The 141,006-nt window shown below is 43.6% G+C and overlaps 6 protein-coding genes across 17 annotated transcripts in view; 4 read left to right on the forward strand and 2 right to left on the reverse strand.

Moving 5' to 3' along the window:
* Nucleotides 1–2,459: 2,459 nt before the first annotated feature.
* On the forward strand, nucleotides 2,460–6,315 carry UPP2 (uridine phosphorylase 2). Of its 2 annotated transcripts, none has more exons than XM_015869331.2 (7): nucleotides 2,460–2,676; nucleotides 2,952–3,069; nucleotides 3,340–3,498; nucleotides 3,948–4,062; nucleotides 4,496–4,705; nucleotides 5,140–5,286; nucleotides 5,587–6,315. In XM_015869331.2, the coding sequence occupies exons 1-7, from the start codon at nucleotides 2,651–2,653 to the stop codon at nucleotides 5,757–5,759; spliced, it is 948 nt and encodes a 315-aa protein (XP_015724817.1). In that variant the 5' UTR covers nucleotides 2,460–2,650; the 3' UTR covers nucleotides 5,760–6,315. The 2 variants fall into 2 exon arrangements, with proteins under 2 accessions (XP_015724817.1, XP_032301593.1); XM_032445702.1 differs by having other exon boundaries at nucleotides 2,557–2,638; nucleotides 5,587–6,314.
* Nucleotides 6,316–7,423: 1,108 nt separating this feature from the next.
* On the reverse strand, nucleotides 7,424–42,215 carry CCDC148 (coiled-coil domain containing 148). Of its 2 annotated transcripts, XM_015869296.2 has the most exons (15): nucleotides 42,089–42,215; nucleotides 33,696–33,770; nucleotides 30,593–30,714; nucleotides 29,981–30,084; nucleotides 28,926–29,008; nucleotides 28,609–28,772; nucleotides 28,292–28,387; nucleotides 28,023–28,204; nucleotides 23,994–24,132; nucleotides 22,131–22,337; nucleotides 16,093–16,233; nucleotides 12,770–12,888; nucleotides 10,193–10,310; nucleotides 8,960–9,100; nucleotides 7,424–7,664 (listed from the first exon to the last, which is right to left on the reverse strand). In XM_015869296.2, the coding sequence occupies exons 1-15, from the start codon at nucleotides 42,129–42,131 to the stop codon at nucleotides 7,518–7,520; spliced, it is 1,881 nt and encodes a 626-aa protein (XP_015724782.1). In that variant the 5' UTR covers nucleotides 42,132–42,215; the 3' UTR covers nucleotides 7,424–7,517. The 2 variants fall into 2 exon arrangements, with proteins under 2 accessions (XP_015724782.1, XP_032301592.1); XM_032445701.1 differs by lacking the exon at nucleotides 30,593–30,714 and having other exon boundaries at nucleotides 42,089–42,105.
* Nucleotides 42,216–42,274: 59 nt separating this feature from the next.
* On the forward strand, nucleotides 42,275–84,567 carry PKP4 (plakophilin 4). Of its 8 annotated transcripts, none has more exons than XM_015869288.2 (22): nucleotides 42,275–42,409; nucleotides 54,426–54,559; nucleotides 60,788–60,900; nucleotides 67,532–67,566; nucleotides 70,500–70,631; nucleotides 70,788–70,978; nucleotides 71,378–71,939; nucleotides 73,015–73,206; nucleotides 74,682–74,898; nucleotides 75,613–75,745; nucleotides 76,247–76,460; nucleotides 77,040–77,223; nucleotides 77,588–77,705; nucleotides 77,872–78,063; nucleotides 78,195–78,368; nucleotides 79,060–79,210; nucleotides 80,092–80,287; nucleotides 80,592–80,676; nucleotides 80,778–80,895; nucleotides 82,086–82,217; nucleotides 82,854–82,927; nucleotides 83,483–84,567. In XM_015869288.2, the coding sequence occupies exons 2-22, from the start codon at nucleotides 54,431–54,433 to the stop codon at nucleotides 83,729–83,731; spliced, it is 3,591 nt and encodes a 1,196-aa protein (XP_015724774.1). In that variant the 5' UTR covers nucleotides 42,275–42,409; nucleotides 54,426–54,430; the 3' UTR covers nucleotides 83,732–84,567. The 8 variants fall into 8 exon arrangements, with proteins under 8 accessions (XP_015724774.1, XP_015724775.1, XP_015724776.1 ...); XM_015869289.2 differs by having other exon boundaries at nucleotides 71,381–71,939; XM_015869290.2 differs by having other exon boundaries at nucleotides 70,500–70,625.
* A 3,789-nt stretch (nucleotides 84,568–88,356) lies between these two features.
* Nucleotides 88,357–92,078, forward strand: DAPL1 (death associated protein like 1). Of its 2 annotated transcripts, none has more exons than XM_015869307.2 (4): nucleotides 88,357–88,598; nucleotides 89,650–89,737; nucleotides 90,497–90,545; nucleotides 91,776–92,078. In XM_015869307.2, the coding sequence occupies exons 1-4, from the start codon at nucleotides 88,520–88,522 to the stop codon at nucleotides 91,893–91,895; spliced, it is 336 nt and encodes a 111-aa protein (XP_015724793.1). In that variant the 5' UTR covers nucleotides 88,357–88,519; the 3' UTR covers nucleotides 91,896–92,078. The 2 variants fall into 2 exon arrangements, with proteins under 2 accessions (XP_015724793.1, XP_015724794.1); XM_015869308.2 differs by having other exon boundaries at nucleotides 88,381–88,577.
* An 8,168-nt stretch (nucleotides 92,079–100,246) lies between these two features.
* The window catches only part of TANC1 (tetratricopeptide repeat, ankyrin repeat and coiled-coil containing 1), a 48,607-nt gene continuing 7,847 nt past the window's right edge, over nucleotides 100,247–141,006 (forward strand). The window contains exons 1-21 of the mRNA XM_015869309.2: nucleotides 100,247–100,349; nucleotides 114,820–114,894; nucleotides 119,409–119,612; nucleotides 123,482–123,580; nucleotides 126,217–126,338; nucleotides 127,010–127,199; nucleotides 128,223–128,480; nucleotides 129,404–129,529; nucleotides 130,692–130,973; nucleotides 131,492–131,643; nucleotides 132,333–132,564; nucleotides 133,445–133,611; nucleotides 134,561–135,168; nucleotides 135,347–135,455; nucleotides 135,679–135,801; nucleotides 136,395–136,631; nucleotides 137,476–137,661; nucleotides 138,363–138,441; nucleotides 139,423–139,556; nucleotides 140,084–140,207; nucleotides 140,329–140,504. Coding sequence (XP_015724795.1) covers nucleotides 114,834–114,894; nucleotides 119,409–119,612; nucleotides 123,482–123,580; nucleotides 126,217–126,338; nucleotides 127,010–127,199; nucleotides 128,223–128,480; nucleotides 129,404–129,529; nucleotides 130,692–130,973; nucleotides 131,492–131,643; nucleotides 132,333–132,564; nucleotides 133,445–133,611; nucleotides 134,561–135,168; nucleotides 135,347–135,455; nucleotides 135,679–135,801; nucleotides 136,395–136,631; nucleotides 137,476–137,661; nucleotides 138,363–138,441; nucleotides 139,423–139,556; nucleotides 140,084–140,207; nucleotides 140,329–140,504 — 3,669 coding nt within the window. The 5' untranslated portion in view covers nucleotides 100,247–100,349; nucleotides 114,820–114,833. The remainder of the gene's footprint in view (nucleotides 100,350–114,819; nucleotides 114,895–119,408; nucleotides 119,613–123,481; nucleotides 123,581–126,216; nucleotides 126,339–127,009; nucleotides 127,200–128,222; nucleotides 128,481–129,403; nucleotides 129,530–130,691; nucleotides 130,974–131,491; nucleotides 131,644–132,332; nucleotides 132,565–133,444; nucleotides 133,612–134,560; nucleotides 135,169–135,346; nucleotides 135,456–135,678; nucleotides 135,802–136,394; nucleotides 136,632–137,475; nucleotides 137,662–138,362; nucleotides 138,442–139,422; nucleotides 139,557–140,083; nucleotides 140,208–140,328; nucleotides 140,505–141,006) is intronic.
* WDSUB1 (WD repeat, sterile alpha motif and U-box domain containing 1) overlaps nucleotides 140,022–141,006 on the reverse strand; it is a 20,693-nt gene continuing 19,708 nt past the window's right edge. Inside the window, exon 11 of one of the 2 annotated variants that reach the window (XR_001556716.2) lies at nucleotides 140,022–140,201. The gene's annotated coding sequence lies outside the window, so the exon portion shown is untranslated. The remainder of the gene's footprint in view (nucleotides 140,202–141,006) is intronic. The other variant, XM_015869298.1, reaches the window with a different exon arrangement.

Genomic DNA, 141,006 nt, shown 5'->3' on the forward strand with positions numbered 1-141,006 from the left:
GTTGGGGAGTGCAGCCAATGATTTTCCTGTAGATATATAGGTAAGTCTCAGAAATATTCAATTAGGTACAGAATAGTTCAATTAGGTATAGGATTTAAGATAGAGTGGATTAATGTTAAGGAAACACTTTTTCTCTATATACCTTATTAGGCATTCTGTAAGCAAGTTTTCCATCTGGACTCTATACTCTGCACTGGCCATGCATGTGTAGAGCACACATGGAAAGAAGTATAATCAAAAGGAAATCTGCTGTGGTGGCTGGGAAAGGATGATGCACTTGATTGTGGGGACGCCCTACTAGCACTGCCTTCCCCTCTACGCTGACATGTTTTCCTTTTTCTGGCAGTTTTGCCATTTCTCAAAATTAATAAATAGTAGGTTAGGTTATAGAGTTTTGTTCTCAACTTAGGGATTTGTATGAATAAATATAAATTGTTGAGAAAAATAAGGTTGCTGATTATTCACAATTATACATATGAGTGTGTATGTATGTATAAACATAATGTAATGATGTAGAATAAGGGTGGAATGTCATGGTTTAATAATTTGTAATTTTTGCTATCAGTATTCCACATCATAACATCATATTAAGCATGAATAATTTTACTGAATCTGCAACTTACAGAAAGAAGACTACATCTCCCAGGGACACAACACGATAGGTCACGGACCTGGACTCTATATTAACTCTGTCGCAGAACAGACTGCGTCTTTCGAGTTCTGGCGTTCAGGGGAGTGTGTGGAGCCTCAAGCCCGTTCGCCTAGATTTTACAGTAGGCCTCTCGGTTACGGGACTCATTCCTCTCTCCTATTTTGCTTGATTCGTTAGCTCAATTTTCAATTATATTTTATTAATATGTGTTATCCTGTATTTCGATATAGTATTTAGTAAATAAGTGTGCCTCCTTAGATCGTTGCCGCTGTTTTCTTTTCCTAATTAATTAACTTTTCCTTTCGGCCTAGGGCCCCTCCGGGGCCTGCGGCCCCTGTCACGGAACGGACGCAGGTGGATTTTTAGTTCAAACCGTGACACATTATTATGAGATGCACTGGCAGTGATAAACAAACACGATGGCTGTATCGATGTGGCACTGATGTTATTACAGTCTAAGTGTTGTTGTGCTTCTGGTGTTAATTGTCTGTTAGAAGTCAGATCTGGGTCTCCTTTGAGTAGTTTGAATAAAGGATGCAGCTCTTGAGTAGTAATTCCCAAAAGTGGCTGCAACCCATTGATGGTTCCTAATAACTTTTGCAGATCGTTTAATGTCTGTACATGAGGGGCTGTTTTGAGGATCTGTGGGGCCTGTTCCTGGTATTCAGTCATGAACACGGTGTATTGCATGGGAGAGAGGATCATTCGTAACACTATTTTCCAGTTGTGAGGGGTCATAACGTAACAGTCACTGATTGCAACCAAAAGATTGTATGTAAAGGCTGACTGAACTCGTATGCTCTCACTGACTCCCTTAGCTCCTTCACTGCCTCATAGGGCAGGGATTCCCAACGAGGGACCAGATTCAGCTGATACAACACAGGAAAGGTTTGCAACGTGTCAGCAGCATCACCCCTTAATATTGCTTCTTTCCTGCACTGCTCTAAGTTTGTTTCTAACTTTCTCATCAGCCCTTACAACTTTCCCAACCACCTTTACATGTCAACAAAGCACCTACAAACACTTCTCAACTGTCCATGCAGGCACGTATCCAATCAGAGCCGTGAGTCCCTTCTCGTTCCAGAGGTGTCCTTGGTTCTCATGCTGTTTATCTTGCTCCACAGCTGCTGCTCTGAGCAGCTTCTCTTGTATTCCCACTTTACCTCCTTAGCTAGATCCAGCTCCAGGTGGGCCTTAGCCTTCCTTGTATCTCTGCAGGCCCTGAGCACACTCTTATATTGTTCCCAAGTGCTCAGACCCTTTTTCCACACACCATGAGCTTTCCTCTCTCCTCGGCGCTCACACACGAGCTCCCTGCTCATCCAGCTCTCCTGGCACCTTCTCCCGATTTCTAAGTCACAGGGACACACGGATCCTGAGCTTGGCAGAAGAGCCGTTTAAACGCTGACCAGCTCCCACAGGCCCCCTTGCCTTCCAGCACCCTGGCCCACGGGACAGCCCCAAGTAGGTCCCGGAGATCAAAGTTTGCTCTCCTAAAGCCCAGGGTCGCAATCCTCCTGTTTGCTTTGCTTCCTCCACTCAGGATCTCGGACTGCACCGTCTCATGGTCCCTACACCCCAACCTGCCCCCGACTTTTCCTTCCCTAACCGGTCGTTCCTCGTTGGTGACAATAAGCTCCCCCAACACCCCGCCCCGCGTGGCTCCTGTGCCGCCCGCATTGGGAACTTGGCGCGGTCCCGCCCCGTGTTTCTCCCCGCCCCGCACATGTGCGGGACACGCGGCGGGATCAACGTGCGCTCGGACACGCGGCCGGGGCGGCGGCGTCACACCCGCAACGGCGGCCAATGGCGGCTCCGGCGGCGGAGGAGGAACGGCCCCGAGCGGGGCGGGGGGCGCCGGGTGTTGAGCAACGAGCGGGGCGGGGCGGGGGGGATTTAAGCCGCGCGGAGCCGCGCCGAGCTCTTCCCGGCGTCCCGCGGCCCGAGCGACGAGCTTCGAGCGGGGATCGCTGCGGGCTGAGCCCGGTACGAGCCGCCATGACCGAAACGACGCGTTACTCGGGGTGAGTCCGGGCTGACCCGGCCGGGAGCAGCGCGGGGCTGGATTGAGCCCAACGAGCGGAACCGATCCCCGCTGTTGGCTTCTCTTTACACCGATTAAAGCCCGTGGTCGTGCAGCGCGGGCCGAACCTTCCGGCCCCGCACAGCTCCGGTTCTCAGCTCGCTCTGCTGGGCGCTGTTCGCTCCGACATCCAGCTCCATCCCCTCCCCCCGGGTCCGCCCTTCCTCCCGCTCCTGCCCCGCGCCGCTCACCCCCCCCTCACCCACCTCCCCGCAGCGGTGGGTTCGTCCACATCAAAAACCCGCACCTGGAGGCGATGGATGAGGACGTCCTGTATCACTTGGACCTGGGGACGAAGACGCACGACCTGCCGGCGATGTTCGGGGACGTGAAGGTAACGGCGGGGCCGCAGCCGGGTGTCTGCCGGCCGTGCGCTCGTCCTGCGGTGCTGCCGTCCCTTCTCGCAGTCCCCCGGCCGTGTGTGCTGATACCGGACAGCGGCCGCTCTGCAGCCGGGGCTCGGTCCGCCCCGGTTCAGCCGGGCTGTGCGGGCAGCGCTGCAGTGCCCGGTGCCGCTCCCAGGCGGCACATCCCGCTGCGGGCTGACCCGGTGCCCGCTGACCCGGTGCCCGCTGTAACCGACACATCTGCGTTTTACACCCAGTTCGTCTGCGTTGGCGGCAGCCCCAACAGGATGAGGGCGTTTGCCCAGTTCGTGCACAAGGAGTTGGGGCTGGAGGGCGACGGGGAGGACCTGGCCGACATCTGCGCGGGGACGGACCGCTACGCCATGTACCGCGTGGGACCCGTGCTGTCCATCAGCGTAAGTGCGGCGCTGGGTGCTCCGCTCCGCCCCGTGCTCCGCTCTCAGCTCCTCGCACGAGAATTCAGGTTGGAGCAGACCTCCAAGATGAAGTCCGACCTCCAGCCCGTCCCCACTGTTCATTCCAGCTCAGGCTCTCCCGAGCATCTTGTACTTTCAAAGGCCCAGCCAAGAGCAGGCTGGTGCCTATAACGGTGCAAAGAACTGAGATGGGAGGTGTAGGAGAAGGACAAGGGTCACCATGGAGGGCACGAGTTTTGCGGGAGATCTGCCAGCCCCAAGCAGTGGTGGTGGGGCTGCAGCACAGCATTGAAGGCAGGAAGGGCTGGGAGTTCCACCTGGGTGGGTTGCAGGAACCCCTGACAACACCTACCAGCCTCCGCAGTGGGAAGAGGGTGTGATGCTGAGCTCCCTGCAGTCACCCACCCGGCTCTTCCTTCTCTCAACAGCACGGAATGGGCATCCCTTCAGTGTCCATCATGCTGCACGAGCTGATCAAACTGCTGCACCACGCCAAATGCCGGGACGTCACCATTATCCGCATTGGAACTTCTGGAGGCCTAGGTGCGCTTCCAGGTTGTCCTTCCAGGCAAAAGGCTATTCACAACTTTTTTCCAGCAATGACTCATGTCATTGTGAGCTCCTGCATTCTGGCAGGTCCCCATGTATCAAATAGCGTGATGCTTTTTTCTAGGTTAAAGCCCAGCACAATCCTGGTGACCAGCTTAGCAGAGCATGTTTTGTTCTGCTGGGGCAGCGCTGCTGCTCACACTGCACGGCCTGGTGCCAGGGCATGGTCTGCATCCATCAGCCATTAAAGTGCTGTCACTCAGCACGCTCCTCTCATTCATCATGTGCTGATCCTGTGCCCTTTACTTACACACGTGTGCCACCGCATAAATTCAATTATTCCCTCACATCTGCTTCGCTCACTAAAGGCCCACAGCACAGATACCTGCAGTATTTGTGGCTCTGGAGCTCAGGCTGTGCTTTGCAGGGGTGCAGGCCGGCTCCGTGGTGATCACAGACCGGGCGGTGGACGCCTGCTTCCAGCCGCGCTTCGAGCAGGTGGTGCTGGGCGACGTGGTGGTGCGGGGCACCGACCTGGATGGGGGCCTTGTGGAGGAGCTGCTGGCCTGCAGCAAGGACATCCCTGACTTCCCCACGCTCGTCGGGCACACCATGTGCACCTATGACTTCTATGAAGGTAAGACGTGCTTTGGCTGTCCGAACACATGATGCTGTTCCATGGGCAGAGCTACCTGTGCAGCCAGTCCTATGGGCTGCAGCCATCCCAGCACTGTGTCAGGGTCCGTTCAGAGCAGTCTGTGCCATCAGAACATGCAGTAAACCGTTTCCTTTCCAAAACGAAGTGCTGATTACACAGTAGATGAAGTGTAATAAATGAAGAATTAATCGACTGAGAGCTATCTACAAACCTCTGCTTGTGAATGCAGCCATCTGTGTGTTCCTCAAGGCCACGTTTTATTTAAACAGAAATTCATTAGGAGGATTAACAGTGAGGGAACTGCACGAGGGGACTCGGTCGGCTCCAGCCAGAGCACGGGCACTGCAGACAGCCCGGGTCGCTGCACCCGCTGCCTGCGAGGGCAAGCGGGGACGGTTGTGTTTCCTTTCAAGGTCAGGGGAGGTTGGACGGAGCTCTGTGCTCGTTCTCCAATGAAAGGAAGCTGGAGTATTTACAGCGAGCTCACGATGCTGGAGTGAGAAACATTGAGATGGAGTCCACGGCGTTCGCTGCGCTGTGCGGGCTGTGCGGGCTGAGAGGTGAGTGCTAACCCTGACCCTGCGGGGTGTGGGGCTTTGCTACGTTACAAGAGCTGATGTGGGGACCAAAAACACATTTCCGTTAGAAAAAGCACATTAAAACAAGTGTCACGGCTCATTAACAAATCAGGTTTGTTTCAAAAGACCTGAGTACTTGCCGGGTAGAGCAAGTGGCCTGGGTGCACCTCTCGGCTGGTCCCATCTCAGCCTTGTGCCCGCCCCACACCTCCTGCTGCAGCCCCCGGCACGGCCCAGGCTGGGTTCAGCGCCCAGCACTGCAGCACTCGGCCGTTCTCGCAGCTGCCGTGGTCTGCGTGACGCTCCTGGACCGGCTGCAGGGGGATCAGATCCGCGCGTCGCACGCGGTGCTGCAGGAATATCAGCAGCGGCCGCAGCGCCTGGTGGCTGCCTACATCCGGAGCCGGCTGGGGCTGGGAGCTGCTGCGGGCAACACGCGGCCCGACAGACACTGAGCGCTCTGCCATCCATGGCACCGACCCACAGCACGGCGAGACGAGCTGGAAAGCAGGAAGGGCAGAATGGGGGGGCACGAGCCCCCAGGGCTGTGGAGGCGCCGCTGCCTGCAGGGAGCTGAACTGCAAACACTGCAGTGCTGGGGGATCCAACCAGCTGCAATGCCGGCAGTGCTGCTCAGGAAATAACAGCGCGCCCCACCGGCTCCTGGGGGTGGAAGGACCGTCCTGCAGGAGCCCCCAGGGGAGCACGCTGCTCCCGGTGCGGCTGAGCCAACAGCACACAGCTCATCTGCCACCAGCCGGGCTGCGAGCGCCGCCCCGTGCTGTAAATGGGCTCGTGGGGGGGGGCGCACATGGGGGTTACGCACAATCCCAGCCTAATGACCATTGGAACCGCTCCCAGGTTTGCAGGCTCACAATTCACTTGCAAGTGAATTTGGGCATTTTTAGAACAGCGACTTACAGGATTCAGGAATTCAGATAAATAAAAGTGCTACACGTCAAAAAAACTTGACATAGTATCTCCAATATTTCTAAAAGCACAAAACATTTCAGTCTAAAGACACATACCCGCATTCCCCACGGCCCATCCGTGCGGCACTGGGCTTCACTCCACAGCCCGCTTTTAACTCGGTGATTACATTGAGAAATGTTTACTCTGTTGCACATTCTGACACCCTCCCAGGGTTTCAGATCGGTCGGTTAATGGCTTACAGGGCTCAGCACCTCCCTCCTTTCAGAATGCAAAGCGTCCAGGGCTCACAGCCGGCACTGCAGCTACTCGCGTTTCTCTTCTTAAATGCTGCCCTCCTTTGGGCAGCAAGGAGTCACTGCTTTGAAGACCGCGTCCATTAACGCCTGTACGGCACCACAATGTTATGCTAAGTAAGTTCCTACAGTTAACTAGATATGCAAATATAGATGTGCAGATCTTTCTGATGCTCATTGTCCTTAGGAACTCTGTGTGAAGCTCCCAGCTGTAACTCGTTTTCATACAGAATATATTCTACAGCCATCTTATGTGAGGCATGAGAATGCAATCAGTTACAAAACGAAATGACATCAATTTACCTTTCATTCAGAGAATGGTGCGCAGTGGTGTCGGCTCCAAAATAAAGATCCCGGATCTGGAATGGGGTTTTTAAAGTATAATTCATCCTGAAAGACTGTCAGCACAGAATGGCTTCCATGATTGGTTTCCAGTAAACACGACACAGCAAATCGGTTTCTAAACATGGACAAAGGTTAAGTTCCTTCTTACAGTCATCAAGGAATAACAGGAAGATCTTATAATTAAAAGAACCAAATTCTCAGGCAACCTGGCATGAAAGTTATGTGGGATGTCTCCATGTAGCACAACATAATCTAAGCCACTGTGAAGCCTTTGGGTTCTACATTGCCAATTGGAATCCAGAATTCCGACCTTTGCTATGCATCAAATTGACCAGCAATGTTTGCAGAGGTCTTTCCCATCCCTGGCTCTTCTGCTGGGAAGAAACACGGGGAATCCTGCAGCACGGGGAGCTCTAGAGCAGCCCACCCCCACCAAACCTCCTCAGAGCCTTCACCCAGGCACCAGGCGGGTGCCAAATGTGGTACCAAACACTACAGGAAAGGCGCATCCTTTTCTTAAATGACTGCACACCGTGACAACAGAGCAGTTCCAAGACACAGCAATGGGAAATTTATTGTAAGCTCCACTGTTACGGCCCAGACTACAGCCCTGGAGCTTCTCTGCTCGATACACAACGTGCTCTACATTTTAAACACTGTAGATTCCATATCTCTTCTGGGAAGCTTCGGTGGAGGAATCTTTGGTAAAATCTCTTTTGCATAAAGTGTTTTATGAAGCCCAGCTTCTCGAAGGGCTGCCTCGACACGAAGCCTGGGGTCAGAAATGATCTGTCAAAATAAACCACAGCGACGATGAAACAAAACCATACTTTCCTCATTTACACTGTGAGTAAAGATGCACCTAAAGGCCATTTGTGAATGTATGTGCAAATACATACATTCTATATGTTTATAACAAAAGAGTTCAAAGGGTGATTAAAAATGTTTTGGTCATAAAACAGAGACTTTGGAAGCGAAGAAGCTCAATGATGAATAACTCACTACATGTATTTTAATATCACCCTTTTTAAAGGGTGATAAGTCTCACGTATCAGCCTCACATGCACCTCTTCAGAGCACCCTGAAAGCCAGGCTTTTCCAAACCTCACAACACCCAGTGGATCTGGGTGAATTTTCTTAGCCAAACATAGACCTTTGCATTAGAAATCATTCCCATTCTGGAATCTGGAAATGATACTGACAGAAAGAAAAATGCTATTATGTAGTTCCATGGCATAAAAGCTTTATTTTAGCATTGAATAAGCTGAAATGTAATGATGTCTGATACCATGCTTGTCCGGCACTTCCCTTTTTATGACATTTTAAAGCTTCTCAGTTTCAAATGCACACTCTGACAGATGGAGAGCAGTAAAGGAAACAGAAAATCCCTCCCTTTGTTGTTTAACTTCAGTTGAAATAGAGCTAGCACTCAGCAGAGCGGGCGACCTGAGAACTACTTCACTGCTTAGCGCTGACTGGCTTCTCCTTTAGCCCTCACATCCAACATCCCATCTGATTTTCAGTTCAGCAACAGCGAGCAGGTAGCCACCATTCTAACTTTCAGTTTATGAAGAGATGCATAATAAGATTCCAAAATGAAAAGGATACCCCACCATGAAGTTATCTGTGGCACTGGTCCTCCATGCAGTAAGGAGGATTTTAACTTCACTTCAGATACTCAGCACAACACCAGCAGGAGCAGGTGAATAGGAGGCACTTTTTAAAGTGAGCGTGCAGAGGCATGAAAGGAGTGAGTTTTGAACTGGAGCAATAGCAAAGCACTCAGCAAGCAGCCAGCACCCAGCGGCCGCCTGGTCCTGCATGCTCCATGGTGGGAGATGCAGCTCAGGGACAGCACCGCAGCCCCTGGGGCACTGTGTCTGTGTGCTGCAGCACTGCAGACTCCTGGGCACGGAGCTGGCTCCACCCATTGCTCCTGAGGTTTCTAGTTTTTTTAGTCACATCCATTATACTCCATGTTCTGCTATTAACATTACCATTTCAGCTGTGCAATCATCATCATGTATTGCTCTCACAGTATGACTGCATACAACAAACCACGCAGTACAGTGACAGACTATTACCTGCTCTTCACTGTATGTTTGCAACTGAAACAGAGGCTTTTGAAGAACAAACTCTCCTGTGGTCCCAATGCCCATCCGAGCTTTAGACGCTGCAGTATCAGCCACCATTCTTGCTGGATCTGGTTTTGCTACAATGGAAACCTGAAGTACGTGATATGAAAACAGCCATTACAGTCTGCGTAGGCCTGTGGTGCTATCAGTAACATGTGTCCCTTGAAAATACAATCACTGACATGGTTTAGAACCTGAAGCCAATCTGCATCCATATATAAGTACTGTAGAGCCAAAAAGTTGAGCCTAGAGTCCGTGCATCCCCTCAGGGCACCCTGTGAGTGCACACAGAGCCCTGAGCACACACACTGCCCCTCTGCAGACCCCTCCCCAGCACAGCTCAAGGCTCTCCAAATGATCCCAGCAGCACAGCCAGGCCCTGCCAGCAACCGCCAAGTGCTGTAACACAGAACAGAGGGGAAGATACAAGATGTGAATGCAGGAAAACTATCTCAGAACGAACAGTGGAAACCACTTTGATGCAATGAAATTCCTGATGGAGACAATTCAGTTGCCTAGACTTTATATAGCACCGTGCATGCCTGGTAAGCGCAGGGCTGCCACAGCCTGGAGAACTGCCTGCTACATGGGCAGGCTGCACACAGAGCAACCCGCACACTGTGAATGCCAATGCCAGTACTTACTAAATGAAATAAACGTGAAAGATGAATGGCATTTCTGTAAAGAGAGAGCTCATGTTGCTACCTCACAAATGCTGCAGGGAAATAAGCTTATGTTGAGCTCCAGGTGACCAGAGGACAGCCCCTCCTGAGGAGATGCACCGCTGCTCCGTGTCATAAGGACAGTGCGTGGCCATGGTTGCAAAGGAGACCTCAGGGGTGGTACAGCAGAAGTGCCAGCATCTGCAGCTCTAGCACAGATCAACACGAGCTCTGATGTTCACAACCCATAACCAGAAGCAGTCAGCAGGCTCAGTTTAGCCACGTCCATATTTCTGGACATCATAGTCCACTTTAACTTCTTAATATTCTTGTTGGTTACAAAGCACATAAGATTTATAGCATGACAGAATTAACATTAACGTCAGACCTAAAGTGCATTTCAGCCTCTTCATTTATTTGCTTGTGGCGTAACATTTTGTTTTAACTTCCTCATAATATGTCAGTATGCGTTTCTGTCTCTACTGCATCTGCAAATACCACACATAAGAAATAGAAGCACCTTTTGTCGGAGCGCTTCCAGGCATTTCTCTTTCTCTTGTGCTGCACGTGCTTCTCGAAGGGCCTCTTCCTTTCTCTCCAGGATCCGCTTTTCGAGCAGCGCTTCTCTAAACTTCACCCTGTAGAACAGCACACACACAAACAGGAAAACCGGTCAAGTCCCACTTTAAAGTTGTTACTTTCCTATTGAAAACTTGCCTGATGCTCTCATCAGAACTCCTGACAAATGCAAAGAGTTCCTTTCCCTTTACATATTTCTTGTAAGTTGCTTAGCCTTTCAGACTTCATTTCTACAGCCCTAGCTCCTCTCTAGCAAGCCTTAAGCTTTATAGCACCATTACTCACTTTTTTCCATTTTCTTTGCCAAGAAGAAATGTTCTTTGACATCTGTGTATGGCAGCACAACTGTTCCCTGTAACCCTTTCCATTTAAAGAAACCGATCCCTTCCAAGAAGCAAGAAAACTCATGAATTAAAAACCTTCTCCAAAGGAACAAGCAGAGCACAGCACAAATAATCCTGAGGCTTTACTTGCAGCACTACCTCCACTGCTCAGCAGCCCTGGCTATCTGGCATCCACGCTTATCTGGTGAGACCAGAACGCAGCAGTGAGTCTGGGGTATATGTATATATTTAATAATTATTTTATAAGCCCAATCGCTCAATTTAAAATTAAAAATAGAAAGAATTCAGGCTAAGGGCAGAACATTCTTTGGTATCCGACTGCATCCATTAGGAACACTCTGAGTTTGCCCAGGCTGTCTCTCCCACTTGGAACAGTCAGCCAGCTCACACACATCAAGCCTTCTCCTTTCCCAGGAAAGCCTGACACATCAGATCAGAATCGCTGTGCTACTCGGATCCAACTCTTACAATCAGCTCTGCAGAGGCTTAAAAACACGTTGTGCTCCAGAACAGGCTAAGCATGTGAGGATACAATTAGTTCCTATAGAACTGCAGTCCTTCACCGTGAAACCATTACAGCAGCATGCCTGCCTTCAGTACAGCACATGCCTGATGCCATGCTAGTAGCACCACAGCTCCTAGTAACAGAAACACCCCTCTGCCCTTCTTTGATTATTATTTGTGAAGGCTTTGAAGATGAAAAGCACAGAGAATGATTAATCTCCACAAAGAGCAGGCATTTTTCTTTAAACTGTTTTATTTTGTACAGTATGCCAATTCAGGGAAACACAATGCTAAGCACTCGCTGACGTTCGATTCATAATAGCCCGAAGGTATGATTGTTTCCTTCCTGCATTCCTCAGTGAACTGTGCCATTTCCTTATATTTTATCCTGCAGTGTTTATTACCATAAGAAAAGAATGTTCCCCAACTGCATGGCACGCTGTGGTACACAGCCTTAAAGAAAAGTCATTTTCTCCTGTTCAGTTCTGCTGAAAACTCAGTAACTCAAGTCTGTGTGTATTTTCCTCTGCTCGTAACTAAAACCACCACAAGGTGTGTTTGAGGAAAGGTATCGGTGCACTCCCAGCATAAGGACAGCTATACAAACTCAGCTGTCAGCAAGGCACCGTAACAAAGTCAGATGGAAGCAGCGCTCCACAACAAATGACTACAATAAATTTCAGTCTTTAAAGGACAATTGAACTTTATCCCTATTTTAATTCCAGTTGTAGACTGTTCAGCCTGGCGAGTCATTTCATGTAAAAAAGGAAAACTTCTGATTTGAGAGCAGTTATAACCAAACTGCATACAATGGTTTTTTAATGGCCCTTCTCCTGTCAGCAGGTCATGAGAGAACACATCGTGCACAGAAGACTTGGCATAGGTTGAAACACGAACAGGTTCAGCCCATTCATCAAACAAGTGAACAGCAGCTACCATGAACGCACTGCAGTGTACAATGTTTGTATTTCAGTTTGACCCTTTGAAGCATTCTGGTTTTAACACATACAAAATCATCATCAAGATTTTCTCACTGGCACTGGTTAAAATCCTAAATGCAGTTTGCTTGAGAGGAAGAAACCAAACAGTTCTGCAGAAATACTTGATCCAGTGCAGTGCCGTTTACAGTATCAATAACTGAGAGGTCTTAACGCAAACAAGAGCAGCAGCTTTTACTAGAACTAGGTCTGAATACTCAACACTGAGTCATTATTTGACTGTCTCAAAAGCCATGGCCACACTTTAAGATTCTCTGAGAGAACACTAAGTGTCTCTAAGGCTCGACATGCTCCCCTCTCTGCCTCCAAACAAAACCAAACCTGACTACAGATCAATGTGGAAAATAGCGCAGAAGGTTCAGCTATCCATCCACAACACAGACAGCATGAAGGGAGCTGCCCTTAATGTGTGTGCTCTTCTTTGTTCGCAGCTGTTCATAGCTTACATGGCTCTAATGCTGTGATTGATTTGAAGTAATTTAAACTAAGAAATAAATTGCTTTCAGGATCAGGATACAGCCATGATGCAACCTTCACATATCACGTGGAGAAAGTACCAAACAGGAAGATAAAACAACTGATTTTGTTTTAATTGAAAGGATAGGGAGAACAAAACAAATTCTATTGTAAAAAGCTCCTACTCATGGTATATTCACATACAATACATTTTACCGTTCTCTGTCTTTAATTGCTTGTTTAGCCATTAATTTCCTTAATTCCTCCAAATGCTGTAGCTCTTTTTCTTCCTGTTCTTGCCACTTAAGCTGTTTCTCAGCCAAGTATTTTTTAACCTAGAAATTGAACAAACACAGTGAACAAACTAACAACCATCCATAAACCTGATTTTCAAGAAGAGTTTAGACATCTGTAGATAGGAACCTGTGTATGAGCCCAAGTTCAGCAGATGAGCAACGTACTGAGTGTGCTATGTGTCCTTTGATCACGTTCATTATATAAAGCAGTTAAACCTACATAAGGTGATGGGATACAGACATAGCACCCTGTGGGAAGTAAGGTGCTTCTTGACACCGTGGCACTCCAGCCAGCTCTCCTATGGAAACCCCAACACGCTGCTGCCTAAGACCTCCTGTGTTCCTGACCTCACGACTCCTCAGGGCTGTTGGCATGAAGCACAGCTGGCCTGGCCAGCTTCTACCTGTTAGTAACACATAATAGTACCACCACATAGTAATACAAGCCATATTCTACACTCTCTCCAAGATATACTGCTGATACCCCACGTGGTGTTTGTGCTGTCCCAGCACACAGATGTAGCCACACGCTGTGTTTGCAGCCCTTCCTTACAGCCTAAGATGTCCTTTACTCAACTGAAACATACGACTGCTGACCTCAAACAGCTGTTATCCCATCTGCACATAGGCAGAGAACTGTTCCACACTGACACTATCCACAGGCATGGGAAAGGTGGAGAATATATACAACTATGCATACAACTAAATATACAACTAAAATATTTACTCATGCGATTAACATTGCTGGCAGTCAGGTCAACACAGCCCACAGAGCCTCCTCCTCCCTTTCAGAGCCACCTGCTGCCATAAACACCATGTGAGAAAAGACAACTCCACAGAACAAGCTTCAACAAAAAGAAAAGTAGCAGCACCGCTTCTTGCAGCCAAAGAAACAAACTGCCATTAGATCCAGACTCCCCTTCCTCTGTACCTCTCACTGCAGTGCTGGCGGTGGATCCACAAGAGCTCACCAGCACACGCTCCAGCTGAGCCCACTTACATATTATCCATCAAATTAAATAGAATAAAGATAAATAAAACAAAAACAAGGATGAATTGCCTGGTCAGACCTCAGAGCAGGCCTTGGTTTGAGCAGGAGCTTAAACTGAAGAGCTCTTGATGTCCCTTCTAATCTGATTTTATTTTTTCTTAAGAGAAGTGAGAGCATTCTGTGTATGATGAAGGAAAGAGAAACATCTCATTAATGTGACTTTTGGACAGTTAGTTGCAATTTTTACAACTGTATGATTTAGGATAGCTTGGCAGGAGGACTGTACTCTGCTGAGCATGCACTTATAATCTTTAAGATAAATGGCAGGGAAGGAAGAAGATCAGGTGAGCAGTGTAAGCAGAAACTTCTTTGGCTAGACAAGGATCTGGGTACGTGCAAAATGCAAAGTTGTGACCAAGAACAGTGAACTCACAAATCAAATAAAACCAATTCGAAATTAGGTAGGTTTTCAAGTGTTGGCTCTGGGGACTTACAGCAATGAGAACGAACGAGCAGATCGGAGCCCATCCGGAGATGAGGCTTCAGCAGCTCCAGTTTCTTTTCTCCAGGTACCGCTTTGATTCAGGTGCTTCTTTGCAGAACTGTCACTACAGCCAAACCCAGCAGTTATGCACAACTACCACCAGGAGCCCTTAGCAGGGGCTGCTGCTTTTGCCCTGTTTGTCGTGGCATAAAGAGGCGTCTCTTCAAACAAGCCACAGAAAAAATACTGGAGTGCTATAAAAGTCGATAGGGAAAATCCAAGTGATGAAGGATTTTATTTCCATTCTTCTGCTCAGGCAGTTGTTTCCACCAGCCTGCAAGTCATTTATTTTGGTCGGCTATCATTTCCTTTCTGCTTTTAGTAAGTGTTGTAAAGTAAATTGCTTTAGTAATAACTTAAGCAAATTGCTGTAAAAATAGATAGCTTCAGTTTTTTCTGCAAGGACTGTCACTGCAAGAGACACAGCTTCTGAAATGAGTTTCCATCAGTTTCTAGGGAGTCTAATTGCCCATGTTTTAGTCCTGTCAATAAACATTTGCTCCCACTAAGGCATGTTACACAGAAACTAGGCAGGTAAATAAAGACAAGAAGGCAAAGTCTACAGAGAAAACACGATAACTTGCATGAAGATTTCATTTTCCTTCCTATTTGCCCAAGCTTTCTGCAGTGAGATGTATACTGACGCCACTAGAGCCTCCAACACACACCCTGAAAGCACTCTGCTTGGAACAGTTCAGCCCTTTCTTAACTCTTCTTCTAACTGGCATGTTCACAGAATCATAGAATCACAAGGTTGGAGAGCACCTACAAGATCATCTAGTCCAACCATCCTCCCATTACTGTGTTATAACAACACAGCTCTTAGTGCCTCTTCTCACAAACATGTTAGCATGAGAAGTCCCATTAGATTAAAGGAGTTCATTTACTCATCAGCACCTGAAAGACCAGGCAATAACAACCTATGATATTCTCCTACTGACTTGTTCCATAACTAATTTTGCAGTCTTAGCAAATATTCCAGAGGTAAATTGAATTTCAGTGCAAAAATAGTCTGAAAAATGCTCACTATTTTAATACTAAAACCTGAATTTGTGTCCTATCCTTAAAATACAAAGGTCAACAGAAACACAAGTGTGACAGTTTGATTTTACAAATGCACCGTATCCACTGTAGTGGATTTCTGATTTCTATTAAGTAGAAGTTCAGATTTATGAACCAAAGTCGTTTCCAAGAGATCACCAGACAAGTGCTTAGAATAATGTAACAAAGACCTCGGATATCCTGAGCTGGTTAATAGTATTGTTGTGCTCCAGGTTCACTTTTAAGGTCCTTGTGCTGCAAAGTGCAGAGCGCTGTCTTGCAGACAACATACTGTAAAGCCCATTTGCTGCATTGCAGCATACTTAACTGCAGCACTGGAAGCTTTCATAGACTTTGTCACGCTACTGAGAAGCACAGATCTGTAAGAGCCCCGAGCCCCCTGGTGCCTCTGCACTGAGGTTGGGTGACATCCAGACAGTCACACTGTTTTTGTGAGTACCTTTTTTAGGAACCAAGTAACACAGATGCACAAGTAGAGGCAGGTTTAAGGCTAAAACGGATGGAGCCAGGACTTCACAGGCTGCTAATCTCTACACTAGCACTAAATCTGTTACAAGAATACAGAGCAGTGAGATCAGTTGAAGCTTTTAAGGACAGTTGTACATCAGTGAATGAAAAAAAAAAAATACTTAGAAGTTTCTCATACTTTTTCTTTCTCCTGAGCTCTGTGAATCTTTTCCTGCTCTTTCTGCAGCCTTTCTTTCTCATCTTCCTTTTCTTTTCTTCTAGCAGCTACAGCAGCTTCCAGCTCAGCCGCCGCCTCCTGTTGTGCTCTCCACTGTAGGACCTGAGAGAAAGGGTTGAAAGGGCTGTTTAAACAGCTGTGCAGGAGAATTTGTGCAGTGCTGTGATCCTGCAAAACTGACACCGGTAAGGAAACCCGTGTGATCCATTTTTAAAGTAGAATTTGTACTCTGTCAGCAATACTTAATTGTTCAGTTGGCATTGTCTTCCTGCATATTAATATATCATTCACAACCAACTTGTGTAGCATGCAGTAAGAACGTGTACAAAAACATCAAGTAAAATTGCCAAAAGAACCTCAGTAACATCAGATCTTAAGCCCCTCTCCATCACCTGGACTTTCCCTAGCAGATAAGTTCCTTAATGACCCCACCATTTCCTTTATAAAGGGGATCTACACTGTGGGCACTGTGGCACTCAGGGCCACCTGCTCCTGGCAGACACTGACAGTGCTCAGGAGAGGGAATGGAGAGCTGTTATTCCTCAGAAGCAAAATGCAGCTGGTTGCATTGCAGCCATTCTCCAAAGCACAGACACAGTCAGGATTAAGCTGCTGTAGCCTGAGAAATAACAAATGATCATCTGAGCCTCTGTAATTAACTATCGCCACCCCAACTCCACAGAAGTGCCTTACTTGCTCCTGGCAGTACGAGTCAAACAGGGAAAGGGAAAACAAAAGCAGCAAATCAGAAGAGATGGAAGTGAGGATTCGGCACAGGCGTTAATGTTGTGGGTGTAAAGTGGATGTGCAAAAAGGAAGAGAGCTGGGCAGCGAGCTAACAAAGCAGCCTCAGGACCAGAGAAGAGCAAATGCACAAAGATCCCCCTGTGAGTAGAGCAGCACATGGTGCCAGCCCAGGGGCTGTGGGACACGATGCTCCTGCATGGCCTGAGCCAGCCCTGGAGCCACGTGCCTGCTCAGCAGGCCCAGCTGGTGGCCCTGGCTGCCCGTGCTGTGGCGGGCTGCCCGGCTGGGATGGATCCTGCCCCGCACACCAAACCCACCATGAGGCACCGCCGACACTGTGCTGCTGAACCACAAGTGTCAACAGGCACTGACTGCTTCCCATACTCTCCAATGTGCTGCTCCCAACCAGGAGCCCCTATTTCCCTCAGTGCTGTCAGGAGCAGCTCTACGCTCATCTCCCAAAGTTAAGAATTGCAGTGCAGGTGAGTGAGTCTTATACTTTTAGATGCAGAGGACCAAGCTGTGCCAGCAAACACTAAAGGGAATTAGAGAGTGTGGTAACGTAATGGCAGTCAGCACAGACAGCTGTCCTTGTTTATTCTGGCTGATCAATGCCTTTCTTTAAGGCAAAAGAAGAGTCACATTCTTTAAAATGTGATTTGCTACTGCAACAAAAAAAGGAAAAACTGGCGAGAGCAGAAAGTGACTGTTTGCAAAGTATTTATGAGCTGTGATTCAGTAGGTTGGCACTATGTCATGTCTGCCCCAAATGAACGGCTGGAGTCATTTAGGATAAAATGTTCTCAACTAAACTAAGCTAAATTAAAATGCTCTATTATGTAAGAGGTTCCAAAAATTAGGCATTGAACAACCAAGTCTAACATCAAAATGGTTCAGTTTTCAAAATACATTGGAGCAATAACACTATCTTTCTGCTAGTTGCGGTCTCACAGGCTCACCTTACGCTGCAGTCACAATGCCTGTAAAGGGGAACTGCTCAGGAAGCACCACCCGAGGAAGAAGGCACAGGCCAGATTTCAAATCAGATTCCTGTTGGCATTGTCACAGCTTGCAAAATAAGGAGCTAAACTACCTGAACTCATGACAAAAAAGGATCTGGTGCACTGCCTCTTGTAGAAATCAAACCTTTACCTGTATTTGATGCATCCTGTGCTGCACCAGGTGTGGTGAGCAGGACACGGAGCTGACTGTGCTTCTCTGCTGCAATCTCCCCTGCAGTGCTCTGGGACCCCCAGCACAAGGACACAGACCTGCTGGAGTGGGTCCAGAGGAAGCCCAGGGGATGCTCAGGGGTTGGGGCAGCTCAGCACGGGGACAGGCTGAGGGAGCTGGGGTTGTTTATCCTGCAGAAGAGAATGCTCCAGGGAGACCTCATAGGGGCCTTTCAGTACCTAAGGGAATTTGCCTACAGGGAAGACAGAGAGGGACTCCTCATCATGGAGTGCATTGACAGGACAAGAGATAATGGCTTTAAACTAAAAAAGGTAGATTCATGTTAGATACTAGGAAGAAATTCCTTATTCAGAGGGTGGTGAGGCTGTGGCACTGCCCTGAGCTGAGGTGACCAAGGCCATATGGATGGGCCATGGGCAGCCCGAGCTGGGGAAATGTCCTGCCTATATCAGGGCTTTAGAATTGGATGGGCTTTAAGGTCCTTTCCACACCCATCGTTGTACAATTCTGTGATTGACTTTGCAAGCTACACTTCACTATGTATTTGTACAGCACGTAGCTCTGTGGGAGCCCAATCCTACTGGAGAGCCTCTGGGTCCTGCTGCAAAATCAACAACAACAAAGGGCAGGCAGAGAAATGGAACCTCATACATTTTAATACTGGCATACATTTTAATACTTTGATGTTTAGAAGTGACCACAGGACACTCCGCTTCCAGGCTTTTCAAGAAAAACCACTGCATTCATTGGGATTTTCCTCCAGAGGAGGATACATCTTCAGATACAGGTCTGGAGAAGAAAAACAACCCTTAGCAGTATTTCTGACGATCCACTAAGGCAATAATCTGGGACCATAGAATGCACCAAAAAATTAATATGTACTTGATTGCATTCTTTCTTTCTTTCTCATGAGTGCAAAAACTTAATGGGAGATCTTACTGTGTCAGCAGTAAATGCTTTGTTTAATAAATTAAAAAAAGAACAGTGGTTAAACTAATATTAAAAATTGCACTGAAAATTGGATCCCCTATTGTCTGTTTAACAAAGAAACTTGCATCTTAGCAGCGCAAGTACTGCCAACATGGAGTTTGGAAAGCTTTTAATTACAACTGGCATTTCAAGTATGTTTCACATGTCCGTGTGCTATTATGGGAGCTCTTGCCAAGTGAATTATTAAACTGCTGTACTGAACAGAATGCATACACATCTATTTTCAGTTCATTATTACAACATTCTATATTGCAATAATGTAAAGTACACTGCAAACTACTTGAAGTCTGAATAGTAATAATGTATTTACCATGCACTTAATATTATAGATATATCTCTTTTATTGACAGAAACATTTCTGGGAAGATTTCCCTTAGGAATTCCCATTAAGTTAACTAAGCTAATGTTACATCATATACAGCCTTTCCTATTAAGAACCACTGGCTTCCATGAGAAGCAGATATTGAAGTTTCCTAGGGTGATAACAACAAACTTGGCCCCAAGATCCTTCAAGCAGCTGATCTGCTTAGTTAGACAAACAGGAACAGAGAATGACAACTCCTGTTCAGAGGGCTCAGATGAAGCAGCTCACACAACAAGTAAAATTAGCCTTTGTAAAACAGGCCACTACAAACCAAAAAGTCAGAGAGTGGCTGTGATGAGAAGTGTCACAGAATGACCACACACAGCTCCAGAGCAGAATTCTGGCAGGCTACATGACACTACATGGACAAAACAAGCAGCTAGAATTCAAATTCTAAGCAAGGATTTCCAATAATCTTCACAGGTGTGACAAGGTCAGTACTTTAAGTCACAACAAAAAAGGGGAAAAAAGGGAAAATTTTCTATTTCCATACCCTGAGAGTTCATTCTTTCAACCTTATAAATCACCCAAGCTAGAAACACTAAGTCAGTTAATGACAAAAAAGATGAAAACAATCCTACACCTGGTTTTCAGCTCTACTGTCCTTCCTTTGCAGACACAGATTTATTTTTAATCTCATCTTACCGATCCTCTTCAGGAGGATCCATCCCGATTCTGTGATTCAGGATGGATTTTCACCTATGTATACTTAACTCCCAGAGTTACTTCTTAGTTACCAGCAGCCCTTTTCTGTGGTACACCTTCCTTCTCTGCACACTTCAGAAGTGTACAAAGAGAAGCCAGCTGAAGGAACTACCAGTAGGTAACGTGTTAACTTTCAAATACATATACCCCTCAAATCCAGACAACACACACGGATACATTCAGAATGATTTCCCTCAGAAAAGCTTGCCCAGTTTCTCATCCCGTCCTGCAGCCCCTTCAGCTGCAGGTCACAGTGATGTCTTCCTTTAGCGGAAACGCTGCACCTTTTTCATTCCTTTCTTCTGGGAAAGTGGTGAATTGTTTTTGATCAGACTTTCACCTTCTTTTATTTTTTAAAACAAAGTCACCTTTGAAAGCAACTTTTGAGAAGTGTAGCACTAATAGGCTTAAGTTTCAAACGGTTCCAGGTTACAGAAACAAGAGGTCAGAACCAAATGACTCGGAGGCAATGTTCAATGCATCAATGAGAATCTTCAGCTATGTGTAGGTAACATAACACTTTGTTACTTTTTGAGCACGATAAAGAAGACTGGCTTGTAAAATGCATAATTCTGGAATAAATGCCCTTCCAGTCCTATAAGCACAGGTGGGAGAAACACAGCAATTCCGGAAAGGAAGGCCTGGGGTTGACAGCAGCGCTGCAGCAGCAGCAGGGAGAGCCCCTGACAGAACTGGGCACAGGAAGCCCATCCTGCTGCTGGGGTCAGCAACTCCTCACTCTGTCAGGCCAGGCAGTTTGTAGCCCTAAAGTGTTTGGATTCAAATCTTCCTATGGCAGAAGGATCCAGGAACAGGGAGGGCAGCCCTCTGCAATGTTACAAGTGAAAAACTAGCCTCAATATCCCAATCGCAGCTCCAGTTTACTGTGGTTTTTTGTGGTTTATTATTTCATGAAAAGGTTCAAGACAATGTTGGTGAAGTAAGAATCATATGCCATGTGTGCTTCCAAATGTTAGTTTATGTGCAAGTGGAAGATCACAGAGAGCAGCTTAAACAAATGCCTCTCATTCTCAGAAATGTGATTCTCCTTAGAAATGCCTTCAGCATCAACACTGTAATACCTTCCTCTCCTCTCCAGGCTCCTTCTATTGCATTTTTTTTCTCTTAGAAAAGCAAGCTTTGTTTGCTTGTTTTAAGTCTTTTTCACCTCTCCACACAGCAAATCACCTTTCAGAATGTTATGAAAACTGTTTCACAACACAGGCAAAAGTGATAGGACCGATTTTTAGGAATACTTTCTACAACCTGAAAAGTAATCAGAGGGGAGGGCAGATACCTGTTGTTTCTCTGAAAAGAAATCAGTATTCATTTAAAAGACTGGTGATAGCCATGCTTCACTACCACTTCAGAAGATTTTAGTGTTAAAAGCAATTATGACATTGTTCCTCAAAGTGCATGAGGCTTAACTAACACACGAATATTTTGTGGTTTGCCAGGGTTGTTTGCAGCCTCTCATATTCTGAACAGCAGAACAGATCTTGTTCTTCCAGTTCAGGAATACTAGTTAGTTCATCAGACTCTGAGACGGTGCTAAAAATCCACCAAAACAAATGCAATTGCTGTTTATGCAGAGATTATACCTGCAGCACAGAATACATAGTAAGGCCTACACTGAGCTAGGTGATCAAATTCTTAATCAAGAAATGACAAACTAATTTCAAGAGCTGGTAGAAGGAATATGACATTAACGAGGATCCCTGTGAGCAATGAAATGGAGAATCTTCAAAACCATTTTCAGGTCAAGGTTCACAAACACACTGATCTGTACTGACAGACTGCAGTTCACCCTTCTCTCTGTTTTGGTTTGTTGTTTGTCTTTTTCAGTTGTCCAAAGTGATTCAATAACAGTGGTGAAAACAGGATTGCTCGTTTTCCTCCATCTAAAAACTGTAACTTTTAGAACAGTTTTTGCTTATGTTCATTTTGAATTTGGCAGTAAAACCAAGTTTGCATGAGGTACATTTAGAACAGACCCTACCTTGTCTTTCAGCTCAGCACAGATCTCCTGTTGCTTTCGTCTGTTGCTGGTTGATGCTGCTTCTGCCTCCTGAGCAGCAGAGGCTTCAGCAACAGCCATCACCGCCTTCAGGAAAAACGCTTTCCTTGCTTGAGTCCAATTAAATATCAAGACTCTGTGCTGATTCTTAAAGAAATTGTAACGACCCCAAGCTTTCTCATGAGTAACCTAAAAAAAAAAAAAAAATGCATTTCAGATGGGCTTGAAAACTAAAATCAATCAAATATTTTGCAAATCTTGAATATCATTGGTATAATTATTGTATTGCCAATATCCCCACGGAATCCACAATTCAGGACCTGAAAGCATTCAGCCTGATGCTAGGTCTGCAGCAGTCTTCCAATACCAGCAGGCCATCCTATCACTCCCATCCTTCCCCTGTTGTCTGTCTCCATCACACAGCACTTCAGTATTCTGATATCCCACTGCTCTTTTCTGAACAGTGCTTTTGGAATACAAATAAACAAAATTCTTTCTTGTCATGGAATACATAATGCATGTTAGGTCCTTTCAATACACCATCAAAAATACCTAGAGCTAAGATGAGGCACTTCCTGGCAAATTATGATCTCCTGTAGAGAAACAGAACACCACGTTAAGCAGTTGTATCGATGTAGTAGAGGCAAAAATTAGCTTCACTTTTTCTTGCCTAATAGGACATTTGCAAACAGATTCTTGGCTCGCCAAGCAGCATACTGCCACTAATAATACACAGTTTTTCATCCTAAATACTTCTTCTTTGATCTTAATCAGTGAGGTTCCTTCCAGAGGACATTCAAGCCTCATGCCATTGACAGAAGCAGTAATAGGTGGGACTGCATGAACTGAGGCATTAGAAACTTGGACCTGTCTTACATCCCCAAGAAATAAGAATGACGGGGTTGGATGTTCTAGAGATGGCCTTCTGCTCACAAACTTCTAGAGGCCAGTCCTTCATGCTTGCTTCCAGGCTTTTGGCAGAAGACAAAGGGATGCTGACTCAGCTGGTGCCTGGCTCACAGGTTTCCCGTTGGCTCGCCCGTCCCCCCAAAGAATTAGAGAAGCCCATTAATAATGGCTATGATGAAAAATACACAAACATTATAAATCATTATTTAGCCCAGCTCTCACATGCAAAAGTTCTAAGACCACAAGAACTTTACTGTTGATGAAAGTACGCCATGTCTGTATCACTTCATTGGCACTACTTTGTAGTAGGCATTCCTCAAATTCAAGAAAGTAGGTGGTCTAAAAATATATGCAGAGATAAAAAAAGACTCCAACTTTCTCTACGACATCCTGAAGTATTTTGGCCTTGAACTGGGTTTCTCTATTACCCGCTATGTGCTTATTCACTGTGGAGTGTAAAAGGAGTCAGCAATCAATTTGAAACACATTACGAATATAAAAATAGCCTCTCCCTGAGAGCAGATATCTTTTCGCTCTTCCTGCTATATATGTGCCACAAGCCAATTAAAATAACTATTCCTAGACAGAGTGACAATGCTATACATCCTCATAAAAAAATAAAAATAACAAGAGAAACTAGCGTGACATAGCTATAAAATGGCACAGCAAAGCAATGCTAGCAAACTGATTTCATGAGTTTGGCAGTAAGAGTTTGTGGAAGTATAAAATCCCCATGGTGCAAATTTTGAAAACATGATCAAGAAGTGAACAACCTTCAAGCTCATGGATTTTAAAGACAGGGACATCTCATCTTCACTGTGCAGAATAAAGTCAATAATTAAGAAGTTATGAAATAAAAGCCTTCGCTCAATGTTTTTAATACAAATGCTCACTGGAAGCTTTCTGTAACAACGTACATATTTGCTCTATACAAACCAGCTCGTGCCTAGACTTGTGAGGAAGACATCTCTGCAACATATCAAGATACAAAGTCCTTCTTTGCTGAAGATCACCTGGATACTGATCGACAACAGTCTGAAAAATCCACTGATCTTCTTCATTCCAGTCCATGTCCCTAAAGAAATTCAAAACAATTGGTCCCAATGTAATTTAAGATTTTAAAAGAAGTCTGGTTCTAGGATGATTTTCTGTTTGTTTCCTTAAGAAGGGTCTAACCTTTCATTGGGCTCTTTGACAATTCTGAACCTGCAAAGTAAGTGCCGGTTCAAAGCTGGGAGATTTAGAATTACTTCAATGACTCAAAACAAACCCAGATTGCTTTTGCAATATAAGAATTTACTGTGCTGTCATCTGAGTGAACTCTTCTTCTTCTAACTTGACTATTTATTGGGAATGACATTGTGTTTTTCAAGTTACATTAATAGTCACACAACATGAAAAAAGAAAAAAAAAAAAACAGTGTGAAAAAAAGAAAACAATTAGTCTCCATTACTGAGCACTAATTAAATGATCAAAATTGATGAAATGATAATACCAGTATTATTAGATGAGGAATTAGTTAAAAAGAAGCTTCTAACAGCCACAGAATCATCATCATGGCATAACCAAGCCTGGCCAGGCCTGTCCTGTCGTCCAGTGCCTCAGCTACTGCCCACGGGAATGTATCACAGCACCACAGCCTGAGCTGCTAAGGGCAAGGTCCACTTGTGCCGATACTGGTTTAGGACTAAGAATACTGAAGTAATAACCTGGATTTGGACACCAATTAATATTAAAATCAATGAAATTGTGGACAGAGCGATCTTTCCCTCAACAATTTTACCTGAGATAGACCTACACTACTCCTAATCTGCACTCATTTTCTTTTAACTTCTCATAAACTGTGTGGAATATCTGACAGACTATTTCCAAGGTGCAGCTGTTCAATTTTAGACCAGCACCATGAAAAGAAATGGAGGTGGTTTCAACCTGGGAGAGAGAGAACATCCAGCCCCTGTAAAAAGTTTATTGTCAATGACCAGCAGCTACTGTACGAGTGTAGGAGACAATGCAAAGCAGGAAATGACTTCAGTAAAGCAGACATTCTCTAGCAATGAAAGTGCTTCCTTGTAGGCTACTCCTTAATTTTTCATGACAGACAATGAAATTAGATGGCTGAGTGCAGGGTGCTTTCATCTTCTTGGAACAAAGAAGAAATAGTGCCCAAGAGTGTAAAAGGAGTTAAGGAACCCACCAGAAAGGGAATGGCTGTGCTGCTATCTTGTAACTGCAAGGCTGGGCTGTGGGTCTCCAAGACAAGAGCTCCTGAGCTGTGACACAGAGGAAGCAGTGGAAAGATATGCTGTTCCTGCAGCCTCTGTGAAAGATGTCTTGCAACTGATCCTCAGAAATGAGCTTTAAACACCACCCTCCTCTTCTTTTCTCCAGAGAGTGTTTTCAGTGAAATCAGTTCAGTTATTAATTTTAGAATCTGTGCCATAATGTGGTATTTTGAGGTACAGGTGTTCTGGAGAGTAACTTTAATGGACAAATTAATTATTCTTTGCTATGACTTAAACCTCTTTGACTGCAACTGCTCCTGTGGAGGCTTAATTCACTACATTCCTTTTTCTTAAGATAACACAGCATTCTTTCCAAGCATGCAGGTTTATGAACAGTTTGAGGCCTTTTGCCTACAGTAAAGCACATCCTGACCAGGAGACACTGCACTGCCCTCCAGAGGGCAGGGACCAGCACAGACCCTGTACTCAGAAGGCCGTCCTGGTGCCCCCCATCTGCAGGGCACAAGAGTGTGCAAGTTCTTGCACGCACATTTGCCTCAGCCCTCTCACCTCCCTAAGGATCCCTTTGACTACTCACTGCTGTGATGGCAGCTAACGATGGATACTGTGCTGCTCAGGAACAAGGCCAGCTAACAATGGGTGCTTTGCTGCTTGGGAAAGACAGAGAAATTGGGGGTTGTGGAAGATGGCCCAGGGAGCTAACAGCTGGAGCCACATGCGGGTTACTGGAAGCAGGGAAACACAGTCTGCAGGAGTCTTTGTCTGTCAGCTGTGAGGAGATTTGGTCAGCTGTACACAGACAAACAGCTAAAGGAAACACGATCTAGTCCAGTGTATTTGCAACCATTACATGCACAGAGAATTAGAAAATATCTTGCTTCAATAAATGCAATATATTTTCTTAATGAAGCTTTTGTACAATTACATAGGGGAAGACCTCATCTAAACAAAATCTGAAAAGGGACAGCACTCTTTACATTGATATTTAAGGTACTATGCTTCTTTAGCACCAGGATATTCACAAACATTTACAAGGCTGACAGCACAACCCAATTCTTAAACGTGCTTCTTGCTTTTCTTCGGTATGTAATTCTGCTACCAGAAAACATTTCAATCTTGACACTGCTTCAGAACTGAAACAGGGAGATTGCCTGACATTCAGCAGGCCTGGGGCAGCTGCTTCCTTTGAAACAAATTTACCGAGGGTTAATCCCTGGCTTTACACTTTTCAAGAACACAAAAGGACTCGGAAGGGAAGCTGCCCTATAATCCCCACATATCCTCTGCAATAGCTGGGACAAAATAAACTTGATGCACTGCCGTGTTGTGGAATCTGCAGACAGACTGCAACAACAATTCTAAATTCTATATGATTAATGCCACCAAGTGAGATGTTAACTTCCCTAGCCATCAATTATGTCATTGCTGATTGTTCCACCAGAAACATCCTATTAACAGGCCTTAAAAAAGGAACCACATTTACTCAGCATAGTCGTAATACCCCTTTCATTGAAAGGATACGGTGCTGAATATGTAGTACTAAATCCATCTTTCAGTTATTTAAATAACCGAGATACCCTTGGAAATGGTGGAAAAAATACAGTTGTACTTAGAGAATCATCAGCTAAAACACATCAGTTCCAAGTCCACAATTTATGGGATAATTTAGAAGCTGTGTTTCTCCCAAAAACAAAATCTGTGTTTCAGCAGGAATAAAAGAAGTGAATTTAGATTGCTCAAAACATCATCATCCGATATTATGCTTGAAAAAAAATCTTCAGTTTCTAAAAGCAATAAACATCAAAACAGCTATAAATTTGCCACCTGCTGCCTTTTAGAAGCTATAAAATTTGGAAAGATCAGAACAATTTTTAATAAGTATCACATTATAACAGCTAGGACTTTATAGTAATAAAAGATTAGTTTCAGATAACAGAAGGAGAAGGCCCTACAAAACATCCAGGCAGTTTATACATATGTACATAACATCACTTTCCAGGGGATCCAACATCTTACATTCCCAAACTAATTCATCAGCAGTGGCAGGGTATCTAAGTGCTGCACTGCAAGTACATGTAGGAAAAGGGGAAGTTCAGAACAAGTTTGTGACTGTTTTACCAATTAAAAACAGGTTTTTTTCTGCTCTCTCCAGTTTATTCTGCCCAGGCTCCATATAATTCCACTGACCTTCCCACTCTCCACCTTCTTAAAACCTGACATCACTTTAGCCTAGGGGAGTATCAGTAAGGAACAAAAAGAAGCCAAGGCTGGTACAACAGCTGCAACTCAATACACTCTCCTGGACTCAAGTGAGCTGGAGCAGGAATGCTGATCTTTACTCCCATTAACTTATTATATTTCTAGATTACACATCACATTTCTAGTTCTCTTACATTTCCAGATCATTATGAATGTTTGTGTTCTATTTTTTATTTACAGAAAAATCTCTCCTCCTTTAAACTATCCTGAATCTGCATATATTCTTACATCTATTTATGATGATTATTCGTGCAATGATCCAAAATTCTTAAAAAGACTGGACCTTTTTATCAGCTTTATAGAGATGCACTTAAGATCTACGCAAACAGCTGCTGACTTAATCTGCATAAATAAAATAGAACCAACCCTTCTAGTAAAGGAAACTGCAGAACCTGTAAATTGCAAAATACATTGAAGTTTATGTTATCCTCTGCAAAAGAAACCCAGAAACAGATATCATTACCTATATACGACACTTAGTTGTTCATCAATCTCTTGCAGCTTAGACCAGTATTCATTTGCAAGCTTACGGTATTCATTGATAACAAAGTTCTTCAAGTCTGGACAAGGGTACTCCAAAGACAGTAGAGCTGAAGGAACATCATGGAAAAGTCCATTCTTCTCTTCAAATCCATGCACTATGGCCTGTGATGAAAAACGCTGCTCAGCACACTACTCTGCATTACATTTTTTCTCCAAAATTGGTAACTACATTTACAAGGAAAAGCTTACTTCTATTTCGTAGTCTTGAAGCTCTCTTTCCAAAGCCAGGCTTTCAAGGTTAAGAAGTTCCAAAATTGTTTTCCCTTGATTCTTCACAGATTCGATCTATTTCATTGAATACATTACTGTTACTTCTTTATATTGTACTGCTATGCTTGTACAGGTTTCAGTGACACAGATCTGCACTAGGGCAAGCACAGAACTTAGTGCATGCTTACTACACAGTCTGAACGTCAGCTTTAGTCTCAAAACATTACATGCAAAATAAATGAAAATGCTAAGTAGCCCATGGTCAGAAATCAGACAAGTAAAGTTAAAGCAACAACCTGCTGTAACTTCTCAGCTAGATCATATTTGTTTTTCAGAGATGAGTCTTCTGTGATGTAATGCTGCATTTCAGACAGCCAGAATTTCAAATTCTCTCTTAGTTGCCAGATAGGAGCCACAGTATCTGTTTGGTAAGCATCCCGCTCCTGTGACAATCTGTGCTCTATAAGCAAATGAAACATAAAGCTTTCTAAAACACAAAGTATTATGCAGCACTGTGCTTCCTAAATCAAAAACTGTCATGACAGCTATTTTAAAGCTCAATAAGTAATTAAGATAATTTGCAATAATCAAGAAACGAATTGAAAATTCTTACCCATGTTCCACATATCAAAAAAAAAATCATTTTTATGACTTCCTTCATCAAGAAAAGTCTGTATCTCTGCTTCTGCTTTTTCCCTGCAAGATATGAATGAGTTTGACAGAAGATTTGATTGATTTCTTAGTTATTAAGCTTACAAGAATGGTATTTCTCAGATATTTCATTCATTAAACAAAAAGGACTCTCCACATGCTGAGGTACTAAAGGCAGGAGTTTGGTGTGTAAGTGATATGGAGGCCACCCTCCCTCCAGCAAAGCATGCTGTAATTCATCTGCTATATAGCATGCAAACTAATGGATCTAAGACAGCCAAGTTGTGGTTTGGGCAGCAAATTACAGCTCTTTCTGAAAAAAGAACTGCATCAGGATAACATAACTATTATTTCTGAAAATTCAGAGATAATGTACATCATTCAAAACACAAGAAAACAGCTTCTGCGGCCTGTTACCTCCTGTTCTGTCAATGCACACTGCTGAAGAAAGCCCAGCCTCACCCATTTGACTTTAGATATTTACAAATCACACCCCCTCTCACTCTTCTCTTCCCCTCACTGAAAAGCCCCAGGTCTGCTAGTGCTTCCTCGCACTGCAGGTGCCCCAGTCCCTGACCAACCTTAGGCTCTTCTCTGGACTCAAGAAGCTTCCTGTCTGTTTTGACCTGAGGAGCCCAGAACTAGACACAATATCAGTGTGCCCTCACCAGGTCAGAGCAGAGGAGGAAGATGCTGTAGGTAGGGCAGCAGAGGCTGAACCTACCCAATAACCCACTAGGTTTTGCTGCCATGCAGCAGACGGCAGCAGAGGGGCAGTCTGACAGAATGGCATCTGACTTGGGGGTGTGCATGGAGCAGAGGTGTGCTCCTGAATTTCTGCATACGAAAAAGATTGCACCTCACTGACATTCATCAGCGCTTACTGAATGGTTGTGCTTTTGCCTGCACAAAGATTTATCTTCTCCTCCCCATGTCACTTCCATCACGTGTGCTGCACAAGAATCTCTGCCTCCTGATGTATTTACTTAACAGTGAATAAGATTCCTCGAGTCTTACCTGTTCTCACTAAGTCTTTTATACTCTCGCCACCACACTTGGCAATGCTGTTTCAGTAGCATTTGCTCTTTGTTAATTTTTGAAATTTGCTCCATTTTTTTGATCTGCAAGATGATTAAAAGAGTGTCAGTATTTGGGGCATGTTCAATATCTTCATCAAATTTCTTCATATTGAAACGGAATTACAGAGCAGAAAACCTAAAAGCTCTTTACCAAGCTATTTTCTAAAAAACAAGGGGTTCAAATGTAATTAAGTGATGAATTTTCTTTTGAGATCAGTGTTCTTTTGTTCCCATGAGTTCTCATTATCCTCAGTATTTTGAGATAGTCACGTAATGAGCACAGACAAATTTCCTCTAAGCACTTAAATGTTTCCTGTCTTTTTGGGTTGAAGATCCAACCCATATTCTGTATTTTCATTTCCAAGAAATTTCACACTTCAACAAACACTAAAGTGTCCATATAAATTAACAGCATTGTAAACTCACATCTTTTGCTCCTTTGAACACAGTCAAAACTATTTGTTATTCATTGTCAGGTTCCATGCAGGCAGTGAAAAGAAATATGATCATTGTATTCAAAAAATGGTAATACACATTAAAAAATACACACCTTAAATTGAATTTTTTTGGTTGCCATTTTCTCTGCTGCAGTGAGTTCACATAGATGTCTGTAGTCAATGGGTTTATACATCTGACCGCAAAGAGCATTTCTCATAGGATTCACCAGATTTTCTAGTTATCACATAAAACATTTACAACCATGTCAAATTCTCGGGAAATATTTTAAGTATGAGCCATAAAATGAAAGCATTATGCATAGAAATTAGAAACAGTACAATAAAAGCATTAAAAATTTCCATAACAGAGATTTGTAGGTGCTGAATAAGAATCTGATATAAACATAAGCTGATAGAAACAGTAAGAAAAATCAACCGTTTGTCTTTTCACAAATAGTTTATAAAAGCAGTTATTTTTTTCTGTGAGAACTAAAAGAATAATTCACTTCAAATTACGTTTACTGGAATTTCAGTAAATTCTAACACAGAAATATGTAAATTTCAATATGAACATAATTATTACACCAACTGGAATACCACCTCAACATTTATTGCCATGTATGAATTAATAGGATTTTTTTTTCCTAAAAAATCCAACTCTGTAAATTAATACTTGAACATAAACTGAATCAGTCTCAGTTACGCTTCTCATCAAATCTTCAGCCAAAAGAACAGCAAGATTTTGCTACAGAACTTCCTTAAAGAAACAAGGAAGGTACTACACTTTGCTTCTGTCACACGTGGTATGGCTCAGAATGCCCACCTTCTGCCTATATCCCTATCATCTGGATTTGAAAGGTTGCCTAGTACTGAAAGACTGTTGTCCAGAAACCCAGCAGCTGAGCTGCAGAAGCATTTGATAAAGCTTAATCGAGCTGGTCTTTCACCACACAGAGAAGCTAACTCACACTTCTCCCTTCAAGAGATCTCACTGATGGAAAATTTCTTCAATTTTATCCTTCCTATAATCTTTGAACAACTCTCTTCCCCTGCTTTTTAGACCTGTAGGGAGCATTGTTCATCCACTGTCTTCTGTTCCTCTAAATCCAGATCTGAAATCCTCTTCCCTAACTCAGCAAGATTCTACATGAAGACTTCTTCCTTCCTTCTGAGATTGGTTACAACTTTGTTCATCAGAGACCACGTAGCACTCAAGACCAGGCTGGATGGGGCTGTGAGCAACCTGAGCTAGAGGGAGGTGTCCCTGCCTATAGTGGGGGGTTGGAATGTGATGATATTAAAGGTCTCTTCAGACCCAAGGCATTATATGATTCTGTGATTCTGTGTAACATCATTATGCATTCAAAGAAGGAAACGTTCAGCAGCCAAACCCTCTGAACAACCACATATTCAGTTCTTCCTCTTAAGCCTATTAATCCTTCACTACTGCTCCCAAAGCCTTTAAATCACTGCCAGTCTGTAGTCACTTCAAGCATTTCAAGCAGCATTGGTGTCCACTCTCGGAAGCAGCAGGACACAGCAACAGCTTCAGCATTTCCATAACATATGTAATAAAGGCTCCCTGCAGGCATTTCGCCTGGGAGATAAGCCAGGTTTGACATTTCATCCTGTCATACTCATCAGAAATGAATCAGTAACTGCTGCTCTTATTAATAAGTGATACTAACTACTCGCGGAAGTCATTAAATACAGTACTAAGCTCCTTCTTTGGTGTGGCATAAATCTCATGGTCTTGGAAATACACAGTAGTGTGATCTTTTGTCTTCCAGAATCCCGATCCTCACCTAATTCCAGGATAGTCTTAAACAGTGCAGGTAAGTGACAGAACAGAGCTGGGACAGTCACCTTCCAGAGGAAACAACAATCTGCTCCTCTCTCCCTGCAGTGCCTGTTCCAGCTGCTGCAGTTCTCATGCCATGGCAGACTTTCAGCCTGTCGTGTCACCTTCTGATCAGGAATCAGAAGTTATTCTGAAATCATTTCACAAGCACGACACTCTCACACCAGTTGTTCTGAGCTGTGGTACAGATATCCAGGGTGAGGAACCTACCTGGGTATCACACTCAAAACTGCCATTACCTAACCAGTATTCTTTGGCCTCTAACAGCATTGTCATTCTCCTTAAACCACTTGACGAAATTACAGCTTGATGTCCCTGTTTGACAGCTGCCATTCACCATCAGCTTTTGAAACCCTGCTTTCTGTATGCCAGCTTTATTTCTCAGTGAGGTATATTAAGGATAAGGAGTGTTTGTGTTTTGTTTTGTTTTTTTACCATGGCCATAGAAAAATGTATGGGAAACACAAAGGTTACACAGGGTGGTACTGCTTCACATCTGAAATAATCAGAAGGGACTGAAGATGGGTTCAGTTCCCCAATCCCTCACCCCACGTCATTCACTTTTGTCTTTGCTTTTGATTGTCTTTTGCTTATCTTTGTACATCTGAACCTTATGAATCCCCACTAGTAATCTTGTTCAGTTTCTTTTACTGAGGACCTTACTCTTCAAGGATATTTCTGAAGGCAGTGAAATCTATTCGTGTACAGTCAGCTCCAACAAGAGGTTACTAGCATATCAGATGAAAACTTTACATGTAACATATGTACATTTGTACATGTAAGATAACATTTTTTCAAAATTCTCTGTAATAAATATTGGCTTAACCTGAGATACAGTTTATTAGCAAACAAAAATACTTCAACATTTGCCCTGGTTCTGTAAGGCTGCAGCATGCAGACCCTCAGCAATTTCATCTGTAAGCTGAGAATCTTCATAGAAGCACAGACTGAGTTTTTTCTTCCCATCTTTTTAAGGTATGTTTAACAGTGAAACTTGCCATTAAGTATTGCTATAAACTCTTTGCTCCATGCATTAGTCAGCACGTCGTGGCTGGAAGCGATATCTCTAACATTCAGCACTGCAGAAGGAGCCCCTGCAAAATCCTGAGGCAAGTCCTGCAGAGCTTTCTCATGACCCTCCTCCAAGTCTTTCCAAAGAATTCTCATTTGCTACATGCCCTACAGAAAACCTGACAAAATGACCCCACAGCCCTTTGTGGAAAGAGATTTTGCATTAAACATCAAAATATTTAGCAGCTTCCATACGTTGCAATTAATCACACAGAATATTGCTTAAACAGTTCTATTTTTACTTGTGACAACACAACTAAATTGATACATGACAGTGTACATACCAACATCCATATTTCTCTGAGCTGTGGACATTCTTCTGTGGTCCGGTTCACTCATTTTTATGTGGTGTTCAACATCTGTTGAGAAAATAACACATCTTGAGATCACCAACACAGAGGATGATAAAAATACACACACAATAAGCACACATTGATTTCTAAGAAGAGAGGTCACAGCAGACAAAGTGTAATTAGAAATTATACAAGTTCATCTTCCATTTTAAGAAAGATCTCACTTTTCTTGCTGCTGTTCAAAAAATCTCTTATATTGTTTAAGGAGCAGCTGAGAAATGGAAACCAAACTATTATTCATTTGATGGATCTGTGACACTGCCACCAAGTAGGTCACCCATTCTTTCCTCTGTGCTTTTCAATATGTATCTGTCCTATGGGCCCAAATGGGAGGTTGCTTTTGGAGCTGCTCTTTGACTTTCAGAAATGGAAGCTTGAAATGCCTCTCTTTTGTATTTACATACTATGGTTTATAAATAGATCTCTTTATACCCTTTCAAAAGTCTCTGCATTAACACCTGGCAACCCAACCCAGCTGTTTCAGAAATACTGGCTTAGTTCTTAATGAGCAGTGGTGACAGGCAGCGCACTTCAAGGACCTACAGCACGCTGGGATCAGCCTCGTGCTTACAATGCAATCACACAATCACCAGAGTTGGGAAAGACTTCCAGGACCATCAAGTCCAACCATAAATAACAGCATCTACAGCGCAGTTAAAAAAAACAAACCAACTTTGGTGTCCTAAGAGCGTATTTCCACTTCAATTAGGCACTATCACAGGCTTTGCACGTGAAGAAAACATGCATGCAAAGCTAGAGATGGGGTGTTTCAGCAGAACTGGATGAACACCCAAACCACAGCACAAGGGAAGGCTGCACTCAGCCAGTCTGCCCCAAACCCCCCCCCTCACCCCCAGCTCCACCTCACCAATGCTCCCTGGACACAAACTCCACCTGTAGTGGTGCAGCTTTGGCATTTGCCTGCTCCCACAGTACATAGCAGACCAGCAAAGTCTGTTCATCTGTATTTTGTGGAGTTATTTTTCTGCTGTTCTAGCGAGTCGAACCAGCTTATCCACACAAATTCCAAGGATGGCCCAATGCATCATAGAGAAAAGCAGAGAAGAGCAGCAGAAGCAATTGAAAGGGAATGACTCTGACAGAGAGCTATTAATTTCAGTCAACCCAAACTGTGTAACTGCAACCAAGGATACTTAGTATTGTACGTTCCTGTGAGCTATATTTCTTCCTGACAGCATTCTGCATTGCAGAATCATCAAAAACAGCTTAAGTGTAAAATCCTGACCAAGATGGACAAGTTTCATTGAATGAAGCTCCATTATTGCTGCAATAGAAACAGCAAATGCAGTTGAAACTATAGCCACAACTGCACATACAGTCATTCCTGTGTCTCCAAGCCACTGTTTGATATTCATACCGTATGTTTAGTTAATGATGAAAGTTAGAAAGCAAAGAAAAATCCTGGCTATCAGGTTCTGTACAAGGAATATTGGATGAGGGCAGCAAGTAGAAAATAGTGAACACGCACTGACGGTGTGACATTTCCCAGTGCGTCTCAGTGCATGTTCTCCTATGCTATTTAAATGATAGGAAACTCTCCCTCGCACTAAACCAAAATCAACAAAGTCTAAACGTCATCTACCCTCACCCCAAAGCACTTAGTAACAAGAAAGGGACCATTCCAAGTTTGTTCTGAAAGAAATTGTCAGTACTGGCTGGTCAGAAGTTCCTTTAGGCCAACATCTGATCACGGAGGCTGAAGTTAAAGAAGAAAGAAAATACGATAATACATTGAGAGTGTGTTCCTATTATGAAATATTAATGTTTATTTTACAATCTAGTAGTCACTTGCAAACAAATTCACAGTGCTATCCCAAAGTCTGCACGTTCCTCAAGGGGAAAAGAAAGAAAAGAATTAGCGTATTCATTTTGTTGATCCCATTTCCTGTCCTTAATGCAATTGTTTGGGTCTAACCTGTAACCACGTAACCAGGACAAATTCATCCAGCTGAAGGACTAATTCTGCACAGAAGCTGCTGCTTTGTTTGGCCTGTTTGTGATGGTAATCAGCGTCTGTGTGCGCATAATTCTCTATCTGCATATATACTTCAGTTGGAATTGATTTTTTTTATATCAAATTCATTCTATATGTAGATTCTCTATGTAGAGACTTATAAAGCACTGTATAGAATGGGAGTTGCTTACATACTTGCTAAGTATGTCAAGACACACAAGTAGGAGAGTACACCTGAGGGAACTGATGCAAAAAAAACCACCCAACCAAAACCCCACAGCAATCTGGGCATTCTGCTGTCATTCCAGGGCCACTGCATTCAATGAAGTAAGAACAAGTGCTAAGAACAAGTCCTCTCACGGCCTTTTCTGCACTCATGCCATACGTTTGTCATTCAGACTTTCAACTGAAATCATTTTTGGATACCACAAATTCGATGTTATGGCCACTACAAAATGGAAAATGAGTATGTTGAGATCATTTTGGAAAGGGCAGAATCTGTTTAAACCCATCTTCAGTAACTAGAAAATGTAGCAAGGAAAATTATATCGGCACTGCAAGTTTATTTATTTTTGCTGTAATGCCACTGTTTCTAAAACCTCTTCAATGCTATCAAAGTCCCTCTAAGCCTCAGTTCAGGCACCATGCTTCCAGGCTTTGTTCTAACTTCAATGCAGCCTCCAGGTTGGAAGCCTCGATGCATCATAGAAACAAAAAGTACAAGAGAAGAAAGAGGCTTTGAACAGAAGCCATTGCTGCATAGAAGACTGCTCCCCATGCCTGCTAAACCAGCCGTGTCTACAAGCGGCCGTGACTAAACCCTTTACTAACAGCAAGCAGCACAGGGCACACCAGCCATCCTTCCCTGCTCCTGCTGATAAGTCGGTGCTTCAGTACAGCCCAGAACTCTGCAAGGTAATATGGATCTGTCCTCTTAAAGGAAGGATCATGCCTCCAATTTGACTAAACATTTAAGAACGTTCTTAATGCAAATGCTTGCGCTTCAAGTACATGACTTAAGCATAATCTTAAATGGGAATACCAGACATAAAGGTAAGATGCTGTTCCCTTTCATTTAAATAGAAATTCAGCTCCACAAGTGTTAGTCAGCATTTCTGGAGCAAGCAAAGCCTGCACAGTTTGCCATTAGGCCGTCACACGTCACAGCTCCTGATGGCTCTTACTCAGCAAAGGTCCCAGTTCCACAAGCATGAGACTTCACAAAGAACGGAACTATTAACTTTAAAGGAGCCTGGATCTCACTGCCCCCATTCAACACATCATTTACATACAAAAGTCTTTGCCGATTCAGATGATGTCATCATCATTTTTTCTTCTCGGCTAAATTGATACTAATTGACAGAAGAGTAAAAATATTGTGGAGGTGGCATTTAATGGTCTGGACATGCTATTTAAAATAAATCTTTTAAGCAGGTTTTAAATCAGATATATTATAAATGTAAAGTCCATGATATGAAGCCATATCGACTCTACACAAAACACAGTTGAACAGCAGAATCACTGACAGTTTAGTAGGTGCAGAGATTTTGGGGGAACAAGCGTTGCTTAATTTTGCAACAGCAGGTGTTGGCAGTGCCAGTAAATCACTACTGATGTACACAGTTAAAAATAAAGACCAGGAACGAAACACTGAGTCCAGTGAAAAACGTTAGGAACGAACAGGAGCTGTGATGACAGGAGCAGGACAGATGTTTCCTGGCAAACTCAGGAAAAAACAAACATTCAAGTCCCCCAGTTTCAGTGCTCTCCCATTCTGATGTCTAGAGATCTCTTAATATCTAGGGGGAAAAAAACCCCAAAGCCTTCCACTAAATATTAGGAGGAAACATCAATTTCTTGGCTTTGCATATTTCCATTCAAAGGAAAGGGATTCTAACATGCAGGTGTTTGAACACTCTGGTCCTCAGTATTGTTAGCAAAAAGAGGCAGAAAAGTCACTCATTGTACAGGATGGAGTAAAACTAAAAATAACCACCTTCAGTCAGACTCGTTTCCTCCTACCAGCAAAACGAGTGCCTGAAAATCCTCCTCCAAAGATAGCACAAGAGAATACTTTCATCATTCAGTGTCAAAACAATTGTTAGAGAAGTCCCACAGTTGGATTATCATTCACATCATCATTCCTTAATGAAAGAACTACGGAGCTGTTTGAAACAGTCAGGTATTAGAAACTGTATGTTCCCAGAAGTGACACAGTCCTCTTTGTCTGATAAAACTTCATTAAGTAAATCTCAATCCAGAATATGAAAATCAGTTGGAGGAACACTTTGAGAAATCAGCCTGTTGGAAGAACCTGCCAGGGAGCAAAACAGAAACAAAACAAACAACCTTTCTGAATACCCATACACAAACTATTATAGGCTTCTATTCCCCTCTTATATATTTGAATAATATAACTAGCAAACCTGAGATAAAATAAAGGAAATCCCACATAGAAAAAAAAATTGTTTTCACCGTAACAATAACAAAGGAAACCAAATTTCTGATAGTGGACAAAGGACACGGGAAGGTGGGAAATGGAGTCACCCAAACCTGCCAGGCAGCAGGGACACAGCTGCCACTTGGCTGTGTTGATCTGTGCAAACACGGACAGACCATCTGCACTGACCAAGGGTAGCGTTTAAAAGTGAGCCAGACAACACACCTGCCCATACCAAAGCATCATTGAAATTCAGAGCATTACCTCCATGTGTAGCATTAAAATATTACAAATTAAACCATATGCTTTGACACGTTTATGTAAAAGATTCACAGGTAGAAGGGAATGAATTTATCCATCACAGGAGCCTATAATTTGCTCCATTATTTAAGAAGTAACAAGCATACAGTAAAATTGACCCTTAGTTAGCAGACTTCAAAGCATGTCTGCTCATTCAATCCCATAGCTGAAAAGGAGCATATTTGCAATGGTGCATAGAACAGCTTAGTACTATGCTGTTCTGCTATCCTTCATATAAAAAACACAAACAAACATTGATCAACATCACTCATTTAACATAACAGAGATTAAAACGCAACAGAAAAGTGTGGAAGAATCAGCATTCCCTGCATTACACCAAAGTGTCTCGGTGTTGCCTTTTTCTGCTCATGGAAAACAAAGTCAAAGCAACAGTCTGAGGCACTCTAAAGAGGGAGATGTTAGAGGAACAAAACATTGCAATTTCATTATCTCTTCAGGTTCATCAGGTCTGGAAAAAAAGCATTTCAGCCACCCACACAAAACTGACATTGTCTGATTTCTCTCTTGAGCCAGAAATAAACACAGACAGCAGAGAAGCCCTAAGAAAAGCTGTCCCCTTACTTAGGGTTTCTTTGCTTAAGAGCACCAATGAAATGATGCTCCTGGCCCCAAATTTAACCTGCCTTCCAAACACTGAAACGAGCCAAGTAAACCCTTCTCACGCCTTTAAGTCAGAAGAACATTTAACTTTGTGATTAAAAACAAAGCCAGTCACCTTGGTAACATAAAAAACACATTCCCTCTAAGAGGTGGTTCCCAGAACTAGGCAAGGCACAGCACTTCAAACTGCCTGTAAGAAAGCACTGCACAGTTCCTTATTTCCACATTTATGATCCATACAGGTCATTCCAAATTGTAGAGGAAAGAAAAAAAAAAGTCTGTTTTGTTATTTATAAAAGCTTTGGTGCCATTCTCCTTCCTAAGGGCTTTAGATTTACCCTTAGTCAAGGACTCTGCCCTGCAAAGCATATGGCCATTCTAGTCAGGATCCAAAGGACAATGTAGCTGCATGGATAACCTTAAACATACCAAAACAAACAGTTTTGTAAGGTCTGGGTCAGTATTGTATGTTCTTAGTACTACGCAAATATACAACAGGAAGCAACAGAACATTTTTCTAAGGGAACTAGAATATATTTAAGAACAACTGACTAACCCTCAACTAAGGCTGCGTGTAATAACCAGAAAGGTCTCATGGGACTAATAGCATTACTTAACAAAAGAATCTTTCTGAAGAGAAGCCCAAAGCTGTGAAGTTTGAGAAAAGAAGCATCTCTTCATTTTGTAGCAAAAAGGGATGGGTTAATGAGAAAAGAAAATGCCTTACTTTAGGTGACAGAGCAACATGGAACAAAAGACTGCGATAAGAGCAGACAGTGCTTCAGAGCAATGTTCCACCTACAGCAACACGGGGCCAGTGGAAAAAGGATGCAGTGTCACAGGCAGGGAGAGCTGGGCTTAAGGGAACTGCAGCAGAACTCTGAGTACCATCACATCTACCATGACATCTGACACTGACATAAATCAATACCAAGTAGTAGCAGAAGTTCAGCAGAAGACACCTGATGTCACTCAGAGCGCACAGAAGTTGTTGGTTCGCTGAGAAAGAAATTATGTTCTGATAACTGAGTTTAAATTTCTGAAAAGAAAAAGATGGAAATGCAAATAACTTGGTGTCATCCAAACAGTTTTCCTCATTTACTTACTGTTAAAGAGAGAAAGAGAAATCTATAGCAAAGACAGAGCATGGTATTATATGCCTCCATGTGAGACTACATATATCAGTAAAAACCCTTCGCTGAAACAAGATGTCACTCCATTACTCTTTCAGAAATACATCTTCTATTAAGTCCCGCATCTCCTTAGTTTACAACAAAGGAGGCACGGGAATGCACACTGCTTTTCAAAATCAGATGAAAATACAGTTTACAACCACCCAAAAGTAATCTGGATCATGATTGAGTTGTTGTGACATCAACACAATGCCTTGCAGTAACTTTTAAAGTCAAATTGTAGGTTTCAGTGAGGAGGGGAAAAGCCCCACACATCCGAATGATTTCCATTGTGAACACTAAGAAGCTGCTCATCTGTTCAGTGAGCCTGCCATGAGCGTTACTCTCTTCTCCAGTCATTTTTTCCCCAAACCTTTGTAATTTCAGCATCTGTAAGAAATTACAGATAAGAGAAAGCACTAAACAGTTTTCAGGAAGAAAAAAAAAAGACAAAGCCAACACTGTTTTGGTGCCTAATACTGATCTTTCCAGTCCCGCTTTTCCAAGGAGCAAGCTTTCTGTGGCAACAGCTCCCACTTTCTAATCAAGGCCATGGTTCCTGTGTGCTTACCTCAAATGAGAAAACAAGTGGTCTTGCAAATAGAGAAACTATCGCTGAAATTAAAGATAGGCATGAGGATGTTTTGCAAGGACTGTGAACGTCGTAGAATCACAGAATAACCTGAACTCCTGGACCCACACAGCACCGCCTGAACACAAACCCTATGGCTGAGAGCACTGTCCAAATGTTCCCTGGCAGCTCACAGCCATGTCCACTGCCCTCTGCAGCAAAGCCTTCCCCTCACTTCCACCTGACCCCCCACATGCTCCAAGCTGTTCCCTTGGGCACTGTTGCTATCACCATAGAGCTGCCATATCACCATAGGCTGCCACAAGGCCACTCCTCAGGCTCCTCTTCTCTGTGCTGATCCAACCCAACTGCTCCTCACGCGTGTTCCTTCTACACAGAAGCATACAGCACTGGAAATGAGCAAGGGAAACTGGAATTTTTGGCCCAGTCTAAGGGTTATGATACCACAGGCTCAGTGAGTCAGCAGGGCACTGTGCACTGCTGCAGTGCTGAGACTGATGGCTCAGACTGATGGCTTAGAATGATGGCTTAGAATGATGGCTTGGAATGATGGCTTGGAATGATGGCTTGGAATGGTGGCTTGGAATGATGGCTTGGAATGATGGCTTGGAATGGTGGCTTGGAATGATGGCTTGGAATGATGGCTTAGAATGATGGCTTAGAATGATGGCTTAGTCTGATGGCTTAGAAGGCCAATGCCACCCTGGCTGCTATCAGGAATAGTGCAGCCAGCAGGAGCAGGAGGTGTTTGTCTCTCTGTGCTCAGCTCTGGTGAGTTCAGGCTGGACATTAGGAGCAGTTTCCTCACCAAAGGAGTGCTCAGGTGCTGTAATACTGCCCATGGGGGGTGGTTGAGTCCCTGACCTTTGGAGACGTCCATAATGTTCAGATGTTGTATTAAAGGATGTGATTTAGTGGGGAAATACTGGTGGTAGTGGACACTTGGTCTAAATGGCCTTGGAGCCCTTTGCCAACCCTGGTAATTCTATGATTCTGAGAGATATTTTTGGGGGAGAATGTTGCAGGTCACACAGCAGCAGAACTAAAATAAAGATAAATGGGATTAATTTCAAATGAAATAACGCTGAAGGTCGCAAGCAGCAAGCTGAAAGGCCAAGAGATGGCAATGAGCCACCTTACATAGCCTGTGCCTCCCGTATGCTCAACAGCAATGCTCAGAAATACACTTATATTTGTTAATATACTCCAATATCGGACACTTACCGGCCGTGGAGCGGCCCGGCTCTCTGTGGTGAACACCCGGCATCGCGCCGCCTCACAGCATCGTTAACCATAGCAACCTCAACTCCCCCCTCCATTGGCGAGCTCATCGCGACGCTCAACCAATCCCGTGCCGTCCTGAGCACCGTACAACCAATAGGCGTTGAGAGGTGGGCGGGGCGTAGCGTGACGTACAGCGGGAGGCGGAGCGAGGCCGGGCGGAGCGGGCGGAGGCGCCACAAGCGCTTCAGCCGCCGCCACCATGGAGACCCCGGGTTAGGGCCCAACCGGACCGACGGGCGGCCTCGCCCGCCGCCGCCTGCGGTGAGTGGGACAGCGGGGGGAGCTGGGCCTTGGGCGGGGGGCGGCGGAGCTCGGGGCCGCGGCGGGCCAGCCGCCGCGGCCCCGAGCTCCGCCGCCCCCCGCCTTGACTCCGTCCGTCGCAGCGCGGAGCCCCGAGGCCGCAGCGTTTGAGGCGGAGCGACGCGGCCCTGTGTGTGTGTGTGTGTGTGTGTGTGTGTGAGTGTGAGCACGGCGGGCATGTGAGCACAGCGCACCTTTGCACCGCGCCGGGATGCAGGGCTGGCCATCGAGGTGTGGTCTGCTCTGCGGTACGGCTGACGTGACGGTGCCGCGCTGTGTCTGTGCCTTAGAGGTCAAGGGAAGAAGGAGAGAGTTGCGTTTTGCTGTTCGATGGGGGAGATTCGTTTGGCCATTGCCGGGCGTTGTGGAGGGGCTGCTCTGTGCTCAGCCGATGGGGAGCATTAATAATTGCACTCTGCACTCCTGCTCGGCTTCACGTGGTTGTTAAAGTGTACACACAGAGGTTGGATCCGAGATGAAGGAGGGAAGATTTAGGTTGGATGTTAGGGGCAAGTTCTTCACTAGGAGAGTGGTTAGGAACTGGAACAGGCTACACAGGGAGGTTGTGGATGCCCCGTCCTTGGAGGTGTGCAAGGCCAGGTTGGACGGGGCCATGGGCAACCTGATCTATGGGGTCTCTATGGGGATCTATGGGGTCTCCTGGGCAACCTGATCTAGTACATGTGTATATTTGGTGGCCCTGCCAGGCAGGGGGGTTGGAACTACATGATCCTTGAGGTCCTTTCCTACCCGGGTCATTCTGTGGTTCTGCTGGATGTTGGCAGTACGTTTGAATGGCTTTGTGAGTGCTGCCTTGGTTTTGTTGGGCTTTATTCATTGATTTATTTTTTTCGGTTGTGCTGAAAATGAGCAATTTCTGCAAGTGTTTCTCTGGTTGTTTGGAAGAAAGCACCTGTTCCAGGGTCGGGGTTAGCAGGAAGAGGCTGTTGTTACAAGCATGAACAATAATTGGGTTTGTTAGCAGAATACAGTGATACCACGTAGAAAAGTGCCCTGGAACGGAGGTGTAGCTCTTGGTGCTTGAGGGGAGGGCCTTGTGATGTCAGCTGCATTTTGTATTGCTCTCATCTCCTATTTATGTTCTTAGTATTTTCCATCAGTGTCCGGGTTAGCACCTGTGTGTACCAGAAGCTTCTCGCTCAGATTCATCCCAGGGTCAATGGAGCAGAGCAGCCCCAGGGCAATGAGGCCCGGTGTCTCCTGCTGTGCTGGTGCTGCTCTGGAGCTGAGGGCAGCCCTGGCTGTGCCCGGGGTGAAGGACAGCAGGGAGGTGAGCTGGGAGCAGCAGCAGGAACTGTAACGTTTGGTGGGAAACGTCTTGTAAGAGTTACTGCAGAAATGGGGTTTTGTTGCCATGTATAAAACACACGGTGCATCTCCGTGATCAGCTCCTGCTGCAGTGGCTCCAACTCCTCGTACTTTCAGGAGTCATTGCCTTAGTTTCTGCATTTCGTTCAGCCACGTGCTGTTCAGGAAGAGGGAAGAACCACTTAAATTTCAGTCAATTGATGTTTTCGTTGTTGTTTTGTTTATTTCATTTTGAATAACGAAGGTCCTGAAACTATCACCAAAAGGAGAGGCTTAAGGTGGAAGTTCTCTCCATGGCAACTGGCAGCACTTGTGGAGCACAGGGCACACACACCTTGGGCATGTGCCGGGCTGGGCAGGGTGACGTGCAGCTCGGTCTGACTCAGCTCTTGCTGAAGGGCTGCGGCTCCAGGGCTCCAACCAGTCGGGCTGGTTTGCGGCTGCCAGGAGCCCAGGGAAGCTCACGGCCCAACTTTACCTTCCTTCCAACTTTACCTTCCCAGGTCTCGTCGCTTCCCTCTGTTCCAGGCAAAGGAAGGCAATAGCGTGTTAGGGAAAGTCAGAGGGCTGGGAAAAACCACTCTTAGTGTTTTTAAACAGGATGGCTTTTAAGCAATTCTGTTGTTTTCAGATATTTTTGATATGCATGCATCTCTTTCCCTATTATTGTTTTCTTCCCTCTGAACAGAAGAGCTAAATAAAGTATTCCTATCACCTCCTGTAGGTACAGAAGGAAAAAACAGCGAAGTACTGTTCTCTCTCCTAAATGTCTCCATGGTCATCTCTCGTGGATCTTTCTTCCCACCCCTGGTCCTTTAATTTGCAAAGCATAGGGAAGCAAAGACCAGCCAACCTCCTGCTAATTGGCTTTTTCAATCAGAGTAACTGTGCCTTTATTTTAGCACACAGAATAAAACTACCAGCTATTACTTTCTGCGGGGGATTGATCCATCATTTAAGAGGAACTGAAGTTAACCTCTTTTCTCTCCCATGCTCTGGGATCTGTTCTTTATATGAGATGTTATCTGGGTGCTTTAACTGAAATGTGGTGAGTTTCTGTGAGCCTTAAATCAAATCTGTAGCTAACCTCGTGTTCTGTGATTTGATATTAAGGGGAAGAAAGAAATCTGTTGTAAGTCCTTTGAAGATGTACGAGCTGCAACTTGTCTGCTTCGCAGCTCAATGGGGGGATTTTTAATGTAGTTACTGTTTATGCAACCATAGGCTAATAATTATGGGCAGTGAGTAAAATTTACCCTCTAGCTATTGGATCCGCAAAGCAAAAGCTTCATAGATACTGTGTAGGCTGTATAATTGGCCAGCCTTTTCTGCTTGTCATACTTGTAAATAGGAGCTCAGAGCACCAGGTCTCCCTTCCCTTAGCAGTGCTATGCATTGGAGCGCTGGGTGGGAGAGCTCTGCGGTGCTCGCTTGCAGTGCCCGTGTCAGCTGGCAGCAGCACAGGATCCAGCACGGCAGCCTGCACAGCCCCAGGTGGGTCAGGGAGCGTCCTGTGCTCAGCTGCAGGAGCGGCACAGAGCCGCCTGCGGGGCAGCAAAGGGGCCGAAGGCAGGAAGGTGGAAGGTAGGGCTGCTTGGTTCTGTGCCAGGCAGGGGCAGAGGTGGCGGAGGTGAGGGGAAGGGAGGAGCCGTGCTGCACAGTGCCAGGCATTGCTGTTTGCTCAGGAGATGTTCAGCTATAAAGAGACAGGGAAGAAGCTGTTGGGGAGGAGGGTAAGACTCGGTTACTGTTTGCTTGCCTGCAAACACTTACTCTTAACAAATCTTACTCTCAACAAAACCTTGTTACAGCGCGTAAGTGGTCTGAAAAGCCTCCGGCTATCACCAGGCTATACTTAAAATGAAAAAGGTGCTCAAAAACATTTGCTTTATATGTGCTCAAATAGAAATTATCCATATCTCAATTGACACTATTTGTTTATGCCATTTCTGCTGGAAATACAACGTGAACAGGACACTTCCCGTTTGGTGTTGATTGCTGTTCTTTTCCTGCCAGAAAAGAACTAAAAGGCTGCTGCCTTCCTAAAGGAAACCTTTTCATTTCTGAACGTGGTCTGCATCATCTCACATTGGCAGTTCTGTTATCACAGAACATGTGAATTGGATGTTGGTGTTTTTGTGTATCACAAAGGTAGATCCAGACGGTGAAAAGTTATAAAGTTGTAATCATTTTTGTTAGCCCGTTCCTGTGGAACGCAGCATTCTGAAGTATGAAGATACAAAATAAAACAAGCCCACCCATCTTTGAAAGAGTTTAAGACCAGTGACAGCTCTTTGAATTCTGCTTCATGGTGACATGCTTCAAAATGAAGGTATTTTGTATCTTTCACAGAAATGAAAACAAAGTATCGTATGTCATTCCAGTTGATTTCAAGGGCTTCCCAACAAGTGAATCCCTCGGAGGAGTTCTGTGTTCAGGAGTACTGCACACATGTGGCACCATTCACCAGTTGTCACTTATAGATTCCTACTCAAGTCTGGTACAGTATCTATAGGTAACTGCGGGGATGGCTCTTAGAGCTGACATTTCTGCTTTGTTTTTCTTTGAAAACAAAACAGCTTTTTGAGAAATAAGGTTCAACACGTTAGCATATGGTAAAATGAGACGGTGTTCATTCATTCATAGTGCATAAGCAGCACACTGATGTGCCCTCTGAGGTAGAGGGCAGTGCGTGCTCCATAGAGTTCACAGACCAAAGGACAGAGTTAGATGAAATAAGCAGAGCAGAGCATCCCAGTGAGGGACTGATGGTAGTACACAGTAACTCCGTGCAGGGCGCTTCCGTGCAGGAGCTTCTCCTCCCTGCTATTTGGGTTAGCCACTAAAGAAACAAAAGGAAGTTTCCGTGGGTTCTGCCATTGTTTCTTAGCATCAATCCTGGTGACAGCCGAGTTTGACACCTGTGAAATTTCTCTCCAATTAAATCAGCTCTTTCCTAGGAGCTGATTCTTCAGTAAATAAATAAATAAGTGGGAGAGCATTGTTTGGAGCTCCCTGCAGAACAATGAGGCTGTTCTCAACGCTCCAAATGTTCCTGTGTCAGTTTCTGAAGTTTTCCTGATTTTTGGTTTCTGGAATTCAAACAGAAAAGGAGTTTTCTTACATTTCTGGTAATGCTCCAGATAATGTTTGTTACAGAAAGGAAGGCTTTATGGACGGCATCACGTAATGTCTGAGGTTGTTTTAACACGTTCAGATTTTAATGGTTCCAGTAAGATAATCTGGGTAGAACATCCTTCATTGGTATTGTGCACGTGTCTTTGCTGATTAAAATGGTTGACAGAGACATCTGAGCTAATCATTGGTTGTTCCTAACCAAGGTTTCCCACCCTGCTCCACTGAAATAAGCGGGCATGGCTTCATTTCTGCTCTGTCTTTCCTTGCCCAGGATCTCATCCAGGCTATCTTAGCTGCTTTCTCTTAACAGAGGTAGGCTGCAGCCTGCTGAAATTAGGTGTGTGTTGCACAGAATTGGAGCCATGCTAGAGCTTTTTATCTGGGGTGCAGAAGGCCTTCTAATACTAAAAGCTGAACTGTGGGGTGTGATTTTTCCACCCCAGTATGAATAAATGTTAACTGTGAGACTTGTGCAGTGGCATTCTACTAGCAGTCATTGACCAATTAACAACCAGCTGCAAAACCTTTGGCAATTTATAGCAGCGTTGAACAGGAGAGCAGAAATGGAAAAATAGAGAAATAAATGGAAAATAAAGAAGAATATTTACTACAGCTTTTATTTCATTAACCTTCCCAGTGTCCTACTCTTTTACATTTGTACTCATCAACAAGCTTGGCTTTTTTTAACTAATGCAGCAGGTGAAGATCTGCACGGAGTCGTGTAGTCCATTGCAATTCAAAACACTGAAGTTTATTTCAAAACACTAATTTCAAAGTCAAATCTTGGTTCCAGCCAACAGATGAATAACTGCTGCTCTTCTGCATCCTTTGCTGCAGGAGCCTGGCATTTGTAGTGCTTAAAGGTTTTAAAAGGAGATTTCTTACAGAATATTAAAAAAATAATCTGAGAAATACCTTGTATTCTGTGTTCCTTCAGGATATTTTTCCCTTGTCTAATATAACATTTAGAAAGGTTCTGCAAGTTAGAGCTCTTTATCTGTTTTGCCATAAGTTTCTGTCATAGAAGCTGCGGATCCCCATCCATGGAGACATTCAGGGCCAGGCTGGATGGGGCCCTGGGCAGCCTGATGTAGTGCCTGACACAGCGCTTGGCAGCCCTGCCTGTGACAGGCGGGTTGAACTAGATGGTCCTTGAGGTCCCTTCCAGCTCAATGTTCGATGATTCTAACTTGTTGCCTAATATCACTGTCACAGGTTTGGATCCTGTAGGAGATCAATTATGAAGATTTTGTGTTTAAATTGGTTGTGGTTGGTTTTTTGCCGTCAGGACCCTGTCACACCCAAACAGCGGCTGTATGGCTTGGTGTGTCTGTCTTGATGGTCTGTGATGGCACGAGCTCACCTCTGTCTCCAGAAAAGTCAGCAAACTTTCCATGCAGAAAGTACTCGACTGCATGCGGAACATGAATGTGTGATTCTAAAACCTGTGCGTGTGTCCAGCTGTACTTGTCATTGATGTAATGCTACGGATGGATGCTAAGTGTAGGTATGTAGGCTAACGGGCCTAGCTATTATGTGAAGCTATTTGAATCTATTTTATTTAAGAGCTCTAATGAAGATGGCTCTGCCACAGTGTGAAGGCAAGCAGATCACCGTGATACTGACCGAACATTTTACAGCAGGAAATGAATCAAAACTGAACTGACTGTAAACACATCCCAGAGGAGCCGGCTGCCTTCTGTTTTAACCGGTGTGATTTAAATAGTTTGACTTGCTTTATGGTAGATGCTATTTTATTTGTGTACTAAGGTACATTTTTGCCTTAAGAAAAAGTAAATTGGATGTAGCAGTATGATAGTCCAGAGCAGAGGAGCCTGAGGGGAGGTCATGGGGCGGCCCTACAGCTTCATTTGAAAAGAATATGATGGCAAAATCTTCTGTAGATGCACAGAATCAGTAGCTTATTAAGCAGATCTTTCCTGTTGAAATTTTAGCTTTGAGCGTGTTATAGTTGGCATGGCCCCATGTGTTTCCATCTGTTGCAGAGAGGCCATCACCAAAGTTAGGTCATCTGTTCATCGGAACCCAGCAGGAGACCTGAAGGTCGTGCCGCTGTCTTGGTGAATGGCATGTTTCCTTTGTGAAGTGCTATCCTAAGAATCTGAGAAGTTTAAGACAGTTTGTGTAGATAAAACATGATGTTCTACAGCTGATTTCCTCATAGGTTACTGACCTGCAAGCTAAGAAATGGGGAAATGGGATGACTTCTGAAGATATCTCCACGTTTCCAGGTGTGAATCTTTCCATGACTAAGCAGTAAGCACTGCTGCTTAAGGCTGTTATGAGAGAGGGAAGAGCGTGACCCTGTGACTGGCACACATCTATTACTCTTTGTGTTTCTGATTTATCTTGACCCAGAAAACCACGGATGCGTTATCCCATCAGTTCAGCTCGAGCAAATGCTGTCTCTTAAGGTGACTGTAAACAAGAAGCTGAGGTACATCTGTCTTTTTCCATGTGCAACAAAACTGTTGGCGTGAGCCCTTCTGTTCCTTAACAGGAGGATGTTGGCAAGCGGCATCAGTATAAAACTGGGCAAAGATGGGACGAGGTGGTGACGGGGCTTGTGTTCACCGCTCCGTACTTGGATATGTTGCTCTGAAGTTTGCATTAATAGCCTCACTGGAATCTATTTTTAAATCACGTAAAAAAAAGATTCTAAAAATGCTTTTTGGAAGGTGCATTGAGAGCTGTTTGGAGTGAACTAGCAGTTACTATAGAGAAACGAGTCACAAACTGTACTTGCCGTTGCGAGCAAGAAACCTCTTAATTATTTCTTCAAGTAACATCTTTTATATGCAGATGTTGTATTCCAACTGTGTCATGGAGCCACTTTTCATTTACTTTATGTTGTGTCTCCCTTGGGCAAAAAAGATGAACTATATATACTCCTGTAAAAGAGAAGTGCACGGCGGATTTTGGAGCCCTGTTTGTGCCCCTCCTTTGCTGGGCATGTTGAGGCAGCATTTGCAGTGTTGCTGGCAGCTTTACCTATCGGGCCCTATGCAAACTTAGCCAACAGAGAACTTATTAGGTGAGCATTAAAAGAGAAAGGAAAGAGAGGTGAAACCTTCTCACTCCTCTTCCGTGCCTTTGAAATGCTTCATTTAAGAAACTTTGGATTCAAAACAGTCTCTCTTACAAACAAGGAAACAAAAAAAATGCAATTAGGTGGATCCTGTTAATGTCTGTAATTTGTTCTGCTGCATGTGGTATTGAAAAGATAACTAAGAACTGGCATAAGTGAAACGTTTCCTATTTTGTCAGGTACAAATGATGCATGTAAAATTCTCAGCTCCTGTGGCGCTGTGTAAGGGTGTTTCTTGTTTATTTCTCTCCTTAAAGTAGGAGTGGGTTTAGCGCTGTTTTCTGCCAAAGGGTGTTCAGGCTTTGCTTGGCTTGGGCTGCTCCTGCCAGCTGCTTGCTGCTCCTTTGGTATTCGGAGTTGGGTTCAATATCGGCTCTCAGAAATTGTATACATTTTTATAAAGCAAATGTAAGACGTTCTAAAAATGGAAAGGTATGTCTCAAACTGCAATTAATGCTTAAGCGTTATATGAAATAGCAGCCTTGAAAGTCTGGAAGTGCATTCTTTTCTGCTGTTGTCATCCGTGAGTGCATTTCCTGAGTTATTATACTGACGTTGTCCTGGACTTGCCCGCTCCTGCTCGCGCTGTGCTTTGCTGTTTTGAAAGTGGAAATCCCCCACATCAGTAATTAGTTGTTGAGTTTTAAGGCGAACTATTGTGTAATTCTCCAGCTAGCTCATGTTATTGAGAGGATTTGCTCTTGATAGCTGTGTTTTATAGCCCTCATTTGAGCTTCATGCTAAAGCATGGTGAAACTGATTGTGTTTGTATCTTTTTTGGTTGTAAATAGCTTTGCTTATTAAAATATTAAATTTAACATTCTCTTGCATGTAGAAGTTTGCACATGGAGCCTTCTTAGCAGCACTCTGCATTGTGATATGTAGTTCTGCTTCAGAGAAACACTAAGAGTAACGTGCAGTTCAGCAATTGATGACAGACTTGTTTTGGTGATTATTGCTAATCACAGCCATGAGCTTCGGCAGTTGCCCAGTCTGTGTTATCCAAGGATTTGAAGCTGTCATGGTACTTGTTTGAGCAGGAGCAGCCATGGGTCACATTAAGGAGCCTGTACATGTATCCCGAGTCAAACCAGGCGTGTTTTAGTTGTACGTGGTGTGGTGTTCATTCTGAACAGCCTCATCGCCAGGACTGAGAATGTTCCAACACCAAACTGAGAATTTTAAATGAATAATTGATGAATATCTTTGTCATCTGGAAGTGTTCAGGGGAAAAAACACTACAAACCTGTCTGTGCCACTGTATTTCCATCCACCCCCTCAGTCTGTGCTGTGATAAGACTGGCCTTTATCACTGCAGGTAAATCTGTCTTTTGATGTTGCTGGTCTGTATAACCTGTTTTGAGCAGAGTGCTCTAATCTGCTGTCCCGAACATTATCCTGAACATCATCGGCCCCAACTACCTGGGCAACACAGATTTGGGATGGTCCAAAGGAGGGGATCCGACCTGAGGTCTGTGTCATCTTAAAGGCACAGGAGCCTTGATGGTCAAACTATTGAAACTCTACTTATTGCCCAATGGCTTGTTCTGCTGCCTGCGTGAAGCATGAGCGCTCCTCAGACATCCTTTCTTAAGGCAAGCTATAAATGGTGCCTCAGGCCTCGAAAGATGTGATCATAAATATGCACGTATTCAGAATGGCCGGATCGCTGTACCTGGCTGAGCTCTTCTTACAGTTAGTTTGAAAGCTATAAAGATACTCGTGCTGTGAGCATGTTACAACTGGATCTTTGTACATACAGAATCTTGCCTGCTCACTAGAATGAAGTTAAAGTATGTTGCCATTGGCCAAAAAAAAAAAAGGCTGTCTTTTTCTAGTAACAAATCCTTATTTACCCCAAAGCTGGGGTGACTTTTAACATCTTAAAAAGAAGGTCTGGGTTCTCCTGTCTGCACCACAAGGACAGGGATTGCTCTGACAGTGTGTCAGATATAGCAGTGAGAGGTGGGGAGCAGTGACCAGAGAAAACAAAGGTTCGATGCGTGGCTTCCTACCCTCAGTTCAGAGATTTCTCATATTTCTTCTTTCTCCTCAGCCGTGAATTCTGGTTCCTTCCTTTTGTCAATGATTATATGGCTGCAAGATCAGCAGGGACAGAAAAACACCACCCAGCTCCTCCCACCTTGGGAGAGCGGGGGGAAGGAAGAACAGAAAACAAGCGCAGCTTTGTGTTGGATCAGTTCAATAGACCTATTTGCTTTGCAGCTGTTTAACTATTTGAACAGACACAAGAGAAAGAAATACTCAATTTGGCAACTTAGAGCTTAACTGCATGCTTGGAGGTCCAGTGGGAAAACCAGAACTGGCAAGATAGTAAAGAGAACTGATGAGTCTGCTCTGCCTGTGTGCTGGGAGCCAAGGAGTCTGCTGCTTTGTAGGCAAGGAGAATGTGAGGAGGTTGTGAGGATCCAGTGCTTTGTGTGTTGGGTAAACAAGCTCACCGTGCTCAGTGGAGGCCATAGGCATCCTTTGCAGGTGGTTTACTCCAGCAAGTCCAGGCACTTGTCTCTGCTTCGTTTGCAGTGATCCATCCTGCTGCATGGTTTTGTGAAACCATTTAAGGAGCTTCCATAGTGAAAGGAAAATGGAAGGCTGCTATTTTTTCTATAGCAGTGTAGGGTATTTCAGACTACAGACTTCAAACTGAATGGCTTCACGTGTTTTTCTTGCTTGCTTCTAGTTGGAAAACCCAGCTGACAGCTAGGAGGCCACCACCTCTGTTCTTCTGTCTTTTACTTTTAGCTGGAGAGCTTCAAACTTAGGAGCAGGCATTAGGGATCCAGGTGAGGTCCTGTCCTCCAGCAGCATGTGGATGGAGGAGCAGCAGCCGCTGCTGTGCCCTGCAGGCTGTGCGGGCAGCATGGCCCCATGCTGCCCAGCTGTGTGCAGGATCCCAGCCAGCAGATGGCTCATCTTTGTGTCACGGTCAGAAAGCTGACAACTTTGCCAAGGAAAGCATTAACTGAAAGGGCAGCAGTTATAACAGCTGTCTGTCTGGTAAGGTGTATCTCTCTAATGACACCTCTTAACACTGGAACTGATGTGCATTTAACATTGATATCTTCGTTAGGAATTAATCTGATTCCTGTTGGTAATCTCTCAATGTTGGGTATGTTTCCTGCTCAGAGGTGCCCATTTCCTTGACTGTGGTGCTGCAGACGTTTACTACAGAAGTTGGCAGGGTATCTAATTTGGTGTCACAGGGGGAAGAGTGATGGAATAAGTTATAGAGGAGAAAAACCAGTGCATGTTACATTGTACTTCTGTAGAGATTTTTAGTTGGTCTGAGTATAAGTATTCATTTGGATACTGTACTTTGAAAGTGGTGGGCATCATCGCTTGACCTTGTCATGCTTTCTTTTTTCCCTTTTTCTTTTCTTTTTGAAGTAGAGAATTGCTGTACTGTTCTCCCCCTTCTGCCTTAGATGAAACAAAACCAAGAAATCTCTTTAGTTTGATGGAATAAGTATTACAGAGATTTTAATGCTGTAAGATATCTCATGTCTTACCTCTGGTAACATGTTGTTAAACCTTCAGAAGGAGCTAAAGATGTAGAAGTGTGACCACGATGGTATCTAAATATTTAACTGAGCTAACGTTACAGGCTGGTCTAACTGTCTAGTTGAGAAACTAGTGCTGCATCTCTTAAATGATGTGGTTTGATTTGTAGTTACCTGTGTTTTGTGTTTCTCCTGGAACACAGTGGGTCTCCACTGGTTACAGTTCAGGTCAGGACACACTGGGATGTGTCCCACAGCTGTAACTCATGAGGGCTTTTGAGGTTTGGCCTTCTGATCTCTTAACCAGGGTATCTAAATTAAGGAAGAGCTTGACTGTGTAGTTTCGTTATTTCATGATATGCTTGCAAACTTAACAGTCCATTTAGAAAGCTGAAGAGCTGACTTGTAGTCATAAGAGAGCTGCAAAAAGTGATGTAAAATTTCAGGTAGGACAGTGTGATGGCAATTGATGTGTTTGGCTCCGGTTGCAAGGAAGTCACGTTCAGACGTACCCACGGGCATTTCAGCACAGTGAGCTGCCTGGGCACCTGCAGGTGATGCTGTGGCTGTTGGCCGTGCCATGGGCAGAGAGCAGAGCCGTGGCATGGGCAGTAAGAAGACATAGGATCAGTACAGGCATAACACTAGTTTTCCTTCCCATCTTGGATTTTGCTACATTTAATAACTACTACAATGTTGTGTTTTAAAGTAATCTGTAAACATTGTGCTGCCTGGTAATGTCTGCCTGCCCCTCCCGTTCTGTGCTTCACTCTGATTTTGGTTTGTGAAGATGAAGCACAATAATTGCGTGCTACTCATATCAACACACACTGGCATTCTCTATTAAATGTAAACTATTTCCAAATGCTTTTTATTGCAGGCGACATGCCAGCCCCTGAGCAGACCCCAATGGTGGAAGAGGGGCTGCTGCAGACAGCGCAGGAAACTTCCACCAACCCAGGAATGGAACCAGAGACCACTGCCACTACCATTTTAGCTTCTGTAAAGGAACAGGTACATGCTTGGCTTTAATAGTTCAGACATCTTCTGTTTCAGATGTAACCATCATTTTTTACTACAGTGCTGGAAAGAAACGTTGTTTCTGCAATTTATTTCCTGCTATTAGTGTAGTGTATTTTATAGGTCAGAATATTAGAATCTGAAAGGGATCATTTAACTGCAGTAAGCAGAATCATCCCTGTGGTATTTGGCACCCATTGCAACGTGAGCACTGTTATAAATCAGACTTGAGATGCAGGTTTATTGTTTAGGCAAAAATGTGGGGAAAATAACCCACCAAGATTGTGGAATTGATGCAGTAGTGAGAACTGGACCCTTGTGTCCATTCGACACATGTGCGGTGTTATCCAGAGAGGTGTTACTAGCTAACGATTTTATTGGGAGGGAAAAAAAGAGAGAGGATGGTTTGGTTTTCACTGTCAGGGTAATAGATGAAGATCATCTCTCTTGGTTTAATACATAAATTGTAACTTCCAAATTGCAGAATAAACATGTTTTGGTGTCTGTTTTAGACATTTTAAGAGGAATCGCTACACAGTTCAACTCTGAGTGTAAGCACTTGATACATCGTTATTTGTCCACTGTTAATATATAAAAAAAAAAAGAAGAAGAAATAAAAAACAACAAAACCAACAAGAATTAGATTGTATGGACTGGATACAAATAGGTTTTGTACCTGTGGAACCTCCAGTCTTAAATGAAAACTTTCTGCAAGATGATGAAACTTCACTTTCATGGCAAAACACTTGTTGCAAAAGTTGCTGAGATGGAAATAGGCGGCCTCTTCATTTCTCAATGGCATTAAAACTGACCTTCCAGTGCTAAGGATGTTAATGCCTGAAGCTATCAAGATGTGAGTAATCAAGTCAGCTGGGTTAAAGTGATCTTGAGTTACTTCATCTGAAACACTGTTGGTCTTGTGATCTCGGCTTATCGCAGATGTCAGTTAGAATTAATTTGCCAAAAGTTCATCTCTGGTGATTTGAAGTTAGTCCCTTTTATTTTGTTGTGGACAAAGGAGAAGCTGGTGATGGTAGTTCAGATGACGAGCTGCACTGCAGTAAATGACAGCACTGCAATTCCTAGTGATCACCAGGCAGTGACTGCTGGGATTAGTGTCCAGAGGAGCTTTTGTGCAGTTTTGATGTGATGTTGTTTAAGCTGAACGTACAATTAGGACAGCACTCCGTACATTGAGTTGATACAGAGGTGTATATAAAAAGGGCAGTTGCTAACACATCCTTTTTTACCCAAGAAACACTTTTTTTAAAGTGTTTTACTTTGTGAATAAAAATTGACATGGAATATTTCTTTCATTTTCAAATGGAGATGAAAACCTCATTTTCATGAAGAAGACTATTAATATATGGAGAATTAACTTACTCTGTTCTAATCAAGGGGGAAAAGTAAAACTGAAATTGTGTTTTCAGAGTTGGTGACACACAGACATCAAAGCTGTGGTCAGAGCCTGTAAAGGCACACAGGCATTTTAGAATGAGTGGAAGAAAATCAGGCTTCACCCTTGAAAATAATGGGAAGGCAATAAGGACCAAAGTGCAGCTTTGAGTTATTTTGTTCTGTTGATATTAATTACAGACAGACACTGACATGTTCAACACCCTTCCTGTATGGCAGCAAGCCCAGAACAGAATATTTTCCAGTGCAGTTATTTACTTTATTAAGCTTGAAAAGAAGCTGGTGTGATGTTTACTATGGCTCAACTTCCTTTCAGTCAGGAATCTCTCTTTATTTGCAGTGGATCTGGTATTTGTACAATAGAGCAGCCGCACCTTAAATTCATTATTTCAGAAACATTTACTAGAGTGGAACCACGGTTCAGGAAAAAATAAATAACGTTATTCATTAAACTGTACCAAATCTTAATGTAACCAAACCTTTTAAAGTTACTGCAGTGATAGTTCTGAAATAGGCAGGTACGTTTATTGAGTGACTTGGTTATGCAGTGTCTGCTGCAGTGCCACAGATATGACTATAGAAGAAGTTACAGTAATTAATGAGCCTATTAACTTGATGAGCCATTTCAACTAAATTCTTCATTTGTTTCTTTTCTATATGAGTGCAAATCCACTTAAAGCACCTTGATGTCGGACTGGAGCCTGTTCCCTGAGCTCTGAACCCTGTCCTCATTGACACAAAGCTGCCAGGCAGCTGGCGGAGTTTGGGTGAAAATGGGTGGGAAGAGACTTAACAAAGCTGCATTTCTGGTAGTGCATTTCCTCTTTGAATGCAGGGAGGTTCTAAGTGTAGTGAAGCTGAAAGGTGTTTCGGCCCTTTCTTCTGTTAATAGTTATACGGATTTGATGGAGTTTGGTTTCATGGCAATTCCAGGGTGGATTTTTTTGTGTTGTTTCTTTTGGTTGTTAGTTTATTGTTTATGGGTCTGTTTTCCTTTTTGGTAATACAAAGGCTGTCAGCTGCTTCTCTAGATGCAATTCTGGATTACTGGAACTGCTGCCATGTTACAAGTGCAAGCTTTATGCTACTGAGTTTAAATTGTATCGCTTCTGAATACACAAGGTTGAATGTGTGATGTGTGACTGGATGGTTCAGGATAATTTCCTGCTCAGTGACAGTTTTCCTTTCCAGTGATTGGGCTGAGAGCAGAGGAGGTCCCACAGGAAGAACCATCCATGGCTTCCGCTTTGAAAAGTAATGTGGAAATACTGCTACCGATTTCTTTGCCAAGGGAGAAGCAGTTGCAGTGGTGGCAGATAGATAAGCCATGTGTATATGTGTGTATATACATTATGGTTTCCTTGGCCTAGTTAGTTTTGACACTTAAAGGTGGACAGCTTTTCACCTTTTCCTCTGTAAATAGGTGATAGACTGAGAATGACTGGATGTGCTTTTGGGTGTGTCATCATAAATCTCCTAGGATTTCAAAAGTGTTTTTCTAAAGGGTTTAATTTCCTTCAGCTCTTCAGTAAAAACATTACATTTTGGAGATCTACACTGAACCACATACTTAGAACCATTCTAATTTTTTTTCTTGCTCCTTTGCTAAGTACAGTATTATTCAGATGGCTCTTGAGATTCTTTTCCTGTAGTCTTCACTGTTTCTTCTGATGAGAAATTCCCTTTGAAGAAGGGCCTGCCTGAACCTGTGAGTACCCATGAAGTATATTATAGGGCTTGCAAGGCTGTGGGATGACCAGCCTCTGCTCCACAACAACTGACCTCTGACCAGCAGCTGGTAAACAGTGGCTTAGCTTCAGCAGCCATTTAAAATACCCTGCATTGTAGCGAAGTCTTCAAAGAGAATGCTGCTCAAATGAAGTCACTGGATGCCTCAAGTGACATTCTTCCTTTCTGTCACTGACTAAGAATACTTTTCTATGAATTGCTTAAATTTTGATCCCTCTTCTGCTAGAGCAGCACTAAATTGTTTTACCAGACCAGTGAACAATGCAGGCATAAAAGTATTAAGGGCTTTAATGGTCTACTGCTGCTGAATACAGAGTAAGTGTAATCAGCCGATAATTGTAGCAGTGTGATTTCACAGCCTATAATCTGTGATTCTCTTTACTCTGCCCAATTTTATATTTTCTATCTTGTGTTTTGGAAGCTACTGAGATACTGAGAGTGTGAAAATGTGTTTGTGTGCAGGAGTAAACTTTCTTTCCTGAAAACTTGAAGGCTGACCTAGTACAGTTAGTTCTAAGCTTGGTGTTGCCTCAGTAGACCGTGGCAGAGAAATTCAAATATCGAGTCACTGAAATACAGTGTTCAAGTTGAGACAATATTTTATTCAATGTATTTTATTCAGTTCCTTAATCTATCTCAGAATTACAGCAGGTGTGAGCATGTAGAACTCTGCATGGGTTGTATTGTGACAAAGGTGTAAATGAACCTAATTGTGTGTGTCCTTTTTTCCAAAATGTGGTTGTCTTTCTTTAGCACCATTCATACGTTCACAGGCCGTGAGAGCTGTGTGGGTCTGTGCTGTATGTTGAAGCTGACCATGAAATAGTGTCAGGTGAAGCATTCCTTTCAAACGATGGCTGCGTTTCTGTAGGTTGCAGGCTGTTTTTATCAACTCAAACTGCTGAAAGAGGCTCAGCTGAATGGTTCAACAAAGTGGCACCTGGCAATTCAGGCAGCTTAGCATATCACAACAGCACTGCAGCTCCACATAACATCCCATCCTGGCCCTGTATTCTGCACAGCTTGTTTCAGCTACCATTCAGAACTGGTAGAAGCAAAGATGCCACATTGTGCATCTCCCAGTGCCATCAAGGGCATCATCTCTGATGTTCCAAGTGCCTGACCCTGGTCTGATGAGCCAGGCCACGAGTTCAAGAGCTGCCTTTGCTTGTGTCATCACTGCTGATTCTTGCATGTCTCTGGAAAGCCTTCAGTTAGACAGCTGGACTTCCTGCCCTTCAAATAAAGCTCTGAATTATCTGTATTTTGTCAGAGATCTCAAGTCACAACAGGAGGAGTGGGGAAAAGGTTCCTTTTAGTTTTCAACATTATGAATCTTGACTCCTCACTCTTATCTATAGTAATGAAGGAGAAAAGGGATGTGTCAAGTCCATGAGGAAGATAGCCCTGTCTGATGATTCAAGAGCATATACTGTCCTATTGAAACTGCCATAGCAGAGCAGCAGCAGCAAAATGCAGCCTTGTTCTGTGAGTGATGCTGTGTCTCATGGCAGCAGTGGGTAAGCTCTGTGTGCTGGAGGCAATGAGCTTTGCCAGCCAGTATTTACTGTGTGGGGATGTATTCATTCAGTTTGGTTACTGGGCTTTAAGAAGGGTTAGGAACGGCCTGCAATGATGTGATCCTGCTGGGATGGGCAGTAGGTTCTGTGGCATATCTTTAACCAGCCTGTTTGCAGTACAGCGCTCCAGTCACACCTTCAGAAGGAGATTTCTTTTTCTTTAACTTACTGTGTTGAGCAGCGTAGCCTTCAGGTGGCTTCCTGATGAAAGCAGTGCTGTGTAACCTTGTGTGTGGAGGTTTGGAAGCAATCTCATTGCAGAAGTCGGGAGGAGAAGCCTTACCCCAGCTCCTGCTGGATGCATCCTGCTTCCATGGTAGCAATTCCTGCGCTCTGAGCTCTCCATCTGTGTGGCTGGAGCTGGGAGCCGTAGATGCATTGCTGAGCCATGCCTGGGCTTACTGAACAGATGCACCAGTGGCAAGAAATAGGGAGCTCTTCTAGGACCAATAAGGAAAACAAAGTGTTTAAGCCTTGTTCTGTGTAATGTAAGGTGTGGAAGAACTGCTTGCATTAACTATAACCTATGAGTGAAAGTGACTTTTGTGGTATGACAAGGCTGGCAATTAATATGTAATATAATTATGTGATGCACTTTCATCGAGAGGAAGCTTGTTAGTAATTTACTTCTTAAAATTTAAGAATACTTGTATTTCATTTGCTTCAATATTTATCAAAGTATAGAATAGTGATGTTCATCTATTTTAAATAGTATTCAACAGTTCGTGTAACATTCAGGGAATAGAGAATATGAACTTGAAAAATAATAGAGTTGCTCTGATAGAACCCTTATCTGTAATCAGCAAACTCTAACAGTGGAGTGAAGCTTCCCTAATACCCCTTGATGGCAGTATAGATTTCAGAGTGTCATGTTTATGCATGTATTATTATTATCGTGTATAAAGCAGTATTTCCTGCTGAGATGCTGAGCAGCTGCTTGTACTTCCCAAGTCACTCTGAGAGCTCGGTGTTGCAAACAAAGCAGTTCTGGCTTTCATGAAGGCTGAGTTTTGGTACCTTTGACCAAGAAATGTAACCAAAGCTGAACAAAACAGCACATCTCTGTCCTCAACCAATTTCAAAGAACAGGCTTTTTTAGTTTTTTTAGGATTTTTTTTTCAAGTTTTGCAAGGGAAAAGGACAGAATACAGTTTTTTCCAGTGCACCTCTGTTTTAAACAAGACTGAAGACTTTGTAGGCACCAAGTTTCTTCAATTGTGGCAGCGTAAGCAGATACAAAAAATTTCAACTGTGGAAGGGAAAAATCCACAAGTGCTTAAATGTGTGTCTTTTTGGAGCAGATAAGTAATGTTTGCATGAATCACTGATTTAAAGAACCATTAAATTCCCACTTTCATCCGATAGTTCCACTGAGGACTCCAAAGAAGTAACGTGACTGTGATGAAACTCATTATTTTTCAGAATTAACCCATACCCATTTTGTAACACCGAGAATGCTTTTCTTTTGAAATTTCAGGAACTCCAATTTCAAAGACTTACCAGAGAACTGGAAGTGGAAAGGCAAATTGTGGCTAATCAGCTAGAAAGATGTAGGCTTGGAGCAGAATCACCAAGTATCGCCAGCACAAGGTACAAGTCCCAATGACTTCACTTTCATATATCCCATAAGTTAAAGGACCTCTTATGTCCTGTATCCATGTATTTCCACTAACAGCTGTTCACCTTCCATTAATATCCTAAGTACAAAAATCAAATGAAAAGTTATTCCTGCAAAAACTTAAGAAAGGGGGCATGATTATTTGCAGGAAATAAATAATCTCTTGCACCAGCCAACACAACTGCTTTACTTTGTCGTAGTACTTGGCTTAATTTTCATGTGGCAGGATTGTTCCTGGCGTGAGAGTTTCTGTTTGAGAAACTTGAAAATAGTCAGAACTATCCTTTGGGCAGGACTCTTGCTTTGTGAGCCTTTTGCTTGTCCATCTTTCCTCTAGTTTCTGTAAAAGATCTTTGTTGTTAATTAGATGTGAATGTCAGAACGCCCAATTTCAGTGAATTTTCCTGAGCAGAATACAAGGGCAGATGTTTTCTATGTCCCAGTCTAGAGAATGTGGAGAGCAAAGAGCGCTACGTAAATATAAGTGAGATGTGTATGTAGTTTTTGGAATTATGCTCAATTACTGATGTCTGCACAGAGTTGGATAACATACAGGTATGACTTAGGCTCAACTAGTGGGTCCCGGTGAACCTCTCGAGGCTCAGCAAATCCAAGTGCAGGGTCTTGCACCTGGGTTGAGGCAACAGCCCCTACCAATATAAGCTGGGGGATGTAAGTGACTTGCTGTGCCCTCCTGACGCAGAAAGCCAACCGGATCCTGGGCTGCGTCAAAAGCAGCGTGGTCAGCAGGGCAGGGAGGGGACCCTGCATGACTGCTATGCACTGTGAGGCCTCACCTGGAGCACTGCATCCAGATGTGGAGTCCTGAGGGACACAGACCTGTTGGGGTGTGTCCAGAGCAGGGCCACAGAAATCCCTACGAGTACAGGCTGAGAGCTGGGGCTGTTCAGAATGGAGAAGGGAAGGCTCTGAGGTGAGCTGAGAGCAGCCCTGCAGTACCTAAAGGGGCTGTAAGAAGGAAGGGGACAGACTCTTCAGCAGGGTCTGCTGTGACAGGACAAGGGGAATTGGTCTCAGACTAAAGGAGAGGAGATTGGGATTGGATAGAAAGAAGACCTTCTTTATGTTGAGTGCACCGAGGCACTGGCACAGATTGCCTGGAGAGGTGCTGGGTGCCCCATCCCTGCAGACATTCAAAGTCAGGCTGGACCAGGCTCCGAGCTCCTGATTTACCCATGGGCATCCCTGTTCAGTACAAGGGAGTTGGGCTCTGTGTCCTGTAGGGATCCCTTCTGACTGCAATGGATCTATGATCTGTGCCTCTGTCATTTACCATGATGGAAAACAACATTTATAGTTGTCATGGTTCAGTGTACAATCATTTGTTCTTAGTTGCTTTTTTTTATAGCTAAGCTATGTTTACTTATATGAAAAAGTTGATGAAAGTTTAGGGGGAGAAAATATTAGCACAGAAGTAGGTTTATTATATACTATCAAGTGAGTACGTTTGAGTGTCTTGGTAATAAGCTCTTCAATACTTGTTTTCAGGTTTGTAAAATGTTAATAATAACTGTAGAAAAATAGTCATTCTAAAATAAAGATGGATTATATTCATATAAAAAAGCATATACATATGTTCATATACATATATTTTTGTAAGCACCTTTGAATGCTCCTCTACTTTTTCTAAATCATCTTATGTCATCTGAATCTAGTCCCAGAAAGAATAACTGTATTTGAGTCAGATTCTTCCATTTCTTCGTGACCAGCTGCTTCTAGTAGAGTTAGTGTTCAAAAGAATTAAGGTAAACAGTAGTTTGGAGGAGCTGCAGATGCAAATATAATGGCAAATGGATTCCCACAAGACTGTGATGGCCTGGGATAGTGCAGCTTGTGTAGCAGATGCTGTCCCCCAGCCATGGGTACTTCTGAGCCCATTGGGTTGTTGCAGCTCGGGCCTTAAGCTGTTCTACTCTTCAGTCAAACCATCCCTGTGAACCAGTTCATCGCCCTGTGGCAGGAACAGCAGCTCAGTGGAAGTCACTGGAGCAGCCGTGGTAATGGGGCAGTACAGCACCATAGGGCAGAGCAGCTCCATGCAGGACTAGGCACTGTCTGCAAGTCCATGCCTACGTCCGTCCTGCAGGTTGGCACCAGTGATGAGGCTGTAACACACTGAGCTCACCCAGGACTGGCATTGCAACAGCACGGTTCATTCTGTTTCTGTTAGTCCTTAAGAAATATGTTTGTTGCTTTATTACAGGTGACAGAGGGAAGCAAACAAATGGTAGTTTGCAGTTTAGTTTTGTTAGATTGTTACCTATCTGTAAGATCACTATATTCTCCGTGCCAGCCTCATGCAGGCACAGCTGACTGTCTCTCTCTTAAGCGGAGTGTGAATGCTGACAGCAGCAACAGATCTGCCCGTAATAAGGAACTGCAATGTAATGGGTAGGGAAGCAAGAATTAGATCATCTGCAGCCCTGAATTAAAAGATGTTTTTGTTTTTGTGCCATTGTGGATTACTTACTGTTAAAATGATTTCTTCTCACAATTATATCTTTGAATGGGTATTTTGCTCAGCCTTTCTAAGATCTTTCATGCCTCCTTATATGTTTTGCAACATGTTATGAGACTGAAGGAACACATGGGGATTAGAGTTGCATGTAAGTATTAAACTTTTTTAATGCGTTTTATGCTACAAGATTGGAGATGACAGAGTGGGAAAAGCAATACCAAGTTTCAGTTTTATCTTATTTTTTTTGTGTCATGTTATAACATGCGCAGGTTTCTCTGAAGAAGCCACAGGGATGTTCAGCCTCCCATGTACTGCAGCACTGCAGCTCACTTTCCATCTGTAGCGTTACTGATTCAGTCGGACTCAGTCCTGGGCTGCCAGGTGTGCTGGAGCACGTGCTGCTGCAGGTAGATATCAGTGTGTGTCAAGGGGCAGAAGTCAGACTCTTTGTCAAATGCATTGCCTGACCTCCCAGCTGGGACTTTGCTGTGTGACTCTCAGGGTCGATTCCTCTGGCTCTTTTCATGAGTTACCATGCATAGCTCTTGAATACTGTGTGGTCTGAGGAGCCAAAAGGCTCACAGTTATTAATGTAATCATAAAACATTGCACTCGTTATAGCAGCTTGCCTTGAATGCTTCAAAAAAAGAAGTGCCATAAAAGGCACACGAGGCTTGGTCGGTTAATGAATGCACGTCCTGTTGGCACTATGCTCCACAGAAATTAATACTTCAAGTACTGAATTCACTGAGTCAATCCAGTGTGAGTAATGCTGTGCCGACCTGGTGCCTTCTGACCTCTGTGAAGCCATGTATTTACAGCTGTCAGGATGGTTTGTTTTCTCTGCTTTCTGTCCACATAATCCCTGTTTCGCAATACCAATTAGAGCACAACGTGAGCTTTCTGCAACAGTAGAAAATATTCCAAAGTGATTCTGTAGAGTATCGCACTCTCCAGTTGAACACTGATCATTGGTGCTGCATGCTGCGTTTCATGCTCAGCCGTTCTGGCTCCCACCTGGTGTCAGGACGCTTACCAGCAGTGTCAGTACAGCAGGTGTTGCTGCTCGCCAGGTGCTGGCCTGGCACGCAGTGCTGGCAACCTGCGATCCCCAGGGCTGTGCTGCTGCCACACTTACAGCCACCCCGTGCCTGTGCTGCTCAGTGCTGTGTGCTGGCAGCACTGCTCCGTGCTGAGCACAGCCCTCCGTGCAGATACTGGCTGCTGTGTTGGTGCGGCCTCCTGTAAAGCCTGACGTGTTTGATGGACGGCTTTGAAACTGCATGTGTGATTCCCCAGATTTCATGGCGCTTTTTGAGCATGTTCCTTGGACTTTGTAGCTCTTGTTAGTGTATTATAAATCCTCTTTTATCTGGCAGTAGAGTTTCTGTCTTCTGTGTTACAAATAGCAGCACAGAAAAATAAGGACTTTTTATTTTGTGACTCCTTATGATACCTGGTGACCTCGAGTTCCAAACTTCACAGTGAACTGCTGGCCTCGTTTATTCTCCTGTTGGAAAACGGTGCCTCTGTGTCCTGCTCTGTCAGTAGCACCTGGTTACTCTCTGACATGTCCTTACCTCGGAGCTGGCTCAGAAATGAACCCATGTTTTCTTATATCCCGTATCCCAAGTGTAAGGAATAACAGGAACGGAACCAGTTGGTTCTGTAACAGCACCGGCAATTTTTCAAGATCTTTCATGTTTTCTTTGAAACTTACTTCCAAGTCACTTCTGACGGGGCTGACACGCTGCTCATTTCTGCTGCCCTTCCCTTCCCTTGTGCAGTTTCCTCTTTGCTACACACAGGATTTTAGGTTTTTAGGTTGTCCTGGGCATGAAAATACAATAATTGTGCTTGTAGGCATTTTGTTAGTGGGTAAGGCGGACATGGAACCTCTGTTGTGTATGAGATGGTCAGGATTCCCCTCTTTCCTGTAAAATTCAGGTATCCACTTGAATCACTCCCAGGTGCTGAATGAAGTTCTCTCATCTCCAGATTTCAGTGCTTGACATACAGGTTCTCAAGCACTGCAGCTGGGAGGAATTCTGGGCCTCTTCTGCAGATAACTGCTGTCATTAAAACATGAAGTAACTTTGCTCTTTTGTATGAGCTGTTTTCTAATCTCGTGGATGTTTTAATCTCTCATGTATAGACTCATAACTGTGCCGCAGGCTTTGTCAGAGGCCGTGGAACATGGGAGCAAAGCGATAGGGCTGCTGCTCGCTGTCTGCCCTGAGCGCAGCTGACCAGCCTGGGCAGGTTGGTGAGGCAGGCTGGTCTTCCCAGAGCTGCCTTGGCCTCCTTGTGTTTCCTATCACACATTTCTGTGGGCTGGGAAGTTGTTGCAGCCCTTCTGAGGTGGCCCTGAGCGCTCCCAGCGGCTCGTGGTGCCACTTGCTCTTGCCGTGCTGCTGGCAGAGCTGCTGGGCTGCACGTGGGACGTGAGGTGGCTGTGGCACAGCAGAGTGGGTCAGTGCTGGTGTGATGGTGAAGGCAGGAAGGTGCCCATTGGAAAGCTGCAGCTAAAAAGCCATCTTAAAAGTGTATTCTTAGTCAAAATGTTGCTGGAAACTTGTGCTATCAACAAAAGAACCAAAAATACAGGATCTCCTTATGCTCATTTTGGTGATTGCTCATTACTCGTAATGTGTATTACAGTATGTAGACCTACATGTGCTTTTCTTTTATTATTTTAATCTGCCTCTACCAGGAATTTAGTTACACACAGCTTTAAGCCTTCATACTACTTCATAGTGCTGCTACTGATGGAGGTATTTAAGGTGGCAGATGAAGGACAGCTAAAGCATCCTGTGTCAATGGACGTGTTGACTGGCAGCTCTGGCCCTGCAGACAGGCCCACAGGATGATATCCGTGTGAATCTGTTGCTTATCCCAGTTTGGCACAGAGTCTGGGTTTGTTTGTGTATGTGTTTTAGTGATTCTGATGCTGGAGCTGAGTCCTGGAGCTCCTGACTGCAAGCTCAGCACTTCCATGCACAACAGCATCGTATCTGAAACTGTTTTGTTTTTATAGTGCACAGCTCATATCTAGGATGGGTCACGTTGCTGTGCTCAACTATTGTTTATAGTTGGTAGCCTTGGTAGAAAAGTGCAATCAATAATGCAGAAATAGATGCATCTCATCCAACATCCCAGTTGGTTGCTGAGACTTAGACATAAAGTCTGATGGAGGTGCTCAGGTTTCCTTCTGAACAGTTCGTATTTGGAAAATACTGTCTTACAATCCTTGCAAAGTGGTGTGACAGCCCAAACTGGATAGTCAGTGTGTGCAGTGAGGGAGTGCTGCTCCTTATTGAACAGAAGAAGTATCCAATGGATGCATTTAGCATCTGTCCGTAAGGGTAGTCGTGCATTGATACTGTGTCAGCAGGTGAGGGAGGGCTTTTGTTAGGACAGTTCTCTGTAAAATAATGATTTGTAAAATGCACGTAGGGGGTTACATGGGTGATAAACACCTGCTGGATTCTGGAAGCTGTTGTTTCCCAGGGCAGGTTCCACCTGAACCATGTAAAAACATGGAGTTACCTGTTTGTACTTGGAGGTGTGTTGTGGTGTTCAGGTGGCTTTGCTTGTCACTATCTGTGAAGGATCAGTTCCCTCTGGGATACTGGGAGGGGAAATAGCAGCTAAATGTGCAGGCTCCGTTTCTGTTCCCGTACTCAGAATGCATTGCACGTCCACACAGGCTGCACTGGAGCTGTGGTTCCCAAGCTGCTGTGCTCGGCTCTGCCATCAGCACTGAATGCTCTTTTTGGAAGCTGTTTTACTGCTGATCCAGCTCGGGATTCTGAACTTCTGCTCCATAGGACTGGTTGCACCACCGGGCCTTAATGAGGCGCACATCACATCCTCACCTGTGCTGATGCAGAAAGGCCGAACCCTTTGGTCATTTATCAGGCAGTGAGTTACAGGGAATTCCCTCTGATCAATACAGAATGAAGCCGATACCCAGAGGTTTAATTGCAGTGTTAGCTGTGCTGGCTACTGAAACCTGCTGGCTTTTGTACAGTTTGGTGCACTTGGGCTTAGAAAGAAAGAAAGAAAAAGTAATCCTGACTAAAATGTGGTTCTTTTTGTGATAACTGTTTTTCTTTCCGCAGCTCTACTGAGAAGTCATTTCCTTGGAGATCACCAGGTATTACCTTCTATGCATATGTTTTGCCTTATGCCACAGACCCTTTATTTCCTTGGCATTTATTGCTTGTTCCCATGTGCACTGAACACAGCATTACTGCTAATGTGTCTTTTTCAGATATATTTTGTAAAGTAACATTAATGGACTTTTTCAGATGTGGACTTTTCTATTCCTTCGTTACTATAAAAGCTTATTTAGCTGCTTTCCGTGCATCTTTCTGTGCCTTTATGATTTCTGTGTTATATGGTACTGACAGAAGCTTTACATGCTTGGTGTCCTTCACAATTAATTCAAAATAATTATGAGTCTCCCCCATAGCCCATGAGGACCATGAGGATAATGTGAGCTCTTTAAGCCTGCAGTCTGTTTTTCCTTCATACAGCTATTCTTACTTAACCTACACCCTCCAATGAGCAAAGGCCTTTCTGAGAGTACTTCTTCTGTCCCTGTATCTCAGGAGATCTCAAACCCTCTTTCTATAAACTACTCTTGTAGTCCTTCTGAGTCTGCTGTTAAGTATATTGCATGGAAGTCGATTGGATTGTAGCTTTCAAGTGACATCCAAGTGTATAATCTGAAGGGACTGTTAGAACCATCCGATCTGATCCTTGCAGATCAGGGCAGTATCTAATGATTGAAGAGTCAACCAACAACCAGCTGGTAGTTCCTTTAGAGCAATGAATGTGTCTACAGAAACCAGCACTGTCAGCACCGCAGAGCAGGACCAGAGCAGGACCTTGGCGCCCTGCAAACTGCTTCTTGCATTGGACCCTGTTTTCTTCTTGGCTTCTTTATTTTCAGTCTAATGTGGTCACAGCCTGCTTGCCATGGCGTTCAAAGTCTGCTAATCAGGGTGGTGCTTTGGGGCTATTCTAACATTATATTGAAACATAAGTCACATGAGCTGGGTTTTCTTGTTTGATTTTCTTTCCAAGTAATTGAGTCACTTTGTTGTGTTGGATTATTCTTAACTTTCATTCTGAACATTATTTCCATGGCTTTATGCTGTTATTTCCCTCGGCTCTCTATTGTCCCAGTGGCAGTTCACTACTGCTAAAGGTATATTGTGTATAAAGGTATATTGTGACACATCTCAGCCTCTGCTTTACAGACGTATCCACTCACACTCCATTCCTTATTCCCCCCTCAGTTGTTCCACTTACTCATCTGTTGCTTTTTCTCCCTGTCTTTCCATTCATTTGTCTCTCAGTCTTTCCAGTGCCCGCAGTCCCCTTGTCTGGCAGCAGTTCATGTCAGGACATCAGCGGGCGATGTGGTGTAACCTCACCTGAACGCATCAGTAGAAACATACAGAGTTTGTAACAGAAATACAGCGTGACGTTGTTTTGCAGATGCTTATAAATAGAAAACTAGATCAGCAACCATTTATAAAAGGGCTATTATTTTAATCAGGGCATTCTCCTCATGATTGATAGCAGCAGAGAGAGATAGAAAGACAAGACGTTTTATTGTTCTTTCTTGCATTTGTTAGGGAGCCCAAACAATGTTTATTATTTAGCTTTGTGAAAGCATTTGCTTGGTGGCAAATGTGTGCTAGGAGTGAGGTTTGGGTCTGGATCTCTGTTTTAGGAGCAGCTGCGCAGTGCTGCACAATTGAACTTTATTCTTCGGATGCGTTTCTCCCCAGCTCAGTTATTTGTCAGCTTGGAATAGGTTTGGTAATAATGTGACGGGCAAGAGGCAGCACAGCAGGGCCCTGCGTTACTTAGATAAAAAAAGGTTGAAAATTAAAATGTTCAAGTTAAAGATAATTGTAAAGTAATTTAACTGTGCCTGTCCTGCAGCCTTTTAGTTTAGAGAGTACGTGTCAGCACGGGCCATTTCAGCATTGTTTTTCTGTATCATATCCAGAGATACTTGTGATGGAATTAATGCAAGTGTAGTAACACTTCTTAAATCTTAATTAGACTTGATCTATTATACTGCCATCACAGTGAATTGATTAAGCATCAAATATACTACAGGGCTTGGCCTAAGAAAGTTACTGCTCCCCAGTAACTGTGCTGTGTGTCATTTGTAAGGCGTATTGTCTTTATGTCCTAAATCTGCTGTTTGAACAGTGCTCAAGCCTTCCTCATAACAGTAATTAGGAACACTTTTAACATGGAAATTCCATTGCTGCACAAACATTGAGACACCAGCACCTGCTGTACAGCTATCGGTAAAAATCAGGTGAGAGCATTTCTGCTTCGGCCTGTTAGAGCCAGGAGCATCCCTGCCTCTGGAGCTCTCTTTCACAGGGTGCTGCAATAACAGCTGCAATAAAGAATTTTTAGGAGCCCATCTGTTGTTTTTTGTGATTTTTTTCTTCAAGACCACTGACAGATTTTATATCAGAACCATTATTTGTCCATTTGAGACTTTTCTTTAGCCCTGCGTGGAGTTTTTCAGCCCTCTTGCATATGTTCTCCCTCAGTCATTCACACCACAGCTCTGCTGTCAGTCTGTGCTGGTTCTGTGCCCTGCTGGCAGGTGTTGTTTCAAGGAACACTCCGCAGCCGTCACCAACAACTCCCACCTTTAACATGGAGCACTCACAGCACTTGTTATTAAACCATTGCTTCCCAGCGTGTGATTTGGGGTTTCCCATCCAGGTGCATTCACACATCTCTTCAGCACAAACACTCACCTCTGGTGGGAGCTTTAAATACAGTCCACATCCCCTACTGCACCTCTGACACCTGTGCTTATCAGTGTAAGTGTGACATGGCAGTTGAATGACAGCTGAGTATTTCTGTCCAAATACCTTTGATTCAGTTTTCTTTCCCTTGGTTTGGTAGGTAGTAACTGCTGCCCACCCATAGGCTGCCTTTATGTTGGAAGCTCATTAGGAGTGTTTGAGAATCATTGCTGAGTTTGCAGGAGTTCTGTATGTGAAGTACCAGATTGCTCATCTTACTCTGTTCTTTCAGATCCAGCAGCCTCCAGTGCAAACAAACCCCTCGTGTCGGAGGGAGTTCATACCAATGCCTACCACGTTAGGACAGAACCAATGCAAGGGAACCTCTACTCGCCGGAACAGACATCTCTCCATGAAAGTGAGGGTCTGTTGTTTGCATTTTCAATATTACAACATATTTATTTCTGTACTGACCGCATTAAATAGTTATGAATGTAACACAGAGCAAAAAGTTCTGAAAGACTTTATTTTCCTACTGTTATGCAGTTCTTGTATTCTTATGCTGGCTTCATGTCTCCAGGGTCTGTAGGTAACTCAAGAAGTTCAACGCAAATGAATTCTTACTCTGATAGTGGTTACCAAGAAGTAAGCAGCTTTCATAACAGCCAAACCTCGAACAAAGCAGAAAGCAGACAGCAGCATTCTCTTATTGGAACTGCTACGAACCACTTGGTGAGGAGCTCTCGAGCTGAGGGGCAGACTCTAGTCCAGGTATGCGAAAAATAATCCACTTCATATCCATGTGTACTCCGCTCTAGCACGCATCCACGGACACTGAATGTATAGCTGGTTTCCTTCTGTAGGATGTAACCAACATTATGTTAAATTCTGTTTTAAAAATGCTATTTTAACTAACACCTGCACTGTTTAGAAAGCGGGAATGGCTTGCAGCTGAAGTTGAATAAAACTGGAGGTCTCCTGAGTGCAGTGTGCTGCTCATACGTAATTCCATGGGATGGGATGATGTTTAGGGTAAAAGTTATTCTTCAGCAGCAGCAAAATACATTGATAAATTGCTTATATTTCTTGTTGGCTTCAGTCTTACGGGAGAGAGTTATCTTCTACGTGGCCTAGATGACAATACTGAAAATGCCTGATTTTGTTTTTAAGCAGCCGTCAGCAAACGTTGCTACCAACCGAGCCATGAGGCGCGTCAGCTCAGTCCCGTCCAGAGCACAGTCTCCCTCTTACGTGGTCAGCACAGGCGTTTCCCCTTCCAGGGGGTCCCTGCGAACATCTCTGGGCAGCGGGTATGGTTCTCCACCAGTTGCTGAGCAAAGATCCCTTGCTTCTCATGTGTATTCATCCACTACTCTGCCAGCACAGAGGGCAGCATCCCCGTATGCTGCACAGAGACCTGCTTCCCCCGTGACTGTGCGGCGGATTGGCTCCATCACATCCAGACAGACAGCAAATCCCAACGGCGGGACGTCCCAGTACCAAACATCAGCCAGAGTCGGCTCTCCTCTCGCCCTCGCTGACGTACAAACCAGAGTTGCTTCTCCGCCCCAATCCCAGCTGGGATCATCTTCCCCAAAGCGTTCTGCTATGACGGCGGTTCCACAGCATTTGGGAACAACGCTGCAGAGAACGGTTCATGATATCGAACAGTACGGACAGCAGTACGATATATATGAGAGAATGGTTCCTCCACGCCCAGATAGCCTTACAGGTTAGTAAAAAAAGGTAAAGATGCAGTTTAAAGCTTGTTACAAACCTACAACTAAAATTAAACAAATTAAGTGTTGTAGCAGGAGGACACGACTGTGGTGCATTTGGTAAATGCTGATGTCCAACACTGTGTATCAGTACAAGAAGTTCAAAGCAAATACCATCTTTCTCTCTGACTTAGCCATCAAGCCAGCAGTGCATTGCCTTGTGTTGCTGTTTTTGTCTGACCTTCACCTAAAGAAGCACAAATGGGTGATCTTGCAGTCAGGACTCTATGCTCTTCTGAGCAGTGACTGCAATCTCTGTTTTCTTTTAAACTATTACACCTCAGGCAATCCCCAAATAATCTTATTTCCCAGCAACCAGAATGAGGTGTCTTCTCTCTGACCTCTATTTGCAAGGCTTAATAATCTACTGATTTGCTATGGTTAAAAACTGAATTGGATGCGAAAAGCATTTCAGTAGTTAAAGTGAACACAGTCCAATGGACCGCACAGTTTGACATACCAGTAAATCTGTACTCTTAAAGTACTGGTAAGGTACTTTACAAATTTCACTGCTTGAGAATATTATCTTCTTTAAATAGGTGAACTAATACATCCTCTTCAAAGAGGTGAAAAGACTTACTGGATAAACCAGTGATTCAGAAGCAGATTTTAAGGTCAATGCATTTGTAGTGTTAGGGAAATAATTAGCAGCTGCATCGTCTAGGTGGGAAAAGACCTTCAAGATCACCAGGTTTAATCATCAGCCTGACGTGCCTGGTCAGATTCACCATGCTCAGTTTGTGAGCTGTGTGTGCTGGCGTGGCTTCCACTCAGACCTTAACTGGAGATGCTACAGTAACAAATTGGGTTGAAAAAGTTGTCAGTGTTTTACTGCGGGAATTTACTGCTGATTTGTCATTGGATGTTTTGGTGTGCGTCATTTAACAATGGAAAGAAGTGTAAGGCAGAAATGTTTCTTGTGTAGCTATAATGCAATTTTTTCTTGGCTGAAGTAAGAAAGATAAAAGCATCACTGATTGGTTTTGGTCAGTGTGGGCTATTTACATATTTACCTCTTTTTGGTTTCAGGCCTGAGGAGTTCATATGCCAGTCAACACAGTCAACTAGGACAGGAATTACGATCAGCTGTGTCTCCTGACTTGCACATCACCCCTATCTATGAAGGCAGAACGTACTACAGCCCCGTGTACCGTAGTCCAAATCACGGAACAATTGAGCTCCACCAGGGATCCCAGTCAGCACTATATCGAACAGGGTCAGGTAGGTAAAGGGCTCACAGAGCTCTTTCATCAGCTGCACCAGAGCTGTGCTTGATTTACGTAGCTTTTTTGGGGCCTATGGCATATAGGAGATAGGTATCTTTGATTTCAAAGGAGAAACTACGTGCCGCAAATCAGTGTGGGCAGGAACTAGGCTGGAGGTACTTAAATGACCAGCAGGAATTTAAAGTTGTTATGATGTTTGCAGGAAATACTTTGGGCTGTATGTCAGTGTCAGGTTAGGCTCAGAATGTGTTCTTTGATGGCATGCACTTGGTACATCCAAGCAGAGTATTTCATGACATAAACATTTTACTGCTTGCTCTTCCATTCTCCGTGCATCGTTCAAATACCAGCTGAGCGTGTTCTTTTTTACCTGTTTAAATTTATCAGGGCAGTAAAATAATAACTTGCACAACTGAATTACCTACCGTATCTTTCACAATAGAAATACAGCTTTTACCTCCCGTTCTAGCTGAGGATAATGTCAGAGAGCTACATCTGAACACAGTGCAGTGAAAATGAAACATTTCTGTCGTAGTTGGTAGAATTGCTACTGGCAGATCATGAAGTGCATGGGCGTTAGTAGTAGTATCAGAACTGACTCTCTGTAAAGTATTGGTGTATCTGATTAATTTCTAAACAGTGTGGAAACATGAGAGTTATCCAACTAAACTCTAGACATATTTACGGAGAAGTGTCCAATTCACGTGTCTTACATTTGTACATCTGAAAATTGCTTCTTCGTGCATTTCATTCCTGAAATACAAAGAGCACAGCAGAGTGAAGGAGGCTTTTGCAGTTTTCCTCTCTTCCACAGCATACAGTAGATGCAGTTTGTCAAGGTATGCCACTATATCTACCAGATACAACTAGAAATGTGAATTCTCTGCTCATTTGTCCACCTGAGAGCAGTTACCTTAGAAATAAAGAAGTTAGCACAACAGTTCTGCTGAGTCAGGAAGCTACATCCATGTCCCTGACCCGGAAACCATTAGCTTAATACTTGGAAATCATCCCCTTACTAGCTTTTATTCAGGGAAAATATGCAAGTAATTGTGAAAGTAAAATGGAAAACAAACTATATAACTTTTTGTTTAATTCTTTTTCCTTTTTCTTTTTAGTACTGTTGGCAAATTGAAGTTACTGTTGGTAATTGAATTTTATTATACACCTTAAAACATTTTGCATCCTAATTTCTCCTTAATGGCACAAGATGCGTATCTTTCTTTAAATGCTCAGGCAAGCTGGGGCATAAGCCTGATTCCACCAAACCTATATCTCTGCAGCCAGCCTCTCTGTCTTCTCTGGGATGCTGAGTAACTGTTCCCTTACAACTGGCGGCAGCTTTCAACATTGAGCACTATGCACCTTTTTTAGACTGATTTTTTTTGCTTACACTTTTAACTTTGTATTGTCTCTTCTCTTCAATAGACATTTGTTACCTGGTTTGTTTTAATACTAATTTTATACTAGGAGTTGGAAATCTGCAAAGATCATCCAGTCAGCGTAGCACACTCACATACCAAAGAAATAATTATGCTCTGAACACAACTGCTACCTATGCGGAACCCTACAGGTCAATGCAGTACCGCCTGTCAGAGTCTGCCTATAACAGGCTGCAGCACACAGCGCCCGCCGACGATGGGACCACGCGATCTCCATCCATAGATAGCATTCAAAAAGACCCCAGGCAAGTCCACTTGTGCTCTCAAGAACCAAACATACTTGTCATAAGGTGATATTTACTGTCTTTGGGAGAGAAGTCTTTGTGTTGTTGCTGTGGGGGTGGTCACACTCTGGAACAGATCAAGGTGGCCCACGTGTTCAAGGTGCATGTAGGTAACGCGCTGTTAGGTTTTGGTTAGCCAGAAGTGACGGGGCAGTTGTTCTGGATCACCTCTGAGGGTCCCCTTCAGCCACATTATTGTTTTCTATTGTTGTTAGGGAGAAATAAATCTCAGAGTAGCAATGCAAACAAGGTCAGTAACTGAACTTTCCCTTTATGGTGAGTGGATTCTAGGGAGACCTGACTGCAGGTCAGGTCTGAATTGACTCTGAATGCAGAGGAAAAGATACTGCAATGTTCAGTGTGCATCTTGCATTATGCACTTCAGCTCACAGAGACTGATGTAGGTTGCAGTGTTTTAGTTGGTAGAGTTTTATTACATGAATCTGTTTTGTCAACAACCAAACCAACACAAGAGCACAGAAAATGAAGGGTCCTTTTCCAGTAAGAAGACTAGAAGCTGATGTGACATAGCTGTTCTAATGTAATTGGTTTTTCTCCTACCCCCAATACTCCAGAATTGTTATGCAATACTTAAGATATTCTCCTAGTTCTACTTAGTAAATAAACACACATTTGTAAGTAATGCCTTTCCTTGAATGTGTTTGTCCAACAAAGGGAGTTTGCTTGGAGAGATCCAGAGCTGCCTGAGGTCATTCACATGCTCCAGCACCAGTTCCCATCGGTCCAGGCGAACGCGGCTGCCTACCTTCAGCATTTGTGCTTTGGAGATAACAAAGTGAAAACAGAGGTACTGCAGTGAGAGCATTTCTGATCTGGGGGAAGCCATAAACTAAAGGAGCAACTGGAGCTCTGGTCTTTGTTTTCCTTTCTTGTTGCAACACCATATTCTGGACCTCGTGTGTTTGTTTGCTCTGGGTGTATGTCAGTATTGAAATACACGTGTGGACAGACGTGTGCAGACAAACACACACACCTTTCCTGCATAGCAGCTGGAAGTGATGTGAATAAGTCTAATGATGGGCAGTGTGATCTAGCAGAAATGCAGAGTACGTTTCTTGACACCTGTGTTCATGGAACTGTTGATGTCTATAGGCAGATGCTAAAGGAATTTGCTTTTCCATTCATGTGCAGGTTTTATTTGTCATTTGCACAATAAATCCTATGTAAATAAATTACTGACTCAGCAAAACAAAAGTCTCGGGAATGATTTTCTAACTCCAGTTTTATCTTGAATTATGTGCACAAAACTGCATCTCATCCAACCTGATATTCCTGTGCTGCTTCCCAGGTGTGTCGGCTGGGAGGGATCAAACACCTGGTGGATCTCCTGGATCACAGAGTCCTGGAGGTTCAGAAGAACGCGTGTGGTGCACTGAGAAACCTGGTGTATGGAAAGTCTACTGATGAAAACAAGATAGCAATGAAGAACGTTGGTGGGATCCCTGCGCTTCTGCGGTTGTTAAGAAAATCTGTTGATGCAGAAATAAAAGAGCTCGTAACAGGTATGGTTTGGATAGAGACTGATGCAGAACTGTAGCACAGATAATGGTTCTGACGTGGATAAGACCTAGAAATAACCAGTAAGTGACTGGAATTGAGTATATTGGCTGGATTTGTATTTGAGCATCAGTATTTCATCAATACAAAACCACAGATTTTGATTAGTAACAGCTAAAAGCGTTAGCACAGAAGTACAGGTTCAGGGGGAGAAGTGAATCCTGCGGTTACTGCCCCAAGGTTCCGCAGTGCAGTGCCCCTTTAGGGCGTTCTGTGGGGGCTGTCCTCTCACCTTCCTGCTCCTTCCTCAAAGAGCTCGTACCCTGGACAGCCAGCCAGGATGGGGGATGCCAAATACATCAACTTGAATAGGAGAGAATGTTACATCAGGGTGAAGAAAGTCCTATCGTGGCAGCTTTGCTGACTATTTTTGGACTGGAACTGTTAGAGTAATATTAAGTTGCACTGCAAACTAAATGCGTAGGCTAATTCTCTTTCTCCTGTTGAAAGCAAAGTCTGTTAAGTAGCCAGTATTGCTGCATATCTGCTCGCTCTAACGGCCACAATGGAAATCTCTTCTGAAGGGGTTCTCTGGAACTTGTCTTCATGTGATGCGGTGAAGATGACAATCATTAGAGACGCTCTGTCAACGCTGACAAACACTGTGATAGTGCCGCACTCCGGGTGGAACAGTGCCTCCTTTGATGATGATCATAAAATCAAATTTCAGACCTCCCTGGTTCTGCGCAACACGACGGGATGCCTGAGGTAACCTCCTGTTCTGCAGCACCCCACGGGCCCAGCAGCTCCTTCTTACCCTTAATCCTTAAGGCCAAATTGCTGCTGCCTTCCATTTAGTTCTACCATTCAGACAGCTTTCCTATTCATTGGGGTTCTTTTTCTGCATTAGGGATAGGGAGCTAGGAGATATGGTTTAGGGGTTTTCTGTAGGTATGGTGGAGGGGGGACGGTTGGACTAGATGATCTTAAAGGTCCTTTCCAACATTGTGATTCTGTGATTCTGTTTTGTTTGTTAAAACAAAATAATGGAAAGTAATCTGCAAACTGTCCAATAAATGGTGTCTGTCTGTGGGTGGGTGTGCTGCATTCATTTCTCATTTGGACTGTTTAGGAATCTCAGCTCTGCGGGGGAAGAAGCCCGGAAGCAGATGAGGTCCTGCGAAGGGCTGGTTGATTCTCTGCTCTATGTGATCCACACCTGTGTGAACACATCGGATTATGACAGCAAGGTGTGTGCAGTTTCATCTGAGGGGTTCTAGTGCTAACTCGTGTGTCTGATCTGATCTCTTGGGGTTTGTGCTTTAGGATACCTGTTCATCTAATGCTTAATTTGTTTGGTGTTTTCATCACAACACGAGAAAGCAACAAATGACACGACGTCTTTACTGGTTTCAGACAGTGGAGAACTGTGTGTGCACCCTGAGAAATCTTTCCTACCGCTTGGAGCTGGAGGTGCCTCAGGCGCGTCTGCTGGGCATCAATGAGCTGGACGACTTGTTGGGGAAGGAGTCACCCAGCAAAGACTCGGAGCCGAGCTGCTGGGGGAAAAAGAAGAAGAAGAAAAAAAAAACTTCCCAGGAGGACCAGGTCTGCCTTTATTTTTATTACAAATGTTTAAAATGTTTAACTAACAGTGAATATAACTTGAAGAAGAACACCATGAGTTGAATGGAAATACAGAGCTTTGTTGCATTTACAAATACGTATCCTTTTCTCAGTGGGATGGAGTTGGCCCTATCCCAGGATTTTCCAAGTCTCCTAAGGGGGTAGAAATGCTGTGGCACCCGTCGGTGGTGAAGCCGTACCTAACGCTTCTCGCAGAAAGCTCCAACCCAGCCACTCTGGAGGGCTCTGCAGGATCTCTCCAGAATCTTTCTGCAGGCAACTGGAAGGTACCCGACTTTCCTCCTCTTTCTCTCTAGAGCGCGGCATTAGTGCTTCTGTGCTATGAAATGTTATTTCTGCAGTGAAAGGCGATGTCAAACATGGTAGGCAGGGAGAGCGAGCTGGAAACTGTATAGTCAAAATGTACATGTAATAGGCAGTAATCACACTTCATAACATCAGGACCGCAGTATGTAGTATATTGGTTACGAGCATTAAAAAGCTGCATTTGCTCTGTCATTTTCATTTCCATATATTGCTGCTAATGGCTCTCACACACAATGTGTTACAACAGCATTAGGTGAGAATACTTCATTAATGGTATGTATTTGTCACAGGGGGATGGAGAAAATGTTAATTGCTTTCTTTGCTGTAGGAAACCAGATGAGGATGCTTCGTTTTATGCCCCTTTCAAAGTTGACCCTTTTTAAGAAAAGTACTTCTCCTTCTTCAATGATTTGTCACCTATTGGGATGTTTTGTCTGCTAGAACACTTCTTAAAATACTGTGCCATACCGGGAATGGGTGACAAAGAGCAGAGTCAGCCCTTTTTAGTAATGATAAAAGGAACCATTGAACTGTTAACATATCATCTTTGTAAAGATGTCCTCAAAATACTTAGGAATTATCATCTAATGAGAGACAGTTTCAGTCAGAATGCCCCAGTATATCTGCAAGTAACTCGGAGCTCTATTACAGTTTGCAGCGTACATTCGAGCTGCTGTAAGGAAAGAGAAAGGACTGCCGATCCTTGTGGAACTCCTGAGGATGGATAACGATAGAGTCGTTTCGTCTGTGGCAACTGCCTTAAGGAACATGGCGCTGGATGTTCGGAACAAGGAGCTGATTGGTGAGTGCAGAACTGTGAGGAATAACAAATCAGTCTGACCTAATACTGAAAGAGTACAACGTGAGATTCTACCAATAGACACAGCACACTCGATTTTACTGCAGCACATCACTTGTGCCCCAGAAATGAATTTTTTTGACAACAGGAGCTTTTCAGAGTCATTCTGTTGTTCTGGTTTGCCTTCAGCCGTCGTGCATGCCAGTCTTGTCACAGTGGGCTGAAGTGACCTCAGATGAACTGGACAGGAAACTGTCAGCACAAAATATGATGGATAACACAACTCTGCTTCCTTGGAGCTAATAAATGGTCGCCTTCTCAGAGGGCTTCAGGGGCCCTTGTGTACACTAACAGAAGGTGACAGCCCTGCTGCCAGCACACCAGTAAATTCTTTACCATTGGTCAGTGCAGAGCTCTTGGCTTTCAGCGATCGATACTCTGGGGTAAAAGGGTTATTTGACAGAACAGGCACTGTAACAAATAGCAGTGTAAGATGGTGTGTGGAAATGGGTGTGTTTCACTTCCCACTGTGTTTGAAAGGAATTGCTTTTGTGCACAGAATTTATTTTTGAGTAAAATTTTTCCCCAGACACGTTGTGCAAATAGATGGCAAAGGGCTCTGAGGAAGGCTTATTCATCAGGCACCATGACAGACAGATACAAGTCTGCAGCAAAATCAATTAGTAATCAATTAATTGTCAACATGACCTAAACAGTAAAAGAAAAAAAACACTTCAGCTTTACTTGATTTCCTTTGATTGCAGCGCGATTATTCCTCTGTCAGTCAGTAATTGAAACCGAAGGAGATGAGATCTGATCTCTCGTGGGTGACAAACACGGTGAAACGTAAGTTCTGACGTGGTTCTGTTGGTGGGTTGCTACAGGTAAATACGCCATGCGAGATCTGGTGAATCGACTGCCAGGAGGCAATGGCCCAAGCATATTGTCTGATGAGACCGTGGCTGCAATCTGCTGCGCACTGCATGAGGTCACCAGCAAGAACATGGAGAATGCCAAAGCCCTCGCTGACACGGGGGGAATAGAAAAGCTGGTGAACATAACCAAAGGAAGAGGTGACAGGCAAGTGGGCAACAAATTACATATGTCATCTGCGTGTTTCATTCCAAATGCGTAAGAATGTGGGTAACTGGGGATGGGGGGAGGTTAAAAATATTTAGAGCTTTTTGAAATCAGAATATGTTAACACCTTCGTCAGGGTATCACAATAACTATTAATGATATCCAGCGTGGCCAGTTGTTAGGCGGGGAGTGGGAGTGCCACAGTGTCTGAGTCATGCAGCGCCAGCACCAAGATGGCAGGACTCCTGTATAAAGTAGGAAATCTCAGATCTCCCTTCTAATGCAATGATCTTTGTTTCCTTAGATCTTCACTGAAAGTTGTCAAGGCAGCTGCTCAGGTGCTGAACACGTTATGGCAGTATCGAGACCTTCGCAGCATTTATAAGAAGGTAGACTGCAAAATTAGCTTGCACTGGAAAATTGTTGTCTAAAAACTCCCAAGATAATGTAAAGCAATAATTTCTGTTTGTCGCCTTTTACCACTGCACAGGACGGATGGAATCAGAGTCACTTCATTACACCGGTGTCGACACTGGAACGAGAAAGATTCAAATCCCATCCCTCGTTATCAACAGCAAATCAGCAGATGTCACCGGTCATACAGTCAGGTCAGTGAGACACACCAAGAGATCAACTGAAGGGATACCCTGTATCTCATTGAACTCACATGGCCTCTCCTTGACTTCTCATTCTAAAGATGATAGTCTTCAGTTCTAGATCTTTTTGTTCAGTTTTCTCCCAGCCCTTTGGGGTTCCAAGAGATTGTCCTGAACATCCCTTTGTCTCTCTCCAACCTCATGATACCAAAGGCAGCTGCTATGTACTCTTAGATCTAGGTGATAAGTTGCACATACTGGTATCTTCTGTTCCAGAGCATGACCAACTTAAACTATTAGGATGGAGGTGCAGAGAGTACCGTGGGAACAGCCCTGCAGGTTGCAGCAGGCACAGCAGATGTGATAGAGCCCTTGTACATGGTCTGTAGCAGTTGTTCTCTGTTAAAGTCACTCTGTGCATGCATTGAGTTGACCTCTTTCAGAGTGACACTCCCCCAGTTTAGCTTTTTTAGCCTTGAGAATGCTAGGGAAATGTCAGTAATTAGGCTATTCTTGATAACCCAGAATCGTGAATATGATATAAAGGACACAAGTATTGGAAGAAGAAAAGCAGTTGAGTTATCTGTGAAGAAGAAAAGAGGTAGCTGTACAAACTTTCTGCATCTGTTCACTGTAGTAAAAGCAGTGGATTGCGCTGTGTTGTTGTACAATGTCTGTCAGCCAGCAGGAGCTGACCAAGTGGCCAAGATTCACTTGTGTGTGATAATGAAAGAAAAATAGTACAAGTTTGTGCATGGATGAACTCAGCCAGGCAGTGTAATGTTTTCTGACCTGTCCCAGGTGACATGATGGACTTGAAGGTTTCATTTCAGCGTAACCTAAATAAAATCATAAACTTTAACAAAGAAATGAATGATTACATTTGTATTTGATTAGTTACGTTACAGAAAGTTCTCCAGAAGTCATACCCAAAATGAAACGGGTACACTCTCTTACTTATTTCAAATCATTATGGAGTGGTGAATGCTTGTAAAAGTATCGGTGATGATCCCACGGTGCACTGTTGATAGCTCTCACCGTTGCAGTCCTTCATACAGGAAAGGGCGTACACTAATTCTGGCCATTACCCGTGAGTTTGCTCATCTCATTTGCCAGTGCTTGGAGAAGGAAGGGATGAGGAGAAGGTCAGGGTTGAGAAAGCTGATCAGTCTGTGCAGTAACAGCCTTTCTTCTCTCATCAGTTGGCAGCACATCTTCATCACCGGCTTTATTAGGAATTAGAGAACCCCGCTCCGAATACGATCGAACACAGCCTTCTATGCAGTATTACACCAACCACGGCGACATCATTACTCATAAAGACATGTACACTGGTAGGTACTGGCTGGGTGACCTCATGGCTGCAATAAGGAAATATTCCTTCTATGTGTGGTTCATGCAATCGTAATATGGACAGCTGCATTCGCAGAAATGTTGCTTTTAATGTTGTTTTCACTTTTATTTGTTGCATGAAGAACAAAAGAGGTTTTTCACATCTCTCTGCTGTTTTATTTAAAATGACAAACAGAACCAGAATAACAGATAGTCTTTGAGGTCCCTTCCAAACCAAGCCATTTTTTGATCCTATGAATAAGGGGAGATCTGTTTATATACTGGGAGACGAGGTGTTTGGAAAACTAAATTAAGTTTCAAAATCTGTTGCAGAAAATGTATTATACACCTCATATTTCAGAATCAAACATTGTTTTCCTATGCATATATATTGTTATGTTTTTATAAAGCTAAACTGGGATTTCACACTTCCCGGACTTTGCTTTTCCTTCTTCAAGTCACAAAATAAGAGATGTCAGTAAATAGGGAGCAATATTTCCTCATTATAAAGGTTTTCAGCAGGACACATGCATGGGGAAAAGAAGCATTGGGGTTTCTGCTTAACTACTGCTGAGATAAAGTAGAAGCACAGGGACAAAAAGATAGTGAAGATGATGCCAAAACCTATTTCCTCACAGGTTCCAGCAAAACGTCGCCAATTTATATCAGTTCCTATTCCTCACCAGCCAGAGAGCAGAACAGACGGCTACAGGTGAGTCTGAAGCTTTGTTCTGAAGCTATACTGAAATGACTCAGCTTACAGTGTTTTAATGGGACCTTAAAGAGCTGTAGTACACCTTGTACGGTCAGGGTGTGTTTTGTGGAGAGTATCTACACGGCTGAGCAGTACAGTGCTCAGAAGTACATAAGCCATTGCCAGCTCACCGCTGTGTTTTCCTTCGATAACCCACATCTCAGCGTGTTGGTAGCACGGTTGGATCCCAGACCCCTTTTCTGGCTTGGCAGATACTTTTGGTAGCTACAGTCAGGTTCTGTACCTTCTACACATGCCCTGAAAGCACAGCTGAGGGTTACTACTGGCTTTGCAGTGGATGCAGGCAGTGACCTGCCGACAGGCTGAGAGGTTTTCCCTGCATTAGTTTTACCTGGAGCCTTCGGGGCGTTTCATGCAGTTGTGGTCATTGGAAGAGCTACACTTAACTACCCAGGGAAAGCTGTGTGTGTGATGCATATCAGCTCCAGAAACAAGCATTTTCTCTGTTTAATTACATCTTAAAAGTTTATTTTTCTTTCATGTTGTAAACAGCATCAACAACTGTACTACAGTCAAGAAGACACCAACAGAAAGAACTGCGACGCGTACAGGTTGTACCTGCAGTCCCCACACAGCTACGAGGACCCATACTTTGATGATCGAGTTCACTTTCCTGCTAACGCAGACTACACGACGCAGTATGGACTGAAATCAACCACAAATTATGTAGACTTTTATTCCACCAGACGATCTTCTTATAGGGCAGAACAGTACCCAGGTTCACCCGACTCCTGGGTGTAGCATCAAAGGGAAAAAAAAAACCAACAGTACTTTTCTCATCGTGCTTGAGAAGAAATGGAGTGGCCTCATTTGATGTCCCGGTTATGAAATCTGAAGGTGAAATAAAAGAGGAGACAAGGAAGTCTTTTGGTTGGGGTTTTGGAGGGCATTTGGCTTTGGTTTGGGTTTTTTTGTTTTAGGTTTTGCAGGGTTTTTTTTTGTATTTTTTTTTTGGAGTGAAGAACTGTCAGAGAGAAGAACTGGAAGGGATGTTTCTTTGCTCTGTTTAGATGTTAGGTATTATCACTTGTAGCTTCTGTAGTCTGGTGAGGGTGTGGGCCATGTGATGAAAGGTTTGAGGACTGAGTCAAAGGAATTGGAAAGTGTGTAGGTCAGAGCAAATGAAGCCTGTTTTTTATGTGAATAAAAGTCTTGTTCCGATAGTTTGTACAGAAAAAAATAAAATGGATGCCCTTGTTTTATTGATATTACTAAATGTGGAGATTGTATGCTATTATGTCGTGTAAATTTCTTTCATTGGTGTAAATATGGAAATGCCACATTGGTTCCAAGTGCCATCCAGTTGTAATGCAGTGTGTCATTCTGAAAGAGATTTGAAACATCGTACACAAAAAAAAAATAAATTCCAAGAAAATGTTATAAATTTTAAAGATATAAATTAATATAGATCTCAATTAATCAAGAGCATAATTTTGAAGCACAACGTCCCGCTCAGCATCCCTGCACCTCTCCCATTCCATTCTCTGCATATTTCATACAAAAACAAACAAAAACCTTCACTGCCATTTTCTATGCACATGGAAGAACAATAAATATGGACGTCTCATCCATGGAAAGCTGGTCCCTGTTCTTTTATTGTAGTCATTTTTGGCGTGTGGTATTTCAGAACCAAATACTGGCAATGCAAAGTGCAGCTGCTTTTCTTCATCAGGTTAAACGTATCAGAATCCCCTTGGCCATTGTCTCAGCATTGCACGGTGCACATGTTCCAAAGGTGTCAGGCTGGCACAGCAAAGCACAAAGGTACGTCCTGCTCACCCTTTATTCCCCCATCACTTTGGCTACAGACAACTGGGGTTTGTCGCAGTTTCTTCCCAGCACTCCTCTGCTCCCCCCCTTGTTCCCCCCAATCAAATTTCTCTCTCCTTGCTTTCAGCGCGTACAGTCTCCCGTTTGCCTGCACTTCCCTTGGATTTATTTACAACCCAAATCACTGATGATACAGGTAACTCTCCTCACGCTGTAGAGTCTGTTGACTTCATATTGTTCTTAGTTTTTGTTCCCCATCCGAGCAAATTTCTTCGGTTTTCAGTGTCTGCAAATGCCCCATCTGTGTTGGTGCAGTGATGACAGGTAATGTAAGCAGAACTGCTCCAATTAAATTCAATTTCCTTACTTGGTTGGGGCTACTTCTGCCCCCCAGCTGCACTAGGGGAAAGAAACAAGGGGGTTAACAGCCCAGCAGAGGGAATGAGTTGGGTCTTAACCTCTGTTACACAGCCAAGCAACTCCCCATTGACTGCAGTGTGACATGTTACCAAGGGGCAGCATTGTGCAGGTGGTGCCTTGTCTTTCCTGGACTTCAGTTTTCTCCTTTTAAGGTAGGAAAGAGTTTCCATTTGATTCAATTTGAGTTTGTTTCTGGTAAGAACAGTTCGGTCATTGTTCTTGCGCCATAGTCCTAACTGCCTTCAGAGTCCTGCACGAGCTTTGCTGCAAAGATGAATGCGGATCAGTGCTGATCATCTGGCACCCTGTAACTGACTGAGCCAAATGCATTTATTTGGTGCCGCGTTGTCCCACGGCGCTTTAAATTAGCGCTGGATAATGAAGAATGGTCTGACAGGATCACAATCTGCTCTGATCTCCTTGGAATCTGCTGACACCTTTGAATCATTTGTACCTCTCTCCTGAGCCTTTAATCAGGATGAAAAGCAGCAAGACGTGGGTGGGCACCCGACTGGATCTTCTGTGATGTGCCAGATATATTTTGTCCTGGTCATTTTCTTTGGCTTTTAATGGTCTCATTATGGATGTGTTTTCACACTTTGTCTCGGTGCTGCACTGATTACAGTCATCTCCACAGTACGTTTGTTGGTTATTTTCCCTTTGTGTGTGGTTTCAAACCGAATGTGTGGAAGTGGGGAAAAGCAGGGCACAGTGTAATTTCATTGCTCACCTTCAGAGTGCAGGCTGGTGCTTGGGCCAGGCGAAGGGCCAGGAGCAGAAAGGGAAAGCAGGTGCTTTGAAGATGCACTGTGTTCACTGTGTTACATTCAGATTGATATTCTGTGAGAAAATAAAAGGTAACTCTTCATGAGCTACCAAACTATGTTCCTGCATTAGAATGCCCTGAGCGCATTGAAAAGAAATGGATGCTCCAGTGAGTGAAATGACTCCAGTCTCTTGCTCAAGTCAAGTGACTCCAGTGAAATTTGCATAATTGGAGATTAGGGAGTTCAAGTAATAAGTCATATCCCATGTGATGCTGCTGCAATATGAGCCTTGCCAATTCCAACTGATGGTCATGGAAATGGGTGGTTTTTTCCTAAGTCTGTGTCCTTGTCTCTGACGTGACACGTTTATGGATTTGTGTCATGAATTCTGCACAGAACAAAGGCAAAGCACAAAGGACACAACGAGCTCCAGACTTTGTATATTTTAAGTCCCGGGGGGACTGTCGGGTGAAGTCATCATCATACTTAGAACACAATGACCTTACAGGTCCCTACCAGCCCAAACCTATATATATGATTACTTAGATTTTTTTATGGCATTTTAATAACAGTAGAGTTTGTAGTTGCATCATAATTAGACTTTCTGGTGTAATCATCCAGGCTGTGCTGCCTTCACAAAACCTGATCAGGTGTGCTTCCACCTGGAGCATAGCAGGGGACTTTCAGATCCCACAGCACAGCCCTTGGCACTGCCAGCTGCGGGCACCCTCAGCACTGGTGCATGTCCTTACACATGCCAGTTATCTCCAATGGGAAAGATCTCCTTGCGGTCGGTTCCACTTCATGTGCATTGCATGAAAAAGAATAACACAAGCAGCAGGGACCCTGGTGAGGTGATTTCCAGCTGGATCCTTAAGCTGTTCGTGAGTGTATTTCTCCTGACTGGGAGTGTGGAATGCACGATCTCCCTGAGCATCAGCACAAAGTAGTCACACTATGAGAAGAGATTGATCTCTATTAGGACTACATGCAAAAAACCTGCAGCTCATTGCAGATGGCTCATAATAAGTCACGGTTCATTCATTATGTCCTAAATGAGTCAGGTAGGGAGGTCAATCCAGAACCAGCTGGTGCAGCTCCACAGTGGGCGGAGATGCAGGAAAACGAGTTCAGCACATCCCATGAAGTTCTGGCTGCTGACAACTTCCCCTCTGCCCAAAGACCATCCATCATACGTGAGTGCTTCGTATGGGAACTAAATACGTATTTCTTGGCTGTAAATTCCCCAGTGCTTCTATTTACATGGATCCTATTTAAAGCTGTCATCCACCCGGACAGGTTACTACATTGTTGAGGAAGAGGATTTATCTAATTCTGAATGTTGCACACAATTATTACCTCAAACAACGAATAAGGCCATTCCTCAATCAAGAAGCGATTCGTCTCGAATCTGCCCACGTTGCTGACATTAAATGTTCACACAGCAGTAGCAAACAAAGAACGTTTTTAAAGCTCCTGGCCGCGTTACCCCGTACAGCGCCCAGCGCGGAGTGACTGCGCCCAGCCGCCCGCTGAGCGTCTGCTGCCCCCTGCGGGCTGCTCCATGTGACTGCAGGGAATGAGGCGGCCTCGTCACAGCGCATGGAGGCTGTGCTCTGTGAGTCGGGAAGGGATTACAGCGACAGCATTAAGAGCCATGGCAGTACTTGTGTATGTGCATTAAGAGCCATGGCAGTACTTGTGTATGTGCATTAAGAGCCATGGCAGTACTTGTGTATGTGCATTAAGAGCCATGGCAGTACTAGTGTCGGTGCACTGATGCACGGGGTGCAGCATCATTTCCTTCTGCTCTGCACCCACTCCCAGCCCTTGTATCCCATTCTGAGGCTGCTCAGACACTGACCGTGAGTGATGCTATTTCTGCATGGGACACCCATACGGTTCTATGTAGCGTTAAACAGGATTAAGGGCTGTAACTCGGGGATTATAAACACGGCAGAAAGGACTCCCAGCACCTACTGACATCCTACAACATCCTACTGACATCCTACAACATCCTACTGACATCCTACAGCATCTACTGACATCCTACAGCACCTACTGACATCCTACAGCACCTACTGACATCCTACAGCATCTACTGACATCCTACAGCACCTACTGACATCCTACAGCACCTACTGACCGCCGGTTGTTCCATTATCGGTACCGGTCTCTCCAAATCCCGTCACGGAGCAATAAAGGCCCCTTAGTTCTGCTCCCTTTGGAGGCGGCTCCTTCCCGCTCCTCACGGCGCAGCCCCGCGCTCTCGTGTGGAGGCACCTGAGCGGAGCGCGGCACGGAGCCGCCTCACGGAGCAGCAGCCGGTGTGTGACCGAGCGGTGTGAGACCGAGCGGTGTGTGACTGCCCGGTGTGTGACTGCCCGGTGTGTGACTGCCCGGTGTGTGACCGCCCGGTGTGTTCCCGCGAGCATCCCGGGCACGAGCAGCGCGCTCCGCGCTCTGTGCCGCGCACACCGGGCGGGCGGGGCGACATTTACCGCCCGTTGGTCGCTCCCTCGTGGAACGAGCTTTAATTACAGCCGCCCCGCCCCGCCTCACCGGACCGGACATGGCGCGCGGGACGCGACGAGCGGCGGGACCGCCGGCAGGTGGAAGGGTTACCGCAGGTATGGGCCGTGTTATGCCAGGTATGGGCCGTGTTCCCTCAGGTCCGGGCCGTGTTCCGTCGGGTCCGGGCCGTGTTCCGCCCCGCCGTGAGGTGCCGGCCCGGGGCTGTGCCCGCTGCCCCGTGTGGGTCCCGCTGTGCTCCCTCCTTGTGCCGTCCCGGTGGCTCCGTGCCAGCTCGACCTGCCGGGCCGTGTTTGCGAACCGGTTCCTGCTCCGCCCGGTACCGCAGCTCAGCGCGCGGCTGGCGGCCCCGGGCCGGGCGGGCTCACCCCGCCGTGTCCCCGTTGTGTCCCCGTCCCCTCAGTGTTTGTATTTGCAAACTCCGGTCCTGCTTATCGGTGCCCGTAATGGGATCCGCGATGTTTTATGGAGCAGCTCGTTCCAACAAGCTGGATGTTTCCTGAGTTCGTTCGTCCTCGTGTTGGCAGGGTTAAAACTGGAAGCAGCGTTGTGACCGTGAAGGTGTCTCAGATGGTTTGTGCGGTCTTTGTTCAGAGCTGAAGAATCTGACGAGGCTCAGAGCTTACGTTGTTGCTGTTAGATCATCCGTGCTTTAATTAGTGCTAATGGGTTTTGGGATTGGCAGGGATCTTAATGAAGCATAATTAAAGCTGTTAGGACACAAGTGTAAGATGCCCTGGTTCTTTACCTGCATTGCTCGCTTTCTTCTGAAATGCCTTGTATAAATCATGGAACTTTTCTTGCTGCCTCAAAACTGGAACGTTTGGAGTTGTGGATTCTTTTTCCTGTACTTAAATTGGAATCTCTTCCATCTGAGACTGATTATTGCAGAAGTTCACAGGGTTTATAAGTTCCACTGACTTCCCTGACTCCCTGATTACAGCTTCTGGGAGCTGGTTTGAGTGCACTGTGACAGCATGTTGTTCCTTTTTGGTGGCTCTCTTTGGTTTACTTCATGTACCCATGTGTACATGTAAGTGAAGTAAAAATAGAGCCAAGTTGTGAAAGAATTTTTTTTCTTAACAGTTATCTGGGTGTATTATTTTGTCTTCTCTGTCTAGCATGCTGCTCTATCTGTAATGTTACGTAAATTCTATTTTCTTCTTGCAGTCAAACCTGGAGGTGTGAGAGCATCTAAAAAGCAAGAAGCCGTGACTGCCGGGAGGAATACCAAGGCTACGGGAAAGGACAAGACAAGGTAGAAACACAGCTATTATCAATCACTAGGTTGGAATTTCAGCTGGAAATGTATCTTGCTGCAGACACAGAATCATTAACTTCACTACATCAGTACCTGCTTTTTCAAGAGTTACAGTTCAAGTGTCTCGTTCCATCTGTCAGGACTCTGCTTTAAGCTACAGAGCTATCAATACAAGTAATGGTATTATTAAAAGGACGTGCAGTCTTTTAATGCTGAGCAAGTTATTTCATATCCACAGCTTGTTCATTCGGAATGCTGGTGATGTGGCTATTCTGCAGGATTCAAATATGAAGAAGTAGTGGGATATTCTCATACACAAAGTTACTACTTGAGAGGTTTTGATGTTGGAAGAAAAATTCCTTCTCCAAGCACCCACAGCAGAGCGTGAATGCTTTTGTGGGCCTAGATTAAAGTGAAGATGGCAAGTCAGACCTTGTGGGTCTGAACTCCAGTGCTACACTTCTGTGACATTACTCCATGGTGCATTATAAAGCCCCTTCCTGAAGTACTGAAGGGTTTTTTTATATAGGTTTTTCTGTATATATAAAAAGGAAAAGTAACAATATGGATTTGCCATTTCTCTGTTCTGAGATGGCACTTTCCTTGTCATACTCTTGTATTCTTTAATGCAGTTAAGGGATTTAGCTCCAAAACCTGAATTTCTATTACAAGATACTTTGTATTAAGCAGTATGAAAAACAGTTGCCAGTGTTTTTACAAGGTAGAATACTAAATACTATTTTTCTTTCTTTGCAGTGTTTCCAGTGCTTCAAAAATTCACCACATGGATGTCGTGCTGCGCAAAGTAAGTAGGCCTGGAAGAACTAGATATGTGTTTGTCAGGACCTCGCTGTGAAGCTAAAGACAGAATATCAGAAAGCTTTATTTCCCATAAATCGCTGTTGCCTGACGTTTGAAGATGTATTGAAATGTGGGGAAAAATAGCAGTGACATAATAAGATGTTCTGGCTTGTAACCCCAGCTCTGCCAAAAAGAAAACCCACAGTCTTTGGCATCACCCAGCTATAGAAATAGCTTTAGCTTCTCTGAAGATTCAACTTGGCAAAGAGAAGGCTTAGAAAGGCAGTGAGTAATGTTGATGAGAAGAGCATAGATGGTAGGCTAATGTCAAATTACTGCAAGTCACTGAGACAACAGGTCCAGAATATTCCACTGTTGGTCTGTATGCACTTCTGTCACCTGAGGCCTGATGGTCATTTTCTTCGTTTCTCCCTTGGAAATACTGTGAGGTTATACTGGATTCTGTGTCACAAATCTGTTGATCGACCCTTCTATGCGTTATTATGGCTCTGTCATTAGATACTGTCCAGTATCTCTTGCTGGGTTGTTGGTGCAGAGTCTTACACTTACGCACTGCAAAAGCTGGTTTAACAAGTGGCTTTTTAATTTGCATGCTAATCAGAAGATCTGACAGCTCTCATCTATTTTTCATACATATGTGATCTTCAGACTGAGAAACATACAAGGACTTCCTCATCTGTAGAGCTTGGTTTAAAAAAATAACAAACAAACAAAAACCAAAACATATCAGTCATATTTCAGCATGAGCCTTTCATCAACAGATGGGATCAAAGCTTTGCTGGGTAGATCTTGAAATTTAGCTTAAGCCTATTTGTTAAGGTGAGTAGTTATCCTGTTTTTCTTCTCCTTCCTATCTTTTCTGCTCTTATCTGGCACTTTCTTCTACTGCTGGTTACAGCATAAAGCTTCCTCAAAAGCTTAGAAAATAACAACTAAATGCTACTGTGATGGTTGTTTGAATCAGAAAGGAAGAATTTGAAGCAACTCGCTGTTAACTCTGGGATGTAGTTTTTGCTCTGGTTTCTGTATCAGTATATAGGCCAGAAATTATTAAATGTGCAGTCACTGAGTCTTGATATGTTGATCCCTTGAGCTTTATAGGTTTAGGTTTTACAATGCTTTCTAAACAGCCTTCATATGATCAAGCTTAGGAAGCGAACAGAGGAAGAGTTGTATTTCATTACAACTTCTTTTCCCCATTTTAATGTTACAGATGAGCCACAATATCCCTGCAGCAGCGTTACAAGTTGCTCACCAAAAGCCACTGCCTTCCTTGGAGAAGTTGATGCTGCCTAAAAGAATTGATATTATTCAACAGCCACGGAAATGTTAAGATGTGCCTTTAAAAAAAATCCAATACAAACCCCACCATGTTCACGTTGAAGCAAATTTCTGTTCTAAATAGCACGTAGCACATTGGTAAAAGGATCAAAACCTTGGGTGCTTTGTTATCTTACTGAATTCCTGTTGGTGACAATAAAATACTTTATTAGAGTATTGGGTTGTATTAAAATATCATGGCTTTGTCTGATCTGTTCTTACTGGTGTTTGGTAGTTGCTCGGTGCTGAGGAGTCCAGCAGCCTCCCCTGCCCTGTGAGCTGTTGCTGAAGTTCTGGAACCCACCCGACCTCTTTTCAGTCATATTTTCTGTTATGTTTTTTTAATGTAGTGATAGTAAAGCTGAAGTGAATGTGATCCTAAGGAAATGCTTCTTAAAAGTCAGGCTGCCTAATGTGTTGGCCTCAATGCTTGTTTTGATCGTTTTGGTATTTTTGTAGTGATTTAGGCTGAGGCGTTCCATACTGTTTGTTTGGGTTTTTTGTTTGAAGTTCATTGCTAACTTAGGAACCTTCAGCAGGAATTATCCTGGAGCCTTGCCTGCTCACACTGCCCGCAGAGACAAACAGTCCAAGTCCTGCAGAGGATAACTATCATCTGCTGCTGGTCAGTTGGGCAGCTCAGCCTTTTACTGCTTTGAATTTAGTTCTGCTGCGATCTTTTCTTTAAGGTAGCAATTGCAGATAAATATGCCACTAACATTGCAGTGAAGCAGTCCAATAGACTTCCTCAGTTCATTGGTTGTACTAAATGTAAGGTAGGTGCAAGCTGTAACTCGCATCTTGTGGAGTGAGAAACCCTGGCGGCTGATCTGTCTCACTTCCTGCTCCTGCCAGAAACGCCCCCTGTGCCTTTACACCAAGCAGCCTTTCCTGTTTTCTGGCTTTGCAGTGAACCTGGGAGCGCACAGAGAATGAACGCTTCTGCTTAAATGCTTTGTGATTAAGAACACTCCCTTTCCAACTAAATCAGTCCTTTACTGTTGTGTTTTTACAAGCACATTATTTTCTTTCTTAAATTATTTCTATTATTAAGGTGTTCTACCTCTAGGAGAATTCTTAATAAGAAAAAAACAGCTCTAAAAAGATGTGTTTCAAACTTGTAATAGATTCAACTTAGTTTTTCATCCTGCTATGAGTAATCAGTTTTGCCTTCTGTTTTAGGTAGTTTTATCTAGATCTGGTCTTTATACATTATCTTGCCATGATTATTTAATCATCAGCTACAGCTAAATCCAGAGTGTAGGGAACAAATGCAGTGGGTTTGCTGGAAGCAATGAAAGCCTTACAGAAGCCTGTTTTCATCCCCAGTAACCTTTCCTTACTGCACAAAACCCCTTTACCTTCAGAGGAAAGAGTGTATTTCTGGATTGTGAGAATTCCTTGCACTTATCAGTGTTGTCTGTGGTACTTTGTGCATAGCTCCTGAAGCAGCTTCACAGTAAACAGCCTTTTGTTTTGGAACTGTCCTTGATGACTGTGGTTTCAGCGTAGCCATAACACCAAGCTGGCAGGAGGCATCGATCTGCCTGGGGATGGGAGGGCCCTACAGAGGGGTCTGGTCGGCTGGGCTGAGGCTGTTGGGGTGAAGTTCAACAAGTCCAAGGGCTGCGTCCTGCTCTTCGGCCACAGTGACCCCAGGCAGTGCTGCAAGTGTGGGGCAGAGATGGACCTGGGGGTGTTGGTTGATGCTTGGCTGAACTCGAGCCAGCAGTGTGCCTGGGTCATGAAGAAGGCCAGTGGCATCCTGGCTTGTATCATAAATAGTGCAGCCAGCAGGGGCAGGGAAGTACTGTACATATGTACTGTGTTTGAGTGCTCTGTTCAGTTTTGGGCCCTTTGCTGCAAGAAGGACATTGAGTCCCTGGAGTGTGTTCAGAGAAGGGCAATGAAGCTGGTGATGGACTGGGGTGCAGGCCTTATGAGGAGCAGCTGGGATTGTTCAGTGTGGAGAAGAGGAGGCTCAGGTTGGACTGGATGATCTTGGAGGTCTTTTCCCATGTAGGCTTGGACTTGGCAGTTGTTTCCAGTCTTTTTCAGCTGCTGCACACTGTAAGGTGTTTTGGCTTCCCTTTTTATTAGTCACCGTTTCCACTTTCTTTGACAAAACCATGGAGAGAATGATTCAACCTTATAGTGAACGTCTTTATTCTCTTTGTCAGACTTGGCTGCAGTCGCAGTGCTGTGAGCTATTCCACTCTTTGGATTGTGATGGGAAGCTTCCAGATAGCGTTATGCCGGACAAATTTCTGTTAATTTCTTTTGTAACACGTTACCAATTTTAAATTCATTGAAGAGATGGACAAAATTGTGAAGTCTGAATATTTCCTCCCTTCCAGCTTTCCTGGTTTGCTAAGGCTCAAAATACAGGCAGGTTTAGCAATCATAGCCAAGAATTTCAGAAGCCTCAGCAGTTAGTTATGAGCACAGCGCTTCTGCCACAAGAGGTAGCAATGTCTGCGTCTTAACACAGGTTCAGCCAGCTGAGCCGGCTTCTGGACACGGCTTATAGCGGAGGAGAGCAGGTATTTAGTCTGCAAAAATGTTTCCTTTTCCTCCCTTCCTCCTCAATGTTCATAGTTGTCGTGGATTAGACCAAGACATAAAGCAAGGAATGCAGGAAAGTGCAGGGTATATTTTTATTAGGCACATTTGCATAGATAGGCAGCATTTGCTGCTTTTATAGGTGCTTTCATGCTGTATTTTGAAATACAGTTACTTCAGAGCCAGTCTGTGAACTGGGCAATGTTTGGACACTGGATACGTGGTTTCACATCCCTGTGTGCAAAGGGATGGTGTTTCTGAAGCTGACTTCTTTTACTTCACAAGTTACTGTTATGTAAAGGAATAACTGGAGATTTCTGGAGCTGTAATAAAGAATCTGTGTTTATATGGTAGCCATCATTCCAATTGTAAAACGTGCAATAAATGTGTACTGGAATAGAGCAGTCACTAAAGTGAATAGTGACTTTAAACTTTAATCCAACCTACTTTAGCTGCTCATAACTTTCCGAAATTCCTTCTAGCTTAAATCTTCCATATTTGGTATGGTTGGTTCTTTTACTTAATTTATTTATTTTTTTAATGAGGAGTTGGAGCAAACTGTGAGCTGCCTTTAAGCTCCCCCAGCCTGAAGTATTTAATCTCTGTATGTTACTGTCATGAAACATCAAACATGGTGGAAAGCAAGAATATATATTAAAAAAAAAAGAGAGAGAGAGCTGAAGTGCATCATTTCAGCCTCGGTTTGTTCTATGGATCTCAGCCTTAAAACATGTAAACTCAAAAAGCTAAATTTAGAATCTGATGGTTTTGTTGGAGATGTTGAAGGATGTAATTTTCTCAGTGCATCCAAATTCTGTGCAGAAGTTTTCTGAGGTTTCTGAAGGCAGCGCTTTGTTACGAATTGCTTTCCAGTTACGTTGAGCTCTGCCCTCAAACTTTAGCAAGACCAACTTTAGGTGGTTGTTATCTTTAATATTAATGATTTCTAACTGAATTAAACCGGCAAATGGTAAACAGGGAGCATTTTAAAACTGTTACAAATGTCTTTGTGGTGATGCATTTGTGAATTCTTTAAGTTAACCCACGGGTGGCTTTGCTGAGAACGCCTTGATCTGTGCGCTCACATTCCCACGCAGCAGAATGGGGTGGAAGGACGGCAGCAGTGGAATGTTCCAAAGCTGCGGGACAGGAGGGAACGCAGCACTGATCTCAAGGGAAAAAGGATGATTTTGTTATGTAGGAAATGACACCTAATACTTCAAAAATGCCAACCGTGTAACAACAGCAACAACAAAATCAATGAATTGAAAAGCTGGAAGCACTGGAAACACATTCCCAGTCACTAATTCTCGTTTTTATTGTGTGGGTATTTTTGTGCACAAGGAACTTCCCCCTCATTCTCCGTAACTGCCTTTAGAGCTGCTGAAGTTCAAAGAAGGCTGCAGGAAATTCTGAATGAACAGAATTCTGTTCCTTGTGCTGCTGTATGCAATTGGCTGGCACTGAGCAGTGCTCTGTGTGTGTGCTCGTGGATCACACCTGCACAGATTGAATAACAGCTCTTATCTTCTCCCATCCAAAGTTTACTACCCATCCCTTACTGCTGTTCTGATTCAGTGCAGCAACAGAAAAGATGCCATCTCCTGTGCTGCCTCCAGACCATCTTGCAAAAGTCAAACAAGGGGTTAACGCTTATCTGAAGATCTGCAGGTGAAATAGAAAACCTGTTAGGTAACTTTGCTGATGCACACGGTGATCACAGAAGTTTGAACGAGGTATTGCTTATAACTTGATATTAAGCTTCACTCTTTTTGCCTGTAAAGCCCTGTGACCAACTTCTAGTCTGGCTTCATGGGGAAAGGGGTAAATATATAATTCCTGTGTGCACACTTATGTGTTCCCCTTCCCAGAATGGCTTTAGAACAAGTTAGTTCATTTCAAGTCTAACTGGAGGCTGTGAGCCTGAAATAGGTGGCCAAGATGAAACTACCTCCTACTGGTCTCCCACTGTGCAAAAGGCAGCAGCGCAGACAGGAGCAGGCTGAGACATCAGGTAGCTGAGTGCTGGGTGAGCATCACAAACACCTTTTACATACAAAAACCTTCAATTGGTATTTAACTGAAATATTTGCAGATGCATAAAGCTGCTGAATATAAAGTGCTGTTGTTATTCTACTAGTTAGAGGACAAATTAATTTCTAAAATTCATTAAATCAGTGTTCTACAAAATTATTATTTTGCATGAGACTCAAACCGACAGGATAAAAGCAGCAATGCTGAAATGGAGCTCTTAACATTTAAGGTGATAAGAAGGTTAAGGTGGGCCCAAATTAACGGAAGCAGTAGCAAAGCTGAGCAGAAGAAGCTCGACTTTTGTGTTCCTCCTCATCCCAACATTACAAGGGAACACGGTTGCCATTGTATTTTTCCTGTCTGAAGTTCCTGTTCTCTAGAACAAGTCTCTAAAGCTGTTAGAATCTTGCATGATAAAGTGGGGCTATGAGGACAGCCTGTATTGCACTTCCACAGTGAGGGTTTGGTGATGGGAGGCTGCAGGGGGGCTCTATGAGGAGTCCAGAAGCTGCTGCGTGCTGAATCAGAACCAGCTCTTAATGGAGACTGCTGCTGGCCAGGGCTGAGCCAGAGGGTGGTGCTGGCTGCCCCTGTGTGAGAGCACATGGAAGGAAGGGGAAAACTGCTGGAAGGCCTGAAGGATGGGACCGGGGATATGGAGTGTGCTGGAGCAGCTCCTGCAGGATGGCACTGTGGTACAGAGCTGGGCTGGAGTGGTGTCTGGAGAGCTGCAGCCTGTGGGAAACACACCTGGAATCAGCTCAGGAAGGACAACATCTATGGGAGAAACCACACATGGAGCAGGTGGAGACAGACCACAGGGAGGAGATGGAGATATGGAGCACTTGGGACTGACTGGAGCCTGTTCACCTGCACTGCTCAGGGAGAGGAGGTAAAAGAGGGTGAATGGAAGGAAGGTGCTTTTAGTTTGCACTGCTCTAGTCTGCTGTCTGTCTACAGCTAATTAATGACGTTCATCTCTCTGTGCTGCCTTTCTTTTGCTCAAGCTTGTGCTTGGTGAGGGATCTCCCTGTCCTTATCTCAGCCCTAGAAGTTTTCTCATTGTGTTTTCTCCCTTGTTCTGTTGAGGAGTGAGAGCAGTGTGGCTGACTGAGCTCCTGGCAGTATGAAACCAGTGCAGGGCCACAGCTTCTGTGGGAAAGAACAGAGGAGCCGAAGAATTTCAGTGGGTGAAAGTAGACAAATGATATGGAAATTATCTGAAGAAATGTGTAGAACAAAGGGCAGAACGGCAGAAGCAGAAAACCAGATGTGTGCTGAATTCTTCCCAAGAAAAATCTAATGATGGGAGCAGAAATCCATGGCACTGTGATCAGAAGTGTTGTTCTGCTGAGGCAGATTGGGAAATGTTGACATCAGTTAAAACTGTCCCAGTATTGAGCTGTCCTGTGAAACAGGAGGACCTAAAGCCAACACTCTACTTCAAAAACTCTATTTGTGTGGATGGAGAAGGAGAGAGCAAGTGCTGGACCCGACTCAGAGTGTGTCTCCCACCAGCGATGTTACAGCTCTGTTCTTCTGTATCAGATTTCAAAGACAAAACCATGACAGGCTGCCAGTGCTGAGACGTTTCCTCTGAGAGAACTCTTCTCTTTCTGGACGTGGCCTGGCTGCAGATGGAGGACGAGGTTCTCTGCAGGAACAGGCAGACGCTGCAGCCTGAGCTGCCTTTTGTTCTGGGAATTCAGGTTTAGTTTTTGGTGATGAATTAAACATGAATGTAAACCATAGTTTGCTCAGCAAACTGTTTCAGTTATTTATAAAGCTGTTTCACGTTGTCCCTACATTTTCCTTTTTTGTTCTGAGGAAGATTAATCTTTTTTGTAATTATATGAAACTGTTGTAGAGTGCTACATAGTGAAGCTGAGCAGTTTGGCCGGGACACAGGGAATGGCTGAAGCGTTGGGAGCTTGGGATGCAAAATGTTGGAGTTTGGGAGAGAAAAGCACGTCATATTCTGCTGCCATTAGCAAGGTGCTGCTCGTGGTGCCACTGCTAAACCTCTGTCTGCACCTATAAAAAACATCACTTCAAAGCCATCGATGTGAGGTGTTTCCATGTTCTGGTATCTAACTGGAGATAACGCTCTGCAGTGGTTACCTTGATGCAGCCCATCAGGGTTACTACGCTGCACCAGGGTAACAATGTCTGTACATGGTTTCCAGCAGGATTTGGCACCAGCAGAGAAGCTCCATCTTACTACTGGTGGTACATCCATCCTCCTGCTCTCACAATTAAGAGCTCTTCATTTCAGCACAAAAAGCCAGCTAGTGTGACTGCTGAGCTGCTCCGATCCACCCACCCCATGGGTTACGTGGAGATCTCAGCAGCAGGTACATTCTGTCTGTGTGGTGTTTGGTTCAGGATGTCATATCTCAGAAACGTGAGGTGGGTGCTGAGATTCTGAAGGAGAATTCTGCGGTTGTGAAATAAGAGATTACCATGTAACAACTGAAGTGTTACCTGATGAACACAGCTGGATCATCTACACAGACTGAAGCTCTGAGGGCACTTGATGGTGCCTTAGAAGCAGGCACTTGCCGTTGCCTTCAGCCATCCATGCGTCCTTCAGGCCGGGAGTCTGACTGCTGTGACACATCCGTCATCACACACAGCTCGTTCATGGCTGCAGTTGTCCAACCACTGCATTGAGGTGAATGGTTCTCAGACCCCTTCCACCTTAATGCGCTGCTCTGAAGGGGCAGCTCAGGAGCTGCTACACACCATGTCCCTGCCCAGAAGGGGAAGGAGCGTGCAAGGAGCGAGCTCCTGTGCATATCTGCTGAGGGTTTGTCAACACGCAGCAGGAATAAGAGACACAAAACACAACCATGTTTTAAACAAATACGATCCTGAAGTTGCAGCAATGCCATTAACTGCATAAAAACACAGCACGAGTATTTCATTGCTTGATAGAGAAAACATATCTTCATGTTTTTATACTTAGGACTCGGTATTCATTTTAACCAGTATTGCTGTATTCTTAATCTCTGAGCGACGTACCATAACCGAGTTCCCGGCCGTCAGAGGAATGCACTGATGCTCTGACCGCAGCATCCCATTCCTTCAGGTCACGTTGCGGTTCGCTCGGATGTTCCCGTTCCGCGGCAATAGACGCAGGTTGCAGCAGGTCCCGCTGTCCCGGCGCTGCTCCTGTGTCCGCTGCGCTGCGGATCCCGGTGCGGAGCGCTCGGTGCCGCCTGTGGCCGTGGCGGGCACAGACCGGCGGGGCACGGCGCGGCGGAGCAGCCCTGCTTTCTGTCGCTATTACTTCTATTCCACGTACTCTGCTTTCTGTCGCTATTACTTCTATTCCACGTACTCTGCTTTCTGTCGCTATTGCTTCTATTCCACCGGCTCCGTTCCTTGCGGATCCTGCCAGCCGTGCCGCTCCTTCCAGCCCTCACTCCCGGTCTGTGTGTTGGGAGCAGAGCACCCCATTCCCGAGCAGCGGAGCTCGGTGCCGTTCCGCCCAGCTGGAACAGGGTACGAGGAAGACGAGACGGAACAAGCCGCGTTCAGACGAACGATCATCGGCTCCGCTGCTGAGGCCGGATGCGGCTCCGAGGCGGCTCAGCCCGTCCCCAGCCGCGTCCCGCCCGCAGGTGGCAGCGCTGGCTCCGCTCGGCCCCGCCCCAGCTCCGTGCGGCCCGTCCCGGCGGGTCGAGCCGTGGCCGAGCAGTGTCGGATCCCGCCCCGCCCCGCGGAGCCGCTCCCGCTCCGTTGGAGGTTGGCCGTGGGCTGCGGGGCGGGGACTCGCCGCCTCCCGCAGGCGCTGAGCTCATCCCGCCGCCTGGCGCCGGATGGGCCGCGCAGCCCCGGGCGAGCGGAGCCGGGCCCGGCCGAGGAGGTGAGTGCCGGGCTGCGCCCTCGGCGTCGGGCTGCGAGCGGGAGAGTGGGGCCGGGCCGGGCGGGAGCTCGAGCTGAGCTGGGCTCAAGGCCCGGCCTGGGCGCTGCTCGGCCGCGGCTTCCGCCCGCCCCGCACGCGCTCCGTGCGGCTGGGGGGGAACGGCCGCGGTAAGTGCGGAAAGTACGGGAAGGAAAGTTGGTTCATCCGCTGTTGGGTGCGGGGGAGCGGGACGGGACGGGACGGGAAGCGGCCGCTCCTTCCAGCGGCGGTGACAGCCAAAGTTGTGCGGCGGGGCCGGGCAGTGCCGGCAGGGCCGGGCCGGGACGGGCTGCTGAGGGCGGATCGCAGGTAGTGCCGGGTCGCAGGCAGTGCCGGGTCGCAGGTAGCGCCCTCGGTGCCCGCTTTTAGCACCGGCTGTAACCGAGCACCGCACTGTGCTCAGCTGTGGCCCGGCCCCGCCGGCTGCACAGCCCCGCTCCTGCCTTGTACTTGGGCCCGTCCTGCAGGCACCCGGCGGCGCTGTGCGGCCCGAGCCGGCCGTGCTGCGGGCTGTGCTGGGCGCTGTGCTGGGCGCTGTGCTGGGCGCTGTGCTGGGGGCTGTGCTGGGGGCTGTGCTGGGGGCTGTGCTGGGGGCTGTGCTGGGCGCTGTGCTGGGCGCTGTGCTGGGCGCTGTGCTGGGCGCTGTGCTGGGCGCTGTGCTGCGGGATGCGCTGGGCGCTGTGCTGGGCGCTGGGTGCCCCGAGGGGCGGCGATGTGCCCATGGGGTGTCGGCCGCCCCAGGACCCTTCGTCCCACATTCGTTGTTTGCAGAAATCCCGTGTGAGCTCCGTTGTTGCTTGGAGCAAACATCCTGATGGTTATATAATTAAAAAGACCAGGAAATAAGGGAAATCGGTGCAATATCTCGCATCCTGCAGAATTTCCTCCCGCTGTGGTTTGATACGCAGCTGCCAAAAGCTCACCTCACCTCTCCTGTTTGTTCTGCTCCGGTGGTGAAGGGGTGGGAAAACAGTGCCGTGATGTTAATAATGCTGGTGAGCAGAGAAGGCGTGAGCGCGGTTCCTGTGCCCCATCGCTGCTGTGGGGTGTGTGGGGCCGTGTGACACGGGCAGGCTGAGATGGTGCTGAGCTGCTGGCTGTGCTGCTGCCTCAGTGCAGAGAACCACTGGAATGTCCGAGTGGCGATAAATGATATCTGCTGGGGAGCCAAAACATAGTTGGTGCCCGGCCAAAGTGCTCGGCTTCCCACAACAGTCCTTAGGAAAAAGGCATTTTGTGTGTCAGACCACAGGCCTGGAGCCGATGCCATAGCAACTCTGTGGTCTGAGCACACAGTTCTGGACACAGCTAAGCAATCTTCACAGAACGATGTTTATCTTTAGCTGAACTTTGTGTTGTCATCAGGATTCAGTCTCTCTGTGAGGATGAAGGATGGATGGGCAGGGTTTCACATTGCTGTGTCTGAGGGCATCAGCCTGCTCTGCTGGCTGCTGTAACGATGCTGGTGGACATAGCTGTAAGTCAGGATGTATAATTGTGGCTTTACCATAGAGGTTTCCTGTGGAGCTGCTGCTCTGACAAAGTCTGGGTATTTCAGGCTCTCCCAGGAGCCAGATTGCCGTGCCCTGCCGGAAGCAGGGAGGGCTCAGCGCTGGGTAACACATCTGGAAGCTCTGAGGCTGTGTCAGCATTGCCTGCGCCGTGTGGGGGCTGCGTGGTTTATTTATCACACGGCTGTTGCAATAAAAAGGAAAGATGCAGACAGCTTGTGGATAGGAGGCGGTGCTGCTGGAAAACTGCAGGGAGAATAGTAGGAAGAGCACAGTAAGGCATGTGGAGGGGGAAAGTGAGCTGGTTGCTCATTAATGGAAAATATCTGGTGTGTTATGTGATGCTGATGTACCAGCTCTGCCCCATCTAGCTGCTGCACACTGCACGGGCACCTTTCATCCTTTCCAAACCTCTCTCTTGAAGCACACACTGTGTATGTAGATAATAGGAGTGGAACAGCTCCAACTTCAGAATGTCCTGTTTCTCTAATACTGTTTAGGGCTTTTTGTTTCCTCCCCCCCCGACTCACTGAGTGGAGACCTGCTGAGCCATAGGCTCCATCTGTAGGGCGCTTTGGAGCTGGAACATTACAGCTTGCATTACTTTAATGGGCTGAGTGCTGGCCTTCCTGCGTGATGTGTGGAGGTGCTCTGTGCCAAAGTGTTCTTTGTAAGAGTGGAAGCAGAAGGCCAAGTCATGCCAAGGCCCTGTTACAGGTTTCTCTCTGCTGCTAGGAGAGTAACTGCTGGGATGTTTTATTTCTCCGTCTGGTTAATAGTCCCTAACCGGGATGTGTGTGATGCGCTCTGCGCTGTGCTGGGCTCCTCACAGTGCCCGGTGCATGGCAGGACGCTGCTGCAGGGCTCAGCGAGCAGTTTGCTGTGCTGCACACACCACAGTGCCTGCAGCGCCACATTCTAACAAGGCCTTAAGCACAGATCAGCCCAGCAGTGTCAGTGCGTAACTTCTTTGCATTGATGTTAGCAGAAATTCAGACGTCTTTGAGGTCAAGTCGAGCACTCCTACGTGCATCTTGGTGTTGCAGTTGGCAGCAGTGCTCAGCAAGTCACTGTGTACATCTGCTCTTCGTTTAATTTCTCTTCTTTAATTTGATCTAGAGTTAGGATGGGATTTTCAGTTTCATCTGGAGAGGTTTGAAATTGGAAAGCTAAGCGCAGCTTCTGGCTCTGCTTACCATAAAGACCCTTAGAACAGAAGTACTGAGCTACAGGTACATGTTTTAAATCTTTCTGTGCAGGCTTTGTCAGCCTCCTAAGCTTCGTGGTGCTGTGTTAAAGGTCGGAGTTGTGAATTGTCAGTAGATGTGGATTAGATGTTTGAGATCTCTAAAACACGGTGGTATTAGAAGATTCTCTGCAGCCTGCAGAGCTGTTGCAGTCGCACTTTGCCTGCAGTATCTCGTCCTCTGATTAACAGTCAAAATATTGCTCAAATTCAACCTGATTTTTAAATTTTTTTTTTAATATTATGCATCCTATTGCAGCATGGCAGGAATGAAGGTACCAAAGAGCAGTGCCAGGTGGGTGGGAGCGCAGGGCTGGAGCAGGGACCTGCATTACTACCTGTAATTTACCTGGAGCCCTGCAGTGTGTGGGGACACGGCCCAGGGCAGCAGCTGGTGCAGAATCTCCTTCAGTTCAGGGAGTTTCCTCCCGTTCCTTCTACCTGCCATTCTCCCAGTCCTGCCCAGCCATACTTCAGAATTTGCATGTTGGTAACCAAATCGGAACACTTCACTAGCAGTCTTTCAGGCCTGACCTGAGCTGCCGATGTGGTGATTCCTCCAGTGCAGATAGCGAGGCATTCTGGGTTGTGTTGAGAAGCCTTGGCTTGCCGCTGAACTTGTGACCACTGCTGTAAAGGCTGTTTTTACGTATGTTCATACAGCTGGCAGGTGTCACTACTCACAGTGCTATGGCTGGAAGGGCCCCTCATTCCCAGCCCTGCTGCTGGCTGCCTGCTGCCCAGCTCAGGGTGCACAGGGCCCAGCTCAGGGCAGCAGTGCCGGGGCCTCACTGCCTGCCAGGTATAGGATTTCCTCCTCACGTCTGACCTAAATCTCCCCTCCTTTAGTTAAAGACACTCCCCTCGTCCTGTCACGATCTGCCCATATACAAGATTGATTTCCCTCCTGTTCATAAGCTCCCCTTGTTACTGGAAGGCCGCAGTGCTCGTGTTATCTGTGTCTAGCAGCATTCTAGGTGCTAGAAATGTGCAGGGTGGCCCGGTGAGCGTCTGCTGCTTGTTTAGTGCATGTTTCATGTATCTGGTAATGAATAGTTCTAAAAATGAATGTCCAGGCTGCGTGTATCGCCTGATTTGCCGTGGTTGTGCTCTTTTGAGGAGGAGAAAGGAGGGGTGTTAATTAACAACAACAACAAAAAAGGTAAATTAAGACTTGTCTTAGTCCTGGTTAAATTTAGATCCAGCAGGAGAGAAGCTGCAACTTGTTAGCAGCACAGGAAACGCCCTGACAGGAGCGTTTGATGTGTGTGTGTGAGCAGCAGCTCCATGGCTGCCGTTGGGCTCACAGCACTTTGCTGCTTTGAATATTGTCTGAGCTCCTGCTGGAACTTTGCTGCCATGTACTTAATTGTATTTATGTATTCCTTATTAAATATCTGTGACGTGTCAAAAGCTGGTAGTTGTGAGCCAGGTTCGGAGCCGCTGCGCTCAGAACAGCAGGGGTGTGTTAATTACTGGAACAGATAGAGACTGGGTTAAACATCCATCAAACGAGCTTTGTTTGATCTGGGAAAATGCGAGAATTTGGGTAAAGGTTGCTTCTTTTCCTCAAAAACGTGAGTCAAGGAAAGCAGTCCATTGCCTTCTTTAATAGCTGTCCTTTGCTTTGGATTTCCATTTCTGCCTGGGCTTTAACAAGTTAGGATCTAAACAGTATAAACATAAGAGTAGACAGAAGTACAATAATAACCTTTGACTTCTGAAATTTAAGTGAGAGAAGCTGCTGGAGAGTCTGACTGTGGACAGGTCCTTTTGTTTTGATGTGTTTGGTCTGTTTCTTGTTTTGAACAGCGATGACAAACTATTCCTAATGCAGCTCTGGAGGGCACTGTGCTGTGGTTTGCATCAGAAATGCCTGCGAGTTGCATTGATCCTTAATGTGCTTCAAGGTCTGTGCTGGGCTGGATTCCCACTGAGGTCAGAAAGGGGGTGATTTTTTGCTTTAATAGGGACAGAGTTTCTGGATTTTTCTGCAATATTTGCCAGAAACTGAAAATACCAAGAAAAAAAGAGAGAAATGCCTCTGCCACAAACTGTAGGCATGACTTTGCTGTGATGAAGTGAAATCTTAGCACTGTCCAACTGGCAGCGTAGGCTCCTCGCGTGCATGGAAGATTTGCACGTGACAATTAAAAGGCATCAGGGAAAAGATTTCCTTTCCTCAGTGCAGTTAAACTTGGTAAAGTGGAATGGAGGAGACACGTTGTGCCTTCTAGCACAGGGTCAGAACCTAATGCTCGGCTGGAGGATTCCCTGATGCACGTAAAGCTGCAGGGTGGCAGTGCTGCTGTGTGCAGCTGCAGTTTGCAGCTTTTCCCCTCCTGTTTCCATCAGGAAAAAAATGTTTTCCTCCTTAGTGAGCCCGGTTTGGTCAAGGGAGAGCTTTAAACAGTCTCTTTCCCTTCCTTCAAAGTTCTGATCTAGTTTGTTCTCATTAATTTCAGTCTCTTGCATCTGTTCACTCTATAAATCAGTGAACTCAGTTCATTAGGTTGCAGTGGGACTTTCAAGCATTGCCTCTGCTGGTGAAGGTAAAGGCTCATGAGCTGTCCTGGCAAACTGCTGGAGATCCAGGTAGATGGAGGTGGTAATGAATCACTGATGTTAAAGGACACAGTTTGTATTGTTCCACTAGCTGCATTCTGGTTTTGAGGATTTCAGTTACTCTTTGTTTTTTGGACACTTGCCTTTGGAGGCAGTGCTTTGTGGCACTGGGTTTGGAGGCTCTCAGCAGTGCTTGGCTGCTTAATTACTGAAAGCAGCAGAGCAAGTGTAAAATTTAATAAATACGGGCTTGCCCGGTATTCTGTAGTTTTGGTAAGAGCATGTATGGTCTTGTCTGTACCAGATAGTTACTGCAGAATAACGTGCAGCGTGAATGTGAAGCACTTTTTACCTTGTATAGACAAGCCTTTAATTTTTCTTCAAGAACAAACTGGGAGGTTGTACGTATCTTCTTGTCCTTCTACTGAACTCTGTCGTAGACTTACTGCTGGCAGGGAGTTGTACCCAAAGCAGTGATGCAGCGTCTGAGTGTTGCCATTGATTTCATGCAGTCACAGCACAGCTGGGTTGGATGGGAGCCCAGAGCCCCCCACCAGCCCCATCCTGCCCTGGGCTGCCTGCCCCCCACCATCCGTCAGCTCTGGGCTGCAGTGCCAGGGCCTCACTGCCCACGGGATGAAGAGTCAGCGCTGCTTCAGGGGTCTGCTTGTATGAGGAGTGCTGGCAAGAAAGCTCCAACTCTGCTAACTCCATGGCCACCTTTTGCGGTAGGAGCTGCTTATCAGATGTGTTCCAGCAGGGCTTGTGTTTAACACTGTAACATGTGCTTGTCATGCTACTGCACTGTACATTCAAATGGAAAGTGCTTCAGTTGAGGGGGAATTGGAAAAATACGGATGTTGGTATTTCTTTGTAGCTCATGCTGTGGAGGAGTGTCTGAGTGTTGCTCATTGGAGAGTGTGATCAAGCAACTGAAACCAGTAAGTTTGCATTTTGCAGGAGACAGAAGTATCCCAGTATCCGGGGCAGGAAGCAGGGAGGGGAGCAGCTCTGCTTTGCTGCATTCCTCTGGGGAGATGCAGGAGATAGCTGAGCCAACCCAGCAGTGTGCTGGGATTCAAGGCGTGGTTCTTCCTTCTGTACCTGCCATGGGATCCTCGCGCTGCTGTTGTTCTCGTGGTTTTAGGGTCACTTAGTAGTTGTCTTGCTTAATTATTGTGTTTGCTGCCAGATCCAGTTAGGCAGTTGTGTTCTCTGAAATAAATGTCTGAATTTCATTTTTAGTGCTGGTTTCTATGATTTCCTTGTGTGGTTTGCCCTACTTGAGCAAGGGGCTGGGCTGGATGACATCCAGAGGTCCCCTACAGCTTCATCCATTCTGTGACGTAGTGAGCACTGGTAGTTTTGGCCAGTGTAAGTATTTCAGGCTGTTATTGCATGGTAGCACTTTGCATCTAGTAGCTGAGATCAGGCGATGCTCTAATAAGAAACCATCAGAATCTATTTGAACCAAGAGTAATACATTTTATGTCATGTTAGAAAATGCAGAAGTACTTGCTTAATGACAGCTGTGTTTGTTTCTGTTTTTAACCTTGTCGGGTTGTCTCGGGTGGTGACAGTGGTACTTCATGACCGCTGTCAGTAATCGTGGCTGATGTCTTTACTGTGTCAGTAGAAGAATCCAAGAGCAGACTTAGCTTTTGGTGGACTCCTTCCTGCTGTTGGTGTGAATTTGCTTTTCAGTGGATGGAAAAAGAATCTGAAGAAGCCTTCATTTCTAGATAGTAAGCGTGCATTTTCATACGGTGTCCCACAATGCTTTCCCCTAGTTCTGTGCACCTCTAATCACATGCTGCCAGGTTTCATTAGCGCCAGCTTTGGCTCAATGTCAGGTGATTCCATGTAGGACTCGGAAGGAATTTGTTTTCCTGTTCTCAAACATTAAGCAGTTGGTCTATTACAAGTCTTCGGAAATAGTGATTTTTGCTTTCATGTAAGCAGTGGTGCCGCTGTCAGACTAGATGGGGCAGCTGGCATTCCAGGCATACAAGAACATCCCCTTCTTGAAGCAGTGACTGCACTCATGCTGCTTGCTTGGTGCTTGCTCTGCTGGTGGAATGAGGTATCTCGGCCTGGAGCTGCCTGCTGCATTTTGTCCTTGCTGTTTGCTTTGCTGTTTTGTTATGTGTAACTGCAGACAAAAGAAACAAACACAGAAATTAGCATGTTTGTTGCACCACATGCTGTCTGGATTATTTCAAGAAGAGACTTGTAGTGTTAAATCACTCTGGAGGTAACTTCTTGATACTGCCTAGAGTATTGTTGTGAGAACCTGCTTGGCTTAGCAGCGTCCTCCAGTGAAATTCTCAACACGTTGCTCATTTTAGCCCAGTCTCACTTTGGTAGTTCACGGTGCTCTTCTTTCTCTTTCACTTTAAATGAACTTAGTCGATGGCTTTTGTACTGAAAAGGAACAGAAGTCACCTGTTGGTGTTTGAACGTGATTGCTAAAAGCAAGTTTAAAGTGGTTAAAGCAGTTCTGTTCTGGATAATTACAGTAGACACATCTTGTGTACGCTATCTGGCGAGGAAGTGCTGACCACCTTAAAGGAATATCTTGTACTAAAAGTCAGATGAATTCAACTGACATGACGTCGCTTTGCTGTCTGCTAAATTGGCTCCTTCCTCCTGTGAAGGAGAGTATAAAATTGCACATTGTCTGCAGACAAATGCATGCAGAGCTACTGGAGACAGCTGTGTGAGTTCTGAAGGGTAAGGAATCCAAAAGTCAGGCAGTGCCTCTATCAGCTGGTGGGGTTGTGTTGCCGTGCAGATATGAAATGGAATGTCACCGGGACATGAGATGGAAACCTGACTCCTGGCTGCTGAAGCACAAAGAAGGGAGGGTCCCCGGTCAGAAGTAGGTGTTAGAGCACTTTGTACGTCCTGCTTGAGATTATTTTAGACTTGATGTGTGGCCAGTCAGCCCGATAATGGAATATAAAGTTTATAGCCTGGCTGATGGTATTACATCCCTGCAAATGAGATACTACTTTTGGTTATTGCCTGTTGTTAAGTGTAACTATATTTGTTACCTTTAGATTGATTTCTTCTGTGTTAATAGTACTTGTCTTTTTTTTGTTTTGTTTCTGAAATCAAGGAACACAGATTTCTTTTAGCAGCATTTCTGAACGCTGCATGATGTCTGGATAGTCTGAGGGGTCAGCTGAAGTGTTGGGGTCAAGAAGTAACGTAGATACTGATGATAGATCTGTCCCCATTTCTGCTCTGCTAGATCAGTTTTACGGGTTATGAAACAGTGTCTGTGGAGGAGCAGGTTTAACTGATGCCATGTTGAGGGCTGAAGGAAGAGGACTCTGCCGACTGAGCTGTTTGAACTGCAGGCTGTATAATGTAAGATGGTTGCACTCTGCATTTACATTTGGCTGCTTGAAGTGAATGGCTGTGTTGTTTTATGAGCAACTTGTTGATGTTCCTCTGGAAATGAGGGCTGTGTCTGGGACAGCTGAGGAGCTGGAGACACTTGTTATTACAATGCTCCTAATATTCCGTACTTTCTAGATGAAATGGTGCTGTCACCATGTAAGTATGTAACTGCTGAGTAAAATAAGACCCTACTAGGGTGAGTTGGGTCAAGATTTTGGTTAGCGAGGTCTTGGTCTTCCTTTCATTTTCTGTATACTATTAAAGCTGAAATGGCAGCTTCTGACCTATTTTCCATCTAATTTTAGGTTTTCGATTTTCTGCTGACACAGTGTGTGCTGGGTCTCTTCTGCCAGCAGGGAAGTGATGAATTCTTTCTTGCCTGATGTTTTGACCCTTCCATAATAGATTTCAAAGTAGGGGTTTTGTCACATTTTCCATGTTTGACATATCAGGATAGAGAAAGATGGGATGAGAGTCGCTATTACGGCATAGGAAAAGAAAGAGAAAGTAAAGATCTGTGATTTATTTCATTTGTTTGCTAATTCCTGCCCTGGTGCAGACTGTGACATCCACTGGCTCCTAGGACTGCTGGCTGGGATTCCTGTATGGGTGTTTCTTCAAGACTTATTAACCTTGTGACCTTATTTCTGTCTGAAATACCTCTTTCTGATTAGGGGAGGGCCAGCTTTTTGTTTTATTGCTAAATGTTCTTGATGCGAGTTTTATTGCTGAAGGCGAGCAGCAGGGAGCCTTCCTCGGCTCCATCCTTCATTACCATGTTCTCTCCATGCACACACAGCTTCTGTCCCTGAAGCAGAAACTTATTTTAGTGCATGATCTGCGTATGCTGATCCATGTTTTGGGAAGCTGGAGGAAAGGCAATTCATTAAATTCAGAAATAGAAGGCAATGGAATGTTAGAGAGGGTAATATCCTTGTGTGGAATGTAAGGATGTGATGTAAGGGAGAAAACAGCCCTGATGACAGTGAATTAGTCTAAATGAGATGAACAGAGTGAAGTGTCATTTGTCTTGGAAATAACAAGAGCTAGGAGGTGAGGTTCAGAACGGCTGGATAGGTGGGATAGGTTTGATGAATCCCATAAGGACGAGTAGCATTATGTTTTCAGTCATAACTGAAGAAAGAGGAAATTCTGTAGGACGCTGTACGTCGTTACAGTCCCGGTATTTTCTCTGGAGAGATTTGACAGTGTGGGAAAAGAAAGGGAGAAACAACCTTATCTGACCACAGAGTAGCTGTAGATATTCTTGTGTGTTTGAAAAGCAGCTGTGAACCTCAAGGGTTTTATGTCTCCTCTTTTGGAACCGTGTTATCCCCAAGTCATCCAGTGGTTCACCCACATCATTACTGGATCATTCAGGTTAGTTTAAACAGGTGCTCACGGCACTGTTAGTTAAGATTTCATACTTTGTTAATACTCTTCATCTGCTTTAGTACAAGATGTGAACTGACTAATGGGAATTTCTGCAGTACCTGGCACCTGACTAAGAATTTTTGGACAACTGTCAAGCAAAGAGAGACGATATCATCCCTGGAGGCACATTCTGTGGGGGCACTGGCCAAAATGATCAACAGTGGGATACAAGAGACGAGCAGAAAACGGAGTTACTGCAGGATGGGACAGGTGTGTCTGTCAGATCTCAAACCAGACTGGTGGGAAACAGGCGCTGCAGATGCACATAGCAATAGCTAACATGATAGTGAGGAGATGTTCCGTGCTTCCTCGTCTGGCTGACTCTGATCACCTCTCATGTTGCTTAACATCGTGCACCTCCTGTTCAGCCATGTGAGAGGTGTGGGGAGCCTGAATGCCAATGGAGGCTGAGGCAAAGAACTCACTGAGATCCTCAGCCTTCCTGCTGTCTGTTGTAGGGAATTCTCCCTTCTCATTTTTTCAGAGGGCCTATGCTCTGCCTGGCCTTCTGACCAATGTACCTGTGGAGTCCTTTCTTACTTTTCACATCCACTGCCAAGTTTAGTTCCATCTGCACCTTGGCTTTCCTGATCCCATCTCTGCACTTCTGCATCTCTGTATTCTTTTTGGGACGCACATTCCTGCCCATACTGCCTGTACATGCTCTTCTTATCCCTCAGTTTGACCAGCAGGTCCTTGCTCAGCCATGCTGATTTCCTGCCTCCTCTGCTTGATTTCTTGTGCTGGGGGACAGAGAGCTCTTGTGCTCTCAGAAAGACATCCATAAAGAGTTGCCAGCTCCGCTTCATTCCTGCCCCTTAGGATTGCTTCCCAGGGGATCTCATCCAGTAGTTCCTTAAACAGCCAGAAGTTTGCTCTCCTGAAGTTCAGGGTCCTGACTCCAGTCTTCACCAGGCCCAGATTCCAGAGATGGTGAACACAAACAGGGCATGTTTGCTACAGGCCGAAGTGTCTCCAGTCTTAACCTCTTTAATGAGCTCCTCTGCATTGGTGAGCACCAAGTCCAGCAGCACTTCCCCTGGACGGGGAAGTTATCCTCGGTGTGCTCCAGGAATCTCCTGGTTGAAATCCCACCCCGATAAGGATGAGAGCCTGTAAGCCTAATGCTTCTTACAGCTGAAATGGTTTTGCATTAATTTACACACCTGTTTTTAATGATCATCCTACTGGTCAAGTATCACCTGTTTAAGCTGCCTGCTTTCTTCTTAACAGGAGCTCTTTTCAGCTCTCTGTCAGGGCAAAGTCGAGGCTTTAAGCACAGCAGTGTTCCATATCCATCTGATGACTCCTTATAAAAGTTCACTAAAGACAGTTCATTTCAGACTCTACAGTGAAGGCCACTAAGTGTTACTGGAGAATGACCAGACTTTCATTAAGCAGTTTGCTTTTGCTCACCAAGCTGTATGGGTTATGTAAAGGGATCTGTATGTTTATTGGAAAAACATGTTGGATTCAACTAGTTTTTAACTGTGTTGAAGTGGTCTTGAGAATGCCCAAATACTGAACTAACGCTGGTTGTAATACTGAAAATATTACAGTTGACCACAAGGAATGATTCTTTCATAGTAGGAACTTCCAGTCAGGGACTACACTGTTACAGCGTGGGGTAAGTTTTATTCATCCCCAAGGATCTGCTGTCACACTTGGAAAACGTTATTTATTTGTCAAAGAAAAGATGGGTTAAAGCAATAAGTCAGTAGTTCTGTAGATGTGCATATTTACTTTTTAATAGCTTACAAATATATACAAAGAATTACACATTGTCTTTTAGTGAGAGAAGTAATTTTTCTTCCATGTATTCTAAGCCTTTATCATCACTGTAAGAATAAAGGGGAGGTCTCTGATAATCTGCATAGAATCCTAGAACGGCCTGTGTTGCAAAGGCCCACAGTGCTCATCCAGCTCCAACCCCCTGCTGTGTGCAGGGTCACCAACCAGCAGCCCAGGCTGCCCAGAGCCACATCCAGCCTGGCCTTGAATGCCTGCAGGGATGGGGCATCCACAGCCTCCTTGGGCAACCTGTGAACAGTGCGTCACCACCCTCGGGGGGAAAAACTTCCTCCTCAGATCCAACCTAAACCTCCCCTGTCTCAGTTTGAAACCATTCCTCCTTGTCCTGTCAACCCATGTAAACAGTCATTCCCCGTCCTGCGTGTATGCTCCCTTCAAGTACTGGAAGATACTTGAATAGAGTGATTGATTTGCCCAAAGAAAATTTTTAGATTTTAAGCCTGAAGGAATTCTAAATGCCAGTTAGACTCTGTTAGAACATATAAAACTGGCTTTTGTTTCATGTGAAATTGCCCTTAGGAGAAGAGATCATATACACTGCATGATGAACAAAGATATGAAACTCTCACCCTTTTAGAGATCAGAATTGTTGAGCTTGGTGAGCATAGACAACTACTGAACGTTCTGCATAGGAATGATGGAAGCAGATGGTAGAAAGGGGCTGAAACACACACACAAGCAGTTTTTTTGCCTATTTTTTAGTTGAAAGGAGAAATGGGAGAATATGGGAGACATTTTGCTGCTGTGGTTGAAATGAGTTATCAGCTCTGTCTTGTAGTCCTTCAGCTAGAATACTGTTACTGAGAGCTACTCTGATGATCTTTCTTTAGAGAAAGAATGCTGGCATACAGTTATTCCAAGCATAACGTACTGTGTAGCAGAACTTCTTTCATTAGTCTATATCCAGTCGTCTTCAAATTAAAAATAATGAATGTTTAACAAGCAGCTCGCAGACAGCAGACATTAATTTCTGGGCCAGCAGACTGTGCTGCGCTGCTGTGAAGCCCCGAGCACCTGTGGGTCCAGCAGTTCTGTCTGTCTGCTGAACAAGGCCCACTTGTATTAATGTTAATGCCATCATGTCTTGCCTCATTGTACAGATATCTGTGTCTGTGCTGCATTTTAGAAGCCTTGAGCTTGCCAAGGTTAAATGGGAGTTTTTTTATGCCTATATCTAACCAAGTTAGCCAGTTTGTGCTTCCGGGTTAAAAATGCTCCTCCAGTTTCATGAAGTAAACCATTAAAATAGGGAACCAGCATTTAGAGCTTAATAGTTTTCAAGGTGTTGTAATTTCTGCTTTAAAGTAGTGCTCGAGGAACAGAGTGACTATTGCAAAAAGAGATCAGTTCAAAGACTGCACATGTGCGCTGTTCTGTGTTTTGTTTTGTTTGTTTTAATAAAATGCATGGTAATTTAGTAAAAAGTTTTCCTTTTAAAGAGCTGTGCACATCAAAATGTGTTCCAAAGAGCTTATGACATTCATACTGTAGTATTAAGGTGAGACTTACATATCTGGGTTTCTGGAACAAAGGGGTGCTCAGTGTGTGAATGCTGACCCTGGGGTCTGTGTGGTTCCAGATCCACACACAGAGTGCTCTGCTGTCATGTGGGCTGAAGTGGCTGGAAGGAATTGAGATGAGCCAGAAACATGTAGTTCCCAATGTAAAGCACTTTGTATTCAATTAGAAAAATCCTTTCTAAAGTGTTGTTCAGGAACGTGCAAGAGGGATCAGTTGGACTCTACTGCTTGTCAGAGGAAGTATCAGCCGTGGTTTTCAGCCCAGCCTTCCCAGTATTGCCGGACAGATGTGATGAGAGCTGACGTGTGGCCTTTGCCTATGGGACGTGGCTGATTCTGAGTCACTGGTGTAACAAGCACATCCATATTTTTGGGGCGGAAGATTTTAGGCATTTTCTGTTGATTTCATGTGTTCTGTGATGAGAACTGCAGTAGCACAGAGAACTTGTTTGGTCAGCAGCACATTGTATGTAGGTAGGATCCAATGGTGTGTGACACCATGTACCACATCACCATCTGCTCTGTGCGTCTGTGGGTCGGAGCCTGCAGCTGACCAGGCTGCTCTGCAGCTCCCATGGCTGTGCTGATATCCCAGGATAGAAGCTGGAGCTTTACTCTCTTTGTGCCTGAGTGTCTTACAGTAGCGTACGTGGGTTTAGCCTTGTAACCTTAATTACTTGTGGAATGTGGAGAATGCTGAATTATTATTATTATTATTATTTTTTATAAGAAGACGGTGAATTCTTAATTGCTTAGTTCAAGTATTGAAACATTCTTTCTGCTTTGGGACTTTGCTTAAACAAGCTACATTGCAGGGAAAAATGAAAGAAAAAAGTATGTTTACCCCCCTGTTTTATTTAAATTGATCCTGTATTCTGCTTGGCTTTGTGTGGGTGGCCGATACTGATGTTGCGTTTCTTTCTGTTATCCTTTAGGAGCAACACGTAAAATGTTAAAGGCAGTTTTAAAGAAGAGCCGAGAGGGTGGAAAAGGGAGCAAGAAAGAACCAGGTATGAATATTCATTACCGAGGATGACTCATGTTCCCTGTGCGCGGTTCACCTGTGCCACTGGCCCTGGACAGGAGTGGTTCCATACAGAGTTCACATTCTGTGCGTGTGGAGGAGGCTTAAAGCTGCCTGGAGTGCACACCAAGTGATCTGTGCCTGAGCTGCTATTAGGGAGAAGGGCAGATGAGAGCAGCTTGCTCTTCGTTCTTACCATAGAAATACTGAGCTTAGGACGGAGAGATGGCTCACGGAGGGCTTTGTATTAGTATTTCTTCTGGACCTTATACACTGTGTCTTAAACAGTTACGCTTGTTTGCTTTAGCTGTCCTAAGTTGGCAACTGCCTGCACTGTGGGAATCTGTATTTTTCCTACTATGCTAAAGATCATTAGATATGCAATACTTGTAATAGATTTTAACTTAAAAAGAAGAGAAGACCTTGTCTATTACATTTCTGCGGGACATGCTCCATTATTTCAGTTGGCTTTTTAATAACATGAGCATTGTCATTCTGTTGACCCAGTATCAGGCCTGAAGGAACATGAATAATGGAAGCATTGTGCTTAGTTTGCAGCATTCCTCCTGCACTAAAATCCCATCAGAAGTTTAACATCAAATGTAGCACATAGCACTCATGAAAACTTCATCAATTTGTGTAGAATTTGGTGTGGTAAGTAGTTGGGATTTTTGTGTTTTCTATTTTAAAGTCTTTGTTGGACTCCCATATAGTGCTCAAAGAGTGCTGCATCAACAAAAAGCTGTTTAGAACACAGTACTGCAGTGCTGCAAAAGCAGCAAATCTGGAGAAATAAGAATGGGATCAGTGCCTGTGATTTCTGTACGATGAAACGAAAGGTATGGGAATACTTATGTGCTGCTGTGCATTTAGTGGTTAGTGATTGTCTTCGTATTCAGATTTTTTTAATTGGGGTAACAAAAAAGTTTGATTACCAAGAATTTTTCCTTGGATTTTATTCAGTTCTACTGTAGAGCAGACTTTGCTACATTGCTCTTTTGAGGCCATGTTTCCTTTGTTTTTCCTACTTGTATTCTGGTACCTACACGTGAAGTATATCTGACATAAATCCGATATGATTTTATTTCTGCGTTACGTTGTGCCGTGTATTGGCATACGTTTAGTTATTTTTTGATTGTGTGTGATCTCACTGACGTTTTGTACAAACTGAATTGGACAAAAATTGTGAATTTGAAATGTATTCCTCTTTTAATCTGTTCTCACATACAAGTAGGAAATGGATTGTTGTCAGTACTCATTGAAAAATAAAATGGCTTTCAAAGGCAGGTAACTTTTGCTGAGTTGTGACTGCTTGTGTAATGTTCTGCCATTCATGTTTTTCTTTGTGCTGTTAGCACTTTGAATTATATGCAGTGCTTACATTTACCGACATGAGCTTTCTTTGCTAACGGTGACTAACTTGCTACTTTAAAATAAAAGTGAAGCTCCTATGCAAGAAGGCATAATCTTTTATTGAAGTCTCTAGTTGATCATTAGCTAAAATCAAAAGTTTTCAAAGCTACGGGCCAGTCAGCAAGGTCCTGCAGCGGGGTCAGGGCAATCCCAAGTACAGGTACTGGTTGGGCACAGAATGGCTTGAGAGCAGCCCTGAGGAGAAGGATTTCAGAGTGTCAATTGATGAAACTTTCAGTGTGAGCCAGCAGTGTTCCCTCGCAGCCCAGAATGCCACTGTATTGTGGGCTGCATTGGGAGATGTGTGACCAGCAGGTGAAGGGATGTGATTCTGCCCCTCTGCTCTGCTCTTGTGAGAGCCCACCTGGAGTACTGCATCCAGTTCTGGAGCTCCCAACACAAGAAGGACGTGGAGCTGTTGGAGCCGGCCCAGAGGAGGGCCACAAAGATGATCAGAGGGTTTAATGCTGGGAGTGATCTCTACATAAGAGAATACTGATTTATTTATTAACTGTTTATTGAATCCTGAGGATTGATGACGTAGGCTGCCAGTGACCTTGGTGAACATGCAGCTCTACAACAGTTCTGTTAATATTTTCTGTTTCCAAGGAAAGTTAGTTGTGATTTTTATCAGCTTCTGGTTTCCTGATTGGAATCTGCTACAAAAACTTGATGTTTTTAGCAAAGTTTGTTCATTGCTTCATCTCAGAAACAGACATTGAGTGATGTCAGTGGGATACTGTCTGCTGTGCAGTTGCTGCCAATATTCAGACTTAGGGAACTTGTGCTTTGTTTGGGTGGGCTTTCTGTTTTGAAGATAGAGATCCTTTTTCTTCATGACAAAGTAACCTGATCTCTGGCATCAGCACCATACTGTAGTTTATATATATTCTGGTAAAGTAGCAGAAGTTCTTTGGTTTCTAAGAAACTTGTATGTCCTCATAGCTTGAGAGCAGAGTGGTTGGGCTTTCTCAGGGTTTGTGCCGTAATAGCGTGTGCATGAGTGACAATAAGTGAAAGGAAGTTTAAAATTAGGAAAATAATTGAGAAAGAGTATTTCTGTGGTATACATTTTTGATGTTTGCTTGTTTGCTTTAATCATATTGCTCTTAGGATCTGAGTCACAGTCTGTGTAGCTGTCCCCACTGTACCTCAGGCAGCGTCAGCAAAATAGAACCAGCAGGAGAAAAATAGAAAAGAATGGTAAGACATAAATAGACTGTAAAACATCTTCAAAGGTACTGCCATAATCAAATCACCTCAATTTATTGATTGAAGATATGCCACAACAGTGTATTCAGGGCTTTTGTAGCTCTTGATTTTGCAGGGCTTTTCTATAACTTACCATTTCCTATACAGTGGAGAAGGACAAATTAAAATCCGTGCAGTTTATTAAGAAAACACGGAGTTAGGAATAGTTTGCTTGTTTCATAGTGCAGGGGAGGTGTGGGTGGACTTATTAACCCTGCAGGGGGAGGAAGTCATTTTGGTCTTTGGTCTCCTGTCTCATGTGCTCTCTCTGTAGCATTCCAGCTGGTGTATTTATAGAAATTCCAAATCACGGCCTCAGCACAGTATTGTCTCATTGCAGTTACCTGCATTATTGTGCTGCTTCCGTGCTTTTTCTTCATGTCCGAAACTGGAATGCAGGATGGTTGGACAAGATGATCATGTAGGTCCTTTCCAACCTTGTGATTCTATGATCCTACGATTCTAATGTTAAACCAATGTTAAAAAACAGCTGATGTCGGTGTTTAATTTTTAAGAGAACAGAGAAAATGATCCTTAGCCTCATGGCTTCTGCTGGAAGTAAAAGGGAACTTAGTGACTCAGGTATGAGATCTTAAAGCTTGCCGAAGTGTGTGTGATTATACTCTCTAAAATGTTTAGGTTTTTCATTCTAATTATATACTTGGGCAGTTCCTATTTTCGAGACTGGTGTATTACAGCACTTTGCAGGAATACTGAAGCTGCTTTTCTGGTTCCCAGGATTTAAAACTAATAGCTGTACTCCTGTAATAGTTGTAATGTAATGTTTGGAATTGAAGACAACAAGTGAATGACAGCAGTGAACAAGAAAGGCAGATCTTACAGAGGCACGTGGGTCTTACTTTAGTAAGTTTCCTTACTGTAAGACAATAAGCCTGACATGAGGAAACCATATTTTAAAAGAAGTCACTTCTGCTTTCTTTGTTGTTCTCTGTTAGTTCTACTTTGGGTTCCCATACTCCAGCCGTGCTGCTTGTCGCTGTATGGGTCTCTGTGAAAAATATTCCAAGTACTTTCTTTCCTCTCTATCAGTTTTGTTCCACGTTTCACACAGATTCAGTTTTGTGTGAATCATTGAGCAGTGCCCTCATTTGGATCACAAAAAAAGCTGCAGTTAGATGCCAACTTTTCAACTCTTCCTGTCATCTGACAAGGAAGAACTCAGCACTTTCTACTGAAGCTGCATTTCTTGCACCAGTAGGATAGATCTCTTTTCTGTGCATTTTCCTATTTTGATCTGCTATGTAGTGTTGTGAACCAATACTTTGTTTGTTCATGATAGTTAATAAAAGATTTTGCTGTCAAACAGCGTTTAACTGGTCATCTCTATTTTGGAACAGAATAATAAATAGGCAAAGCTTAGAGTGGTTTTGTGTGAGTGCTTCTCTGTGAGACATTTCTGACTGGGTGTACGAAGTCACCGGACTGAACTGACTACTCCAGTAGGCTGTGTGCTCTCAGATGGTCGCTGAATTTCAGGGTGTCACACTGATCCCAGTAAGTGTTCCAGCAGTAGATCTCCTTTTGTCTTTGTGAGAAGTGTAGTTTTGCCTCTGAAGATGAATTCTGGAAAGCTGCTGCTTTGTTTGAGGTGAAGATTTTATTCCCTCCAGCTGCCTTTATTACAGCAAAATAAAGTCTCTCTTGGTTGTGCATTTTGAATTTTGCAGTGATTTTGCTGTTTGGATTCTGTAGTGGCAGGTGTGCTGTGAGAAGAGGGGGGTCATGCTGACTTGTTGATGGCAACTGAATGTTTTTCTATATTAAATATCTGTATTTTGATTTGTCCCATAATGGATGACAACATTTTATTTTTAGCAGGGGACTTCAGCCCAGAGAATGCCTTGCAGAGTGTTGCAGCATCTGGCCACAGCGCAGATCTTCCCACTGGCATTCAGCCCGTCCCGGGGGATGCTTACAGGATGAACCTGGCTAAAGGAGTCTCAATGTCTTTGCCATCTTCACCTCTGCTGCCACGCCAGTCTTACTTGATGCAGTCACGATCAAACAAGAAGTCCCCAGGTAAAGTGAAACTGATGAGCAACTAAAATCTTTGTAGTATTTTGACTCGGTTTCTGACACAATGTAAAAGTAACACTTTTTGACGTTTTATATTTTACACAATCTTTTTCAATAAGAAATTGAACAGTGAAGGCTTTTTTGCATGTTCTCATGTGAAGAAGATAATTAGTGGTTAAATGGACTATATTATTTCAAGTGGCAAATAATTATTCTAATTTGCATAGCAAATACTTTTATTGAAATGTCTGAATATGTTTAAAACCAATAGTTTATGGTTAGTATTTCAGTTAGGTAGAGAAAGCAGCTGCAAAACTGTACATGTTATTAACAGCGTTGTTACTGATGATTGTTTTGAGGGAATACTTGCTTCAGAGCGTTGCTTTTTTTTACAGCTAATTTCTTTTGTTTGTATCTATGAATATAAAATATTCTTAGATAAACTGCTGTTGAAGTGATTTTTCAGTCTGTGTCCTTAGTAATGACCGCATACGTATGTGTGTGCCTTACTAAATAAGGTACTCCATCTGGTTCCCTTTTATCAGCATTCTGCACATATAAATCATTCCAACACTCTAACATCAGTTGACTCTGTTCAGGTCAGAGCTGGAGTGTCAGGTGAAACTGTCCATGTTATTGTGCAAACACTCAGCAGTTTGGAAATTCTTTGTTGTAAAGCTTACAAAGTGTAAGAAGAGGACTGACAAAAGTGCTTTTTGGTTGGCCCTGCGAAAGGCCTTGATGAACAAGCCATCTTATGGAAATTAAAGAAAAATTATCACCCAAAGAATTAGGAGAGGATAGCAGATACAAGCATTCTTATTTTGACTATCAGTATTTACAGTCAAGTCGAAAATGTGAGGCACGGAAAGTTTTTTCTAGTCTTGTCTCTTGCTGCAAGTGTCTTGTGTGATAAACAGCTTTGCAAGGACTTCCATGTTTTAATGTAGAGGAAAGCATGTTGGCTTTTTTTGCCAAAGATTTCAGTGAACCTTGGGATCTAACTCTTTGCTGCCTTACTGTTGGGAAAACTGAACTGCATTTGACATGTTACCTAACCAACCTTGCAGCTCAGTTTCCTTTAGTGACACACTTCTATAAGCATAGCAGAGACTACTGTTAATAAGAACTTTACTGTGAGAGTGACGGAGCACTGGAGCAGGTTGCCCAGAGAGACTGTGGCATATCTGAAGATACTCAAGTCCCACCTGAATGCCTACCTGTGTGACATAGTGCAGAGAAGCTGCTTTAGCAGGATTGGACTCAGTGATCTCTCAGGGTCCCTTCCAACCCTTGCAGTTCTGTGGTATGATCATCATCTTCAGGTTTCTTTTTCATGCTACTATGGATGAAAGCAGCAAGGATTGCAGGGAGAGTTAAAGAAGCATTCTGAAGTTCAGATGTGATAACGCTGTTCTAATGAAACTACTGCTCAGTGAGGTATATTTCACAGAAACAATATTATTAATGCTTCTAAACATCTTTGAAAATATCTAAGGCAGTAAACCGAAGGAAGAAAATTGACCATTTTCTTATGCATATAACATGATATACTTGTGTAACTTATTTCCTTGAGTTGAAATTCTGTTTAGCATCAGCTAAACGGAAACAAAATTCCATGTATTCAGAGATAGTAATTGAAGAGTGTATCACTAAATACTATCCATTATTTAATTAAGGGTTTTTCCTAAGTCCTTATTGGGCCCATTATCTTCCAAATTCTGGTTAGTAAATTAAAATCAGTCATGTTTTCCTAGCAGTAGGTTTCAGAGTTATACATTCAAAAACAAAAGTAGTTAACCAATAGTTACTTGCACTTGAAATGTGTTTTTGATGGCTTCATACTGAGAACATTTCTACTTTTGTGCACTTTTATGCACTACCACTCTAGCTGGGGACTCAGGATTGAGCCTGAACTGATCTGTCTGTAATGATTCCTCATGTGTTAGCAGATTGGTTTGTTGTAGACAGGTATGTTGTTAAATCTGCACAACTGAGAGAGGTACCTTTGCTGCAGTGCATGCGCAGTAATAACTGCCTTTTTGCCAGTCAGCCTGCAAGTAGTTCAGCCCTAGAACCTCATTATCCATGCACAGGCAAAAGCACAGGAGAATAAGCTGAGCTTCTCAACTGGAACACAGAAGGCTCTACAATCCTGTTTGCACAATCTACTGTGAGTGACACTGTGTTGTAATTGTTTGCATAGGAGGTGGGGAAGCTTTTTGTTTGAAGAGCTTGGAGGAGTACCAGTGCTTCTGGATCTGGTTCAATCCTCAACTGTATAACTATAAAAGGAGGGAAGAGAGAAACTATATCTTAACTTACTAAAGAGACAAAAAATTCTGGTGGAATTAAAGCTACTGCTTTGTTGGAGTCAAAAGCTTCGTTAATGAAAGAGTTATGAGGTGGGAAAAAAAAGCAGAAAAAAACAGTATAGGGAAGAATTTTTCAGCATTAGGTCTCTGGGAAGAGGATCAGTAAGTCACAGTGTCAGTCAGTCCCATCTGTGTCGGGGCAGGTCATGGAGCAGATCCTCCTGGAAGCTGTGCTAATACACATGGAACGCAGGGAGCTGATACAGGAGAACCAGCATGGCTTCAGCAAGGGTACCTAGTGGCCTTTTATGATGGTGCCACTGCATCAATGGACGAGGGAAGAGCCACTGATGTCATCTATCTGGATTTCAGTAAGGCCTTTCACACGGCACCCCACATCTTCACAAAGCAGGGTCAGCTCAGGGCATTACCTAGTCTGATCCTGAAAACTTTCAGTGATGAGACTGCACAGCCTGCCTGAGTAACAAGTTTCAGTGCTTGACAGGGAAGTGCTCCGGTCCCTGAACTGTTTTGGTGCTTCTCCAGTAGCAGTGGGAGTTCTTGTTGTCAGCTTTTCTTTCCAGTTTTACCTTTGAGTGATCTTTGGCTTTCATAGCATCATCCCTACGTGCCCATCAGTATTTCTAAATTCCTCCCTTTGTCCTATTACCAGTTCCTGTATCCCACCTTTTTGTACTGGAGTTGTGAGCCAAGCCAAACTCCTGTTTGTTATAGTATCAGGGTGGACTGCTTTTGTGTTTGGAGGAGGCTGTTACTAAAAATCTACCGATATCCTGAGCTCTTTCAACCCTGAATTCCTTGAATAAGCTTGAGGCAGCTCTCTTGAAATTCAGGCTTTGTTGTCTGCCATTTTGCTTTTCTCACTCCTGTCATTCTTGTAACCCACTATGTGATTGATGATCAGTATAACTAAGGCTGCCTTTAGTTACCACATCCCAGACCTGTGCTGGAAGAACTGTTATGCATCATTCTTGGTAGATCCATCTAATTCATGTATCAAGTGCACATAACCCTGACACCCTCTAGAAGTCTGGATTGCTTGTTACTTGCCACGGTGCCCTTCCAGCAGACTTAAGGAAGATTAATATATCCCTTAAAAGGCTGCTGCCATTTTATTATTTCCTTTTCTTCTCCTAGGATATATAATGTCATATAGCACTTAAGAATGAAGCTTTTCTTTTAGTTTTAGAGGTCCTAATAACAAAATTATCTTCCTGTTGTACTGGGAAACGAAAGCTCTGTAAAGAGAAGGCCTGCTGGACAAGTTTGAACATAAAAAACAATCACTCTTTACATATATAGGAAAGTGTGAGGACTGTTGGAGTAAGCAGATTGGTTTAGGTTCCAAAAAGCACAAGCAGAGCATTTATTTCTCACAAGTGTGAAACTGCAGCAGCTCTTGAGCTCTTACAGTAGCAGCTGTGTGTGTAAGAACTGGTTCCTCTACATTATTTGTGTCTCTGAGGAGAGACACTTTACATTTGAAATTTGAACATCTGGAAAAAATTAGATACATTCAGCTATTTTCCTTTACAGGTCCAATCAGGAAGGCCAAGTATGTGGAAAGTCCTAGAGTGCCAGGTGAGGCAATTCTGCTGAGGAAACAATCAGAGCAAGAAGAACCCTGTCAAAATGGTAAGAATCTGTTCGGTGAGACTTCATCCATTCATTTCAAAGAAAGTGATAAAAAGTAATAATACTGAAATTTGATTCTTTATTTCTATTGTAGTAAGGATGTGATATTTTTAATTACATTTACAAGATCTTTGTAACTGTCTCCATTCTTGGAGATGTGTGCATACTGCAGGCAAAGTGATATCAACTGTTGTTTATTGCTGCATACGCCAAAGGTCTACTAGACTTTTAATGAATTTATTTTCAGTGTAGATTGATTCCACATGTGCAGCTCTGCACTGGAGACAGTCATTTTAGAAATGTTGTGAAAGCTTCCTAAATAAGAAGGGGCAGTAACAGCAGAATTCTGTGCTGACAAAGCTGGTCTGGTACCTCTGGAGCTGATGGGTGTTCTTGGTGTTTTATGTTCATTTCCTTTGGCAAACCTGTAACAGAATGTAGATTTTTGACAGTGAATGTCATGGCCAAAGCAGAAATTTGGTTTATGACTGTATGCACCATATCATGGATTTCATGTGTTTAATGTTAATTTTAGTTTTTTAAGTTGAAAGACCTCATTAAATTAATCATCAGGTTTCAGATGAGCAATTTTTGTTGTTTGTTTTTTTTTTCTTTTGCCTCAATTTTAAGGGAAACGATCCTTTTAAAAACAAATAATTTCTTAGAAAATAGTATACATATTCTTTATATATATATATATATATATAAAGCCTGTTATCTTTAATAAGTAATAGTGAAAATAGAATTCACTGTAATTGTTTCCTCCTCTTGTTCCTTTCTTCCCTGTGTGATATGTTACAGTTAGTCTGTTGTGCTTGCATCCTCATAATAGTTTTAGTGCATGTACTCCTCATCTCCCTTACCTAATGATCACTATCTCATAATAATCCTCCTCTTGACAGAATTGTATTCCCAGGGAAAGAGAATGCTCATAGCCAAGCCTGAAATCCGGTGTGTAAGGATTAATTGGTGGTTGGTGGGCTGAACAACTTAGGCCATTGGATTCTGTCCTTGTTGCTGAACTGGCATCTTTACTGTTTAACACTTACTCAAACCTGTACAAGATTAAAATTTAAATAAAATAACAATAGGTTTTTGTGGCGATTTAATTTAATAAACTCTTTTATTTCTAGTGTTTTTACTTTAAAGATAATAATCAAAATGACACATACTGTAGAGGAAGTACTTTTCCCAGACAGACATTCCAAGACCTGGCAGTATTCAGAGATACAAAAGCTTTGGCTTTTGACTCTGTTTTGTAGACTACTTCTTTTTGGCATTGGTGAAGGATGGCCAGATATTCCAGTCTAAAACCTGAAGCTGTCCAGGAAGTTAAGCAATGCATGTGTTTAAGCAGGCATTGAGCTGGAGCGAAATGCAGAAAGATGTTCTTCCAGTGAAATACTCATGTTTACAAACTGTGGGCTTTGTTGCTCAGTAAAATTGAAACATTAAAGTAAAGCTTACTGAGCAATCTGTTCAGTTCTATCAAAATCGCTGTTTTTTTTCTGGTTTTCTTACAGCCTACAGCTGGGGGAAAATATGCTATTTCTTGTAAATGCCACTAAACATCTGCTGTGTCTTATGTGGTTGGAGATCATATGTTGTGGTATTTTGGGGTTTTTTTGTGTGAAAAATCCTCACCTGACATGCATTTGGCCTAGAAAAAGCTGCAAAGGAAAAACAAAAGTAAAGGAACAGTTCAGTCATCATTACTATTTTCCTGCTGTGTTTTTTGATGGTGTAGAAGTGCAGCTGAGAGGTTTATGTTTTTCTCTTTTAGACTTAATGAATAAGTCCATGCAGTTATCTCTCTCTCCTTTTCTTCAGTCATTCCCTGAGGCATTCCTCATCAATTAGGAACTTATTGTTATGTGAAGTTTCCAAGCTGTACACTGATAGATCTGTTGTGAAGAATGCCCTTATTACCTCCCAGTTATATGGGGATGTGGTCAGCAGGCTTGGTGCCTTGCTCAGACCACACTGGTTGGGAAGTAGCTCAGGCTGTCCTTCACTTTTCCCTCATTACAGGGACAGGTGGTAGCTAATGCAGCTGGTGGTCAGCTTTAATAGTCAAAAGACTTAAATACTAAATACTATATAAATGTTTCTGTTGGGGAAGAGCTGTATAGTTTGGTGGGTGATTCCAAATGGTTGGCAATAAAGAAAAGAAATTTATGTTATAGATGTAATGTTTATAAATCATTTGTGTTATTAACTCTACTTTTCACATTTTTAACATAACGTGAAACTGTGTGAAAAATTACTGGAATAGACTTTCAATCTGACAGTGAGCTTTGATAGTGGCATGCTGCTATTGATTCAAACTAGTCATCATGTTGCTCATCAGTCCAATGATATTTGTCTTAATACAGCTGATTTCACTTAACCATTTCTGTTTTGACTGTCAGGGTGGTGGATTTGTTGTTTGCTTTTACCCCCAGATTTGTGCAACTATGCAGAGAATTCAAGGCCTACCAACAATTTAAAGACCATGTGGCATTAGCTTCTCTAACAGAGAAGCTGATAGAAGATCTGTTGCTTGCATCTAATTTTACTCTTTCTACTTCTCGTAACCTTTTCCAAATGTAACTCTAATTTTCACCAACTTTCCCTCCCCTCCCTCCTCTCTAAAGCAAAGCCTGATAAAGACTCAAGTTGTTCTCCGGCAGCACAAGAATTGATGACGAGATTGGGTTTTTTACTGGGAGAAGGGATACCAACATCTGCTCATCTAGAAGAAAAAAATGAATCCATGGTAGGATTACTGAAAAAATATAATGTTAATTATGTTTATCTTAGAATTCTCATGTTATTTTCCTTATTTGCTTTGTGCAGCTACTTGATACTTTACCAAAATAGATTCTGTTTTAATAGTCATAAGGTAGAAGAATTTCACTTCTATTTGATGGTCCTTCTTCCTCGTGTTGTGGTAAAGGAGCTAGAGAGAAGCAAGTAGCTGGTATCTGTATGAAGTTCATGTTCTAACTGAAACACTGTGATGACCAATTTCTTTCTGTCCTTTCTTCTTTTATAATCCCACGCCTCAGAAATCATCTGTTTGGGTTTCCATGACAGGGAAAGGTTAATAAGACTTCATTTCCATTACTTCTAACACAAAGTTTGGATAAGTATTTTGCCAGTAAATATTTAATGGAGAAGAATTCTGTCTCACTATAACTACGAGTGAATCATGAATTCTTAAATTTGTAAGATTTTATGGTCTCGATTTTAAGACTTTTAAGATATTTTTAAGAGTAATCTGAAATTGTGTCCTTAAGGCTTCCAATCAAGAGAAAGCTTCCACTGATTGAAATTTTCACTTGGAAAATGAATGTTTTGCTTTATTTCATGTTGATGTTTCTGAATTTCCACACAGTGGTGTACTGCCTTCTGTGCAATCCCTATTCCTTTTTCTTCACATTGCAGTGTACAATAGCCAGTCAAGGAGTCAGTCCATGTTCTACCCTCACAAGCAGCACTACATCTCCGAGCACTGATAGCCCATGCTCAACACTCAATAGCTGTACTGGGAAAGCAGCAGCCAACAAAGGTAGTCCCTGTGAAACCATGAGGAGCCCTAGCTCCACCCTGGAGAGCAAGGACAGTGGAATAATAGGTAAGCATCTTAATTAGTAATGCAAAGAATAGACATTAACCTTCTTGTAATACTGCAAGACCAAGTAACTGTGATTTTATGTCAGAGCTTGATCCCATTTCTACTCTGTTGTACTTGAAAGACTGAAATCATATTTTTACCCATTTTTACTGTTAGGTGTGCATTCTCCTTATTTTCATGATGCAGCTCTAATTTCTCCATGTTTTCATTTAAAATTGTTAATTTCTCCTGCTTATCTCTTACATTTACCTCTTTAACACATTTCATTATGAAGGACAGAATACCTCAAAGCTGGTTTTATTTCCAATGAAAGAAAATCAGTGCTACTTCTTGTGAGGATAGCTCAAATCAAGCTGTATAGAAACAGTGCAGGCTGAGTAATTTCCATGAAAGTGATGCTAAACTGGGATATCGAGGAGGAGGTGAAATTGTGTGATCCACTACTGACTGGATGACTGAACTGAGTCAGTACATGCATTTCCAGTGTGGTGTCAGTTATCTTTAGATAACCTCATTAGTTTTCTTTCTGTAAAAAAGAAAAGCTCTGAATTGTAACACCTTTATTTCTGCTCCCTGGTTTAATGGTTCAGTATCAGTACTGCTATCTGCCTGTGAGTGGTGACGCACTGTTCACAGGTTGCCCAAGGAGGCTGTGGATGCCCCATCCCTGCAGGCATTCAAGGCCAGGCTGGATGTGGCTCTGGGCAGCCTGGGCTGCTGGTTGGTGACCCTGCACACAGCAGGGGGTTGGAGCTGGGTGAGCACTGTGGGCCTTTGCAACCCAGGCCATGCTGTGATTCTGTGAAAATTAAACCATCAAGCCTGCCTTCTCTGATTGTGTTTGGCAGTTTGAGAAGCTGTGTTATTAGGCCTTTTAGATAAGTAATGTTACTCCAGTTTAACAGATTATCCACTTCAGAACCAGGCCACAGATGCTGTATGAGTTTGAAAACCATCATGCATATTAACACAGGTAGGCCATTTTCTTTTGAGGTGTACTTCAGATCTAATTTTCTTTCTCAGCAACTGTAACAAGCTCATCAGAAAATGATGATCGTAGTGGATCCAGTTTGGAATGGAGCAAGGATGGGAGTCTCAGAGCTGGAGCACACCGAGGAATTGGTCACGATCGAAGAACTGACAATTGTTCACCGGTTGCAGAAGAGGAGGCTGTTGGATCTGCTGAGAATGTGCCGAAGGAAGTACCAACAGGAGAGGGTCCTGTTCCTTACTCTCAGAGTTCTGGATCTTTAATAATGCCTCGTCCAAACTCTGTTGCAGGTGAATACTGAGATACAAAAAGGATTTTTTGTCAGTGATGTGACATCTCTGTTTAATCTTTCAGTTGAAGTTATGTTGTTAGTATGGAAGTATTTTTATTGGACAAAGAAGCATAAGTTCTAAGCTAAATAGATGCATATTACATGAATTGCCTCAAGTGCTGTGAAATCGATAAATGCTTGGACAAGTGCATCTGACTTGAGCTCCATTAGCAGTACCCAACAAATTCAGTAACAGGATGTTTGCTTACATAACTATGACCCTGCAAACAAAATCATCGGATGAAGTGTTGAGAAATGTGGGTACCATATATGTGACGCTAGATTTAGTTAACAGCTAACAGAAAGTTAGAAGTTAAGTAGTAAACACAGAGTGAAGAAAACCAGTGGAGAGGTTAGAGGGTTTGGTTATTGGTGTTCAGAAGGAAGAGAGAAAGATACTGTACTTGATTCCAGCTAGAAACTGTTTTCTGTAGAAGGGACTATTTTTAGCTTAAAAGATGGAACAAAAATTGCTGCATGGATTTTTCTTAGTGTGTCAAGTTGTGTGAGGGAAGTACAGTTGGTAAACCAACTTCTAAAACTATGAATGGCAATATTTTGGCTCTAGCAACTTGGGCAGGAATTTTGAACTTCTGATAATGCCACTTGAAACTATTCAGGAGTTACAGTGTCACTTTAAATTCAGCTGGCCAAGTTTTGAATCAAAGACATAAGCTGGTGAGAAAAGCATACTTGGCTGAAGAACACCACACTTTCACAGAGCATTTCAGGGGGTCAGTAGTACAGGAATAAGAGATCTCTCCACATAGAGGAACTGCTAGCTTGTATTTTATTCCCACTCCCTATCCCCCCACCCCCCAAAAATATATATATCATGTAATAAAAATAAACTTAATGATCTTCAATTTCTTAATTCTGTAGCAACAAGTTCTACCAAACTAGAAGATCTGAGTTATTTGGATGGACAAAGAAATACTCCTTTACGCACTTCAATTCGCTTACCTTGGCACAACACTGCTGGTGGAAGAGTGCAGCAGGAAAACAAAGGTAGGCACATTTACATCTGTAACTGTCTTTGCACAGTCACACTGCTGTTAGTGATTCTGTAATACATACGATATTTTAGAGTACTCCTGACAGATCACAGATACTGTTTGAAAGTAATGTGCCTGTTCATACTCTTTGCTGTGTAGTGCTGTGATTTAGAGACAAAATGTATGGCTTTTAATGGTAAATCAGTATCTTGTTTACCTAAATGCTTATAAGTAGTGCTGTGTAGATGATGTGAATGTCCATAGTGAAGTTATGTGATACCAATGACAGCTTTCCTGTCTGCCATATTTTACCAACTCGTGATACTCAGTTAACCACCCACTGCAATTTAACAGACAATTCAGTGAGTGGATTAAAGGCCTTCAGAGACTGTCATTAGAGTTCTGGTGTTGGAAAAAAAAACTGATCTAATACCACTAAGCCTGTTGGTGACAAAAATAGGCTTTAATATTTCTGATATTTGAAAAACACTATTGGTATTGGCAATTTACATATTTATTGATTACAGCTGAATGTTTGTGTAAATTTCATCAGTGAATATTACTGCTTTTGTAGACTTCAGTGTATTAAAAAAAAATTCTCTTATAAATCTTGTCATGTGTTTACCAAGCATGTCGATTAATGTTATCAAGCATGACTATGATTCTAGCTGTGTATAGAGTACATTCTTTTCTTGTAGCTTCAAAGAGACTGAAGAAGTGAGTAATATTATTTTTATGTTACTTAAAAAATTCTTTATTTAAAACTAGAAAAAAATTATCTGCCTTTTTCTATTCCTCTGTAGATGTTTTTACAGCTTTAAAGACATGATACTGAAATGCTCAGTAGGGTGGATCATGTTAAATTGAAAGATGTTTGGTACTTTTTATTTTATAGAATTATTGATGACTTTTTAAGAAAAGCCATGTTCAAACATACACGTATACTTATAGGACATTTTTAAACTCATTCAGAGTTTACTTCACATAAGAATTATGGAGGTGACCCAAACTGAGCAAATGTTTTTTTCTTGTTTCCATTATGGAAGCCTTAGAAGAATTCTTGTTGTGAACATGATCAAAAATGTCACTGAACAAAATGATCTTCTGAGACAATGCTGTTTTATTGCATGTCTGGTTTCTTCTAATAAACTTTTCTCCCTGCCACTTCTTCTCAGCACGTTTTGTCACCTATAAGCCTCAAGACATTTTGCTAAAGCCATTACTGTTTGAAGTGCCAAGCATAACGACAGACTCGGTGTTTGTTGGAAGAGAATGGCTGTTTCAGGCAATTGAAGAAAAACTGAAGAATACGGGCCTGGCAGAAAGCAGAGGAACAGTTATTACTGGGAATGTGGGATTTGGGAAGACTGCTATTATTTCTCGTCTGGTGGCACTTAGCTGCCATGGAAGTCGCATGAGGCAAATAGCTTCAAACAGTCCTAATTCATCCCCCCAGAGTAAGTCCCTTCTGCGAATAATTGTTTGGGTTATTGTACTGACAAGAATAATCAGAACATTGCTTGCTGTTCTGACCTAATTTAGCAGGGCTTACAGAATCCTTTGAGTTGGAAGCGACCTTTAAAGGCCATCTGGTCTAACTCCCCTGCAGTGAACGGGGACACCTACAGCTAGATCAGGTTGCTTAAAGCCCTGCCCAGCCTGAGCTTCATTGTCTCCAGGGATAGGGCATCCACTGCCTCTGTAAATGCAGTAAATGCATTATTTTCATGACAGAACTTAACATCATGATGGTTTTGCTTTTGCTGACTGTAACTTTGATCTAAAAGCCTGCTGGATTGTTTCAGAATGGTAAGGTTCCAAATACGTACCTACGTTTATTGAAGTAGTTGCAGACTTCTTTGATAGAATGGTTGAGTCTTTTGCACTGGCAATAAAGGCATCCCATGATCTCTTCATGTAAAAGTCTGTTTTCAGCACATTTGGCCTTTTTTATATTTGTTGTTTTTAAAAATAGGCAGCGATTCCCGTCAGGAGATTCCCTTAAGTCAGGTACATCTGTCTGCTCCTCCTCCAAGTGGTACCTATACGATGAAGACCATGAATTGTCCTGGTACTCCCGACAACCAGACTCAAGCAGGTGACTCTGTGAAACGCCTTGCCTCTAAGGTGAGTTTTCCGTTAGCAATGGAACTTCTTTTTCAGCACGTTTCAAAACCTCTGGTCTTGGGGGGGAAACAGACTGATTTGCAAAGCCTCCTGGGTATGCCAGTAGTCAGCAGTGGGACAATGGACAATGTCTTGAGTACTTCTAAATGAAAAAAGCAGCTGCCTACCTTTTCTGCCTTTTGCATTATTGATTGATTTTTGCTTGGTCTTGGAAACACCGCGAAGTTGAAAAAACAAGTTCCATCTGCTGTGTATGAAAAGGTTTGGATCCTTAACTTCCAAAAGAAACTGTGCATTCTCTTTGAGTATTTGCTCAGTATGGAATCAATCAGCAAAATTCTGAAGGACAATAAAATGTTCGGGCTGTGCATAATGAGTCTGTAATACACGGTGCAAGTTGTCTGAGTGTTGTCTGTTCTCCGTACTGTGAGAGTCTGGAGTAAGCAATTGTAAGTCTGATGGTTTGTTCTACTTGTGTGTGTGTGTTATTATGCTCTTTATAACTTTTTGCAAAAGTAGTAAAAAAAAAATTAATGACTGTGTGCAGTAAGCAAATAATTCTGAGGAAAACACAGCATTAGTGATGATATCTTTACACTCATGTGTATTATTTGGAAACAGCATTATGAAACTTGCTGTGTCTTAAAAATTCATTGGGTAGCCTTACTTTTTTTTCTTCTTTTCCGCAGGTTGTTGCTTATCACTATTGTCAAGCTGACAACACTTACACTTGTCTTGTCCCAGAATTTGTGCACAGCATTGCAGCTTTGCTTTGTCGTTCGAGTCAGTTAACAGCATACAAAGATCTTCTAATAAAAGAGCCTCACTTACAAAGCATGCTAAGCCTGAGATCTTGTGTTCAAGATCCAGCAGCAGCTTTTAAAAGAGGAGTGTTGGAACCACTTTCAAACCTCAGGAAAGGTAAGTCAAGCGGGAAGTGATTTGGAATCTGAATTTAAGTTGTTTAAAAATTGTGGAAAAAAATAGAAATGAAAACCTTTGAAAATGTCTATCCTAATGTTGGAAGAGAAATAGGTAAAGCAGAACGTTGTTCCTCTGAACATCAAACTGCAGCTCCTGTTTTTTTTAGTCTGTTAACAAATGTATGTGATGCTCATTGGCAGATCTGATGTTTGTCCCTGGAGCTTTCATTCTTAACCAGAATGAACAGCATTAGTTTATTAAGCAGTTACAAAATAGTCTTCTCAGTTTTGAAAGTGCAAACAGATGCCGTTATGGTTTTTACAAGTTGTATGTTTTTCTTGGTTTGATAAGTTCAGTAAAACGTAACTTCTAAGTAAATGGTTAAAACTTATGTCAGCTAATAGCTTAAACAGCGTGCATGCTCATTCTTCCCCCTATCTGTGCATCTCTTCTCTGTTACAGGCTAATGGCCTTATTTAATCATTAAACTCTTTTCAAATCAGTTGTAAAACAGATCCATCACAAATAGCACAATCAAAACCCCTGTATTGTGATTGCTTCTATTTATTTATTTTTATCACTCTTTGGCAATGTTGTTTTACAATTATGAGAACTGAAAACCAAAGCTATTAATTGATTTTGCTGTCTGAACAGCATCATTAAGTATAACAGATAGGTTGGTTGAAGTGGTAGTTGTACTGTTTTTCAGCAGTTAAAACGTTTAATCTGTAAAAAATAATACTTAAATGCCATTAAATGAACTTCTAGGCAGAAAAATACATTTTTATTCCCTGGCATTTAAAATTTGAGAATAAAATGATGCATAATTGGAGAATTTATAATCAACTTTTCTTTTTTTGTAATTTTTGTATTTCAGAGCAGAAGATCCCTGACGAAGATTTCATCATATTAATTGATGGTTTAAACGAGGCTGAATTTCACAAGCCAGATTATGGTGACACAATTTCATCATTTATCTCTAAGATAATTTGTAAGTTCCCTCCCTGGCTGAAGCTCATTGTGACTGTGAGAACTAATTTTCAGGTAAAAAAAACCAAAACAACCCTTTGACCTCTTTCTTACCAGCAAAAGCAAAGTGATCTTTTATAGTGATGTAACTGCATTGTTAAGAAAAACATGTTGTTGGCTTTATTTTCCAGCACTAGTCCCGTTCTAAGATCTTTACTGTTTTCTTTTCACTTCAGTTTAACAATAATACTTCTAGAAGTATGTCATCTTAATTGTCCTTCACCTTCCCCCTTAGATAGCAGCCTTTACGTTTTTCAGTGCATGAGATACAGCCCTATCATTCCCATGCTACTGCTCAACTAGGCATCCCGCATATGCAAAGAAAACATGAAGGAGGACTGAAGTCCAGCTCCATAATATATATTTTCTAACACAACTGAGAATATGTCTAGACAGAAGTAGGCCATAAAAACGTGTTCAGGTAGACATGTTGAAGTGTGTGACTGTGCCATACTTGATACTTGCCTTAAACTAAGCAGCACTGTATGTGTGTAGTAGGTACCTTTGTGGTATGTTATTACTAGACAACGTGACAATGAGAATATTCTTTTCTCCTCTCATCGTTAGCTCATAGACAATTTTAATAGACAATTAAAACGTTAATAGACAATTCCTTCCACCTCCTGCCTTCCCCCTTGCCCACTTTAGAATCCTGTTCTGCTAACATTTTTGTTCCCTTAGTTTTGAAGTGATCGTTTGTATAGGAGATAAGCCATACAGCCTTGCAGAGATTGCACAGTAAAACATTTGAGAACATCCTATGCAAAAATGATGGAATGCAGAAATACTGTTTGACCTCTTACTAGCGGTCTGCATTTGCAGAGCCACAGTAGTGATAAAAATTTGGTTTCAGTCTATCTCATATTCGTTACAGAAGATAACTATAGCATAGGCACATCACGGAGTACTTAGTGTTCAGTTGTGGAATGCTCTAATGCCTGTGTTTTTGTTCTTTCTTCCTCAGGAGGTGGTAAGTTCACTGCCCTTCGTCACAATATCCCTGGACGATTTTCCAGACAACAAAGAGATTCATGGTGACTTGAGTGCTTACATTCAGTACAGAATTAATAACAGTCAGGAGATTATAAACAACATATCTTTAAATGGAAAAGCTGATGCGGCTATAATTGGGAAAGTGAGTAACCATCTGATCATGAGAAGCCTGGGATCTTATCTCTATTTGAAACTGACTCTGGATCTTTTCCAAAAAGGTCATTTAGTAATCAAAAGTGCAAGCTACAAGGTAGTTCCAGTGTCTCTGTCAGAACTGTACTTACTTCAGTGCAACATGAAGTTTATGACCAACTCTGCGTTTGAGCGAGCCCTGCCAATATTAAACGTGGCTCTGGCATCCTTACATCCCATGACAGATGAACAGATTTTCCAAGCTATTAATGCAGGTCAAATAAATGGAGAGCAGCAATGGGAAGACTTCAGCCAAAGGATGGAAGCTCTGTCGTGTTTTCTGATAAAAAGACGTGACAAAACACGGATGTTCTGCCACCCTTCCTTCAGAGAATGGCTGGTTTGGAGAGCGGATGGTGAAAATACAGACTTCTTATGTGAGCCAAGGTAAACGAAGCTTGCAAGAAGTCATTTTCAAATAACTGCAGTTATTTACATAATTGATCTCAGCTATTGCTGAGAGGACAGATGAATGTTAAAAAGCAAACATGACTAATATTTTCCGTGTTTACTGGAAAGTGTAGTTATAAATGCTGTTCTCTTTGAATTCTGTTCCTTTTACTAGGAATGGACATGCTTTATTGGCTTTCATGTTTTCTCGACAAGAGGGAAAACTAAACCGCCAACAGACTATGGAACTTGGGCATCACATACTCAAAGCTCACATTTTTAAGGTAAATCCATTAACATAATAGATTTCAGGATCTGTATGTATCAGTGTACCTTAGAGATGCTAATCTGAGTTGCTTTAATAATTTGTTGGAAGCTTGTACAAAATACTTGAAATTGTTACTGGCATTAGCAAAAAATTTATCTTCTTTTTGTACTGATGAAATATAGCTATAAATAGTCTTTTACACACTACAGAGAGATTTCCTGTTGTATCATTCCTGCTAGGGTCTCAGTAAAAGGACTGGAATTTCTTCCAGTCATCTTCAAGCCTTGTGGATTGGTTATAGTGCTGATGGACTGTCTGCAGCCCTCGCTTCCTTGAGGAACATCTATACACCCAATGTGAAGGTAAGAAAATGAGCACTCGTGTATAATCAGTGTTCCATCTGCCACTGTTGCTATTACTCTGTTAACGAATGTTGAAATTAATGTAACAGTTCAGAAGAAAACAAAAACACCGTGCATCTGTAACCAGTAACTGAAATCTCTTACAACAAGCCTGCAAGTACTTTTGTTGTTAACATTAACAACATGTTGTTAATGTCCCATTCAGTTTTCCTTGATAGTTTGGTGTAAAGAAAGATTTCACCTTGATTTTGTTGTAGCCACACTCTGTTACTTAGGATGCCTTTTCAGGAGGTCAGAGGTATGACCTGTTTTGCTGGGCAGGGTCTGTATGTTCTTGTATGGAGGAAGTATCAAGTGAATTGAATGAAAAGAAGAAGTACTGTGATAACAAGATGAAAAATGGCAGAGCTTCACTCTATGAGATGAATGCCCGAGGTTATGGATTGGGATTGATGCATTCCTATTTTAGCAAAACTGCTGTGCATTTTGATTGGAAGTTTGGTTGTCTACACATGTGCACACACTCACATTTTTATTTTTTTTAATGCAATCCAATTTGAATTAAAAATTATTTTATTTAAATTAAATTTTAGGTCAGTCGGCTGCTGATCTCGGCAGGTGCAAATGTGAATTATAAGACTGAAGTACTAAATAATGCTCCAGTACTGTGTGTTCAGTCACACCTTGGACATGAGGAAGTGGTGACTCTTCTACTAGAATTTGGAGCTGCTATTGATGGAACATCAGAAAATGGAATGACCCCACTATGTTATGCAGCAGCTGCGGGTCACATGAACATAGTTTCACTGCTGTGCAAAAAGGGAGCAAAGGTGAGCTGAGACACAAAGGCTGCAGTTGTCACAGCCAAAAGTCTTGCAGGGGCCTAAGAAAGATGCTGATTACATAACTATATGCTGATATAATTAACACAGAGAGTACAAAAAGAAAGTCCAGAACGTGTACACAGACTTTTCAACAGAACGTTTTCTCTCTGATCGTGTCCATGACTAATCTTACATGCATTCATAATTACTCCAAAGGACTACGCACCTACCATCAAAACCTTTGCATTTCTATTGCTTAGAAAGCCAAGTACAAAATGCAGAGGTCTGACCTTCTTCCAGCCTTTGCAGCGCAGCCAGTCGTCCCTCTCTGTGAACTGATGCCTGGTTCCTTCCCAGCTGGAAGGCTGTACGCTTTATTGCAGTCCCGGCCCAGACCTGTAGCCTGTTGAGGTCCATGAGAATGGCAGCACAATCATTTGACATATCAGCCACTCTTTCCAGTTTTTTGTCACCTACAAATGTGGTGAGTTTGCACTCTGTCCCATCATACGGGGGCACTGATGAACAGTCTCAGGCCCATTGTTCATCACAGGAGTACACTGCTAATGAGTTGTCTCCAGATGGACTTTGTGCTTGGGCTCATCTGTTCAGCCAGTTTTAGGTACACACCACTGAATGTTGTGTTATGTGTGTCCATCAGCTTGTCCGTGACAGTGTTATGGCAGACAGTGTCAGAAGCCGCACTAAAGGCAGCACAGACGACATGTGCAGTTCTGCCAAGCCAGTCACCTTGTCTTCTTGTGGAAGACCACCAGGCTGGTTAAGCATGATTTTCCCTTCCCCCTGTGACCTTTCACTAGACTTTTTAACTTTATTTTTTCCAATGCAGGCTGACTATCTAGACAAAAAAGGGCAGTGTGCTTTGGTCCACAGTGCACTGAGAGGGCATTGTGATATCCTTGAATATCTTCTGAATGTTGTTTGGATAGCTTCTTCCCAGGAACAAAATTCACTACGAAAAAGCCAAGCACTGCAGCAATCGCTGACGGCAGCTTCCAGTATGGGGCACTGTCAGGTAGGTTGATAACTGGAATATTTCCTGGTCTGCTGGAATTTATCACAATGGTACAACAGTACTTGCAGGTTTTGCTTTGTTTTGTTTTTAAAGGGTTTTTAAAGCAGAATTGTTGAAATTTCTGATATTTTAAGCATTCTGCATTCTTAGAAACTCTTTCCAGTGCTGTAATTAAATATCCTACACAATGAATTGCTTCAGAATTTTGTCTACATGTAATACTCTGTCTTTCTCATTGCTGTTCTTGAGGCTGTACTATGTCTCCAGTGGTAGTGATAATATTCACTGTTTCACAGGATGCATTTGAGGATTCTGAACTGCAGTTAACTTGAATTCATGATTAACTCAATCTAATAAAAAATCTTATTTGTTACCCACTGATGGAAGTGAAAGCAGCCAACTACTCAATTATGAGAAAAATTGATCTCATCTATTATAAAAAATTACCTTTATCCTAATTTTTGTTTTTCTCAGCTAGAAAAAATGTTTCATTAATTTTAAATAAATTACATTCTACTATTTCAAAGTTTAGTATTTTCCGTACATTCTGTGTAGCACTTCTCATGCATCCTGAAAAATTCCATGTTATCCATATACTTTCTCCTTTCCTATTTCTATCATTTAATTTAACGATCTTTTAATAGCAATGAAACACGGGTTGATAGATGTTTGTGTCTTACTGAATCTGCTGGTTTTGACAGGTGGTTTGTTACATCTTGGCAATTGAGAAGGAGTATGAAGTTGACATCAATGTCGTTGATGCCTTGTGGGGAGAAACAGGTATTTCTTTTCTTGTATTTCCTCCGATTAGAACTGCTCATTAAAGAAGAGGGTGGGTTTTTTGTTTGCTGTTGTTTTTCTGCTTTTCTCTGGTTACTGGAACCTGTCAGTTTTTATAATAAATGCAGTTTGTGGGTGTAAGTGCAGAAAGTTTAATTTCTTAAACCTACTCACCTCATGGATTGAAAAGAGTTACTCTGTGTTAGAATCACTATAAATTAGTTACTGTCTACTTGAACTGCAGATTGTCCCTGGGAATACAATGCCTCAAGCTTCATTTCATTCATTTCATTTAATTATTTATCTGCGTACGAACTTTTACTTGCCAAAATCTCATCCATTTGCCAGAAATCGAGGTCATTCCCTCCTTCCTGGCTGGACAGTGGATGAAAAGATAGGCCTATAGGCCTTTGAATGTATGGCAGATACTGGATCATTATCATTTTTAAAGGGACACAGTAAGCTATGCAGCTGAATACTTTCATGTCTTACTGTGTGAGTAGCACCTGAGTTGAATTTAGATAGATGAATTTTCACAGTGATTTTAGGAAACCTGGTTTTGAAGAGCTGTCTGAATTCATCTTCCATTAGTATTTTCTTTTCAAAGTTTCATATTGAGGCTCTTGCTTAATGAAATGGGAATCGTTACTCCTGAAGTTAGTGCTTGGTTATGCAGTCATAGCTTGTGATGTAGGGGAAGGTCCAAGTCCAGACAGCTGTGAGCTGTTGTACTGCTCTGCTCTGAGACGCTTTGCCCCAACTTACAACTTGGTAAAACATCTATAGTCAAAATAGCTGCAGGATGATTGTTACCTGAAATACCACCCTTCAGCCATGGAATATTAAATAAGGACACAACTTCATACGTTGTTTGAGTCTGTGCTTTTGGCTGGCTGAGCCTATGATTCTATCATCTCACATGGAGTCAAAGGATGTGTTAAAACAGCTCAGGGAAGATGCTGATGAAAATGCTTCTTTCAGCCTTGACAGCTGCTGCAGGAAGAGGAAAACTGGAAGTCTGCGAGTTCCTTCTTGACCGTGGAGCAGCTGTGAGCACAGCCAACAGGAGGGGCGTCCTGCCGCTCTTCTGCGCAGTCCGGCAGGGGCACTGGCAGGTCTGATCCTACTTTGCCATCTGACAGTCACGTGGGAAGCTGTCCTTGATATCTCCCATCTTTAGTCCTGTAATGGTGTAAATTCTGTAAGGTGCATTGACTTCTAACAGAACAGACGTGTTCAGAAGTTTGTTTTAAGTTAAAGTTACATAAATGATTTGAGAATACATTGGCTGTGTGCTGATCGTAGTTGTAATACATGTAAAAATAATGTGTAGAATTTTAAAATACTTTATTTGCTCTGCAAAGAACAGAGACCGTTTCAGGTGCAGTGGACTGTGTAGACTTCATGGTATGAGCAGAGAGAACCTTGGAGCGAGGAGCCCCATGCTCACCCCTCTCATCAAATGAAGCCTCTGAGTTGTTAGGAAACAGTAGTGAGTTGAGCAGGATTTCTCAGAGATATTGCTATAAATAGCACCTCGGTGCTCTGATGTAAAAGTTTATGCATGATCACATCATGGATAGAATTTGCACTTGATGATTTATTTTTGAAATTTTTTATTTCTGCTTTGTTTTAATTTCAGATTGCTAAACTCCTTCTGAAGCACGGGGCTGATGTGAATCTAAGCGACAAGCAAGGCAGGACTCCGCTCATGGTGGCTTCTTGTGAAGGACATCTGAGCACTGTGGAATTTCTCCTTTCTGCAGGTAGAAAACAAAGACTGTTTCAGTGCTGCACAGCTGCACCAGAGACTGCATTCATGTCAGTTAGGTTATTTTGCACGTTAAAAAGGACATCTCCATTACAAGGCTGATTTTCATTTTATAGGTGCAACTATTTCATCTCTGGACAAAGAAGGGCTGTCAGCCTTGGGCTGGGCATGTCTAAAAGGCCACAGAGAAGTGGTGCAGTATTTAGTTGAGAAGGGCGCAACAGTTGATCAGACAGACAAAAACGGACGAACACCTCTAGACCTGGCAGCTTTTTATGGAGATGCTGATATTGTAAGTAGTTCTTAAATAGTAGAAAAACAAAACTTGTATCGATTTTTCATAACAAAAACCAAAGTTTAAGAAAAAAGTTATCAGCCAAAATAGGAAATTTTTGTGAGTAACCAAGGTGGGTGCAGCACTAACGCCTTGACTGCAGGTAGGAAGTGTTTGCTCTGAAAAGCATTTTCTAGGTGAGGTTTAAGCACCCAGCTAATAGAAGCCCAACATTGTGCACGTGTGGGTTATAGTGTGCTGTTACACTTGGATGTGGGTGTTTTAGGTCTCAATATAAAGGGACGTTATAATTTCTGTTTTGGATGAAATAGAATTTAAAAAGAAAGAAAAACTGTGGAGTGTAACATGAAAGGAAAATGAATCATTTTCCTGCCTTTGCCAACCAATCAATGTAACTGGGTAGAGTCGCAGTCAGCTGGTACCTGGGTGGAACAGAAGTGCCAAGAGAGACAGAGGAAGAAGAATATTACCAGGATGGATGAAATTAAGAAAGGTTTTA

The sequence above is a fragment of the Coturnix japonica genome, chromosome 7 (genome assembly GCF_001577835.2).
Source record: "Coturnix japonica isolate 7356 chromosome 7, Coturnix japonica 2.1, whole genome shotgun sequence".
Taxonomy (NCBI): domain Eukaryota; kingdom Metazoa; phylum Chordata; class Aves; order Galliformes; family Phasianidae; genus Coturnix; species Coturnix japonica.

Coding starts and splice junctions, on each gene's coding strand:
- UPP2 (XM_015869331.2), top strand. CDS start 2,651: ATGACCGAAACGACGCGTTACTCGGG. Junction 3,070..3,339: donor CGATGTTCGGGGACGTGAAG/GTAACGGCGGGG, acceptor TTTTACACCCAG/TTCGTCTGCGTTGGCGGCAG. Junction 4,706..5,139: donor CACCTATGACTTCTATGAAG/GTAAGACGTGCT, acceptor TTTCCTTTCAAG/GTCAGGGGAGGTTGGACGGA.
- CCDC148 (XM_015869296.2), bottom strand. CDS start 42,131: ATGCCGGGTGTTCACCACAGAGAGCCGGGCCGCTCCACGGCCG. Junction 33,771..42,088: donor GCCGGGCCGCTCCACGGCCG/GTAAGTGTCCGA, acceptor TTTTCTCAACAG/ATGTTGAACACCACATAAAA. Junction 9,101..10,192: donor TGGAAGCGCTCCGACAAAAG/GTGCTTCTATTT, acceptor CACGTACTTCAG/GTTTCCATTGTAGCAAAACC.
- PKP4 (XM_015869288.2), top strand. CDS start 54,431: ATGCCAGCCCCTGAGCAGACCCCAATGGTGGAAGAGGGGCTGCTGCAG. Junction 54,560..60,787: donor TAGCTTCTGTAAAGGAACAG/GTACATGCTTGG, acceptor TTGAAATTTCAG/GAACTCCAATTTCAAAGACT. Junction 75,746..76,246: donor ATAACAAAGTGAAAACAGAG/GTACTGCAGTGA, acceptor GCTGCTTCCCAG/GTGTGTCGGCTGGGAGGGAT.
- DAPL1 (XM_015869307.2), top strand. CDS start 88,520: ATGGCGCGCGGGACGCGACGAGCGGCGGGACCGCCGGCAGGTGGAAGG. Junction 88,599..89,649: donor TATGGGCCGTGTTATGCCAG/GTATGGGCCGTG, acceptor TTCTTCTTGCAG/TCAAACCTGGAGGTGTGAGA. Junction 89,738..90,496: donor ACGGGAAAGGACAAGACAAG/GTAGAAACACAG, acceptor CTTTCTTTGCAG/TGTTTCCAGTGCTTCAAAAA.